Here is a 121,896-nt window from a genome sequence, read left to right as displayed (position 1 = left end):
GATGAAAAAATCTTCTAATTTAGCTTAAGAAGGCTAGAAAAGGTTTAACAGGTTTTTTTAAACACATTATTGCTTGAACCTTTGAGTGGCTGCTTCTAAAGGCCGGGAAAATGAAAAAAGGATATCAAAAACCAGCTCAGGACAGAGAAAAAAAGTATTTGAAAATCAGGAACGCTCAATTAGGAAAGAACGTTCACTGCTGGGCCCATAACCTTTGAGTAAAAGTTTTTTTTCTTTTTTCTGTTCCACTTTTAACCAAAAAAAAAAAACGTAACAGCTCTTTGTATATCCGTTTTTATTTCACGCTGGTCTTGTTCTCTTACACTTTTGTTTGGTGAATGAATATCGCGTACAGTTTGATTTCCGTTAGTGTGTGTATTATGTTGTGTATGGTTGTGTTTCTGTATTTTGAGAATGTAAGTGTGTATATTGGCTGGCATACATTGAACCTTACATTTTCGCTTAAAATGACCACTTTGCTGTGGGGACACGTTCTTCTCTATGGTTTTTATTTTCAGCCTGCGGATCGGTTTTTCGTTACTTTCATTTATTTCCCTGGTTGTGGGCAACTAGCTACGGATTGCTTAAATATCTAATAGGGGGTTTTCTATACAAAGTTATAATAATTTACTTTCTGGTTATCAACGTCAAAAATTAAAAAAAAAAAAACAACTTATGGCATGCTTGGATTAGCTTGCGCGCGCGCTGATTTGCTTTTGTTTCTCGGCGTTGGGGGGGGCGACTGTTTTAGTTTTGGTTCACCCAGTGAGTGCTTGGCATCGATCAACAAACGCTGAGTTTTTTTTTACTTTATTTCAAACTAAAAAAGATGAACGTGGAAAGGAGTTGCTTTTTAATGGACACTCAAAAGCAAATTAGGCTGATAATGATGATGATGATGATGATGATAACGACGACGACGGCGACGAAATACTGTCTTGCTTGCATGAAGTACACAAGTGTTAGAATTAACAAACAAACGAATGAAATTTTACTTTACTCTTTTTTTGTTGTTGTTCAGTTAATGGATCAAAACAAAAAATGAAAAGATATAATTACTATAGTTTGGCAAAGTCCACAAATCGTACTCGCTACTCTCTGTATTTGTAAAAGGTAATGTGTATTTGTGTGCGTGTGTGTTTGTCTAGTTTTCGACAGATTTTTTCCCCTTCTGAATTCAGCGCCAAAAAGGTTGGGTTTGTTGTTGCTCTTCAAATTCATTAGTTTTTTTCCTTTTATCCGCATATGTTATCATATTTGTGTATATTTCGATTTTTTTTGTCTCTCGTGTATTTTCTTTTTTTTTGTTTGCTTTCAAGATTTAATATATCAGTCTTCTTTGGTACGTGGTAACAGGAAAAAAAAAAGAACTTTTCAAGAGTTGTTGCTTTTTCTTGTCGACCTCTCTAAGTTTGTCTGTGTGCTAAGCATAGCAGAAAAAAAAGCAATCGCACTTACGTTACGGCGTAAGGTTTGTGTGTACAGGTTTTGTTTGAATTGGTTAAGTTTCTATTGTTTATTTCATCTTCAGTTTTCCTACTTCTCGCTTCTCTCATCGCTGCTCGGAGACAGAAATGCCATTGTGTTTAGCCTGGGCGTTTTTTCGATCGCTCGTTGGTTAGTTACTTTCTCTGTGTTTCTGTGTGTGTTTGTGTTTTGTTAGCTAGCGCTAGCGCACGTGACTAGATTGTCTCTCTGGAAACAATATTTCTCCCAAAACGCGCAGTTGATAATTCTTCCCTTCTTGATGACTGTGTTTCTTTTTCTTGTATTGGGCGCTCTCGTTTTTCAATATTTTTTTCTTCTTGGAGAGAGAAAAAGAGAGTTTCTGAAACTCGCTCCTATTTCTTCACTTACTCTGCAAAACTCGACTGAGGCACTGTGATGAAACTCGGCCTGTCCAAATTGAAAGTGGTTGGATTATAAAATGATGGCAAAAAACAAGAATGTTCTCTAAACTCTAGCTCAGAATATGCTCTGAAATCTGCCCTTTATTGCTCTATCAATCCTTTATATAATCTCAAATTTAGCATTTACGTGTGTTTGTGTGTTTTTAGATTAAAAAAAAAAGCATTTACAACTTTCCTATTGTTTATGTTTTAGTTCTGCCCTTAAAGTCGTAGTAGTTTTTAAATGCGAATGATCTATTTATTATCCATTACTGCTGCTTTGATCAGTAGTAAACTATCTTTAGAATAAATATGTTCACTTAGAAGCTACTATCCAGCATGTAGTAAACCTAGTAGACCTACTTGTAAAAAATATAAATATTGTTCTCTGATACAAAAATTGTTTCAACTGGAATTATTTCTTTAAAATAAGAAATTTCCAATTATTTCTATCCTCCCATGCTGCTGTCTAAATACCCTGCATTGAAATTTAATCAAGATTTATAAAAAAAAACAAATACACTGCCAAAATTGTTTGTTTCTATTTGCTTGTTTGCTAAGTAGTCGAAATCAATTTTTGATTGTTGAACCTAACCCTACAGTTTTAGATATGCGCTCGTGACTTAAACGTTAATGATTTTCGCTTTCCAAAACAGAAAAAAAACAATTTTTTCCTGCGCAAAACGCCTAAAATTATGCATGCTTGCTTTTTTGTTTCGCTTGCGCTGCTCGCCTACTGCTACAAACAATAGATAATTTTATAGGATTTTTGTTGTTGTTTCATATCATTAATAAATACAAACGCAATCATGCACTTTTTTTTCTCTCTCTCACACACACTAAAAACTTTATCACCGGATCTTTGAATGAATGAAATAATCGAAAATTGTTCTCACTCATTCGCTCACTCACTCGTTTTCGTCTCATCCCTCCAACAGTATCGGCATCTGCGGTAAGCTTGCAACGATGATTATACCAAATTATTAGAAAAAAAAAACCCACACGAAACCTAATCAATTCAACTTTTTACAGATATGGCCGTTTGTTGGTGCTGCTGCTGCTGCTGCTGTTGATGATGCTGCTGCCGCTGGTTCAGTCGCCTCCGGTGCTGGTGGCGACCTGGCTTCTGCTGGCACTGGCAGCACTCGTCTACGATGGCGTTCCGGCGGGCATGCTGCCGTTGGCACACCGACCGAGCGCACCGTTTCCGTTCGCATTTGATGCTGCCGTCCTGGAAAGGCAAGAGAAACATAAGGTTAGTGGTGATTTTTAGCAAGCTATAAAATGCTATAAAACAGGTTGAGAGTTGTAATCCAAGGATGCACTGGAAAGTGCCACTAGAAGGCTGTCAGTTAGCGATCGTTTTCATAAGATAATGCAACTTTTCAATTGTTATTCTTGTTGAAAAAAGGCAGCAAAAAGTTAATAAGGTAAGAATTTCTTGGCGCATAGTTCATACTTTCCAGTTTAACCGTCCGAAATGTGTACATTTGATCTTAATAAAATGTAGAAAGTGTCTTTATAACGTTATCGAAACAACAGTTTGATAGCAAATTGTAGTTGACAGAAAAGTTCAAAACGATTGTGAACCATATGAATGACTGTTAATAAAATCTAGTCCTTATTATCAAAGTCGTTGAAAAATGATATTAATTTGAAAAAACTCAAAGGCTAACGGAAAATACCCTTGGTTTTTTATTCAGAAACATTGAAAGTTAAATATTGAGAGCAGGTTATGTTTCCATTTAATTCTCCTACCAAACCAAAACTGGTAGTAGAATTAAATGGAAACATAACCTATTACATATAGACATTCAGTATGAAATTCATTCATTGAAAGTTGGTTTTAGTAATTTAGAATAATTTAAAAAATCTCATTTTTCTGATATTTTTCAACACTTTTTATTATGTTTGGCAATAACATTTTTGCATTTTTATAATTTGTCCGTTTTCGGCGTTTTTTGTCAGTTTTATCATTTTATCCGTATCAGCTATATTTTATCACTGGCGCCAGTATTTACAGTCACTTAAAAAGGTCACATCAGAAACGTCTTATCGTAAGCTGTGGCATTAATTAACAATTGCAAATCATCACACTTTTCAATTTTGACCCTTTTTGGGGTTTTGTTGTTTGAAAATGTCGGAATTCAAACCGAACAAGCGTGATTTGCGGGAATGTTTGATTTTCGCTATCAATTCGTCGAATGATTGTTGAAACTTATGGTGAAGGTTGCTGAAATGAAAGAGCTCGTCGTGAATGGTTTTGACGTTACGAAAATTGCGATTTTGACGGTATAAGACATGAAGCGTCATGGAGCTATGAAAAAGTTCTTAGACGCAGAATTGGAAGTGAATTTTGCTGTGCCTTTTTTCGGTCTTTTTTGTCCTATATCGATCGAAAAAACGTGGACGTTTGAAGCAATCACTTCTAGACGTTCTAAACTTTTCCACAGTTTCGCATTGCTTTTCAATAAAACAACAGGTTAATTCAGAACACTCTAAATTATTCTAATTCTAAAAGGTTATGGGCCCAGGACGTGATCTCTCCTAACTGGTCTCGAGTTTAACTCCGCCTGTGACGGTTCTCTTTAGTTTAGTGTAGCCTGTACGAATAGACTTAAATTATTGAGAACTGGCGTAGAGGGTCCAAAGCCCCTGGAAAGGAGGATGGTTGTAACAGCTCTTAACCATGGCTGTTACGTAAAATAATGGTTAAACCCCTAAGCTAAGGTGTGACGCGACCCGTGCCGAGAGATGAATGGTGGGGGGGGGGTTAATAAATTCCCAGCCGCTAACGGAGCCTGTGGAATACCTGGCGCCCTTCCACAGTAACCTAGCCTTCTGCGTTAGGCTATCGTGACACGCAGATGACCCCTTCTTTCGTGGCAAACTCATGGGACTAAAAACTGGAGTTTAACAAATTTTCAAAAAAGGGCCCCGGCAACCTCAACCTGTCGGAACAAATGGAGCCAACACACTCCATGGCGTGCAGCCCCACAAGGCTGCACGCTACAGGCAGAACCGAAGAGATGGAACTGGAGATGGATTTCAACCTCGACAGCGAATCGCTGGACGGAGGACCTTCAGTTTCATCACTAATCCTCGGTTCGCCAAGCGGGAAAGAAGAGAGCCCGACGGACAGTCTTCCCGTTCCGGAGACACAGCCGATTGACAAGGGGAAACCTAAGTCACCTCGTGCTGATGTCAAACGGCTCTCCCAATCGCAACGGCGGCGTCTTAAAAGACTGCTAAGCCTGGGTCACTCACGCGAGGAGGCCATAGGCATAGTTCGTCAACCAGTCGACCAAGCTGACCGCTCAGGTCAGGTCGCAACCAAGCGACAGCGGTCGACTGAGACAGCGTCGCCAAACACAAGCGCTAAGGGCCCGAGCAGCAAAAAGCCCCGGGACTTGGCTTGCGCGGAGCCCCCTGCACCGCGACAAACGTCAGGGGTAACATATAGGGAGATGCTGGAGGCCACGAGCCTGACTATCACAACGATAGACTATCCAGCCTCCCTACTTACCCCTGAACAGTTAAAAACTGTTCGAGATGCCATTCTGGACTGCATTGCGGACCAGGAGTCACCGGCCATCAGGCCCAAGTTTAGGAGCTGCCGCCTAAAAAACGGTACCCTACAACTTGACTGTGCCGACAACGACACAGTTAGATGGCTGGAGACCACGGCGTCTTCTCTCATACCGTGGGAGGGAGCACACCTTAGTGTCTTTCGCACGAAGGACCTGCCGAAGGCCCTACAATTTGTAGGGTACTTCCAGGAAAGTGTGGACACCACAAATGAGAGAATTCTCCGTCTTCTCCAAAATCAGAACGACGGTTTCTCCACACGTGCATGGCGAGTATGTCATCGCAACGTTACTGGAAAGACTGTCGAATTGATGGTGGAGCTAGACCAACAATCTGCTAACCTCATAGCGGCACAGAGCTTCCTGCTGAACTACAAGTACGGCAAAGCACGCCTGCGGCAGGTTGGCAGAAAGTCCTCAAACACAGGCGCGAAAGGTTCTGGTGCGAAGGCAGGAACGGTACGTTCGGAGACTCCCTCAGGGAGTGTACCGCTAACACCTGCTCGACGCACTCCCGCGATAGCGAAGAAGGTTCCGCCGAAAAATCAAAAGAGGAGTAAGCGTGAGCATCTGAACAGTCGCGATCCTCAGAGCCGAATTCCGCCGCCTAAACGTGAGAGTAGCACTTCTGTCGCCTACTGTCTGCTGCAACGGGAGCCTGTTGCTGAGGGTATGCAGACTACCCATCCCAGCGTCACCGCTGATGGCAACCGTCCGCCAATCGGATCTCAACCAGATCCGACGAAGGACGCGCTGCCAACAAAATGAGCAGCATACGCTGCGTTCAGGTGAACCTCCATCACGCAAAGGGCGCCTCTGGTTTTCTTTGCCAGAGGTTCACCAAGGATCAGCTATCTGTGGCGCTGATCCAGGAACCATGGGTCCACGACACCAGGATCCTTGGCTTAGCCAACACAAACAGTAAGTTGGTCTATTGTAATCAACACTCAAATCCCAGGACTGCAATTCTGCTGAACAGAAACATTAAATTTGTTCCCATTACAGAGTTCATCCAACGGGATTTGGTTGCCATTGCGGTGGAAGTCCCGACAACCAACGGCACTCAAGAAGTGGTTGTTGCCTCCGCTTACTTCCCGGGGGACGAGGACGATATACCGCCATCCGAAGTCGCAGCACTTGTGCGATACTGCCGAAGCATCAACAAGCCACTCATCGTCGGCTGCGATGCCAACGCGCATCACACAGTCTGAGGCAGCTCGGATGTCAACACTCGAGGTGAGTACCTACTTGAATACCTTACTTCTAACAATGTTAATGTATGCAATATGGGAAACGAGCCAACTTTCAGTAATGCTATTAGACAAGAGGTCCTAGATCTCACTCTATGTAGCGCCTCGATAACGGAGAAAGTCAAGAACTGGCATGTCTCTGATGAACCCAGTTTATCAGACCATAGACACATCAGATTTGACGTCGAGGCTACTCCTCTGAGAAGAGAACATTTCAGGAATCCTAAGAAAACCAACCGGAACTCTTTTGAGGAACATTTGGTCAATTCGAGAACATCCTGCCACCAAAATATTCGAACTCCAGGTGAACTGAACATCGCAGCAAGTGACCTACAGCACAGGATCACGGAAGCTTTTATGTCAAACTGTCCGTTAACAAATTGAACAGTCTGCCGTGATGTGCCCTGGTGGAATGAAACTCTCAGCAACCTTCGTCGGGAAGCTAGACGCTTGTTCAACAGGGCTAAAATCACGTCCAACTGGGAAGCCTATAGAGCATCCCTTACAAAATACAACGCTGAGCTACGCAAAGCCAAAAGGAGGTCTAGAATTCGGTTCTGTGAAGACATTCAGACTCTACCTGAGGCAACGCGACTGCAAAAAGCGATGTCCAAAGATCACACGAATGGTCTTGGGCAGTTGAAAAGGGAAGATGGTAGTCTGACTGTCACCACCAAGGAAACGCTGGATGTTCTTATGAACATTCACTTTCCTGGATCGACAGCAATCTCCGGTTCGAACGTCGAAGAGTTACAGAGCCTCGAATCCAGACGCATAACGTCACGTGACTCCGCAGCGCTCGCTCGTAGAATTTTCACGGAGACTTCTATCAACTGGGCACTATGCTCTTTTGAGCCTATGAAGTCACCAGGACCGGATGGCATTCTACCAATCTTTCTACAAAAATCGGACGGAGTCGTTATGTCCGAACTCATCAGCCTCTTTCGAGCCAGCTTTACTATGGGACATATCCCGGTCAACTGGCGGAGCGTTAAGGTGGTGTTTATACCAAAGCCGGGCAACAAAGACAAAACATTGCCCAAAGCTTTCAGACCTATAAGTCTGACGTCAACTCTTCTCAAGTTGATGGAGAAAATTACGGACAACTACATCCGCAGTGAGTTTCTGAAGGAGTTACCCTTACACAAGCATCAATATGCTTATCAACAGGGTAAATCTACTGAAACCGCTTTGCATTGCCTAGTGACGAAGATCGAGAAGTCCTTGAAATATAAAGAGACAGCGGTCTGCGCTTTTCTTGATATTGAGGGAGCTTTCGATAACACGTCCTTTGCATCAATTTACACGGCTCTACAAAATAAAAGAGTCGACGATACTAAAATGAGCTGGATCCAAGCAATGCTTTCGAGCAGGAAGATCACAGCTGCATTGGGGGATACGTCTGTCACAGTAGGGGCAGTGAAAGGGTGTCCTCAAGGAGGAGTTCTCTCTTCACTGCTATGGTCACTGGTGGTAGACGTTCTCCTAACCAAGCTATCACAGCTGGGCTTCGAAGTCATTGGATATGCTGATGATATAGTCCTTATTGTTCGGGGAAAATGTGATGCAACTCTATCTAGTCGTATGCAAACGGCACTTAACACCACCTCTCAGTGGTGCTCAGAAGAAGGGCTGAACATCAACCCCGCTAAAACGGTCATTATACCATTTACCAAGCGAAGAATGCACACAATCATTCCTCCGCTACTGAATGGGGTAAGACTATGTTTCAGCAATGAGACCAAATATCTTGGAATCATTCTGGATAAGAACCTGAACTGGACTGCTTACCTAAACTACGCTATCAAGAAGGCAACTTCAGCTATCTGGGCTTGCAGTACACTGTTTGGCAAGACCTGGGGGCTAAAACCACAATTAGCGCTCTGGTCTTACATCACAATTGCTCGGCCACGTATAACCTACGCAGCCCTCGCATGGTGGCCTAGAGTAAATGAAAAGACAGCTCAGGCGAAACTTACCAAAGTCCAACGATTGGCCTGTCTCAGTTACCAGTGCCCTGCGCACAACACCGACAGCAGCCTTGGAGGCCTTGCTTTGCTTACTTCCTCTACATCTCCATGTGAAGAAGGAAGCAGAGCTTGGCGCACTAAGGCTGCAAAGAAATACAACGATGCTCGAAGGTGACCTAACGGGTCACCTAAGCATCCTAAAGGAGTTTAAGCTGACACCTTTAGTAACAACAGTCTCGGACTGGATGGAAGCGAAGCCAAACATTGACGTTCCATATATAGTGATCGACACAGATCGCTCCATGTGGAACAATGGAGGGCCGAGTCTTCCATCGAGCACAATCCGCTTCTACACGGATGGCTCAAAAATCGGACCCCAGACTGGTTCAGGGATCTACGGACCAGGTATAAAGGCCACTATCTCAATGGGTAAGTGGCCAACCGTCTTTCAGGCGGAGGTATACGCAATATATATCTGTGCTATAACATGTCTACATCGCAAATATAGACATGCGAAAATCGGAATCTTTTCGGATAGTCAGGCGGCACTAAAGGCATTAAAGTCTGCTACATGTGTCTCCAGACTAGTCTGGGAGTGCATCGCAACACTCAGGGAACTCTCCCGCCTCAACAAAGTAATGCTACTTTGGGTACCCGGTCACTGCGGAATCGAGGAAAATGAACATGCCGACAGCCTCGCAAGACAAGGATCTGCCCAGCAATTCATTGGACCGGAGCCGTTTTTGGGTACTTCCACATCCGCCATTAAAGGCGAACTGAGTACATGGGAAAAGCTAAAGATAGCATCTCAATGGCAACATGCGCAGGGTTGCAGGCAAGCTAAACAGTTTATCTACCCTAACCCTACGGTTACCAAACGGCTACTTAGTTTAACTCGTAGTGAACTACGCATCATCACGGGACTTCTCACTGGACACTGTCCTGCTCTTTATCATTTAAAGAAAATCGACAAAGTCCTAACCGACTATTGTCGCTTTTGCAACGCTGAACCTGAGAGCTCAGCGCATTTGCTTTGCTTTTGCGGGGCTCTTGCTTCATCGAGGTTTAACTTCTTTGGAAGTTACCTCTCAACTCCATACCAGGTATGGAGCACCAATCTCAAAACGGTCACAGGTTTCATCAACCATGTAGTTCCGGATTGGGGCACAGGCTTACAACCAACTAGCTCAACTCCATCAATGAGTTCGAGCATCTTGTAATCTGTGTAAAGTAATCGGGACCAGCCACAAAAGACAAACATTCCTGTCGCAGTGGCGCTTTCTACCCAATGCCCTTCAGGCATACAAAAAAAAAAACTGGTCTCGAGGTACGATGCTGGCCTAGCAAGTCTGTCGTCGTATGTTCGAATTCTGGCTCTGGAGATGGATTTCAGCACAGGCAATTCCGAGTCAAATACGCGGAATACGCTCATTCTGAAAAGCTGAAGTTAAAAGACACGTACCGGAAGGAGAAATCCATTTCCTTGCCAAAGAGTGCGAGAGCAAAAACTATCAACGCAATAGAGTCCACCGAAACTCAAAACTTGGTGACGAAGCGGTTGAAGTGACTGAAGCTACGGGACGAAGATTTCATGAGGGCCCACTTGCTGCTGTTAATGGAACGAGCGAGGCAAACGAAAACTGCAGGGACAAAATTCGAAGAAGCTGATTTGATCATTTCGCTGTTATACCCTATTGGTTTGACTGAGTTTGGTGGTTCCATGGGCATTTCCCGGTGAGAAGAAACGCCATCTAAAGAAGTTTTAAGGTAAATGCCATAGCTGTGGCAAGCGAGGCTACTTCAAGATGAATTGTCGAGGTCAGGCAAATTCGAGCCTTCGACTGTTTGACATTCTCTATGCCCCAGGGCTTCATGACTACTTGATGATGATGAAAGTCGTAACCTCTAGAAGAAGAACGATGACGTGATTGCTACTGTGAATTTGAGAGGGGCAACCTGTACGAATCAAAGTGGACATTCCAAGATCTTTGGCAAATATGTGTTAAGCAGATGCGACCAATTTGTGGCGACCGAAGACTGGGACGTCTTAGTCAACGAGGTATGAAAGTGGTAGTAAGTTATAATTTTTGGGAAGCTGCTGACTTCAAAGCGAACAAAGAAAGAGGAAATTGGAGGTGTTTGATCGATTCCGTGAATATTAGGCCATGGTAACGGCGCATTTCAGCAAGAAAATCTGGAAGCTAACAATCGATCAAGGCCGTGAGTATCTTTCCAATGACTAAAAGCGCTTCTACTCGCAGAAAGGTATCCAAGTCGAGGCGACTGTCGCATATACACCCTAACAAAACGGTGTGGTGGTGAGGTTCAACCGAACATTTGTCGAAGGTTAATCAATTGTTGTGTCCCGAAAACGATATGGCCAGAAGCTGTCCTTACTGGCGTCTACCTGTCGAATAGAAGAACCTACGGCAGCCACTTCGAGAAGCATGACACCAACAACAACTCGAGTCCTAAGGACAAGCGACGTTGAGGCTTAGCTAGCGTAAGCGCAGACTCACAGGGAAGTTTTTGAATTTCTTCTCCAGGTACAGTGCCAATTCTGCTGACCCATTACAGATGTTCCTCGCAGCTACGAGGACATCGCAAGTTGCGGTCGACAACGAATCGTAATTCATGAAGGTAAACGATGTGACATCCTATCCAAGCGCAGTGGAACCCTTCAAATCCCAGTGGATATTTCGCGTGACGGACGACGAAGATGGTCAGGCCTTGAGACACAAGACCCGACTAGTAGCCAAGGGTTATCCGCAACGTTACGGCGTGAACTTCTAGGACACTTACGCTCCTGTCACGAAGCTATCAACCGTTAGGATGAATACATGAAGGTAGCGGCAAGGTTCCAATAAATATTACGTGCAAGTAGCTGAAACTGTTATATGAATTGAATCAATCTCCTCACTGCTAGAACGACCTCAACCTTGAGCCACCTCTACATGTCTACTACCTGTACGCACGCTACGAAGATGGTGGACTTTTTGCTTATCGCAGGGTGAAAATTTGGAATCCATCATCCGTATGAGGGAGAAGCTCTCAATCGTATTTGTCATGACTCTGGGAATGAAGATTCTGTACGATCGGGAAGCTGAAGCCCTTCAACACTCGTGTGCCACGCGGATAAAACGTCAATCGAGAAAGGTCTATCGGATAAGCTTTCTTTAAGGCAAAGCGTGGCTCAGTTCGTGAACTGAACTGAACACCTCGAAGGCTGAAGACGTACAACAAACAGAAGTAGCCAAAAAGAAGACCTGCGCAGGCAGCCAACTTGAAACCACGAGCCCGGAGGCTGTACGACACAATCTATGCCAAGAACAAGTAATGCATCACGATAGACGACGAAAAGTATTCGAAGTTGGACCATTAAGCAATGCCGGGACCGGATGATTGTGACAAGGCGCATACCCCAGTTCTCTTCTCACCGAAAATTTGAAAAAAAGGTAATGGTGTGGCAGGCAATTAAAACAAATAGTAGAGGGAATTGCAACGCTTTTTTTACAAAACTTCGAGGCACCAAAAGGTTCCAGTTGCCGATTATTCTTGTTTACTGGTTAGTCCGTCCAGAATTCCAGACATTTTAGTATTTTGCAGTAGCCATGTACTACTAACAGCCACCAGCATTACGGGTGAAACCGGCACGAGATGACCGGTACTATTTTGTTTTTCCTCCTTTCAGCTGGTAACACCTAGCGTCCGTATGTAAAGGGTACGGTTTAGTAATGAAACTGATGGGGTGAAATGTTCGAACGATACCTTTTATACCAAGGCTTCGTCAGTTAGTTAAAAAGAAGGAGGGGCTGAGCAGAAAATGGATTGACAAGGAACGCGAATAAACATCGGAAACAGAAAGAAGAGGGGGGGAAGAGAGGTAGTGATTGGCTGCGCGGTATGATTTAGACAATCGATATTAATTACCAAATTTTCAACAGCGTATCTCAAACAATAGTTTGTTTTTGTTACATTAATTTAACCGTAAAAGAATTTCTGATCGATTGATGCCAAAACCTCGAAAACCTGATTATAAATGACTGAAAAATAAGCGTTCAAAACCTGATCACTTTTCTCTGGTTTTCCCTGGTTGAATTACTAGATTTTCAAATTCATGTGCCTAACTTCGATATAGACGTTGGTCAACGTCAAAAAGACTGTAGTACTCGACAACAACGTTCAAACACCCCTCCCCTGTATTAAATAGAAATCTATGCTACCGCATGCGGAATGAGAAATGCCGGTAAAATGGCGATTCAGGCAAGACAACGACCTCAAACGCACCTTTAGTGAAGCAATGGTTTGCTGATCGCAATCCCAGTCACCAGATTAAAACCCTATCGAGAATCTGTGACAGATCGTAAAAAAGTCGGTTTATACGGAAAACTCCGAAAACGAACATGAACTAGGACAAACAATTCAAGCAGCCTGGTATGAACACCTCAGGTGAGGTGCTCGTTGCTACCGATAGCACACACTGGAGTATTCTCCATTCAAGCTATTTTTCGTTCTTTTTCGCTCTCTTTCTTGCTCGAATTCGCACCCGAACCCGATCGGATTTAAGGGTAATGGTCTGAAACAAAGGCGGGTCCGAGCACGACAGGACTATGCATTACGGTAACAATCGACAAGGATGAGTTTGGGGTAGTCGACGAGTTTGTGTACCTTTGGATAGTCGACGAGTTTGGGTAACTGAGAACGATGTGTTCCCGAAGAGTACACGGACATGGCCTGGAGGCAATGGGAATAGTGTCTAATACGGACTCCATAAAAAACTACGGTCGCAAAACCTGAGTCTCGTCTGCGGTCTACGGTCGTCCTCTACGAGCATGAGACGTGGACAATGGCCGAGGAGGATTGGCGAGCGCTCGGGTGCTAAGAACCAACCATCTTTGGCGGTGTGCAGTAGAACGGAGTCTGAAGGCGTAGGATGAACCACGAGCTTGCGCGTCTCTTCGGCGAACCTAATATTCAGAAAGTGGTTAAAGCTGGAAGGATACGCTGGGCATGTAGCTAGATGCCCGATGACAACCCTGCAAAATTGGTGTTCGTTTCAAATCCGGTAGGAACAAAAGAACGAGGGGCGCAGAGAGCGGGATGAATGGACCAGATGGAGCAGTGAATTGGTGGAACTACTTTATGTAGGCCATGTCTACAAACAGAAGAACGAAAAATACAAAAGGCAAAAGGACAAATTTAAGTGGATGCCGTTGAAACCAGAGATCAATTAGCTGGACTACCGCCGAATGCAAGAATTACGGATGCATCTTGGTTCATAACTGTTGAGAGAAGTGTTATCGAAGAAATCTCGTAGCTTGAAGCAATCGATGAAATCGCATCACAGTAGTCCTGTTCTAGGTTTTGTCATTTTACGTCACTTTTTGACATATTCATCGCTTGTCATTTTTGTTGCTTTGATCATTTGAATGATTTCTGGCATCTCTGTAATTTTTGTCTTTTTTGTAATTTTTCCCGGTTTGTAGTATTTTTTGTTTTTTTTTGCTATGTTGATCATTTATATCGTTTTCGTCTTTATAGGACTATTATGTTTTATGCTTTTTTATTGCATTACTATTATTGTTTCGTTATCTACACAGTGTTTGTCAATAACAAGTAATCAATGTCATTTTGGTTGATTTCTACAGTATGTGTATTGTGTGTTCGTTTTGGACATTTTGGTCAATTACCGTCACATTTTTTCTATTCAACCTTAGTTTTGCTATTTCTCCATTTTAATGTGAAAGATTTAAAAATTTTGTGAATTTTGTGAATTTTCTACATTTTTGTTTTTTTTTGTCTATTTCATGAACAGTTCATTTCTCATTTTGTCATTTGTCATGTTTTTATTTTTTCTACATGATTTTAGTTTTGTTGTAATGTTTATCATTTTTGTCGTTTTTCATCTTAATATTTTATATTATTTTTGTCCTTTTTGCGACTTTTGTTTTGATTCTATCAGATTTGTCATTATTGTTAAAATATTTGTCTAAATTGTGATACCACTCATTTTTTATATTTTCATCATCCTTGTTATTTTTACATTTTAATTATTTTTGTCATATGTATGATTTTTATCATATTTGTTATTCTTGTCACTTTTAACATTTCTGAAATTTTTGGCATTTTCGGATAATTTTTTTATTATGTATTGGTGTTTTTAGTACTTTCATCATCTTGCCTTATTTTTCATTTTTATTTTGTTATTTTTGCTCGCTATTGACATGTTTATCATTCTGTGACAACAATGACTCATGATACTTTCGTTCAATTTCGTCAGTTCTGTAACTTTTATTCTTTTTCCTAGTTGGAAGTTTGCCATTTTTGTCTTTTCTTTGTCATTTAGTTATATTTGTTTTTTTTTTGCATTTTTATAAGTTTTAGTTTGATTATTTCTGTGGTTTTTATCATTTTTGTGACCTTTAGTTTTTTTAAATATTTTTTTGTGTGTTATGTTAATTTTGTCATGGCTGCCATTTCACTATTTTTATTATATTTGTTACTTTGACTTTAAATTTTCAAATTTGTCATCTTGTCATTTTTATTTTTTCTGACATTTTGACGTAGAACTACGTCTCTCAGGGTCCAATTACAATTGCTATCAAGTCGATTATTTTTCAATGGATTGCTATTTATGCAACTTCAATACACCTAGGGTTCATAGTTTGTACAGGGTCCAAGCTTTCAAATGAAAATTGTTTGAGAATATTCCATTGGGAAAAAATTGTATAAAAGGATTTCGTAAATGTTTTTTACTATTTTTGACCCTATATGGAAGACGCTAGGTACATTGAAACATTGAGCTCATGAATGGATATCGTAAATGGTTAGCTTCAAAATATTGCATAACTCTGAAGCTCCATATTAGGGTAAAACTGCTTTGGATGGACCACGTTTTTTGATAAACCACCGGTCAAATTGACTTGATTTATTGGAGAACTGCTACCACAATAGATCAAACAATGGTCGCAGTGGTTCAGTCTTCTACAAGGGACGTTGGAAAACTCGAGGAAAACTTCCATCAGGGATCATCCTATCCAGCTAATCTGCATGTGAATCACGAGAAACATATGTAAATTACAATTTAAATCAAGAGAATAAAAAGCTTTTCGTTATTGTGGTCCACTGACGGAAGTGGTTCAAGAGAGTTTTATCCTAGGAAATTTAATGTGACTGAGTTTTGCTTTGCAGCAAATGAAGAACTTGGACGATGATCTGAACAGACGATTGAAACTATTCACCATGATTTTCCTTAAACATGGAAGCATCATTGAGTCCCCAAAACGCATGAAGAATATCAGCAAAATATTTTCGAGGTAGTCATTGCACCCACATAGTGTAAAATCGTCTTTGATGGACCTTGTCCTCTAGTGGACCACCGGTCAGATTAACTAAATTTATGCGAAAACTCAAGGAATTTCCAGACAATTTCTTTCGGGAACTATCTTGTCTAGACAATTTGCATCAGGATCACGAGAAACATTTGTGAATTTCAATTTAGGCCAAGGAAGTGGTCCATCCCATGTAGTTCTATCCTATGAAATCACAATTAAATATCCTTTATCATTAACATTTTATAGGTTATTGTTCTTTTCGATAAAAATAATATTTTATGATCATTTCATTTACTTTTTTAAAACACAAAACACTTTACAGTCTCTCTTTCTCTCATTTACTTTTGTTCTCTCACACACTTATGGTTTATATCGTTACAATACCATATGTTTCAATGTAACTGGCGTCTCCATAAATGAGCAAAAATAAAAAAAAACAAACTCATTCAAGTTTTCCCCGATAGAATATTTTCAAGCAACTTTCATTTGAAAGCTTAGACCCCAAAATTACTTTTGGCGAAGAGAAACCCGAGGTGCATTGACGTTGCATAATATGCCGCTTCAGAAACGGCGTGAGCCTGTCTCTGCTCAAACCGATCGTTTCACTTGTTGATGGCGACTAGGACGGTCGTAATAAAGTAGCAGTAGCGACGTCGGATAGCAGAGGGTGCTGCTGGTAGCTGCAGCGGGTATCAGAAGAAGCGACAGTGGCAGCAGCAATTCATCTTTTGAAAAGCTGCTTTTGTGTTCCATCGAACAGCTGCCGTATTTTGACAACACACAAACAAAATCTGTGGGCCGTCAAATTTTCAATGTGGAAACAGCTTTGCACTATGTTATAGTATTCTCACTGTCGAGAATACCATAGAGATGCGATCACCACCATATTCGATATTGAATTGAACAAAAAATTGTCCTTTTCAGGACAAAACAAATACTTGATTGATAGTGTCAGTAGTGTCATAAATTGTTGCGTAACGCAGTCATCTTCTGTTATCCGCTTCCATATGGCACTTAGACACATAATTGAAACAAAATTTAAATCCATATGGCACTTGGACACATAATTGAAATGCAGATTTCGAATGATCTGATTGGTCGTTTTCCCTAACACGGTCGAAAGAATTATACACCTAGTCAGTCGTGAATACTTTTTTTGGGCTGTATAAGAGCCTGTTTTTGTTTAAACCAATAATTTTACTGGTGGATTACCACAACGACGGTCCAAGCAGCGGATAGCAGCAGCGCCAGCAGTAGATGTAGCGGCCGGAATTTTCTTCAGTAAAAAGTCAATTTCCGTCGCATTCACGTTTTTGTTTTTACAATTTACTATTATCTGTCGAGTTTTGGAAATTTTCCTTCTACTGTTTTTTTTATTGCTTTGTTTTGTCATCTTCGTTGTGTTTTTATATTTTTTTTAAATGGGTCATTGTATCTCAAGTGTCCGAGGAAATGCATTGCCCATCTCCGATTTCAACCAAAATTTGTGAGTCGATATATTTTAAGCTAGAAAATAATAAATCCAAAGTTCCGTACCGGTTGATGGACCTCTCGGTCGATGGGACTGCTCCCCTTTTTAATTTAGAAAAACAACTTTTTTAGCATACAGATCTTTCAGGACCCTGAGGAGCCTCAAGTGACCTTGACTTTCTATTTTAAAAGGTGTCGAATGTAGAACCGAACTACGTGATCAATTTTTTACTGTAGTGTCGCCAACATTGCGTTTTCTCAAAATGCCCTACATCCCCCCCCCCTTTTTTTTTTTTTTTTTATTTTGACAATGCCAATCTGCTTAGATGATTTTACATATGAATAATCTGTAATTTTGCCCTTTTTCATCATCAAATCTAATAAACGTTGGCTTCTACTAGAGTTTTGAGGGGCTTCATGCATAATTTGGATTTTTTTTCTGATTTTTTCTGGTTCGCACTTTGAACTTTTTGTTGGTGCTTAAGTTTTTTAAACTGATTATCTGAATTTAATTTTTTTCCAATGACAAACCTCGAAACAGAAATTTGTCATAGCTTTCATAACTAAATAATCGAGCCTAGAGTAATTTTCGTAGAAACTCTGTTGATAAAAAAAACAATGTGTGTAACACTTACCTTGCAAGAGCACTTGACACACTTCTGCTCGCCGTGCGTCGCTAGGATCGGGTGGAACTCCTGACCGTTCTCGTAGATGTTCGCATTATAGCTGCACCCCCCGTTGGCCAAAATAGTTTGGGTAGACCTGAGCGACCCAGCGCTGCTGCCCTGGTCGCCCATTTCGTCCGCACTTCCAGGGCGGGCCGGTTTGCGTTCCTTGACCTGTTAACGAAAAACAACCAAATATAGGTTAGAATACAATGATGAAGCATTTTTTTTTGTGACAGAAAGGGTATTATACCTGAGGGCACACTTTGCAGCAGGCTTTCTTGTCCGGTCGGTAGGCTACCTTATCGCTGCAGTTCAGTGGGGGACACTGCGTCCGGGGGCAGTTGATTTCCAGCGAGGCGGCATCGCAAGTGCAGACAGTACAGTTGTCATATCCGTTCGGGGGCAGATACGGGTGCCACGTTGATCCGGCGTCGTAAAACTGGTCACCCAGTTTGCAGCCACGTGGAGCGGAAACCTGTACTCTGCTGTCTTCGGTGTTTCGGGATGCTGCAATAAAACATCATTAATAATCGACTGAGGAAGCGTGGGAAAGAGCACTCTTACCTGCACAGGACGGACAACAGTCACCCTTCTTCTGGATGATGTCCTCCTTGCGGCACTTGAGCGGGGGACAACGAATCGGCTCACATCTGACCCGTTTGTGGACACAGGAGCACATGGTGCAGGTCTCATGCGTACTGTGCCACTGGTCACCTTCGTCGTAGAAGCGATCAGAGTGATAGCATTTCGTTTCCCCCATCGGGATGTAGTTGTCGTTGTGGGGCGTCGAGATGACCGAATTGTTCTGCACGTCGTTATCGTGGTACTGATTGCCGGTGCAGTGGTTCGGTACTTTGGTTGATTTAAGTTTCGCCTTCAGGATCGGTTCGTCTTTCGATTTCGAGCGGATTTCCAGATAGACAACACTGTTCTCCAGTTTGGCCAGTTCGACGGAGGGCATCGCCAGGACGAATCCCTCCAGATAGTTCCCGTTGAAGTCCTCGAGCAGGGTTCGACTGATCGGAGCGTTCGGCACCTCGAGGGGGAGTTCCTCGAGGTACAGCTGAACGGGATGGTACGAACTGGGGACACCGGCCAGTGTTACTTCGTAGTGCAGATTGCATTCGTTATCGACGGCCACCCATGCCATACCGACGGAGTGCGGTGGTGCATTCGAGTTTCCGACGCGTGTCAGCAGGACGGGAGCGTTGGAATCTCTCGCGTCAGCCACCGGACGAGCGACGAATTTACCATGGATGAGGTTGAGATTCAAATCGTTGGCGACGTTGATCGCCAGGTCACTCGAGTAGAGCGGCTCGAGCACGCGTGGTCCCATCCGATCGACCGTCCCGGAGACGTGATCCGAGTTGAAGCTAAGGTTTTCGATTTCGGCCTTGCGCTTGGCACTGTCATCGATCAGTGTGATTACTGGGTTGTAGTTCATGTGCAGGTTATGGGTTTGGATGTTGTACACCAGGGAGCCTTCCTTGTTGAGGTACATCCAGGAGAGGCCGCTGCTGTCGGTGCGGGACTCCGGGTTGTGTGAGGCGAGAAGTGTTTGGAACACTTCGCAAGCTACTCGCGTTTGGATGGTTCCCTGGATGCGAAGGGCTTCCGGTTTGCGTTTCGATTCCACCACAACCGTAAGTTTTCCACGAGTTAGGAGTCGCAAATCGTTGACCGAAAGCGGCGAGGAAACTTCGATGATGTTGATGTCGTGCGCTGGTTTTCTAACGCGCTGCGTGTCCTCCAGAATGATTTGATCCTTGTTCTGCATCTCGAGGCGGATGTTCAGGGGCACATCGGCGATGTCGTCCGAGGAGAAAACTCCGTTCAAAACTAGTGTCAAATAGATTGAGGAGGTGACGCCACTCTTGGTGGAGACGATCGCGGTGCCTCCGGCACCATTCATCTGCTCCGGATTGGTTCCCGGAGCTGGTTCGAGCAGGGAGCTGAACAGCTCTTGCGGTAGTGCGGGGTACTTTCCGATCGGGCCGGCGATTGCCAGCTCGGCTTGATACTTGCCACCCCACAGCAAGACGACGTTCATCATGTCGTCGCGCAGTAAACGACGATAGTCACGAGGAACGCGACGCCAAACGCCGCAAATCTTTCCGGTAGCATTCTGGTACACACTGAAGGGACCCTCGGCTGGAATGACGAGCGGGTGTTCCTCCAGGATGTTGCCCTGATTGTCTACGAACTGTATCGAACGGGGACGCGGTGCCTTCTCCGAGATGTAGAAACTGTAGTAAAGGTTTTTCTTGTGGAACGCGAAGCGTCCAGTAGCGACGATGTTCAGCGGATTGATCGTCGAGTACATCGACTTCATGTCGTCACGCTTTAGTATGGACGAGGTGCGACCCGTTAGAAGAGCGGCGAAATCTGTGGATGATAGAACAAAAGAACATTTTGGAATCCAAGATTTTTTTTGGGGGAGAACAGAACTTACGTTTGCTACGCTCTTCCTCCTCGGGGGTTACTGCTTGTGGAAGATCATGTGCTATGTCAGGACCTGGAAAATAACAGAGAAAAAAAAAAGAATATTGTTATTTAATAATACGGTTCGGTTGACACGATCGGTTGTTATTGTAGTAAATATCACACGGCCGATTACGTTAGCAATCTGGCGTCATCGGAATTATCAAGTCGGCACAGCAGGGACAGACGAGTACACGACAGGCAAACATTGGTGGCGACTCGGTCTTGATGATGATGCTGCTGCTGGCGCTGCTTGGAACAAATGATGTTATTTTTCCTCCGTGCGGGGAGCAACCGCAGGCGCTAAAAATACACTCTTTACCAAATCCTAGCGCACTGATAACCGGCGGTGGCGGCGGCGGTGTTGTTGATTTCGTTTCGACTCGAACGAGACGCCAACGGAATAGCAAGGGCAGAGGGAGGAACGAGAGGTTCATCACATTTTTCACATTCTACGGTGCACATCCTGGCTGCCGCAACGCGGCAGTTCCGTTCAAGTGCAACCGGAAAAAGCTACAAGTCAATTCGGACTTGTGTCGTCCCTTGGCTGAGCGAGATTGAAAAGACGCGATTAGGCGCAAAAATCGTGATTCAAATTTTGGCAGCTAAATTGTGCCTGTGTTCTTCGCTCTGATCTGACAGCTGAGATAAGAACAAACGAGGCTGGGAAGGTGTGCGCGAGTTGGTTGTGTCTTGTTTTTTTTTTCGCCGCCATGGCGCATGTCCTGTGCCACCACCAACAATAGAGGTCGGTATTATTGCGTGCGCGGGAATGTTGGGAACATTTGTAATTTGCTTCCTTTTGAGCAATGTGAATTGAATTTGTGGTCCAAGCAGTCGGGTGGGTTTTGGAATCAGGAAACGAAACTAAAGTGAAAAGTAGTTCTACTATTGTTTGCTCAGACCGTTTTGTTCAAGGTTTGCGAAAAACATCGAGATATGCTTTTAGATATGATTCTGGAACACCGTCGATAAGTCGACAATTCAATCTCCATCAAATATCTAAACAGGCTGCAGTCGATGCTGGCTGGTATCATCTCTCAAAAATTGAATTGTCAGACAGAGTTTCTTAGCGGCTGCGTGCTGCGCGCAAAGACAGATCACAGCAAGCTTTTGTTTTCGACACTTAGCAAATCAAAACAACCCCAGCCAGGTAAAACGAGGGCTTAAGGTCAGCAAAAGCGCCATGGGATTGAATGTTCGTACGTACGAACGTTCGTAGGAACCCCTGATAAGCGGGGAGCGTTTGGTTGGCGTACGATTACGATTTCCAAGATTTGTCCGTCCGTTCAATCCGTTATCGCCGCTGCTGACCTGCTGCTACTCACTCGGTTGTTCGTTCGTTATCTGCTGCTGCTTCAGGTTACTGAGCTGATGATGGTGTTTATCAGCAGCTAGCTGCTGCTGACAGGACAACTGGATTCGGTAAACAACTCGCCAGCTAAAGCCAGCGGAAGCGCCGCTCGCTAAAATCCGCGCAAAACACACTCCGACAGGCGCCGCCGCCATCGGTGGGAGATCGGCTGATAACGCACAGGACCGCGCGCGGCACACGCATCTTCTGCGTGCGGCAAATGGGGCGGCAGCAAGCAAGTTTTTTTTTGATGACGGTTAATATGACGCGACGATCTTCTACCCCAACCACGAAGGTAAACAGGGCGGCAGCAGTTGGATCAAAATAAAATATTTATCTTCGAACGAAATCGGCTTTCGGTTTAGCTCACTTTTTGCTCTTTAATTGTTGACCAAATCGAGAGTGGCCGGCCGGTCCGTCGGTTGGTCTGTTGGTCCACACCAGCAGCAGCGGTGGCGGCAGCAACTGTTGCATAAATTATTTGCCAGATTCGGGCGGCTCGTCGCGCGGTTTCCTTCTATAGACACATTCGAGGCTCGCCGCCGCCGCTCGGCGGATATTACCTCTATATAGGTAGATATTTGGATAACTCTTACCCAACGTGCACCGAACGATTTGCCCGGTTTCTTCACCACTCACCCAGCGTGCGCGGCCCCACTCACACGGCAGTGTACCGTGTTGGACTTTGTCAGAAAAGAATTTAAATTGATGAAAATAAATTAAAGCGTCTGACAACAGGCAGCCTGACTGGCAAGCGGACAGATAGGCAGGAAGGCGGGTGGGCAAGCCGCACCGGGACCCGTTTCTTATAAGCGAGTATTATTTTCACTCGTCAACTTTTCGCTTCAATGCTTGCTGCGATGCGCGTTTGGCGTGTGAGTCCGCAGTCTGGGTCACGGTCGTGTGCGGGATTTTTGCTTGAGGGGTTATGATTTTAGATCGTTTTGGCAGGGGTTATGATTTTAAAGGCGTTTTGGCATTGTCTCAAAACTTCTGACTACACAGAGATGTCTAGCCATTTTAGAGAAAAAATTTAAGAGATGGTACCAAAATATACAGCCGTTTTAAAAAATAATTTGTTTTTTTTTTTCAAGTTCTAAAAATGCTACAAAAATTCCCCAACGTTGTTTCAAATGTGTACCAGAAATGTCCAAAAAATTTCAAAAATGAGATGTGTTTGAAATCTCTAAAAATGTTGATAAATGCTTCAAATATGCTCCAGAAATATCAGAAAATATCTGCAGTTTTCTCTAGAACATTACAAATGTCTTGTATAAAAGTACCTGAAAACATCAAAATGGTTTCCAAAATAGTTTTAAAATGTTTCGAAATGATTTTTTTGAATACGAAGACAAAAACAATCTGCCAAAAATGTACCAAATATGGGACGAAAATCTTCTTTAAGCTTCCTCAAATATGGCTTTAAAATCTAGATTATTAAAGAATGTTTTGAAGGTGTGTGTCTGTGTGTGTGTGTGTGTGTGTGTGTGTTGAACCTATCTCTCTCCCACTGTCTGGCAGTGATAATGTGAAACGAAGACAGCTGCAGTAGAATTTCATTTCTGCAATTTTCTTTGTTTCGGGATCAAGAAGGTGTTAGCTCTACCGATTTTCCGAAATCCTTTTCCCGTCGGCAAGCCGTGTGTTCAGACTTTCGATTTATTTGATGTTACTTCCGTATCAAAGAAATCGACCCGTATATAATAATATTATGAAATGATGTTTGTATGGCGGTATATGAAGAATTTATCTAGTTTTGTTCAATGTATGGAAAGTGTCCGTTATGTTGTGCTTAAATAAAATGGATGAATAAATATTAATCTAATTCACGACACATCATTGACCAATTCACGACATGTTATTGTGTTGATTTCTGCGGCTGGAAACATGAATTCAAATCAGTTATTACAACAACATTGCAGCGCAACCATTCATCGTTCAAGGTCATCGAAACAATATAGATGTGATAATGAACATATAATGTGAGATTAATATGAATGAATTATATAATACAATAAGAAGTATTAGGGCATGTAAAGAAGATCCCAGCTGAGTGCTTTCCATAGCTGAAACTTCAAACCTTTGAAGTAGAAAGCGCAAAAAATAACGTCTATAGCCTGATGGGAATCAAAGACCAAATCACTGCCCTGTCCGCAATGACATATCCAGAGCAGCTGGACAAATATTCAGTTGAAAATTTATTGCATATTTCAAACTCGGTTTTCAATATACATTATATTCGCAACAAGGAATCGAGAAAAGCTGAAACAAAAACAACCCTACACTTATTCCTATATTCTACATCCCTATAATTGTACTTTGAAACTAGAAAAATAGTAAAGATTCAAAAGACCACAGTGTCTGAAGAATATTGAATCTGAAAAAATTGCAAAAAAAAAAACAAAAAATGCAGGTCGCAATTCTTCACTGAATAGTTCTACCGTTTTGCTCCTCTATGCGAAGGTAGATGGCGCTTACAAGCTCTTCAATCCACCTAAGACACAATCTGGAACACGACCTTTTTCAATCTTTCTTCTCTGAAGTGCGACTTAAAAACAAACAAAACACAACGAACAAAAATCCATTTTTTTTCAAATGGTAATAAAATAATAAGTTAATAAAGTCCAAAAAGACTAAAAAAATGCTTCAAAATTGCACCAGGAAAAATATCTATTTTGTCCCTAAAATGTCATAAAAATCACAAAAATGTAATTAAAATCTATGATCTCCCAAAATTAAACAAAAATCCGAAATGCAATGAAAATTTCTAAAATCATCAAAAACCAAGTGTCTCAAACCTCAAAAACATTAAAGAAGTTTTCCAGAGTAGTCTACCAATGTACACATTTCTAGGTATGTCTAGCTTCACAAAGATGTCTCAAAATTGTCCCTGGAATGTTCTCATAGGTACTCTCAAAAATATTAAAATATTTTCGCAATATGTTTTATCACTTTTCTTCAAAAATGTTCACAAAAAGTCCTAAAGACGCCATATTTTCTTCCAGAAATGAACCAGCAATGTTCCATAAATTTTCAAAGATGGCACAAAATATATCAAATTCGTTTTTAGAATGCATAAAAATGCTCTTAAATTCTAAACAAAAAAAAATTCAGAAATCTCACAAAAAAGCTGTAAAAATGGCTTAAAATGTTCAGAAAAAGAGCCTGAAATATCCAAAAAAGTATAAAAATGTCAAAGTCGCATTTAGTGCATTTATTCATTTAACAATGCTCTTCCAGGGCATATAGTCACATCAACTAGCTTTTTACACACAGAGCTGTTAAAAGACGGCTCAAACGAGAATCAAGAAGAAGAAGATGAAGAACCATGCTCTTCGATTTGAATAAATTCCAGTTCACTAACATTGATTTCAAGCTTCCTGTATATACTCCTACACCTGGTTTTCAAGCTTTTCGAGAAAGTAAGGCATAATTCTCTCAAAATATCCCAAAGTGTCTAGAGTATGTCACAAAAAGGTTTCTTAAGAGTCGCAAAGTATTTCGGACAACAAATAAACTGATCAGATATTAAGCAGTATTTGAAAGTTGGTGGAAAATACACTAAGGTCACTTTCTACGCGTTTTATTTACGCGGGTTTTTTTACGCGGCTTTTTAACGCGGATTCCGGAATTTACGCGTTTTTTTGCGCGGATTTCGGTTTCTCTTCAAAATTAACGCAAAACGAATTCAAAATTAACGCGGGTTTTTTGAGCGAATTCCGGAATTTACGCGGTTTTTTTACGCGGTTTCAGACAGAAATACAGAAATTTCTCTAAAATATCCGAAAAATAGCAAAAAAAAACATTTCAAAAGGATAATGTCTACCTAATCTACATAAAAATACTCAAAAGAACAGAATTTTTTTTTAATTTAAAAAAAATAGTAACAATAAATAAAACATGTGTTGGACAATTTTCTGAAATGTTTCAGAAATATTTTAAAATAAAAATACCTTGAAAACACCTCAAAAATATTTTAAAACTTTTCCTGAATTGTCCAAACGTGTTAACAGCTAAAGTGCAGTTACTTGTTTAGGGTGTATAAATTATCAGCGCTAGTTGAAGATGGGCAATTTTTTGTGAATTTTTTTTTGGTGATACTTAAACACTTTTTCTTTTACTCATTAAACACTTTGACGTCACATTGTTGGACAACGTTATTCTAATCCACTAACGAAAATGCATTTTGGATATGAATTCAAATCAAGAGGTCCATCGAGAAACGTTTAGAACTTCTGTGTAATATTTTGCCATGCTACATTATTTCTCCCGAAAGGGGGAGGTGTAACATAATTATTTTATGCGACATTGTTAATGTCGCTAAACGTCGTAACATTGTTAGCACGTTTGCTCCGATATCAGGTTGTTGTCAGTATTCACGTCAATTAGATATATGCGAATTATAAGATGCAGTCAATTGACACCAATGGACTGTCACACTACGGCCAGGGGATCAACTGGAACCCAGAAAAATGTCTCAAAACCTCTGAAAAATTATATAAAAAACAACTGTTTTTGAAAACGTTTTACCTTTTATTGAAAAGCCAATTGGAAGTCCCAAAGATGCAATAGAAATAATTCGGAAATGTCCCTCAAATGTGATAAAAATTGACTCAAATTAGTTCTCACGTATTTTTCTTATCGTAAAAGTTTTCCCAAAATGTCAACATTAAACAGTGTCTAACTACTCAGGGATGTCTTAAAATTGTACCAAAAAAAGCTCTTTCAAAAACATTCAAATATTTAATAAAAAGTCCTAAAGATACCATAAAACTGTCTTAAACTGTGTTCCCAGTCACTAAAATGTCGAGGAAAATTAGGACAACGTCAGACTCACATTTGATGCATTTATTTTTTAACGAAGTTTTGATTTAATTTCTAAAATTCCAACTCGCGTGTTTCAAGCTTTTTCTAAGTTTTTTTCATTGTTAACTCAAGTCAAAAAAGGTAGGTTTAATTTTCCCAAAATGTCCCAAAGTGTCAAGAATACGTCAACAAAGGTTTCTTATCGTAACACTGATTAAATACAGTTCAAAAGAAAACTGATTGAAAAGTACTCCAGAAAATATAACACAAAAAATAATAATAATACAAATAAAAAATACAATTATGTATTGTGTTTATCCCCAGAATCTCAGAAATCTTTTAAAAATGTTATAACAATGCCTCAAATTACCTTTACTCCGGAAAATTGTACAGAATTCCCTAAAATAGTCAAAAAATGCAAAAGCGTTACAAAAATCAACAGTAGTTACAATCTATATGCATAAAACTCGAAATTATTACAAAAATGTCTCCGAAACTATCAAAAATGTAGCAGAAATACATTGAACACGTCTCGAAAATTGTTCTAAAATGTCTCAAAAATACCGGGATATTTCGGCTCAGCGGTCTTTTAATTTTGGAATAAATCATATTGTTTTGTCCAACGTTTCGACACCGGTTGGGTGGGCCTTCCTCAGGGACAAAACATTAATTTTTTTTCCTTGTACTGTGGCTTTTCAAAATTAAACGACCGCTGGGCCGACATATTCCGATATCAATAATACGGTCGACTCCCATTTTGCATGTCCCAAAAATGTTATTAAACAAAATTCTGGAAGATTCTTCTAGAAACAATCCAAATTCGCGTCTATTCTAATGTCCATATAAAGTCCTAAAGATGTCAAAAAAACGTTTTCTTCTTCCCCTTACAAAAGTGGTTTAAAAACCAGAAACGTCCCTAGAATGTCTCAGAAATCTCGAAAATGTCATTGAAAATCTAAAATCACTTAAAATGTCTCAAAAATAACCTAACAAGGTTTCAGGAATGTCCTTAAACTGTATAGAGTTACAGGAATTGTTGTAAAAACTTAACAAAAACGCCCTAAAATGCTTCTGAAGTGTTTCAAAAAGCTCTCAAGTACATACCAGTTTTTTTTTCAAACATTTTCCAAAGAATAATCTTAAAGATACTCGCTAAAATATTGAAAAATTTTCACAAAATGTTTTACTTTTACTTAAAATGTCTCAAAAATGCTCAGAAATGCTCGGACGACGTCTTAAGTGTTTAACATTTCTAGAAATTTCTAACCAAGGAAGGTCTCAAAAGATATTGTTCAAGAAAATATATATTTTTTTCCACTATATTTTTTATTTTGGTAAAAATATTTAGAAAAAATCCTAAAGGCTCCATAGAAATGCTCCAAAATTGTCAAACAAAAGTGACATCAATTTCATGAACGAGTAGACAAAATCCAAAACTTTCTTAAACGTTGCTCAGACTTGTATCGAAATTGTCATAAAAAGGTCAAGAATCATCAAAAACGTCGCAGGAATGACTCAAAAATGTCCTGAAAATGTTTCTAAAATGCGTTTTAAGTGCAGCTCTTACAATGATGTCCTTCCGCCCCACACGGCCTAGACAGACTCCAGTATGGAACGTACCAGTGAACAGTAGAGGGTTCTCAAGGTACCATGATCATCGAATTCCTTCCCAATTCTCATAACTAGCCTGAGTGGTCGGTTGGCTTCATTCGAGGCTTCATAATCGAGGTATAATGTTGTCAAAACGTACGTTAGGTGCCAAGTATAACACCAAGATCAGTGGCAACATCACTGCGCGTCAATTTCCTTCCAGCAATGATTATTACCATAAGCCAGCGGATGTTTTTTCGGTTAAAGCTGATTACGGAACCCTTTTTACCCATCGGTGAAAAAGGCCTGGTGCAATTGTCGTGAGTTTGAATGAACTTATAGATTTTAGTATCATAGACTCGTGCCAATAGACTGGTTGTATCGTTGATAACAAGGGTAAATATAAGAGGTTCTAAAATACTGCCTTGGGGTACTCCGAAGTTGCATCAGAACCAGCTAGATTGCCGCATACCCAGTTTGATGGTAGTTTTGCGACCATGAAGATACGAATGAATCCATGCAATCAGACCGCATTAATTTGAGAATTTTGATCCTTACCTCGTAGGTAAAACGATGTAAATTCCAGGAGGTTTAGATCTGCCAGGGTAGAAAGAAGTTCTAGAAAATACTCTTGAAAATATTCAAGTATTTTCGCAAATTGTTCTCTTTGTGAGTAATTTTTGAAAGGTCAAACGTGTGTCAAAAATCATGAAAATGTTCCGACAAACTGAAAACATATTATTAAGAATGAAGTATCAAAGGCTTGTCAAATAAACATTATCTGAAAAAAATACGATCCAAAAACAACTGCAGTTATTCGTCCCTTCATTTTCTCATCTTGAGATTATTTTCCGACTCTTAGAAGCGTGTTCTCGTTATTTTAAGCTCAATTCGGGTTCATTTTCTGGTCTTAAGAATTTCGGATTATTTTCTGTTTTGTCCCGGACGAACACATACGATTCGCATAGATTCTCTAGGATTCTTCACATTGGATTCGTGAACGTCCTTGAAAAGGATTCCCGAAAAAAGAATCCTCAGGAATGCCCTGTATATGGCTCTAGGATTCTTGAATAAGAATCCTGAGTGGGAATCCTCCGGATCGTGTTTGCGATTCCTTTCACAATTCCGTCACCGAGTTAAAGGTATCCTGTGGATTCTCACTCAGGTTTCTCTGAGTGTTAGTAAGGGGACCTTTTCCTGACTTTTACCAAACTGACTACAATTTGGGATTATTTTTGGACCATTTTTTCATTGTTTTGAACTATGAAGCGCTCCTTACGTTTCCTGGATTCGATCTTTTGGGATTATTTTGGGATCTTTTCAGGTATTTTATGGTCTTCAGAGCAACTTTTCTAATCATTTTTAGTTTAATTTGGGATCTTTTTCGGTTTCGGACTTTTTCTGATCTTTCACTATTCTGACTTCAATTTAGAGATTTTTTCAAAGGTATTAAAATCCTTTTTTCCGTTATTCTGAGTTTAATTCGGGATTATTTTCCGGCCTTCAGAACGACTTTTTTATTATTTCGAGTTCAATTTCAGGTCGATTTCTTTATTGTGCGTTTATGACCTTCAGAATTGGGTTTTTCGTTATTCTGATTTCATTTGCGAGTTATTTTCAAGCCCCTTTTAATGAGATTAATTTCAAGGCTGGCATTTTTGGCCTTCAGAAGCATTTATTCGTCAATGAAAGTTTAATTCGGGACGTTTTTAATATGATCTGTTTTTGTTTCGAGCTCAATTTGGATTTTTTTCTCAATTGTGATGTCAATTTAGGATTATTTTGAGAACATTAGAAGCAATTCAATTCGTCATTCCGAGCTTTTCTGGCGACCATTTTCTTTTCATGCATTTTTGGGTTCCATTTGAAATCCACTAAGGGCTTTTCCCGGCTTCAAAAAATTGTTTCTCTATCTCTTCTTGTGTTGTTTTAAAGTGCGTCTCAAAAATGTTTCAAACATGCATTGAAAGTTTGTCAAAAATGTCAACATTTCTAGAAATTTCTATTTACACGAAGATGATTATTATCGCAAAACACGTTGATATTGTTTTTAATGTCTGATTAAAATTGCTAAAATGTTATGAAAATGTCCCAAAGTTGTTTCAAATGTGTACCATAGATTTTCCAACAATGTTTCTAATCCTCTCCCCCATGCACACGACTATGGTTTCTGGATGGATGATGCGTTGTTTGGGAAGACGACAGCCGGACTCAACAGTCGCGCAGCAGTGGTTCCTGAAGAAAACAGAGCAACACGGGACTGCGGGGTAGCGGGAGCATTGCATAATAGCCTGAGGTGTGCTGACCACAAGCCGCAGGCTTCCCTTCTTCCGATAATGTTGTAATCACTGCTACTAGTGAAGTTCAAGTTTAATGCCGCTTCGAACTGGTTTTTCTGGCACTTTTCACACACACTGGTTGGGAGAGAAATCCGGAGTGATTCGCGATTAGGGCTCAACTAACAAAATGTAATCAAATGGTTTTATTGCACTATTGGTTTCGAAAAGACTTACGAAATTCATGGCAAGAATCCTTTCTTTTGTATAAATCGATAAAATTATTTAAATCAAGCTTTTAGTGAAGGGCGATAAAGCAGTTTACCCAAAACAAAAGATACTTTGGAACTAGGCCCTTTACATTGTTTTGAATCAACGGGCTTATTTGCGAAATATTTCGTAAACAGGCGAAAGTAAAGGGCGGATCAACTTTTGTTTTCAAAATAAAAGCGCATTTAAAGGCGCAACTGAAGAAAAAATAAAAACAAGGCGAAAGAAAGATGGGCGTATCTCGTTGTCAGAATGCTTTAAGGCGAAATAGAGGTGGGCGAATCTCGTTGTCAGAATGCTTTAGGGCTTATTAGAAAAAGGTTAGAAGAAAAGCGCAGATTTAAGCCATAAATGCACAAGTTTAATGTAGTATTGTTAGGAAACTATAAGCTAGGTTTATTTTACGTCGATTTTTGGTATTGATGTTAATGTTAGTCACTTCCTTTGAAATTACGATTTGAAAATGTACTCGCAAATTTTTAAACTGATATTCCTCAATGTTTATCTTTTGTTAGTTGCGCCCTTATCGCAAATCACTCCGGAAATAGTTTGAAAATTTTGAAACCTGCCACTAGGCAGGTTTCACTTTCTTTCGATATAGTTTCTCAAGCTCAATTGAGCCACAAGCTGCCACCGGCAGCATTCATCGTCGTCCCGGTAATTGATTCTATTAGAAGTAAATTAAGAGTGACGAGCTGAGTTTTTTTTTCTATTTATTTTGTTCCAACCGGGGACCGGCCAGCAGCAAACTGTAGTGAAAGAAATGTGCAGCCTGCCAGCCATAAATCAACCCTAAAAAACTGAATCATCGGTGCTTAGCTCATCATCAGGCAGGCAGGCAGGCAGGCAGCAGACGCAGACGCACCACCAAAGGCGCGCACTGTCGAGTTCAATTTGGCGAATCTCTGCGGTGACATCGCAGACGGCTGGTTGTCATCGATGTTGTTGTTATTGTTGTTACCTCGGATTCTCTACAGCAGATTGTTTTGGACAGTTAGCTTTGATGTTAATATCCTATACATTGTAAACTTGCGAGCGCAAAAATGCCTCTAGCAGCAGCATATGCCTACTGCTTCTGTTCTCCTCTATAGACGGGGGTTCTAAATTTATCTGCGCTAAACTGCCACCACCGTCATAAAGCGGTAATGTGCGTTTACAGCGCAAAAACGAAAAAAAACGACGACTGATGGGGGGAAACAAAAACCCATCAGAAATGTGCATACTCGATCATCGCATTATTGGGGGAGAGGTTTTAATAGATTGAATTCGGTCGAGGTCGCACAATTTGCACCCGACAACGAGTGGGGAAAAAAGTTCAGCCGTTCTGTTTATTTGTTTAAAATTACATAATGAGCAAAAAATTAAACGGGAAGCAAAACACACACATTAGAGAGTGACGCCCCCTTCCACCACGATCAAATTTCGACGAACGGCCTATAGGCCTAGGCAAGTGGTGGCAGACAACACACTGACTGGTCACTGGACTGGACTGGACTGGGTTATGAGAAATATTAACCGGAAAGGTAAATATTTTGATTAGAGAAAATACTAGGTTCGATCGAGTGCGCGAAAAAAAAAGAAACATTTCGCGATCAAAACGGAACGGAAATCGCCTGTTCTTGGTTTGGCCTGCTTGATTGAGTGTGTGTGGTGTTAAAGTCAGCGCAGTAGTGATGTCCGCAGTGCTTTTCGATTAATCGATATAATCGGTTGTTTGAGGCGATATTCTAAATCGCTTTCAAAGGCCACAGAAAATGATCCCAAATTAAAAGTCAGAAAAGATCAAACAAATTTCATAGAGATTCCTTTTTATTACTTTAAATAAAGAGTTTGAGTTTCTGGTTAATACCTTGCATAATCAATTTTAATTTTTGATGCAAAAATTAATGTGATTCGTTGATATGCAAAACGTTTTTTGTTACCGTACAACCGGGTGCTTCTGAAGTTTGATAATGTGACAATAAGCTAGAAAACTATAAAAAGCGTTTCGTTCTGGATATATTAAATTATCACAGAAACCTTCCTGCTTTAATTTTGTTACTTTGCCGATGTCGAGTTATGTTAATGTCGATGACGGAATCCTTCCTCTCATGCTGGTTTTGAGAGTAATGACGATTGACAAAATGTTTTTATTTCGATAGTGAAGCAAACAGTGAGGCTATTTCGTTACTTCAACAGTCTTTAATGACCACGATCTGCTCGTTGGAATTTCATCAAACCTTGAAAATTGTCGGTCTCTCCCAGCAGATTGGCTGGCTTGTTAGACCAGTATCTTACCTTGGGACCAACTGAAAGGCCTATGCACAAATTTCTACCGACTTCTGTTGACTACTTAGATGACTCCTAGTCAAGAAATTTTCATGAAGTTATCAGAATATTAACGAAAATTCGTCACAAAATCATCATAACTTTGGTGAAGAGTCAACAGAAGAAAAGCGCTAGATTAAAACTTACTTTAAAATGTTATTAAGTAGTCAAAAAGTCATAAAAACAATATTATAGTAGCGTAAAATTATTGAATATCAACAAAAGTATTTTAAAACTACAGTAAAAGTTGACCATAACAAGTTGTTAAATATTTAAACCTTTTTTTAGTTCAAAATTCATTGCAAAAATTGGAGAGTCTATAACAGTTGTAAAAGCAGTTATCAAAAAATCACCATGAAATTGTCAACCAGCCACAGCACAGCGTGAAATGCGTTGAAAAGTATTCAAAGAGTCATAAAAATTCGTTTTAAAATGTCCAACAGTTAGCATAAGACTTTTAGAATACTAACAAAATACCGTCAACAAGTAATCATCAAAAAGATTGTGAGAAAGAGGCTAAAAAATCATCGTAAAAGGCATCATCAAATTGTCAGAATACCTCATGAAAGATCCGACAACTACCAAAAAGTCGCTGAAAATATAATAGTACAAATCAACTAGAAACTCTCATTGAATTAATTGTTGGAAGAGTCTTTAACAAATTATCGAAAGAAATTTAAAAAGTTACCAAAAAGTCGTTTACAAATTCTTGAAATTTGAATTAAAGTGAGAAAAATGGTTCAAAAAGTTGTCAAAACCAAATCCATTAAGCATCACTCGGTTCCTAAAAAACGCTTGAAAATTGTCAAATGGTCCTCAAAAAAAAAAAATTGAACATCGCCAACAAGTTGGAATAAAGTCATAAAAATTAACAAAAATTTATTGAAAAGTCCTCACAATGCTATCAAAAATTCGTTGAAAAAAACAACAGAACAGGTAAAGTAGCTTCAAAAAAATCCCAGAATGACCGTAAAACCCTTCTCAAGGCCAGAACAGGCCAAAAAATGAAAAGATCCCAAATTGAGCCGAACTGTAAACCCCTTCTAAAGGCCAAAAAAAAAAAAAAGAAAATGATCCCAAAATAAGCTTGGAATGGCTGGAATACTCTTCTGAGGCCAGATGTTAAAAAATAAACAAAAAAAAATATCACCAAAAATATCTTCATTTGAAAGAGCGTATAAAATTTGTCAAAAGGTCCTTGTTGAAAAGTTGTCACAAAGTTATTAAAAAGTTGTACAGTTATAGAATTATTTAACATCTAAAAACGTTACTCCTCATGTTTTGTGCTCTTCATCTTGATTTGTTCGGATCGTGAGCTCGTAATTTTCGTAAATAAAAAAGGTTTGTAGAAAATCTGTAAAACGTCAAAAAGTTGGTAAAAGTCACCAAAAGGTTTTCTGAAAAAGCGCTTGAAAATTGTTTGTTGAAGTTGCAAAAGGATCATAGAAATATATTAAAATATATTTCGTTATTGAAAAGTCATCAGAAAGTTATCAACAAGTTGTTAAAAACGGCAGAAGAAGAAAACTAAATTTAAAAAATGTCGTTAAAAACATCGGAAACAAGCTAGAATGCTCTTTGCAAAACAATTTTTTTGCATATTCCTTAAAAAGTAGAAGGTAAATTGTATGAGAGTTGCCGAAAAGTCAATAAAAAATCGTGAAAAGCGTCAGAAAAAAATATCAATAAAAGTTCGTTAAAAAGTTGCTACCAAAAAGTAATGCAATGTTGCAAATCATTTGTTAAAAATTCAAAGTAGTAAAATTCACACCACAAAAAGGTAACAAAATATCGCCAGAAGCCGTAAAAAATCCAATAGTCGTCCAAAAGGGCAAAAATGGAGAAAATGTAGATTGAGTTCAACACATAGTTAAAAAATTTTCACAAGGTTTTAAGGCAAAGTTATCATAAATGACTTAAGGAATATTCTTACCATCCAAAAACGTTATTCTTCGTGCTTTGTACTCTTCATCTTTGATTTGTTTGGAACGTGAGCTCGTATTATGTTTAAATAAAAAAATTGTTTATAGAAAATCAGTGAAACGTCAAAAAGTCGTAAAAAGTCACCAAAAGGTTTCCTAAAAAAGCGCTTGAAAAGTGTCGAAAGTTCCTAAAAAGATGTTGAATATCGTCAACAAGATTCAATAAAATCATAGAAACAAACAAAAACAATTTTTAAGAGTCATCATTATTCAGGCGTCAAACATGCTTCGAAATATAGTTCAGAAAGTTGTCGAATGTCGTTCTGTAAAAATTAGGAAAAATTGCTCAAAATTTCTAAAAAAATTTGAGCGAGAAAGTGTAGATTGAGTTTAATACAGTTAAAAAATTGTTTAACAGATTTCAAGACAAAATTATTAATGATGATAAAAATATTCTTTTCATCAAAAAACTTTATCCTTCATGCTTTGTACCCTTCATCTTTGATTCGTTCAGAACGTGAGTCCATATTAAAAAATAAGATTTGTAGAAAATCCATAAAACCTCAAAAAGTCGTTAAAAGTCACCACTAGGTTTTCTAAAAAATGTGCTTGAAAATGGTCAAAAGGTCCTAAACAGATGTCGAACATCGTCAACAAGTTGCAATAAAATTATAGAAATAAACAAAAAAATAATAAAGACAAAGCAGAAGCAAAGTCCATAAATCCATAAAATATAGTTGAAAAAGTTATAGTTAATAAATATATATTTGGAAAAATTCCTTAAATAATCATTGAAAAGTGGAATAGATATCACTAAAAAATTGTGAAAAGGTTGTAACTTTGTGAAAAGTGTTAGAAAAAATATGACCAAAAAATCGTAAAAAGTCATTACCAAAATGTAGTTCGATGTTGCTAATCATTTGTTAGACACTTACATTAGTCAAATTTACACCACAAGAAGGTTACAAAGTATCGATAAAACTCGTAAAAAATGGCATAGTCATTAAAAATAATCAAAAAACAAAACTGAAAAATCGTAAAAAAAACCAATTCTGTTCTCAAAGAGTTCCAAGAAAGTTAACCGAAAAAATCATTATTTCGTTCAGAAAGTTGTCGAAAGCCGTTCAGTAAAAATTTAGGAAAAAGCTTTAAAATTCCAGGAAACTCAGCAAGAAAGTGTAGATTGAGTTAGTTACAGTTAAAAAAAATATTCAACAGCTTTTAAGGCAAAATTATAAGGAATATTCTTTTCATCTAAAAACGTTATTCTTTATGCTTTGTACTCTTCATCATTGATTCGTACGGAATGTGAGCTCGTAATATTCGTGAATAAAAAAATTGTTTCAATACCGTTGAACGTCAAAAAGTCGTTAAAAGTCATCAAATTGGTTTTTAAGCAGAGCTTGAAATTTGTCAAAAAGTCCTAAAAAGATGTTGGACGTCGTTAAAAAGTTGCGATAAAATCATGGAAATAAACGAAAATTTAAGAGTCATCACAAAGTTATCAAAAAGTTAGTGAAAAAAAAAAACGGAAGAAGAAAAACAAATTTGAAAATCCATAAAATATCGTCAAAAATACCGAAAGCATGCTGAAATACTTTCTACAAACAAATATTTTTAAAAGAATCTTTGAAAAGTTGACTGACTGTTCGACATTTCGTGAAAATTGTCTGGCTGTTCGATATTTCGTGAAAAAATTATAAAAAAAGATGAGAAAAAACTATTAACAAGAGTCGTAAACAAAAAGGTGACAAATTATTGCCAAAAGTTGTAAAACAGTTGTCAAAAATGACTGAAAAACAACCTATAGAGTCGTAAAAATATCTAAATCTGTTGTTAAAGAGTTAGTCAAAAGTAATTATTTAGGCGTCGAACATGCTTTGAAATGGAGCTCAGAATATTATCGAAAGTCGGTCAGTAAAAATCTAGAAAAAAGCTCCAAATTTCAGACAAAAATTAGCAAGAAAGTGTAGAAAGAGTTAATTACGGTTAAAAAATTATTTAACATCTAAAAACGTCATTCTTCATGCTCTGTACTCTTCATCTTTGATTTGTTTGGAACGTGAACTCATGATATTCGTAAATAAACAAATGATTGTTTAAAATCCGTGTAACGTCAAAAAGTTGTTAAATGTCACCAAATGGTTTTCTAAAGGAGGGCATGGAAATTGTCAAAAGTTCCTAAAAAGATGTTGAACATCGTCAATAAGATGCAATAAAATCATAGAATTGAAAAAAAAAAACATTTTTAAATTGTTAATTATATAATCATTGAAAACTTTAAGGGAATTTGATAAAAATAAAAGTTATCAAAAAATCACTTAAAATTGCTAAAAACGGTTCAAGAAGAACTGGAGACTCTCACCAACTTATCAAAACCTCTAAATGTAAACAAGCGCTTTAAATTTAGTAAAAACATCGTCAACAAATTAAAGTAAAGTTAAAAAAAATAAACAAAATATTGTGGAAAAGTCATCACAATGTTTCCAAAAAACTACAGGGGAAGAAACAAAGATCTAATAGATCCATAAAATATTGTCAAAAATATGTTAAAAATATCTTAAGCACGCTTGAATACTTTCAGCAAATATACTATTGAAAAATAGTCACAAAGTTGTTTTTAAAAAGCAGAAGAATAGCTGATTTCAAATGTCGTTGAAACAATATCAAAAAACATACTAAAGTAGGCTCTGCAAATTTTTTTTTGAAAATTCATTGAATAATATTTGTCAAATGGAAGAAAAATTGTATAAAAATTGTCCAAAAATCGGGAAAAGCGTTAGAAAAAAATAACAAAATTCATAATGGTCAAATTCACACCACAAACAGGTGATAAACTATCGCCAAGAATCGTAAAAAATTTAAACTATCCTTAAAACGGCTTAAAAAAAACCTTGGAAAGTCGTAAAAACCACATCTGTTGTCAAAGAGTTGCTAGAATATTAGCCAAAAAGTCATTATCCAGGTTTCTCTAGAAAGTTGCCGAAAGTCATTCAGAAAAAAAATAGGAAAGAGCTTCAAATTGCCAGTAAATTTTAAGGAAAACTGTAGGTTGAATTGAATGCAGTGAAAAAAAAAATTAAACAGATTGTAGAGCAAAATTATGAATGACGAAAGGAATATTCCTACCATCAAAACAACGTTGTTCTTCATGCTTTAAACTCTTCATCTTTGATTCGATCGGAACGTGAGCGGTGGATTCGAAATACTCATCATATTTGGCTCGAGCATTCTTATTCGCTTTTCTCAACATGTCGTTATCTGCGTTTAAATAGTTGTAGAAAAGTTTTAAAAAGTTGTCAAGTGTCATAGAATAGAAAAAAAAACATTGATAAAAAATTGTTCAGAAGTCTTCACAAAGCTTCCAAAACATTGTTCCAAAGCCGTAGAAAAGTCATCGAAATTTTCAATATTCAAGAGAATAAATAAAAAAAAACTCCAATTTCATTAGAAATCGTCCAGAAAGGACTAAAAATTGTCATAAAGTTTTCAAACTGTCGTTCAGAAGGTATCGAAAATGAACAAATAGTTGCTATAAACTCGTTTGCAAATTATCACAAGTCGTACCAAAATTAAATTTTTTATAAATTTCTTCTTCCAGTAAATAGTAAAAAAGTCTGCAAAAACCTAGTCAGAGCTCTACAGACTCTTCCTGGTCTTGATTTTAATTACTACTTAGCACAATTTAAAACCAACATCTTCTAGAACTTATACATTTTAGTATAAATTAAATATCGATTACTAGCGCCGAATAACAGCAATCGACTAGTTTGAAAAAATCGACATCACCACAATCCGCCCCGCCCGACCCGGCATGGCATGGCCAGCTTCGATGGCCGGCACGAGTGTGTACAGTTTGAGTGAGAGTTTCCTTCCGCCCTCTCGCAGTCAGTCAGTCAGTTCTGCGTCGTAGATGACGGATTGCGCAGCCTTCACCACCATCACCTCCGCCGTGGTGGTTGTTGTTCCGCGGTTGGGGAATGGGAAAATTTTAAAGTTCGTTCGAAAAACAGTGATTTATTGTCGACAGCAAATTGGCGCAGCAAACTGGCGGCGGCTGCCGCAGGCAGCGCCGCCTTCAGCAAGGTCATTCAGCGGCTGTGCCGCTGCGCGGAGGAAAGATATTTATGTGTGGACACATATTTGTTTCTCGCCTTATTGCCATTGTACAAATACTTGATTCTCTTCGGTAAACAAGTAGCAAGCAACCAACAACAGCCTGCAAAAGGCAAATAAATATAAATATAGACGCGAGAGAGACACTTTTATCGTGTGTCCTTCTTTTACTAGCCGCCACTCCACCACCCATCGCGCACCCAGTCCGCGTCGCCTTTGCCATTCATCCGTCCGTCATTTTGCATCGTCTGCCGCGCATGTGTATGTGCGCGGAGCTTACTATCTCGCGCGCTACCGCTGTAATTAGCAAAGTCTCAACTCAAGAGTAGATAAGATCTGTGCCCGATAGGAGGTTTCTTTTCGTTCGCTCTTCTACGCACACTTCGATCGGAGCCCGCCGCCGCAGCAGCGCCGCTGCGCTGCCAGGGCAAGGCGAAAACGGCATTCGCTTGGCGCCACCCTCATAAAGCCATAACACGCTATATAATCAAAGTACGTCGTTTTCTTCCCGTCGAACCGGACTGTGTCGGGTGTTTGTATGTGTGCTTGCACGTACATGTTGACGCACTCGTCCCGACCCAGGCCGTCGCAGTCTGTCAAACAACAATTAACAAATAAAAACAACTACTTACTGTATGCATCTCCTGGACAGCTCTTGCAGCATCTTCCGGGCAGCAGGATCGGCTCGTCACACGTCGGCTTCGGGCATTCGTTCTTGATGTTACGACACTGGACACGTGCTACTATTCGTCGTTTTTTCTGCACCTGTGGAGGAGGAAAACAAAAGATAGAGTGAGAAGCGAAAGCAAGTGCGAAGGTTGCTGTCCCCCCTGCATACCGGCAAGAAGCCGCGGCGGGGAGGGTGGAGTTGTTATTTTTTCGCCAGTTTTGTCGCGATAAGCGAACAGCACCAGCAGCAACAGCGATAACCGCTTGCCAGGCTTGTTGTCATAATTGTCAGTTTGAAACTTGATGAGAGGATGATAAATGGAGACCTACATATAGCATTAGCAGCGGTGCTGGCCGATTCGGAGGCGCCTGCCTATGGCTTGGCCTTTATGATCCTCCGCCCGTTTTTGGAGTGTGCGTCTGTGACCTATTTAAGTGGTGACAGCGATAATTACTACCTCTGAACATGCCCTTATATTGATGTTTCGTAAATCAACAAAGCAATAAGCGCACGCAATCTGAGCCTACTTTGATCCCGCTCTGTGACGCTGTGTGCGAAATCGTCGTCGGGTACGTGGAAAGCCAAAATCTTATCACACTGGGCAAGAGCGACAACAAACAGGATTGTGAATCTTTCCGGGAAATTACCCTCGGGCTATTATTAGACACTTGTTTCCACATAAACAGTCTGCTTTGTGATATTGAAAAAAATATCATTGTAGTGTTTTCATTAGAAAATAAATGTGTGATTTCCGATTGTTTTTTTTTATTTTCTCAACATTTTGAACATTTTCAAGGAAATTGACGTTAGAATAGAAAACTTTCAACTCGTTGCTTAGTTTGGCTATATCATTAGAGTGACCGAATTATGTGTCACGAGTGAATCGAATAGTTGCTTTGGAAAGCGGGCTCTATACTGTCCAAACTTTGAGCTGTTTCGTATTCCAACATATTTGATGGATACTAGCGAACGAAATCTGTGGACGACTTTAGAACCCTGTTCATTATCACATCATGTATCACCTCTGTGAAACCCTACACAAGCTGTATGTATGTGGGTCATTCCATGTCAAGTGATCAGGCAAATGCAACGACCCTCTTCGATTCGCTTTAAAATGAATAAAATTACTTGTTTTAGATCGAAACTGAAAAATCCAGAGTTTTGGGTCAATCGGACAACTCGCCTCCAATTGCGGGGCCCTCCATTTTTGTATTTTTTGACAAAAAATCATTTTCCATGTTTTGGAAAAACATCATATCTCAGAGGCCGTAAAAGCTACAGACAATATTAGACCCTCATTTCAAAGGTAATTAAATTAACAATCGAATGGCATCATCAGATTTTGCAAACAGTGTTGCGAATATTGATATTTTCACGTTTAAAAACTAAAACTTCGTTTATCTCGAAACACCCCCAATTTTTTCCTAAACCTGATGTCATCAATGTGTTCAGCAGAAAATTTTACATAAGAATCACCTATCCACAAAATGCAATATGCGCCGTTGCGGAGATACTCAACTTTTAAGATAACGAGTTCGTTAAATTCACACAACAAATGTGACCAAATGTCGAAACGCACTCGAAACATAAGCACTATTTCATATCTCAAGTGTGGGTTTCCCATGGCCTTTTTGATGGTTTATTCCTGTGTTTTCATAACGCGGTTTCTGTCAAAACATACGCAGGTTGATTTAAGTTTTCACGACAGTGAAAAAAATGGTGTGTTCAATAGGTTGGAGTTTAAAAAGTAAGTGTACAGCTGAAAATCACAATCGATCGCACTTAACATCACGAGAATTCATTTACCTCTTCGGCAATTTCTTGCAGGATAAATATTCCAATACTCTCGATTATATCGTTCTGAATCGCAGACGATGTACCCGTAAAGACATGATGCTACAAATGAACACAGGTCTTAATAGTAGCCTCTGTCATTAGAATCTTTTGATTCATCGTGCCCACGGAAACTCAGCCCGTGGAAGGCAAAATAACAAACGATTTCGATGAGCGTTGTCATTCATTTTCTATTCATTGTGATTCGTTCTAACAACTTTACGCGTGTGGTCCAGAGATTCATCGATTCTGATCCGACTTTCATAGCAGCTAGTAGATGATTCAAGTCGGTAAATCCTCGCTGGAATAGCAAACACGGCCAACAGTATAGGCCGACCTGTTGAAATTGCTCGTCATCGATTTTCTCGATTTCGTGTAAAATAATTGGTGATTTTTAATGTCAGGCTGAGGAGTTTCTCATTCTCACTACGAGCAACTTTGCCTCCATGGAAAGCACAGAAAAATGTCGGGAAAGAATGTTTTCCACAGCACAGACCGTCGTCTCGTCGTACAGATGCTACAATTTAAGGTAGTGTTACACTACATTCATTCAAAATTTAATTAGAGTTGTGTATAAAGTGTAACAATACCATTGAGCATTCAATAAAAATATGAATTTGTAATTTTGTGTTTGCCTGGTGTCCCCATGTGCAATGCACATGTTGCAGCTATAGACGAGTCACCTTTGCACGCAACAGCATATCACTCTGTTGTGTGGTGCATATTGTACCTGTGCGGCTGGAATATGGCAAAATTCTGTTCTCAGCTCAAAATGTTGTAAAATCTAATTTGAACCTTTTCAATATGTTGTATGAAATATACTAATCCTTCCAAAACGAAGCCATCACTTCTACAGTGAGTGACTATCGCAGCCATCGCCATTTCTACCCAGAGGAACAATAAAAACCACCACATATATAACACCAAAATTCACAGAAATGATTAAAAAGTTATACTCTATCAGTTTGAGCTAACCCGGTTTGATCACTGCACAATGCACTGTGGTCCAGAAAGGTAAAAAGTGAAACTTAATTCTTGAAATGCTTTTGCATTCATCCTAGCTTAAGGGTGTCTTCAGAATAATTGTTTGTATGAATGATCTCCATAATCTCAAAGTGTTGAAAGGTGCTTCCTATGATAAAAACAAAAAGAAATTACCTTTTAAGAAAAAAGAAATTCAAAAATAAGAAACTCTGCTGAATAAATCAAATTCCCATCTATGTTGGGTACAGAGTTATAGAATATTTTGTATGAGAGTTACACAAAATTTAGTTTCTCGTACGGACTGCTATAGGTTCCATACATTTGATCAAATTGAAGGTAATTATTTTTAGTTCTAAGAAAAATGACCGAGTATGCCCCAAAAAGAACGACAATCAAATGAAAAGGGCATATTTTTTTGAGGAAAAGCATTAACAACTCTAAATAAGATTGACATATATACGAAATGCATAATGTTTGTCTGAGACAATTTTAATGTGAAAACTGAAATGAAAAAGCTAGAACATGGAAATAAGCGCTTCATCATATGTAACAACTTTGAAGAAGAAAGTTATCCACTACAAAATTGCCATCGGGCTCCAGATCCGAATTTCCTCCTACATTGCGTCGTTGGTTGAGATTTACTCTAGAGTAGGGTGTTCCAAAAAAATCGATGTTGAAAAAGTCAAGGTGCTCAGCCCTAAATTTGAAGAAAATGTTATTTATAGTATTTTGACGTGGGACACGTCTTTGTTTACTATACTGGGATGCATTCTGTAAAATTGGAAATGAAACGGGCAAATGTTGCGTCCGATTTCAAACGTTAATAACAGCATAACCACATGATGGATAATAATAACCAATATGTTGTTGGATAGATAAAATGTATAACAATTTTGTAATGTGTTAATTAGCACTCTAATTTCATTGCTAAGCGGTAAAATTGGTAATAATTTCAATAAAAAATTTACGCGAATAATGAACCAATTACATGCGAGCATTCCTAGCACAGACGACGTGAATGGACACCATCCGTTCCCTGTAATATTCCCTGTATCCATTTCGAAATAAAAATTGACAGAGTCTCCCCGTCCCAATAGGTCAATTTATTTTTGCTTCCATGAGCTTAGACTAATATGATGTCTCGAAGGTAAAAGTTTTCCTAAAAGTTTTAAACAATACCCATCCTTGAACAATTTCTAAACCTGCGTGTTAGGTTCTGAAGAACCTAATAAAAACTGATGTCTTGAAAGAAAACATGCCGGTAAAAGCAACAGTACCAGTGGAGTAAAGAACCGCAGGTCTCTCGTCGTCTATGATTGCAGTGGTACTCTTCTATTCGTACATTTCAGCGGTACACTTTTATTCGTACTGCAGCGGTACTATTCGTATTGCAGTGGTACACTTTTGTTTGTACATTTCTATTTGTATGCAATTGAGGAAAAACTGCAATGCTGCTGTTGATGGTGATTGAAAGTTTATCTCATAAATATGATTGCCATAAATTACTCAACAAGAATTGTAAATTTTTGCAACGGATATTTATTTAATTTTATCTTCGATATTCACTAAATAATCTTGACCGGATATTATCGAAAGAGTAGATTCCTAAATATATACATTTATAGAAGAGTAAGAGCCTGCGAATGCTTGTGATTTTTTTTTTGTTTATTCAGTGAGATTCGTACAGAATCTCTTTTACATTTCAAAATTGTTAGATGATATATGATTATTCTAAGCTTTACCATGATAAACGTATATTTCCTGTCTCCGTAATACAGCGAATGTAGTTGTAGGCAAATAAAAATAATTGTCAAGCAAAAAAAAAAAATGTAATTGTGGATTGCTACGATTTTTTGCTGGAACTTGTTAATAATTTTGTTTAAAATATTTTCTTCTGTTTGCTAATTGATGAACCTTTGTAAGGGCTTCCATATTATTCTGAAAGTAAGATCCATACTATAGATTTGATTTAATTACAGTTAAATAAGACAAAACCATTCATTATGATAACGTAAGTATTATTGGATTTGGTTTTTGAGGATATAGAGTTAATTCTGACTTTGACGCATTACGAGAAATTCTTTGTGCTTCTTCAACAAGCACGATATGCTTGTGCCTTGTCAAATACATATTTTTTGCACAAAAAAAAATACTACAGGCATAATATCGCCAAATATAAATGATATTCTTTTGAGTGTTGTTGAATATATTCCAAAAATTGATTTCAAGGGAGGCTGAAAATAAAAATACGTACAGTCGCTGAGCAAACACATTGATTCCGTCTGCAGACTCTGTATATTTTGTAACAAAAAATCCCCTATTTACAGTGTTTAGTCCCACGTCACCATTTCATACAACCCTAGGGCTGTATACCTTGTAGTATTTGTAAAACATTTCGACTTTCTAAAAAATTGTTTTCAGGTTGCCCAAACGTGATTGATGAAAAACATAACAAAAAATTAAACCTTCAAAACACAAATAAAAATAAATTGATCAAGAACTGAAATTTTCATTGCAAAGCGAGATTTATGACGAAAATTAACATGTAAAAAGATACTTGATATCTTGTCGGGGAGCTGAGATATTGGCTTTCTAAGCGATGGAAAACTATGCATTTTAACAAATATGTTAAATAACTGTTTTATTTTGGGAGTTAAAAAATAACAATACTAAGAAAACAAATGCATTTTTGGATGGCTGATAACTTAGTAGAAGGTTTGAAAATTTGGAAAAATCTGCGAAAAAAGTTAGAACGAAAATTAAGATTTTTAGAGCCTTCTAATAGAAAACTCAATGTTGCTCGTAATATGTAAGAAATAGAAACATGATGTCTTAGGTAAAGTTTCTTGTTTTAAGATAACCTAAAACTTTGTCGAAGACATCTTGCGTCTATCTGTTTCTGATTAAAAAGCAAATTTTTTATCTTACTCATTGGTGGATTGATCACCCATCTTTCTACATTAAAAGATGCATTTTTGAATATCCTAAAACTTCTCCGAAAATACCTTATAGCTATAATCAAGATTTGAATCACTATTTAGGTAATTGTACGCCAAAACGGCAAAATAAAACCCTGTACAATGGAGATATTGAGCTTTAGTGGCATTTTTGACAAAATGCATAGTTTTCCATCACATGTAGAAACGCCAATATCTCAGCCCCCCGATAAGATATCATGGATCTTTTTTCATGTTAATTTTTGTCTAGAATCCCGCCTGCAGTAAAAATTTCAGTTCTGGATCAAAAAAATTTTTTTTATGTGGTTTCATATGAAAATTATGAGATAAATTCACTATTTTGTGATGTTCAATGGGCTCTGTGAGCCAAAAAATTGAATGCGATGCTGAACCAAACCATGCCCCACGAAAATAAAAAAAAATTATTAAAAAGTTTAGGAATCGAACAGATTTGAAAAAAGTGCAGAAGAGTGGTTTTGTAGCTTGAAAAATTTATTTGTTCATAAATCACGTTTGGGCAACCTGAAAACGATTTTTTAGAAAGTCGAAATGTTCACAAAAATGCTATAAATAACATTATCTTTCAATTTAGGGCAGAGCACCTTTACTTTTTCAACATTGTTTTTTTTGGGACAGCCTACTCTACAGCTTCTCCAGTTTAAGAAAGATGAAAGATTGTGAAAACGACGTATTGTTGAAAAAAGTGGGCAATATTTCTGCAAGCGAGGAGTCAAATGAACGCAGACTTCCTATCTAGGGTTAAAACTCTCTGGTCGAAAATAGTCAATGAGCTGGAAAACATATGAGGAGTTTACTTCAGTGTGTGTTTAATTAGTTGCTCTATTGTACCGGCTTCCCAGTGTTTTGGTTGTTTCCGTCTATTTTTCCGCCGTGCGACGTGATTCGTTTGGTACCGAAAGGAAAGGATGTCTCGAACATGCCGTTCCTTGCATTCAAAATTGGATTGCAGCCGTCATTGCAAGAATGAGCTCTACTTGTGCCGACCGACCTGGCTAGAAGGACCTGTCGAAAACTCTTGCCTCCACTGACCGTGTCTGGATCTACTACCAAAATGTCAGAGGTGTATGGACTGAAATTGACGACCTGCCTTTGGCTGCCACAGACTGCAATTATGACGTCATCAAACTGACTGCGACCGGATTGAATGACTGCCGTTCGTTTTGTTCGTCGTCATGTTTTCCGTTGTGATCGCAGTCGCATTCTGGCGTTCTGGTAGCAGTTCATCATCGTCGCCCTTTCACGTAAGTAGGCCATGGAGAGCGAAATGCTAGAGTTGATGTTTGTTGAAGCTGTGGTTGATTGTAATCAACCTCGTCTGCAGTGGTTCCAATCGGCTGACGGTATCGTACTTCTGGCAATATCTTCGACCAGTGCTACTTTGATAGACGGAAAGGAATATTTGCATTTGATCTCAAATGGTTGCCAAAATGTCAATGATATGGCCGCCAGTTTCTGTTCGATTGTTCAACAATGGTTGCAGAGGAACGTTTCATCTAAGAGATGGCCTTTTTTACCTGTCTGAGTGACTCCACTGCTACGTGAACCTGCCAACGAAAGCATCGCGTGCTACGATCTTTACACAAAATTAGTTCTCATCGCGCCAGCAACGCGTGTCGAGAGCCGAGCTCGGTTTAACACAAGGCTCATGCTATGAGAGTGCAGAATAATCTTCGACGTAACCCGAAAAGATTCTGGAAATTCGATTTAGGATGATGTTAAAGTTGCTTCTGAACTCGAAGCTGGGTCTGCTGCATTAGACTCTGTTGCGAGAAAGCTCAAATGGTCACATGAAGTCGTACTGGATCCAACACTATCTTTCAGAAACAACTACACATTTATTTATTCATTTATTTGTTATTTTCATCTGGCTAAATATGCCTTAACGGATTTTTCGTGATGCGGAAAAGCCCTTTTGAGTCACAGTTTGTTACTCAAAAAGGCATAAAAACCTCATATCTTTTCTTACCCTACAAAAACATTTACAAAGCATAATCAAGAACTAATACAAAAAAAAAAACGAACAAGTTACATGTTGATTGGTCAGTCAGTATAAATCTGTCACTAATATTATAGTTATTTTGTAAAATTTTCGTCATTGAAGTTCTCGCCCTCTATTCAGAAGTTTTCGTGGAAATGCCGCATTAGAGAAGTTGAAATCGTAGAGGTAGTAGACCTCATTGAAGCTGGTAGCCATAAAACGGATTGGCTCATGGCGACCGTATTCCGTACGCCGGGTATCGAGAGAGAGAGAGAGAGAGAAAATCCCGCTGCCGTAGAGTCTTTCAGGTGCGTAAAAATCAAGTTGTGTCAGAATTTGCTAAGAATCAGCGTCTACTTTTAGTATTTTTCCGACAAAAACAGCCTGAGCAACGAATCTCCTGTGTTGTGTGTTTAGACCCAACAGGTTACACCAGTGTTAATATGGTGGCAAGTTCACTGTATCTCGCCATGGCAAACGTCGAAGAGCGTATTTTACGATTTTTTTTCTGTACTGATTCGAATCTGTTTTTCGAAGTGTGCTGATATGGGCACCACACAACTGCATTGGACTCTAAAATCGAGCGCACTAAAGTACAGTACAGCGACCGCATACAGTGAGGATCGCAAAATTCGTTACATATTTTAAACAAAATCGACAGCTCATTGATAAAAATTGAGAACACAAGTGGACCGTGGTTACTTCCTTGTGGTACGCCAGACATATTGGAGAAGCTTTTAGATGATACGGATCCGATCTTGACACAAAGCCGTCTGTCCGTGAGATAGGACCTGAACCAACTAATAAGATCATCGGAGATACCAAGTTTACTTAACTTTAGAAGCAACTTTCTCTTTTTTTATGCACAGGGAACATGATCGACAATTTCTAGCTGGTAGGGAATTTGCCTTCACGGAGAGATTTGTTGAAAAGTAACGTCAATGGCTTGATCAATGAGCTCGTGCATCGTTTCAGGACACAGGAAGGTATTCCATCTGAGCTGGGTGACGTAGAAAGTTTCATCTTGGAGATAGCGGATTCTACCTGTTGGTGGTTTACAATAAAATTCCTCAGTTCACATGCGCTGGTAGGGGTTTCTCTACATGCATCTGAAGCTTGCTGGGCGTAAGCAGTGAAGCTGTTGAATGCGCTTTGAAAATGGGTTGGGGAAAGTTCGCATTTTTCAGAAGGGGAGCATGCTACGTCGTTATCTAGAAACATCTCCACGGGAAGCCCATTATCCTTCCGTTTGGAGTTGACGAAAGTCCAAAATTGGTAGTTATTGCTGGCACGCAAAAATTGTTGCTTATGGAACAGGCAACGGGTTCTACTATAATTACCCTAGATCTTATACGCTTCAGACGCCTTAAATGAGTATTTTCCCAGGGTGGTTTAGAAAGATGTCTATAAGCAGGAACATGTTCAACCAACGCATTGTTAACAAACTGCGAGTGAAAGTCAACGACCTCGTCAATGTTGTCTGCAGTATCCATGAAGGTCCAGTCCATTCGAAGAAAAAATTCGTTCAACGCATCGTAGTTAGCTCTGTGATAATCCAGTACAGTGTCGTTGGAGTAAGGTTCAAAAACGGTCGGAGCAGGTAGTTCAGCTTCAACTAAAACGACAGGGTGGCCAGGGTTTACTTACCGTTACCGTTACCGTTAAATGCGTTACCCTTAAATGCTCAAGAGAGTTATCTACGGGAGTTCGATCCATGCAACTGTTTAGTGACACTGACACAGCAATAAGAACTCAACCACCGCGAGTTTTTGTGCTATTAAATCGGTTACGATCCATTCGGTATACGACATGAGAGTTTCCGAATAATTGAGAAGAATATATCTTATCGTCGAGCAATGTTTCAGCCAAGACTATGACATCGTAACCTGATTCAGATACTACTAGAAGGAAATCAGAAAATCATCTATTTTTGTGCGCAGACCACGGACGTTCTGGTAGTAGACTTCTAATTTTCTGAAAGATTGATCGTTCGGTTTATGAACAGTGATCGCGTCTGGTGGCAGGGTCCGATTGACCAGAACAGCTTCAGTAGAGTGAACGGTGAAGTTTAACTTCGGGTTGATCTGAAATGGTTGAATACGACTAAGGCGGGACACAGTATATTCAGATGCTTCGGCAGGACATATAGTCAGTGTAGCATTACCTGAGCCAACCAATTCGTTTAGCTGGTGATAATGTTATGGTGACGATGTTATTGCGGAAGAGTCGGTGTCCGATTTTGACCAAGCTTGCTCAGATAATTGGTGAGTACAGTCTGTACAGATGACATCAACCGAGCTGAATACGAGTGAGGGAGGGCGCAGTATCCACAAAAGCTTCGGTAGAACATATATTTGAAAAAGTATTACCTGGACAAAACAGATCTTTCCACTGGTTAGAAGCGGGTGCTGAGAAATCATCAGATGTTTCGGCATTTAATTGCTAAATTGCGAAATCGATACGCTGTCGAGCTTTCTTCAATCACTGCTCCACGATCAATGAGTACCATCAAGCAGCTCGTCAGGGGGCGGCTGTCGTTTTGTATTAAATTGATGGCAATTAACACATTTTTTTGCATTGGTCGATTTTGTGATCGCCAGAACACTTGGGGCAGCAAGGAGGTTCGGCACAAGCTGCTGCTTTATGTCCGAATTCCGAGCAGTTGAAGCAGCGACCAACTTCGGTCGCCTCCGTGACTCTACACCGATCCCATGCCAGGATAACTCGCTCGAGATTCATTAAGACGTCAAATCCCCGTGCGTCGGTTTCGAGTATGGCAGAAATTTGATTTGATTTTCGTTTATCATTACAGGTGGATCCGAATGACTTGTATATCCAGCAAACTGGCCGCTTGGTTTTGCTTCTTCTGGCAGTCTACTAGCTTTTCTTTTTGTCGATGATTGCCAAGGCCAATCGACAATTTAATTTCATTTCGAAAGTTGCCGTGAAGCATCTTTTCGACTTCAGTGTAACATCTGGTCGTTTTAGAAATAAGATTACACGCTCGAAAATTTTGTAAGTTTTTATTAATTCATTAAGACACTATTTATGTCAGATGAAATACAGACAAATACAAATCGAAAAGTCTACTTGTTGAAAAATAAACAAAAAATAATACCGAAACATAAAAAAAGTCATCAGCCAATCTTAAAAAGCCCCTATCGGATCGCAGAAGTCCGAGGGGCAAGACAGCTTTGCTCTCTATCTTGTCCAAATAATTGCTGCTGAGCTCATCTTAAATGTGGAGTTGAAGTCAAGATTTTTTCCCGGTGAGAGATTACTAGTTTTCTTTGCCTCTTGTAAAAGTTCTCAAAAACTTCTGTGTCATCTAAATCGTTATTTGTAGTACCTATATTGAGTAGTCTCACCATCTCATTAAAATGTGCAAAACTGCAAATTGCAAGCGACAACGAATAAACAGATTGATGTCAGCCTTGATGGTGACGTTAGTTACGATAGCAACAATAAAAAAGAGTTAATGAATACTCGGAATACGATGTCAACAATCAAATCGATCAAAAATAGCCTACTTGGATGATAAGCATCGCTTGTGCGACGTTTCATTCTTTATTTGATTGCGATAATCACTGGTTGAAGTGGACTATGTACTTACCGGTACGCATTCACACTTGATGCAGTACATAACCCCGAACGGGGGTCCCAAATCGGCGAACCAGGTGGAACCGAGCTCGCGGAGCGTCTTGCCAAAGAGACATTCTGGAAAAAAAGAAAAAAAAAACGAGATTAGCATAGTTTTGTGAATGGCACCGAATCGCAGCGACGCTGCTTAAATAATTAAGTCGATTATTGATACACGCAGCGCCGGACGGCGGTTCGGTTCGGAAACTGGCTCGGCTGCCGCCATTAATATCGAACTTCAACTGTTGAAACTCCATTAATATCAATTTAGAGCCATTTCGAAAATGTATAAAACGAAAGCAGCTCTGCAGCCAGCCTCGCCACCTGTCACAGCCACAGGGCTGACGGCGGACGAGGGGTGCAAAATTTATGAATGAAAAACTAGCCGCCGTCGTCGTTGGTAACAAAGTTGCTATCGTTGTGGGCACTGATAAACGGTGTTGACGCCAGGCTTAATTCGGATAAAAAGTTGCGGTTGATCTTCATGGAAAATTTATGAGGCACAGGGTTCGGTCGAGCGGTAAATCGCACACGCAGAACCGGCGGCACACACACGGAGCGCAGTCGGCAAAACAACAATCATCAATCGATTCGTTAATTTATGCATGTTTATGGTCGGAACGGTCGCGGCTGCTGGCGCCTGCTGTCCCCCCCACAGTAACCTCAGCAAATGGACCCCGCACGACGGAACGACTCAAAAGCGGTGATATATTTTATATCGGCGTTTGAATCATCCTGTTTTTTTTACGATATTTATTTACTCGTACGCTAATTTATTGCGCCATCCGCTGTCGCCGCGGCCGCAGCCGCCGCTGTTGACAATCATCGCATCGCATCGTGTGCGCTGCGGAGAGCAGCGCAGGCAATTTACGATTTTTGCCGTTCCGCTAAACTATTGTAATTTATGGGCACGAGCTATTTGTTCGAGATGTCATTCGGTTCGATTTTTTCGAGCTGGAAGTGCGACGACGAGGAAAGGAAGAAGTATTGTTCCGCTGTCACCAGCAGATGCATAGCAGACCTTGCGCGGGTTGCTGCGATTGAGACCTGAGAAGTACCTTTTGCCGAGGGATGTCCGGCGGGAGGAAAAATAGCCGTCAAAATGTAAATAATTACAGTTTGACGAACAACGCGACCGGCCATCAGCGCCGCTTTCGGACGGCAGACGCGCCGAGAGACAGGCCAGGGTCGACGGATCGGTGATCTATAAATGGATAATTGGTGGCGCCAGCAGAGGAGTTCGCGTCCTTTACGTTACGCGGCTGTTGCCGCCGTCGCCGCCGCCGCTGTTGCTGTTGTCGCGAGGTGTCACAAATATCGCGCCGTCATCGGCGACGCCGAATTTTAGCCTTTCGGTCCGTCGTCCAAGCAAGGAACAGCGAGAGAGAGAGAGAGAGAGAGAGAGAGAGAGAGAGAGAGAGAGAGAGAGAAGGCAGAGGTAGCGAAACAGTGCGAACTCGCGGAGATCCAGTTTCGAGAGTCGTGCCGTTTTTGGCTTCCCAACCCGCTTCTCCTTCTTTTCTGCCGGTGCGCTTGCTGGTTGCCGGCTGGCTGATGCAGATGAACGCGCAGACGATCTAATTTACATACAATTTAAAGCGAGAAAAACATTCCGATTGCTTGCTTGATCGATCGACAAGTTTTCGCGGTTTCGCTTGTTAAACGGTTCGCGGGAGGGACAGAAATGAAGAAAAAAGGAAGATACACGAAGAATAAAAGCAAGAGAACAAGAAACCAGAACGTGTAAACGGGAGGAAACGATTAATCGGAACCAAGTGTTATGCCCGCGATGTAGGTACAAATGTGGTTCTTCTTCTGCTCGCTGCTGCTGCTGCACTTCTGCGGAGCCGCCTCGCGAGAGGGCGGCTAACCGCCGAAACATTGTCTGACATTGATTTATCAGTTTTGCAGGCAGGCAAGCAGCAGCAAGCCATGATTCAAGGTTAACGACTAGAATTTGGAAACTAGTTTCAAGAGCAGATACCGTTCATTGCGAGGGGTTTTAAAAACTCAACCGAAGATCGAACAATCGGTATTGATTGTAAACTTAATTCCTTGATTGATTCGAGATCGAATTTTATCATTCAGCCAATTTGGATTTCCAAAAGCTATGATATAATTCCTCCTCCTCCTCCTCCTCCACGTCGAAATCCAGCGCACAAACCAAGCGTTCAATAGTACGTATTAGGTATTCACGAAACGGCGCATTAGCGTCCATCCCGGGAGATTGAATGCCGTCACCAACCGACCGACCGACCAACCGACCGTTCGATCCGATCCGATCGGACTGTCAGTGCCAGCAGCACACAATTGATCGGTTTTGGTGGAGGCGGCTGTGGCGGCTCGTGGTGGTACGCGAAGTAGGCTGTGAGTTGGCGGTGACACAGTGGCAGCCATTGCGGCTAGTCGTGGTCTCCCGGGGCAATGGAAAAATCTTTCATTCTATGAATTAAAGATTTATTAGTCGACGATAAAGTCGAATTACACGTGGAACTCTTGGTGGACGACGGCGGCGGCGGGTTTTGCCATGTTCTGTGGGTGTGTTTGTGTTCATAAATCTAAGAAATTTGTAATGATTCATTAGATCGGTTCCCGACTGGTTGGTACGCGGTCAATCTCCATTCGAGATGGATGTGAATTGAATTATGAATTAGTGAAGGCAAGTTTGGATTCTAGGGGCCCGGTGGAGGCGGCTATTGCGTATTTGCATTCTTTTCGCTACTCTAGTAGCCGCGGTGCCTGTGTCATGCGTCCATTGCGTCCACCAGCGTCAGCTGGACTGGAACTATTCGCCGTCGACAATCGATGATGCGATCATCGGGCAAAAATAGAGATGACTTCAAAATGGCAGACCCAGCGGAAGCGAACACAAAAGCAGCAGCAGCCGCAGCAGTAGCACACAACGAGAAACGGTTCCACTTTCGCACAATCGGTTGAATTTTGCATCAATTAGAATCAATAATATGCATTATCAGTCAATTAAAGACTAATCAAAATGGAATCTGCTCGCCTTTTGCCCCCTCTCCGAACGCCAACACGAGCGAATGCGGAACTGACACAGCACAGCAGGCTATTGTGTATTGACCAGTTGCTCGGTTTTTACTGTCATTGCGTGTGCGTCAAAGGCGGCGTTGGAAAGCGGCCACAATTGGCGTTTTAGCATAAATTTGAATTTGGCAGCAGAAAATTTTTTACGACCGAACCTATAACTTGCGGCCGCTCCGAGGAGCTGGCTTTCCTTCGGATGCTCCCTCGACTGCGAATGAGGCGGCTTCTCATTATCGGAATACAAATTAGAATTAACCTTCCTTCCCCCCTAGCTAGCGGGGTAGAAGGGGGGGGGGGGAGGTATTGAACCGCCACGCCGTTCGGAAGGACAACGTTGTGCCACTTCAGCCAGAGGAGACTCTCAAAGTCAAAGCGAAGATAATTGTTGGTTTCTTTTTCACCGGCCCTCCGCCCCATCTGCGCTAATCGGAAGAGTTTAATCGTCAGCCTTTTTTTTCGCACCGCCACCGCGGTGCTTCTGATTATGAGGGAGAAATCAAATTATCGCTTAATAATACAGCCATTTGTATGACAGGTAAAGTCAAAATTTTAAAACGACCATACGCTAATAATCGAAATGTCACCCCGATGTCAGGCAAGATGACTAAAGTTCCGGGAAGAAGGTTTTCAAATCTTTTAAAAATGTTGTCATTAAACATCTATAAAAAAAATATTTAAGAACTATTTAAAGGTCATCTTGAAAAGGTTAAATACCATAAAATCACCATAGGATCGTCGAATAGACATCACAAAAGCAAGAACCGTCACAAAAACTGTTTTCAAAGTAGGTTAAAAAAGTGACATCAGAATTAGAATCGTGTCAAAAATGCCAAGCAGTCAAGAAATTCTTTCAACTCAAAGTCTTTGAAGATTTTTGGATTTCCTTCACGGGGATAGTCGCCAACGTCGAAATCAACGTCTTAAAAGCGACGGAACCTCTTAGAACTGCATTTCTGTAAACCTATTTTTAACTCTTGATGCGCTTCAGCCGCCATTTTAATCGAACGAAATGAGAATGAGTAATAGGTACTTGCCGCAACGTTTTAGATGTGTCAAAATGGACGCCATCTATTGACGAAAAGCGAGAACTTAGATGCGGTCCCCGTAAAATTGAGCGAAAAGGCGAAAATGACGAAAATGTCGAAAATGAAAACCCAAAACTGTCAATCATATGATTGATGTTAAAGGAGGTCATTAGGTCATGAAGTGAAAAGTGAGCAAGGTCATATATCTAGAATAGCGAATAGTTGAAAAGTGTTTGTTGTGTCGAAAGTGCCAAAAGACTAAAATAACCAACAATTTCAGTATGTGCAAAAAAAGCCGAGAATGTCAAAAAAGTAAAAAAACCGTTTCAAAAAATCACAAAATGAATAAAAATTGTCATAAATATGAAAGGAAATGTCGAAAAACTGTCAAACAAAAAATTAAAAACATTCAAAATGTTGACACTGACACTGTGAAGAAAAGTAAAAAAAGTACAAATTGTCAATTTTTGTTTTAAAAAAACGACAAAAACTTCTTGAATCGATAATAAATGAACCTTGAAAATAACAAAAACATCAGAAACTGAGAACATTGTTAAAATAAGAAATGACAAAATAGTAAAAATTGCAACATGAAAAAATATATCAAAGTATATCAAGAGTGACATGAAAAGGGCCATGAATAGAAAATATGGTAAAAATTTCAAAATCGTTTAAACTAAGAAAGGACAAAAATGCCAATAGTTTTACCATCTCCAAAAATGTCAAGAATAATGAAAACCTCAAAAAAAGTACAAACGGTTGAAAGACGTCAAAACTGACAAAAAAGTTGATAATATTAAAAATGTTAGAAAAATGACAAAACATGTCGAAAAAAATGTCGGCAGACGTGTTAAAAACTGTCAGAATATGTCACAATAGGCCAAACACGTCTGAAACGCCCAAAAATGTCAAAATATACCAAAAACGACCTAAGTAAAAAGTAAATATCAATTTTTTGTTGTCAAAACGGCGAGAGAATTTTAAAAACACCGAAAAATAGAGCAATAGAATGTCGAAAATAATTAAAATGTGGAAGCATTAAAAATGCTAATAATGTCATGCACGTTTAGAACTGAAAAAATGTCCAAAAACTATGCAAAATTAATTATTTAATTACCGAATTTCTACATACACCAGGGGTACCATTATCCACAGGAATGGTTGAAAAGCTATAATCTTTTTAAGGCAACTATTTTGAGTTTTAGGGAAACGTTTTTTCCGTTTTTGTCGACCTGTATTATCAATCGTAGTGTTGAGGTTATTTAATTGGTCCTCACCTTAAATACCGGTACCTCACAGGAGGCTCTCGATAGTTTGTACGTTATTCAATACCAAAGCAATATTTAACAACAAATTAGTAATGCAATTTTCGGAAGGAATATGGCTTACAGGCAATGGGTGTTGAGCAAGGTTGAGGCAGACCATTTTTAGCATGATGAGCAAAGTTAAGTGGAATAGTCTCAGCTTGGTATTAGGTATTGTAAACTCGAGCAAAGGAATATCAATAACGCTGAGGCAACTCAAAATTTTTAAATCGAAAATTCACCTGATGATCATCAACATATCGAGGTCTTATTTAAAATACAGTCCCGAGGCAGACGCCAAGCAAAAAGATTCTTCACTCATTTGAAATAGAAAGAGATTGCAAGATTTGCCCATTGTTCCGATTGGGCCCATAACCTGATTGTACCGTTGAAATTCTCGGAAGTTCTATCAAAAGTCTCTGGAGCACAGAATACCTAATTAAAGGGTGTTTTTTTTTGCTATTTGGTTTTTCGTGTTATCAGATTTGACAGCTCACGCGGGAATTCTGACAGCTGTCAAAGTCTAATGTACTCAGTCTGGTTTGCCATTTAACCATGAACAGACTTACGCCTAAACAACGCTTACAAATAATCGAATTTTATTACCAAAATTCGTCCTCTGTGAAAAATGTTTTTCGCGCATTACGACCATTTTATGGTCGTCATAATCGACCTACTGAGCAAGCTTTTCAAGCTATTGTGACGAAATTTCAAACCAGTTTTACTCTGTTGGACATAAACCCACCAACACGTATACATAGAGTGCGTACAGAAGAAAACATTGCTGCCGTATCAGCCAGTGTAGTGGAAGACCGTGAAATGTCAATTCGAAGCCGTTCGCAGCAATTCGGCTGGTGTTATTCGACTACATGGAAGATATCACGAAAGAATCTTGGTGTAAAGCCTTACAAAATACAGCTCGTACAAGAATTGAAACCGAACGACTAGCCGCAGCGTCGAGTTTTTGACGTGGGACACGTCTTTGTTTACTATACTGGGATGCATTCTGTAAAATTGGAAATGAAACGGGCAAATGTTGCGTCAGATTTCAAACGCTAATAACAGCATAACCATGATGGATAACAATAACCAATATGTTGTTGGATAGATAAAATGTATAACAATTTTGTAATGTGTTAATTATCACTCTAATTTCATTGCTAAGCGGTAAAATTGGTAATAATTTCAATAACAAATTTACGCGAATAATGAACCAATTACATGCGAGCATTCCTAGCACAGACGACGTGAATGGACACCATCCGTTCCCTGTAATATTCCCTGTATCCATTTCTAAATAAAAATTGACAGAGTCTCCCCGTCCCAATAGGTCAATTTATTTTTGCTTCCATGAGCTTAGACTAATATGATGTCTCAGGGTAAAAGTTTTCCTAAAAGTTTGAAACAATACCCATCCTTGAACAATCTCTAAACCTGCGTGTTAGGTACTGTAGAACCTAATAAAAACTGATGTCTTGAAAGAAAACATGCCAGTAAAAGCAACAGTACCAGTGGAGTATAGAACCGCAGGTCTCTCGTCGTCTATGATTGCATTGGTACTCTTCTATTCGTACTGCAGCAGTACTATTCGTATTGCAGTGGTACACTTTTGTTCGTACATTTCTATTCGTATGCAATTGAGGAAAAACTACAATGCTGCTGTTGATGGTGATTGAAAGTTTATTCCATAAATATGATTGCCATGAATTACTCAACAAGAATTGTGAATTTTTGCAACGGATATTTTTTAAATTTTATCTTCGATATTCACTAAATAATCGTGAGCGGATAGTATCAAAAGAGTAAATTCCTAAATATATACATTTATAGAAGAGTAAGAACCTGCGAATGCTTGTGATTTTTTAGTTTATTTAGTAAGATTCGTACAGAATCTCTTTTTATATTTCAAAATTGTTAGATGATATATTATTATTCTAAGCTTTACCATAATAAACGTATATTTCCTGTCTTCGTAATACAGCGAATGTAGTTGCAGGCAAATGAAAAAATTGTCAAGCAAAAAATTAAAATGTAATTGTGGATTTCTACGATTTTTTGCTGGAACTTGTTAGGAATTTTGTTCAAAATATTTTCTTATGTTTTCCAATTGATGAACCTTTGTAAGGGCTTACATATTATTTTGAAAGTAATATCCATACTATAGATTTGATTTAGTTAGAGTTAAATAAGACAAAACCATTCATTATGATAACGTAAGCATTATTGGATTTGGTTTTTGAGGATATAGAGATAATTCTGACTTTGACGCATTATGAGAAATTCACGATATGCTTGTGCCTTGTTAAATACATATTTTTTTCAAAAAAAAAAAAATTCTGAAGGCATAATATCGCCAAATATAAATTATATTTCTTCGAGTGTTGTTGAATATATTCCAAAAATTGATTTCCAGGGGAGGCTGGAAATAAACACATTGATTCTGTCTGCAGACTCTGTATATTTTGTAACAAAAAATCCCCTTATTACAGTGTTCAGTCCCACGTCACCATTTCATACAACCCTAGGGCTGTATACCTTGTAGTATTTGGTGAATGGGCCTTAGAACAACTTGCCGAGAATCCACTTTTTTACCGAAAAATTGTGTTCAGTGACGAAGCTCATTTCTGGTTAAATGGGTATGTCAATAAGCAAAACTGCCGCATTTGGATCAAAGAGCAACCAGAGGCAATACAAGAATCGCCGATGCACCCAGAAAAATGCACGGTTTGGTGCAGTTTACACGCTGGAGGTCCGTACTTCTTCAAAGATGATCAAAATCGCAACGTTACGGTCAATGGCGCTCGCTATCGCGTGATGATTTCTGATTTTTTTTTGCCGGAAATGGAAGAGCTGGGTCTTGTTGGCATGTGGTTTCAGCAAGACGGAACAACGTACCACACATCGCGCGAATCAATGGACATATTGCGGAATGATCACGTTAAGTCTCTCGTCTGTGCCGATCGACGTTAAGTCTCTCGTCTGTGCGGATAAGCCACTAACAATTCCAGCCTTGGAAGACAACATTGCACGCGTTATTCGCGAGATATCAACTCGAAAAAGTGACCCAAAATTGGACTTTTCGTATGAACTATTTAAAACGTAGCCGTGGCCAACATTTGAATGAAATTATCTTTAAAAAGTGAATGGCATGAACCAGTTTATCGGCTCCAATGAAGATTTCATACAGTTTTGTAATTTTTATGCCTATTTTTGAAAAAAAAAAAAAAACAAGTAATAACCTTAAAGCTTTCAGCGGTTTAAATAACGTATTCCCGTGAGAGAACGTAGAAGTAATTACGAGGTTGCTACAGGCATCAAAATTCCCAAAAATTGATTGAAAACCATGATCTTTCATATTTTTTCAGTTTGATCTTTAGGGTAAAGCCTGTATTGACCAGTGTTTCCAAAGGGTTCTACGGAAGATTCCAAATTTGGTCTTCAATTGGGTTATTTAGCTATTCACAGATTTCTAGATTTTTATATGTCAGCTGAAAGAGCGTAATTTCCTGAGCAAAACATCATTGTCCTTCGATTTTTGAACGAAGAATAAAAATCGCCCAAAATCGCTTGAATGACAGTTGGTACATGGGCGAACTGTCATTGCAGTAATTTCGAGCAGATTTCGGGCAGTTCTATTTCTTAATTTAATTTTCGAAGGACAACGATAGAAAATTTTTGAAAATCACAATTTGCTTAGCAAATGCATCTTTTTCAGATGATATAAAAAACTGTTATGCCTAAACTACCCAATTATTTCAAAATGATTTTGAAATGATCTTCAATGTTCTCAAAATTATTATATTTGTGAAAAAATTCTAAAAGGTTATTACAATGATTCCAAAATTATTCTTGAGAGATTCATGAATTGTTTCAAAATTGTTCAAAAATGACTCCAAAATAATTTTACAGCTATCGAAAAGTGATCCTGAAGAGATGTGAAAATGATTCTAGATTTTTTTTCTAAAGAATTTCAAAATGATCTTGGAATGTTTTTAAAAAGTTTCTGAAATAATTCCTAAATAAATGTGAAATGATTCTAAAATCTATGAAGATCCTCAAATGTTTACAAAATGATTTCAGAATGTTTCTCAAGTGGTTCTGAAAGAATTGCTAAATGATTCTAAAAGGACGGTAAATGGATTCCTTAATGATTCCTGAGCGATTCAAAAATTATTTGAAAGTGAGTCCAAAGACACTCCAAAACTATGTTTAAATGATTCCAAAATGATTTTTAAATAATCTGAAAAGATTCTAAAATGTTTTCAAAGTAGTTCTAAAATAGTTCTCAAATGATTCTAAAAGGATTTTATAATAATTCCTAAAGGACTCTGAAATTGTTGTAAGATGATTCCAAATTGATTCTACAATGATTCGAAAGTGATACTCAACTGATTCTAAAAGTATTTTAAAATGATTCCTAAAGGACAAAATCATTCGAAAATGATTACAAAACTATTCCAAAATAATTCTACAAATATTCTGGAATGATTTTAAAATGATCTTTCAATGTTTTAAAAGTGGTTTTTAAGAATCATTAAGTGATTCTAGGAGGGTTTGAAAGTAATTCCCAAATTGTTTAGGATGATTCCAAAATGATTCCGGAAGAATCCAGGAATTTTTTTAAAATAATTCAAAAATGATTCCAATATGGTTCTAGAATTTTGGAATAATTCTTACCTGATTCTCAAAGGATTTGAGAATGATTCCTACAGTAGAGCCCTGTAGGAATCATCCTCATATCCTTTGAGAATCAGGTATGAATTATTATTATTAAATTATTTTAAAATGATTCCAAATTAATTCTAAATATATTCACAAAATGAATAAAAAATGTTTCGAAAATGATTCGATTCAAAGTTCACGAGTTCGAGATTACGTCTTGCCGCAATTTTCCACTTCGCATATGGGGAAATCTTATTACACGTGCAAAAATTTGTTCACCTTAATGAATACTTTTTTTTTCTTCTCTAAGTCCTTGTTTTTGATGGAGGATTTCGTCCAGTAAGGTAAGCGTAGGTGACTACAAGTGTTCAGCTTGGCGTCTTCTGGAGGTCAGATAATTTTCAATCGCAGTAACAGAGCAAAAAATATATCAATGCCGTAACGTAGCTTTTTTGGGACTTGATGTTTTTCAAACCGATTATATTCTTGGCTTGTAATCGACCTTCTGGAACTTAGCAGTTTCTGGGCAATCGAGGGTCGATTTTCAGCTATTTTTTTTCGCGATAACATTATAATACACCGTTTTATGCATTCTAAAGTCATTTGGAATCAAAAAAAAGTTTCGATTTTCCTAATTTGTTGTGCTCCCTTCTTGGTAGATTTTCGAGGGTCGAAAAATCACAACTTTAAGCGCTTTGAGGCAACCCTAAATCATGCGATTGAGCTGAAGTTTCGCACAGATTATTTTTCAAGGCCAATAAACAAAACGGTCGGTCGGTTTTCGAAATTCGACATGACCCTTTCCACTGCCACTCTAGTAGCCATAAATAATATATAAGGATCGAATACGACCCTCTAACGTAAAATTGATCGAATTTTGCCAACGTTGGTCTACGGTTAAGCAAAACAACCTGCCGTCATTGGTTCCGTTGTTTCTGGGACGGTATTTTCGATGCTGACGACTGTCCGCGTGAAGGAAGGCCGAAAACCTTCGAAGACGCTGAATTGGCGAAATGGCTCGATCCTTGCTAAACGCAGGAACAGCTTACCTGCCAAGCCATTTTCAAGCGATTGTATGCTTTAGGAATGATTGAATGCATTGCTTATGATGGAAAAACCAAGTGTTGTTTTATTTTCGCCTGAGAACAATTGCTCAGCGTCACAAAAGGAAGCTTTTTCTTCAGTGCATTGTGACGAGTAATGGAAAATGGAATTCTGCTGATAAGAAGACAAACAACTTTTATAACGCTTTTGTAACAACATTCAAAATGTAGCTAGCGATGGGTAATACATTATTTTAATAGAATACATTGAGTCAATGCTAAGAATTGTTCAAAAGCTGCGTTCGAAAGAGGCACTACCTTTTTCATTTGTATATTGATGGGCATAATAAAATCCCAATTTTCCGCATTTTTGTGACCACTTCGCTAATTTTGAATACAGGAAACCCGTTGCAAACTATATGAGTGATTAGCATTATCAATTGGACAATTTTCGTGACGCTCTCGTAGTATGTGGTCAATAACACCACTAACTTTCCATCCCGCATGTAATTTAAAGACTCTGATCACAGTAGTCATAATTGTAACCAGTTTGCGCGAGTTTTTCAAAATATTTATAAAACATCAGACGATACTCCAGACTTATGTAACTATTTTTTTACCTACACAAACTTGAAAATCACGTTGATGTCAATGAAGAACCGGGTCTCGAACAGAGAAATGCAACTTTATTCGTTGAAACTTTTTTTAGGCTTGTCAACCTGTCTCATGAATCATCTTTTTTTCTGTCTAGCCTGGAAAAAATCTTCTCTGGTCCCCAAAATTAAACCTGGTAAGTGGTCAGATATCAAGAACTATCGGGGAGTTGCAATCACTTTCAATAATCAACATTGGTTTGTCAAAGGTAGATCTACCATTACAAACCTATTACAGTTTGTGTACTGATAGAACATGCGTGTAATTGAACTCGTAAGAGTGCAATAATGTAATAATGTAGAAAATCTTTCAAGTTCTGAACCAGAAAAAAAAACCAACACCAAGAATTTAACCTAATTTCCCACTAAAAAACACCGAATTTTGTCCTCCTTTCGTCCACCGATCCGCCACTGTGTGTGCGTGCGCCGCCATCCCAGCAGGCGGCGGGTGGATACTCATTTGTCATTTCGCCCTTCCCCAACAAGCGCGCGCGATCGCCCGTCCCTTTTCTTCCACAATCGGTAGAGGAGGTGTAAATCCAATTTATTCTCCCGTAATTAATCATATCGGGAACTTCAAAACTGGCCGCTCTGGTTCTCGTCGACGTCGTGGGCGAGTTGAAGTTGGAGAAGTGTCATCAACCGAAAATTCATCTAAAGACCTCAGCGAACAAGAAGTGTGAAGAAAAAGCAAAAACAAGCGAAGTGAGTGTGAGAGGAAGACGGCGGCTAGTGGTCTGGCTCGGCTTATTTCTAAGCTCCAGCTTCCACCGCCGCCGCTCGTCTCTTGTTTCCGACGGTCAAACGTGTCGCAGCAGCAGCAGAAGAATTGGAAGACCGCACAATAATAAGCCCGGGGGAAAATCTCTTCTCTTATTAGATCTCTGTTAATAAGTCGTGTTGTTGTCTCTTGTCTTGTATCGAGAGCTTACTCAGCCTGAATGTTTAATCTGGACGGTCGAACGACGCCGGCGGTGCTCAGCTCGACGCAAAGTCTACCAAAGCCTACTATTACAACTGCACTATCACCGGGCGTCCATCCGGACTCTGGCGGGAACCGGTGTTGTGTGATGTTGTTGTTGTGTTTTTTTTCTATACACACATTTTCTTTCTTTCGCAGCGTTTACTCCGTCCCTCCTATGAATGGAATGGTCGACAACCTTCCAAGAAGTATGAATGAAATTCGTTTTACCGGCCCCGGATGATGAGGTGAAAACAAAAGAAGACGGGCTAAGGTCGGGCGGCCAGAAACAGGCGAGACGGCTGCTGCTGGCTGCTTCTCTAAACAAGCGTCTCACGTTTACATCCCGCTGTGATTGCTGCTGCACTAACGCGTTAGATGTTTCCTGGTCCAATCTAAACATTGTTTTTTTTTTGCTGCGCAAAACAAAGCGGCTCCTATTTCACCTCCCGTAAACAAGCAAAACTCCGAAGGGGAAAGGAAGCCCGAAAGAAGGAGGAGGAAATTTGTGAATGAATTTTATCGTCTCGACCGACCGTATTGACCGAACGCATTCCGTCTGTCCGCTACGCCGCTCGGGGTTCGGTTATTTGTTCCCGATCGATCGGGTTTGATTAGGAGAGCGAGAGAAAAAAAAACTCGCTGATAAGAGGATCAACAATAAAACACCTCTTGTTTGCCCAACTGTCAACGACCCTCTAACCGATGGAGATTGATAGCCCGGCCCCGGTCCGTTATGCACTCTGGAATGTGGGCAACCCACTATCTGACCGCAAGCATCATGATTTACTGTCGGCGGCGAAGTCCTGGCCCTAAAAAAAAAAAACCTATAGAAGTGTTATGTATTTACAGACCGGTCATAAATCATCCTCAGATCGTAGCCGACACCTTCCCGGTGATCTTGTCACCGGTTGGTCCCGCCGCCGTACCAATCTAAAAGATCTGCTCCTAATCGAATTAAGAATCCCTGCTGTGGTTCCCCGGCCCCCGAAGATGAATAGATGGCGAGGTTTAGCACGTGAGTCTGAGTCCGACAAAATTTGCTGCGCAAAAGAACAGAAAATAGAGGAAGCACAAATTATGATTCCGGCAAAACGAGCCGAGCCGCAAATGTCGAGCATAAAAATAAAATTAATTATCAAAACGTCGCGCACCGCACCGCTTGGCAACCACTTGTTTCTGCAGCGTAAAACACTTTTCTTTACGGTTTCACTCCGTCCGGGAGGAAGAAGCAGTGTACGGTGGCAACGGCGGGGATCTTTCCTGGAACTCTATGTGGCCGGACACGCTCGGCTGGTGGTTCTAACTTAAAGGCAAAAAAAAACGACGTTGACTGTTGCACACCCGCAACAAGGTGGGATAGCGAAAGTTTACTCGCTTTGAACCCAGTTTTTTTGCTTATATTTTGACCTATTTATGTCGATTTTTTCTAATATTCCTGGGTTTAAACTAACTTTTTGTAGTTTCATATTTGGACCAACTTCTTGGCACATTTTGCTTATTTTCGCCGCCTTATCTTACTTTTTCTTGCATTTGTGAAACTGCCAAATCGAATGAGGGTATTGTAATAGAGAAAACTTCAACCGGATCGAGTCCTGAAGGTATTCCTTCTTAATTCCTTTCTTGGTTTCACTCCTACCTAACTGAAAGAAGTATGGCGTTCAAACTCGGTGATTACATCTCGTTACATCATTACTTTTTCGTTACATCGGGTGTTCCTCAAGGCAGTCAGCTTGGACCATTCCCCTTCCTACTGTTCACAAACGACGTAAATTCATTTTTTAAATGCATGAACTGACGCCCGATTTTAGCATCTTGATTTGGACATATCTACGTACTAAAACTCAGTTCAGAAGTCTGCGAGCTGAACGTGAGGCACAGGTGAAATTATTAGATAAAGTCGTTCAACACGCCCAACGTGTGAGTCAAGTGTTGGACATCGCTTCACAGCAACACACAGTACATCAGGATAACGAGGATGCAATAAACTGTGCTTCGTGGAATAAAAACAAAAAAGGTTTCGATGAAGAAACTAAAGTTGTAATACAACTCGATTAAATCCAGAGACAATTATACGAAAGATCTCCCAAGAGGTGGCCTGCTTAAACCATTATGTAACAATTTATCGAATCGCATATGAATGCATTTTTTGACTGGATTCACAATGGTGGGAAAAATGGAGAGATACCCGTGTTGAAGGAAGTTGAAAATTTTGAAATTTTGTTTTAGTGTTACTACACGTATTAACATCAGATTGAAACACATGACAGAAAAATATTCTAATTTTTTAAATCGTTGTACTATCACAGGAAAAAAGCAAGAAAGGTTTTTTGAAGAATGATAGTTGATTTTGATTCTTGATTCATTAAATTTACTTTTATGATGATTTTTTTAGGAGGCCTTATCCGGTTCAAATCCATGTTAAATTTCATATAGATTTTACTTCTTGGGGCTGTCCAAACCTTATCTGGCAAGAATCTACGGGAAAACTTCCGCAACCATTGGAAACTGGATCCGAAAATATTAGAACAGCGCATTAATAACGAGTAAAAAACGAAAAAACGTGTTTACATGCAGTTCGGTGTCGAATAGAGAAAATTGGATCATAATGGAATCAATCTTGTTTTTAGACGAGACAAAACATCGGCTCGAAATTACCTTCCAGAGTTCAATCAGCACTTCCAGTATTTCTTGGATTCTCCATGCCGAGGGTTACACTTGGAAAGCTATTAAACGCGAGATAATTCAGGTTAAGGAGGCTCAAATATGGCACTTCGTTAAAGAGTTAAACTCGATCAACTGGAGTCCCCATAACCTTTTTTTTGACGGGATTTCCGTTGACGACAGAAGTGTACTAAGCAGCCGTAACTATGCCAAAATGGGAGAAAAATTAATTTTCAGGATAAATTTAACCGCAAGCCGCGAGTGTCGTTTATTTGCAAAAAGTTTGGTTGTCTACCGTCATTTAAGTAGCTATTCGGTGTGGATTCTTGACGGTGCGCAAATTCACTGCGATCAACATATCGTTGAATATTTAAGATCGCTCGGCACTTACATTGTATTCTTCCCTCCTTACACTCCGTTTTTTAATCCTACAGAATACGTTTTCGGTTATTGTAAAATGGAACTTCAGAGAAATTACGTAGAGCACAGTTAACAAATCATCATTCCAATATCGAAAATCTTGAATTATTTCTGTAATTTCAATTGTACGAAAGTTTTCGGATAATGTGGCAATTCACCTGGGCCTGAGGGCAAATTTATCTTTGGGCTTTGATTTTCCAAAAAAAAAGTTGAATAGGATGCTCCAATTCTCAGAATAAAATATAGTTAATAGTAATGAAACCACACCACGTGAGACGTGAGAATTGACAAAGGTTTCTCAAACATGATCTACGTCCGGGCAATCTGGTACTTGATTGGAAAGTGCACTATAGGATTTCAGGCGGACAAAAATCGGAAAAGTGACTGTCGCCGATCTTTCTCTCTATATTTTTTATAGAAAGTAGACACTCTAACTAAGAAAATTTTGAAATTTTAAGACTGTAGCAGGTACTATACCTAAAATATCGAGATATGAAGATGAAAACGGTGAAAAAATTCACTTTTTATTCGAAAAAAGTAAAATATAAAAAAAAAATTCGCGCATTATAACAGAACAACTATTGAGTGTACTATATTTTTGTAAACGTTATTGATTGGGCTTTCAGAAAAAGGTGTGGTTGTGTGGTTTTATGGGTGAAAAAAAGAAGATAAAGCACAATAAAAAGAAGAAAATGAAAAAAAATCATCATTTTCAACTTTGTTGGACAGCATCTTTTTACTCCCAAGAGCCCCCGTGCTTTTTTTTCAACCTTCGGGTGTCTACTAACGAATTCAAAAGAGTCTAGCTGCGACCACCAAGCGTTTAAAACCGACTTGAAAATTTTTGGTTTTCATAGAAAATATTCAAAATCCGAAAAACCAAATTTTTTTGATCCTGTTAACATAATTGTTATTGAGTGTATCATATTCTCATAAACGTAAGCGATTTGGCTTTCAGAAGAATGAGTGGAAAAAGAGGTAAGCAATAACAAAAAGAATAAAATAATAAAAAAATTATTATTCTCAACTTTGTTGGTCGGCATTTATTTACTCCCACGATTTCCAAGGCTAGGTCCCTGTTTCTATTCAAGTTTCAGGTGTCTACTAACAATCTCAGAAAAATTTAGCTGCGATTACCTGCGACCAAACGATCGAAACCGTTTGACAATAAGAAGAAAATAAGAAAAATCCATATTTTCAACTTTGTTGGTCGGTATCTTTCAACTCCCAGGATTTCCAAAGCTAAGTCCCTGTTTTTACTCAAGTTTCAGGTGTCTACTAACAATTTCAAAAGAGTTTAGTTGCGATTACCTGCGACCAGACGATATAATTTTTTTGGCAAGTGATCAATCTCTGCTTTTTGGAGCAAAATTGTAGCACATTAGAAAAAACGTTTTTTTTTGCTTATATTTAACTCTAGGACGCCTTGATCGATATTCACCAAACTTGACACACATTTTCCTTACACATTAGAGGTTGTTAAAAGCCTATTGGGAATGGTGGGGCAGCCACTGAAAGGGAGAAGTGCTGGATTCCGAACGAATCCATGTTTTATTTTCTCTTTTTATACGAAAAAATACTCCCCTCTATCAAAATTTGACCGTAATATAGTCACAAATGATCCTAAGTAACTTGTCTTGCTCATAACAAGTAGAAAAAATACCCGAAGTGTAGAAAAACGGGTGAGAATATTTTTGTCCGCCTGCTTGTAAGAAAACGTCCCATAGTGCAGTGCCACTCCGAATTCATCCTTGTTTGCTTCCATTGTTCCAGACACGTCAAGTAGAACGGAATCGCTTGAGGCTTGCATCGTAAGTAATGCGGTTAGGCGAATATTCATTGCATTTATAAGAACAGACACGCTTTTACAGACCAACATTTACATTTTGAGCGGTTCTTATGTTGTTTCGTGTACTCGTCAGAACTTTTTGGCCTGTAGAATTAACGGTTTCGAAGAGATGGATTCAATGATGCGGAGGGCCTTGATGCTTCAAGTCAGCCCGTTCCAATGCATTCTTGGTGAACAGATACGAAGCCCAAACTGCCCAGTTTACATCTTGAGAAACATATGAGTCCTTGTACTGGATTCTGGATTTAAAAGTTGGATCCGCATGGTGTCGTACATGCTTGCTGAAGTTACCGAATAACCATAAATATCTGATTTTTCTTTGAATTGTGTCGGTTTGTAAGTTCTTTTTGAAAGTTTTTCCTGGAATGCGAGGTACTTATCTATATCCTCGATGACTGGAATTGTATTTTCGGTTCATCGTGAGGTAAACTGATCTGCTCCTCCCGCTACCTTTGCGTTAAAGACAACTTCTTTCTTTATAAACCAGGAGTTCCACACCCGCTCCAGTCCAGAGTTGTTTTATGTTCTTCAAAGTTTCATGTCAAAATTTGTGCGGTAAACCGGAACAATTTTTCCTCTTCTTCCTCGGAAGTATCAAGGTATTCTTCTACTCCTTCGGTGGTGTCCTGGTCTTCGTTCTGGTTTTCAAAATTTTCCATGTTGTTATTTGTATCCTGCTCCAGAAACTTCCGTGATCCTGAAGTTACCAGTTGATGTTCTTTGTAACAATAATGGAAATATGTAAATGTATTTCAAGCCACACAACAGAAATTTACTCTACCTGCGAACCGAATTGTTATTTAAGAAAAAATATTTTAATTTACATTGGGAAGAACCTTTCTCTAGCACTTTAAATTAGAAAAACAACTCTAGTGATAATATTTGCTCCGGAAGAATTTTCTCACAACCGGAAACACGCAATTTTTATTCGGATTGAAGTTCATAAAATTCAGGTAATTTCTATGATTTAGGGCGTTATGGTGATATGCTCCCAAAATGGTCCTTTTGGAACAGAGTCCACCGGGTCTTTTAGTGGCTATAGAAACAAATAAATAATAGAACGTCTCTTACCATCCAATATAGGTATTTTCAGAACCGGGATCATATTTAGAGATTCTAATACGACCACAGAGGCCATTTTTAATATACCATCGAATATGGGTATTTCCGGAATCAGGATGATGCCCAGAGACCGGAGATCAACTCCAGATGCCATATTGAAATTCAAGGGATGATATCCAGCCATTTTTTAATCTTTTCCCGAAACCGGAAGTCGCCATTTTGATATTTAAAATTGCCGCTAGGGTCGTTTTCGAGTCTCTATACATCATCCCGATTCCAAAAGTACTCATTTGAGATGGTATTTGGTCAATTTTAGATGTTTCCTTGAAAGCGCAAGTCACCATCTTGGATATTAAAATAATGTCTGGAGTTGATTTCCGGTCTCTGGGTATCATCCCGATTCCGGATATATCCATATTTTGGTGCACTTCCAGAAACCGGAAGTCGTTATTTTGATATTAAAAATGGTTGTTTTCAGGTCTTAAGATCTGATTTCGGATGTACTCATATGAGATATCAATTGCAATTTAGCACATAACATTGTCAAATATTCATCAAATTCCTCAGTTTCGAATCGCATCCTCGAAAAACCGGGTTTCCGGCCATGAAAAAATTCTTCCGGAGCACCATCGACACTGATTTCAAAGTACAGGAGTTACTGTACCTTTTGGTGCTGAAATTATTGAAATCGGATAAAAATTGTCAAAGTTACAAGAAATTCAATTTGTGGTTACCGGAATATCCCGTCGGGCACGTAAGGAAGTTTTTTGTCGAGCACATAACGGTTAAAAATTTTGTATTTTTAATTTTGTATTGTATTTGTACCAGATTGGGAATTGGGTTGGCATCTCAGACTGGAGCCAGCTCTTATCTAACAAATCGAAAACTATGCTTTCAACTCTCAAACCCCATTTCAGTCACTTCTGGGATGCCCCAGGGTTCACATTTGGGTCGAATTCTTTTCATTTTGTATGAAAACGACATTTTTTATGCCTAAAAAATTTAAAATAATAAACCACGGGAAATTTCGTCATTCTAGCGACGCAAAAGCATTCCGAGAAGGAGTTAATTTATTCTATACTTGGTGCAAAAAAAGTCTACTCCAACTTAATGTCGAAAACAGTAATGTGATTACTGTTAGCCGATAATTTGAAACAACACATATTGTAACGTCTTCAGGAAACCAAATTTAACCAAAATGCAAAATTTTTATGGACTAAGGTGTGTTCTAGGCACCAAACACCAAGGTAGAACTTAACAACTCTATCATCAGCAGAGCAAATAATGTGCTGGGCGTTATTGAGTGTTTCAGCCATAATTTTTAAGGCTTGTACACTATCAAACTATTGTTTATGCAAGACCTAATGTGGAACATTGTAATCTCATATAGAATCCTTATGCTGTTATAACCGATGAACGCGAAGAATCTGTAATTAGCAAATACTCTAGTAACGTCAATGACATTGTTTCAAACTCTGCATTTTAGAACAGGAAAACTTTTTTTTCAGAAAAACCGTACTAAACTCATAATTCGCGTGGTGCGTCAGTATAATCAACATTGCAAAACCACTGACATAACAATGTCGAAAGAACCAATCAAATACTCACTGAAAGACACTAGACATAATTATTTGGAGGTATTTTGATATATCTCTAAAAGGGGAAGTCTTTCAGAAAAGTGTTGAAAATCACAAAAAAAATCAGCAGTCAGAGACTTCGAAAATGACAAATAGCAAATATTTAAAACAAGAACATCGACTTTTGCCCCACTTCGGACCACTATGCGTCCGGTGAAGAAAGAAGAGTATAGTGAGTCATTCGCGGGGGACTCGCCTACTATGATGGGCAAGAAATTGGACCGCGGTCACCTTTGTGTATCCGTCTCTCTTTCTCTCGATCTCGCTCCTCTCTCCGCAAATCGGTTCGATTTCGTTTCCCAGTAAGGGAAGTGCATTCGGTTCCAGTTTTTTCTTCTTCTTCCCTCAAGTCGGGGTGAACTATCCCTTCAACAAGTAGATCCCCAGAAGACGATGTCTTCCCAGGAATTCGCGTGAGAAAAAAAAACGACTTACCAGATTTTTCTCACCGGAATCGAACAGGTTTCCTTCCCACCCAGTCCAGTGCAGTGCTGCGGGGACGTGCAAAAATGCGTACCGATCGCGGTCCGCTCGGCTAATGACAATTTCATGTTTCTGCTGTCGGTGGCTTGGGTGGACGGAGGGATCTCTCTCCGGGATCAGTTTTGCAACAAGAAAGATCGATTAAGGCGATCAAATCGCGTGATATGGTGAGGTGGGCACAGAACGAACGCAGCTTCCCTTGTGGCACACATGAATGCACATTTCCGATTAGTTACGCTTCGGCGCCGCTGCCGCCGCCGTCATCAAGTAGGCGGCGGTTTATTGCTTTCCAATGTTTTTCGGAAATATTTTCCTACCTAGTCTGCCCCGTAACGAATTTCGTGTGACCGTGAGCTTCACGCCAGGGTGGAATTCGGCATTGCTAACATTGCTGGAATACCCACCCGAGCATCGATTTGAATTTTCGCGCAAGCCTGCTACGAACGCGCATAACAAACAGGAATGCGAATCTCGTTGAACTTTAAATTGCGCAAAGTCAAACGCAATGCCGCTCTTCGTCTCGTGTGAGGCAGCGAGAGAGGGGAAAAACGCAGCGAAATAGAGTGGCATTTTAATTCCAGTATATACGTGTGTTTGTGTGTGATTGTGTAGTGCGACAGCGACAGCTGTAATAAAATTCTAGAAAATATGTGCGAAATTGTCCAAGCTGTTGCCGCCGCCGTTTTTACGAGCAAATGGCGCCTCCCGTCACGTCAGTACTCGGGCGGGGGTACTAAACATCAGGTTTTGCGGTTCCTGCTGGGAAATATGATTTCCAATCAGCGCAGGACGGGACAGAGATAACGGAATCGGCACCTGGCGGTGCCAGCGACTTCTGAACAACGCCTTTATGGTCAATCCAAAACAAATTAACTGTAGATTTTTATGTCGAGTTTTTAAATATAGAAACTGCTGACCGAAGACTGGCGAGTGTCTACGAGCTTTGCTCGAAAAAAAATTATAATAATAAAATTACGTTCGCGATAAAGAGACAAAAAAAAAACGATGAGCTCGGTCCGGTGTTAATTGTCAACCGCAAGTCCGCTGCCAATGACAAATGATGACGCCGTTACAGTAGGCGCTGGTTCTTTTTTTTTTGCTTCTTCTTCGCCTGAAACGGGGTTTGCTTTTTGGTTCGAAACTGGACACCACCGTGCAGCAGCAGCATTTGCAGCCTCGCTCGATCGTGTCCGTGTGTGGGATGTCGATCGGTCGCTTTTCGCCTAGTACTTAACCTAGAAAGTCTTGCTTCTTGCGCTTATGGGCCCCCCGAGAGTGCGGGGAAAGCGCCATCGTTTGTTCGTCCGATCGTCGTAGGCGAAGCGCACTAGTCGTATATTGCGAAAGATGAAACAAATCAAGGTAGGCGCGCTGCTGACGGTTGTCATAACCCACATGAATGGAAGAAATCAACAAACAAACCAATCGATTCCGGCGTCCACCAACGGCGGCGGTTGAGGGAAGCGCGCGAAAGGGTATAATTAATAGGAAACATCTTGAGGTCGTTGGCGCACACGGTGCACATTCCCGAACGGAACGGAACGGAACGAGGTCGCGCAGCCGTACCCGAAGAAAGTTATATTTGATTAGCAAAACAGCCACATTAGTCAACACCTCCACACTCTTCGCCCTAAGTAGACAAGCTCGCAACGCCTACTAGGGAACGGGTTCAGGAGACATTCGACATCTAATTGAGTCAGGCTGCGGCTGCGGGTTCGACGACCTCAAAGTCGCCTTGACGTCGCCGGTGCGAAGCCATCGATTTACTTTTATCAACAATATTTGGCAAGCACCGCCACCACCGCTGAAAGCGCGTGATAAATAAACAATCAAATAAGCGCAAAAACTAGGCAAAGCTCCAGCACATTTATCATGGCGGCGCACGTGGTCGAAAGATGGACGGCGGCCAACTGCTGCGCGGCTGGTTGCCTCGGGCCGTTGTAGGGCTGTGCCAACCACAACAGGTTATTTCTCTTCCGCGAGCAAGATGGGGGAGGGTGTGCGGCATCGGCGCCACCACCGCACAAGATAATGACGGCAATTATGTGGCGCTTATTCATGTCCAGGCCGCCGCTACCGCTGCCACCTCCATCGCTCCGGTGCGAACGTGCGATTTTTTGATGCCGAATCTTTCGTTTTCATGCTTCGAGAGCCGGCTATAGCCGGCGGGAAAGCATTTGTTGTACCCCTTAACCGAAGGTGGCTAGCGGAGGCAGGAAGCTCGTTGTCACGATGATTAGCGGCGTGGCTAATGGTGATGATGAGCGATAATTGTTTATTGTCACTTGTTAGGACCGATGGATGAGCGCTCTCTAGGTGACGGTGTTTCTTGACGCAAATGGTGCTTCGAGTAAAGTGTCAGGTTATGGGCCCAACGCCGTGGGTTATCGCGCAGCGATTGGGCTGATAAGTGTGCTGAAAAACATCGATAAAAAAAGTTTTTTTTTGTTTGTTTGTTTTGCGCGTTCAGCATATTATCAATCAACCGACTGAAATGTAAAACGCCGAGATTTCCTGCGTGATTTACAGGTAACGCAAACACTTTTCGACTGATCGATGTCCCGCAGAACAGATTTCCAACCATAACACCATCGAACAGACGAAGGTAAAAAAAACACAAATAAGTTATGAATCGGGAAAAGAAGCACTTCTCTTACAAAGTACACGCGGCTGAACGACCGAGCAGAAGATTTTTCCATCCATAAAAACTGCTCCGTGCCTCCATAAACAAATTGAGCGCAATAATTTTTCGTGTCCGTCAAAAATGGAAAAGATGAGCGAAAGAAACGGAAAAATAATCTGACAGCAGAATTTAATTTGCACACACCGCTCTCGTACGTTCACAGACCACTCACAGACACACACAGACGCAGAGAGACGCAACCGACCGTCAGAGGGGGTCACGAGGAACGTTTTAGCGTTTTGATTTATTTTAACTTTCGGAAGTCTGTGCGACGGCGGCAGGCCGAAATAGCGCGCTCGAGAGTGCGAAAATCGCGAAAATCGGGGCGAAAATTATTCCAGTCAATTACGGACCCATAATGAATAGCTTCCACGCCGCGTGTTCTCGGTTTTTATTTCCCCAACAGAAAAAAAAAACAAACGCCCGAGCACACAGCAAGTGGAAGGAAGAAGCGGATTTTTTTTGAATAATGACAGACAACTGTCTGTCACATGTAATACCGCTCTCCTTCCCCGTGATGATCTCACAGTGAGGGACCCCTGGTCGACATACTAACCAGCCTACTGTGTGTGTGCGTACGTGTTTGTGGTTGACGCCGAGTAGTGGATTGCAATTTTTAGCTACGAATTTTAGCGCCTCGACGACGTCGACGGCTATGTCGACCCTCTAAGCGTAGTGCAGTGGAATGCAGTGCACACTACGTTCTAATAAAAGAAAACCAGAAACGCATCTCCATTGCAGTCGGCTGGTTTGCGGTGTGCAAATTTGAAAAATAGATTAGCAGAAACATTACTCTAGACAAACACAGACACACACAGATGATGCGCAAAAGGGGGAAACCATTTTCAGCCCAGCAAGAGGCTGCTTCAATGAAATTCTGTGTTTTTTTGTTTGTTGTAAAATTCGAACTGCAAACTACAATGTTTTTATGGTTTTAATGTTTACAGAACGCACATTTTCCGGGCGGTTTCGCATGACTTCCCCGGGCTGCTGCTGCTGCTGCTGGAGGGGTCGTAAAGTCCGGATGATCTTCGTTTGTTCGGTTCGGTTCGTAAATCGAGCAATAAAAACGTGTGCAATGAATGCCTCGGAATGCGGGTCGTTAGTTTTGACAAAAGTACACCTTTTGTTGTATCGATTCAGCACCGAACAAAAAAAAAAAAAAAAAAAGAGAAGGAAAGGCAGTCAACTTCGTACCAGGGCCGATGATGACGACGATGATGATGATGATAATTCCTGAAGGCAGCCATTAGACTTAGGGAAGAGGCTATCCCCTAATTATACGCATCACCTACCCAGGGATTGGTCGAGAAAGATAAACAGAAATCCGACAGAAAAAAAGGAACCCTGCTTATTCGGATCCTAAAAGATCTATTAGAGAGGACACAAAAACACAGATTCCGCATCTGTTAACGCTCGTTTCCTCCTTTTTTTCGTTCGTTCGTCCTTCGGTTGCTGCGCAGCATGGAACTCGGTCACGGAGTTAGAGAAAATATTTTCCTTTCCAATTTTGGCTTCGCAAACCAGGTGCATTAGAATATTCTCCCTCAGTACAGCAGCGCCATCCAGCGCCGAGTAGACGACTGTAAACAATAGACTCATTACGCAGCGAACGCAACGTTTCCTGGTGCATCCAAGCATGCCCCGGCGAATGAAGCGTCATGTTGCGCACAGGCAGGTTCTTAAACCGACGGGAGAATCGAAGAACAAGTTTCCGCATTTATGTGCGGCGGCAGCGGCTCGGCGTAGACATTCGATATGTTGTTGTTGTTCTGATCGAGCGGTGGTTTCCATATTATCAATTTCTGCGCCCCAGCTGTTCCCCCGGCGAAATTGTGGTTTTCCAACCCGTCTTCCGCGAGCAGTTCGAGACCGACTGCCGCTACCAGGTTAATTGTGGTGTTCTTCTGTGTGATTTGCTGCTGCGGTTGGAGTGGAGCCTCCGGATCGCGTTATTCGTTTTGTCAGCAAGTGACGGCTGTTGAAAAGTTCTTTCATAAAGCTGCGAACAAGTTTTCGTAGTGTAATCGTAATCGTAGTAAGCGATGGTTTTTTTTAGAGAAAATCATTCAGTTTGACGTTTGGAGTCGATTACGAGTGCAGTTAGTCATAATAAAAGTTGTGATTTAAGAGCTGAATCATAGTGAAAAAAGTGCAATGCAGTTTGACGCATTACATCACAGCGGAAATTCCTTTCTTATGGTAAGAAGTTAACTCCCACTGAAGGCAAATCACTTATCAATGGGCAGTCATTTTATGACGTTACTGTTCTAATCATTTCTCCAATTTCTAACTGGTGAAAAGTTTCTTGTTTTTTTTTGTTATAGTTTTTCTCCTGTTCTTATCCAAAATTTGGTTAAATAGTTTTGATCACTTCTTGAAATGTTGGATTCATTTTCCTATTTCAGTTCAAAACTTATTCGAAAAATGTTTAATATATCTGTAAGTTCTCTAACAAAATTTGCACTGTTTAATTTTTCGTTATCAATGAATTTGAATGATTTTTGTGGTCTTTAACATGTTTATCAAAACTGTACAGTTCGCTGTAATTTTCTGCTAATTTTTTGAACCTGTATCTTGTGATGGTGGCTCTTTACAGACATGAAGCATGGACGCTGAAGGAAGCTGATCGACGAGTGCCCGGAGTTTTTGAGCGTAAAGTTCTGCGATCGATACTTGGCGGTAAACTGGAAGGTGGAGTGTGGCGCAGACGCAAGAATCACGAGTTGTTCCAGGTATACAAACATGCTGATATAGTGAAGGTAATACAGCGGGGCAGGCTTCAGTGGGCTGGACATGTAGCCAGGATGCCTGACGAGAGAGCCGCCAAAACTATCTTCAGTAGAGAACCAGGAAGAGGCCGTCGACTCCGTGGTAGGCCTCGCACGCGGTGGCACGATCTGCTGGTGTACGAGAAGACTGAAGAACGGCTGCCCAAGACAGAAGAAGCTGGACATCTCTAATTCGTTTGGCCTTGGACCGGTGAACGGTCCGTTAGCCAACAAAGTAAAATAAAGTAAAGTAAAGTGAAGTAAAGTAAGTATCTTGTGATATTTATCATATTATGTGTTTTATTCTTGCATATGTATTATTTTATGATAGTTCTCTATCTCGCTGCTGAAGCAAAGTCCGGTTGTCAAAAGACGCGTTCCAAAGTTGTACAACAAGGTTTTGACCAAGTACAGAGGATGCACGTTAATAGATGGCAAAACGTACGTGAAGATGAACTTTGCATAGCTCCCAGTCAGGGAAGATTTCCCTAGTAAATTTAGGCTCGGTTTTCATTCATAAATATGCTAGGGATTTGTAGCGGCGGACAGGAAAATAGCTTTTCGTCACAAATATGACTACTGTCTCGAAAATGTATCAAGAAGAGTTCCTACAGAAACGTATTCACCCGTTTATTAAGACTGACAAAGGTCCAGGGAAATGTTGACCAAGGTTGCGGAATAAAATTACCGTAGAGTCTAAACGTGACTATGTGACGCTAATGTGCACGCAATTTTTCGTAAATTCGTAAAATTTTACTTGACAAAAAAAATGTTAAAAAATATGATCGGTCTGGGATAAGAGGTATTGCCAACGATTTAATGAAAAGCTACCTGTCTGATCGGGAGCAATTTGTTATTAATGGTGTTAGAGGCGGGATACCAAGGCTTTTTGCAGATGGCACGGCGTTGTTCATCCTTGTTCCAGTATTTAATCCGTTGTAAAAGATATCGAGACAGATCTGGGAAAAGTCATAGAGTAGTTAAGCGTTAATAATCTCTCTATGATAAAAACAAAATGCATGGTTCACAACATCCAAATCCTCTTCTAAACAACATCCAGATCCACTTGTCAATAACTCACGCATTGAGAAAGTGGAAGATTTTCAATGCTTAGGTATACATTTTGATTCCTGTCTCTCAAGGGATGATCATATAAAGACAGTTGTGAGTTACTTAGAAAAAAACTTAGAAAAAAAGGCACCAAGAGTTTTTAGTTCAAGCATATTTTAGTGCTTATTTTTCGAATATAGAATTAAAATTTCTATAACACTTACTCTTTTAGTTTTGACTTCCCAAATTTGCATCGATTATATGGACATTTTCCATTCAATAGGGAGCTTCGTAGCCACAAGATTACACAGTGCCTGACGAATCAAATTGAATAGCAACTCAATAATATTTATGTGACAAATTGAATGCACCACAAAATAGTGCGGTGGTTCAGTTTCTTACAGGAAAAAATGTTACAGAGTCCGCTTCGACAAGCGGGTGATCGTAGGTTCGAATCTCAATAGAATCCAGGCCATTCAATATCAATAAACTTTAGCATAGATTTATTCTCAGACTCCCCACTAACCCTTCCTTCAGGTTAAATTTTAGCACGGATAATAATATAAGTATGTCATTTACTTTTAAAAGTGATATTGCTAATAAGAGAAGGGCGAAACACGACAGACACCCCGGGTGATATCACAAAATTTTAATGTTGCTGGTCGCAACGAATGATCCATAAAAAGGTCATTTTCTGCTTACTTTATTCAACTTCTGTAGTACCCTCGAGATCGGCGAGGAAGATACTTCTGGACATCCAGAGGTTATCAGCAGAAGGAGTTGCTGCAAGCTATACTAAGAAAGTTGATAGACGGATCTGTGAACCAACTGGAGTGGAGCTGAGCGAGCACATGCGGTCAGGGAAACAGCGCAAGAAGTGATAGGCATGACAACGAGAATCTCGTGAAGTGGGCGGTTCAATGGTGAGTGTTTAGAGGTGACGGAAGAGTAGAACAGGGCCTACGGCAACACGTTAGTAGCGGCTCATCGTGTGACGCGTCTGATGTGGGAGAAATACCGGGAGGCAAGCGCTACCGAAGAGAGGCTGCACCGCCGTGAGAGACGTGAGCACTATGATCCACGTCTTCGTGGAGGCGGAGAATTGATTAACGACTAACGGGCTTCGAAAAGAAGGGACATAGACTCGACTGTAGTAATTATTGAGGCATAACCTTCCTCATTTCCGCTCATGAATTTCTCTCCCACATCCTGTTTCAGCGACTGAGGCCCTTGCAGGAAGCCTCTGTTGGAGAATTTCAATGCGGATTCCCAGCATGTCGATCCACAATGGATCAGATGTTCACCTTGAGACAGATCCTCGGCAAGTTTCGAAAAAACAACTTGCAGACACATCTTCTTTTCATAAACTTTAAGACGACGTACGATACAGTGAAATGCAATGAGCTACGGCAAACAATGCTAGAAGATGGTCGTCCAACAAAATTAATTAAACTGTTACGTGCGACGCTTGACGGTTTCACATCATGCGTCAGGACAGCGAGCGAATTTTCGGGCGCGTTTGTGGCGTTAGGTGGTCTAAGGTACATGGTGTCCGGCAGAGAGCGTGCTAATTCTACGGATGTTGATGCTGCGGTGGAGACGAATGGGGATACTTTCGAAGAAGTCGACGAATTCGTTTATCTTGGTACTCTCGTGACATGTGATAACGAGGTGAGCCGCGAGGTGAAAAGACGGATTGCAGCAGCGAATGGTGCTTATTACGGATTGCGTAGCCTACAGATTCGTACGTAATTTGCGCTCTATGGGACCCTGGTTTTCCCGGTGGCGTTCTACGGAAATGAATCGTGGATGTGGAAGGAGGCTGATCGTAGAATCCTACGATCAATACTCGGTGGCAAACTATAAATGGGGCAGGCGCATGAATCACGAGCTGTTAGAAGTATACAAACACGCTGAGATTGTCAAGCTCTTCAAGTCACGTAGCACGGACGAGCGACCGGAAAAGACAATATTTAGCAGAGAACCGGATAGAGGCCGACGTCTTCGAGGCAGATTATGCGCGCGCTAGATGTGTGCTATCGCGGAGGATGCCAGAGCAGCGGATGTGAGGGGATGGAGAGAAGCAGCCCAAAACTGAATTTTGTGGAGGTGTATTCTAGATTCGGCAGAGGATCATCGATCTGTCGCCATAAAAGTAAAAAGTATAGTAAGAGTGAATCTGTATCCTACAGTTATAGCATTGGAACTCTAGGATTCCTCTTTTAGTGAATTAGTGCGAGTTTGAGATACAGCTACGAATGAGGATTTGGTTTGCGTTCATCACGCCCAAGTTGGAAAAGTTACCAGCTGTAATATAATATTTTCTCTAAAAGTGAATGGACTTAAGCGTGTTTTTCAAAAGCGACAAAAGCATAAGAGAAGCTGCAATTCACAAGCTTTTGTGAAATTATTGTAAAACTATCGAAGAACAAGTAAATTTCATCACAACACGGGAGTATCGGGAAGAATTTTGTCATAGAAAAGGGCAGTATGATTAACTGCTCTAGAGTTCGTTCTTTGGTATTCAAACCACCTGAAATTCTACAATAAAATAGGAATCTCTCAAACAGTACAACTTTTGAACGTTTTTGCTTCCAAAATGATTCTTTTTTTTACAAATAGGACATTCAAAAGATGTATTCGGTAGAAAATTTACTCAGCCTCCATAAAAACCAGTAGAATTGCTCTAAGTGGTATACACCCAAAGTTAAGGCCACTTTATGAAAGAGTATCCAAGACACTTAAACGTTGAATAAATGCGAGTAGATCAACGTAAGAGCATACGCGTAGAAAAGTATGTTTTATCGAATGTGGCCTTCTATCAGCCAATAAGGAATCGATAGTTCTGTATATAGCATTAAAAATGCACTATAGTTATAGAACTAATCTTAAACTACAGGGTAATTGCCAACTCACATTTTTCTTAGCCATTGATTGAAATGATCTCAACAGTTATGCTCTACTCTGAGATTGCTTTGAAGATCATGCCATTTTTTACTGATTTTATTTTCAATTTTACATATTGAATAATGAAATACTAATTATTTTGGTTTTCGTTCGTCAACTTTACATTTCTATCGACTTGATTCAGTTTCTTGTGTCCCAATTTGGAAAAGTTATGTTACATGTCAAACGTTTTCTATTAGGTCATCTGCAGAAACCATCGAATGAGCTGTAAAACTACCGTAAAATGTGAGTGAATTTCCCCTTGACACTTAAGTGTGTGCATATACAATTCGTATTTTCAATTTGCGGTCAAAAGCAGAAGTGTACCCGCATGAACACATAAATTTCGGATGAATTCTCTAGAGTTCTTCACATTGGAATCGTGAGCGTCCACGATAGAGAATCGTTAGGTATTCTGGTATGTAATTCTTATTCAAACTGCTCTGTATGTAATTTTTGAGGTATTTTGGAGAATAGTAATCATTCTCGAATGCCCTCGTATTACGAGCCAAAATTGGAAGAGTTTTCGGCTGTAATATAATTGCTTTCATAAAAGTAAATGGTTTGAAGCGAGTATCATTGACGGAACCCATTAAAGAGGCTAGAATACTGCCATACAACATTGAAGAATTTTCTCAAAATGCTCAATTTTTTTTCCCGTGCTAGTTTCGATTTTATCAACTACTCGCCAGATTCGGTTTCCTCACGCTTTTTTATTCTTCTTCTTCAAAAGAATTCTGAATCAAGAATAACGTACTTTCAATTGAAGAAATTGCATTGAGAGCAAAATTCTCATTTGTTCTATGATAGTTTTATTATGAACTCAATCAATTTGCTCATTTTTCTGGATATGACAAAAAGAGTCTTCAAAACTGAAAATCGTTCGTATCAATCGAAACATTCCATTCATTCGAAATTCATCACAGAGAATTGTTCATATCGTTCCTTAGTCGCTTTGCTCGGTGAAACCGGAGACAAATTTATTTTCGTTAAAGCTTCTTATTACGTTTTCAACTTGTATTTTACCAGGAGATAAAACAAATCCCATAAATGTTATGATTTGATAAACATTTAGAATATTACCTGTGTTTTGGGTTTTATTTTAAACTTGAATAATGATTTGAGGAGCTGTGTCCGCATTTATCTTTAGTTCTGACTTTGGAGCAGCACGGTGTCAAAATTTAGATTATCGAATTTTCATGTACACTGGATTCTCGCGCAAAAAAAGAATCGCGTAATTTCGAACAAATCGCGTAATTTGGAGCAAATCGCGTAAAAAAAAGATCGCGTCGTTACAAAACCTTTCGCTATGAAGTAAGTGTGTGTATGTGTGTATGTATGTCAATGTATGTGTATGTGTGTGTATGTTTGTGTGTGTTACATATTAGCTCATAAACAATATTTCCCATGTCACACATCGCGTAATTCCAAGAAAATCGCGTAGAAAAAAATCGCGTAATTTCGAGAAAATCGCGTAAAAAAAATCGCGTAAAATAAAATCACGTAAAAAAAGTCGCGTAAAAATAGAATTCAGTGTACCTCTGATTTTTTTTCGCAGAAATGTTGCCAACTGGATATCAAGGATCGGGAAGTTAGAAAATATTTCAACGGCGATTTTTTGAAAACTTGGATTTTAATTTTTTTTGCGCAAATCTACAAAAAAATCCCACTAACTACACTAATGTCGGTCATATTAACATAGGCAGCAACCAGTGCATTTGAGGGTAGTGCAGTGTCATTTAATTTCAAAAATTTAACAATTAAGTCAGTCATTTTACCACAGACAAACAGACGTACAGTCCCCCCACGATTATGGATCACTTAAGAAGATGTATGAATTCAAAAAATCATTTCTGATCAATTTTATTGTTTGTAAGTAATCTCTAAATGTTTTCAGTTCCAGAAATATGTAATCTTTCACTTCATTGAGTATTTGTTTCCATATTTTGTGAATATTTCTCAGAAAGTATATTTATTTCATAACTCACCAAAAACACAATTATAGATCACTTTTGAGAGCGGTTCTAATTATGAGACAATTCGCATCATATTATGGATCAGCATAATAAAAACAGTTTTTGGCAACGAATTCATTCAAAAAACCTTATTCAAATTATGTAATTTGAAGATATAACATATTTCAAATCGTATTAAAGATCCCGCATGGCCTGGCCACATTTTATGTGGCTTTTGAGGTTGCAGTTAGATCGAGAGTCCAGGTCTGTCGCTCCCGAAGGTAGCAATTAACCATTGTATACGGTACATCATAACAGTTTCCCGCTTTACGCAGCTTTCCTGTCCCTCGTGCCTTGAAAATAATATTTTTCAAAGGCTCAGCACTGTTTAGCTTCCGTTTAGAGCTCAATAGAAGTTGAGAGGGTGTTGTATTTGGTAAAAATCACATTTGAATCGGAGTGATCCATATTTATGGAGAACTATCTTGTCTCGGTCCTTATTATGGAACACTTAGATAATAACTAGTTTTTACAGAAAATCAACCATCAACATTTCGATGAATCGTGAAGAACTTACCTTGATCTTTGTGTATGAGTTATTTTTTGCACGAGAATTAGCGATTATATCACATATGAACCTTATGAATGATGAGCGTGCTCCTTACGCTGATTGAGAAAAACGACAAATATTTCGATAGATTCTGGAAAACAATATTTCACGCTTATGAAAAACACATCAATCTAGGAATAAAATCAATGTTTTCTGTGTTCAAAGCTAGCAAATATGGCATATTTTACTGCAAAAATGTTACATGCTTTCGAACCATTAGTTCAATAACTTGAGACACAAAAGTGATCCGTAATTGTGGGAGCTCCATAATTGTGGGGGGAGTGTACTACTCGACACAAAATTCTAGAAAAATGTGGTTCCGATTAATTTGTGCGACACTTACTGGACATATTCCACAAATGATAAACTTTCAGCCTGTCTGCTGTTTCTGGCAGCACGGCACGCGACTGTCTACTGAGTTTAATGGTAAAAGGGCTGATGTGCACCTCCGCTGAAGCGGGAATATTCCGCGTAATTGAAACTCATTTGAATTGACCGTTATTTTGATCCATGAAAATAAATTTCAAGGTACCTCTGCTTGTCTGTGATTTAATCATAGGAAATCACAGCAACCAATGCATTTGAGGATAGTGCAATGTCACTTCATTTCAAAATTTTTACGAATAAACCATGAAGCTTGACCACGAGAAGTGTAAAATTTGGTTTGCGCCTTGTGCTTCGTAAAAAACCAAATCTACGAAGCGAATAGGCGAGCAGTGGAAGAAAATGCTCTTTTCTCATTTTCTGCCTATGAATAACGAAAATGATAAAAAATATCCTAGAGTTTTGTGTGGAAGTTGTTATCTGGGGGTGTACTGAAAGTTTAAAGTTAAGTGGCATGTGATCTAATTATTGTCAAATTACTTATTGCTGACGCATTATTTCGAACAAGGGCTGAAGCATCGAGATGTGCACGTCCACGACTGCAATGAAGATCCTTAAATATAAATAACTTTGAATTTTTCAAAGGAAAAATGTTTGTTAATGAATTTATTTACCTTATCCGACCAAGATTGAATATTAAGGAAATTTTCTCTACGAAAACATAAAGACAAACTTGTTCTCTGGATTCCCGTACGTTTTTCCTGCATTCCCACAAAAAATTCTCAATCCCACAAAAAATGTTACATCTTATTTTTTTTGCGCTAAACGTCTTTTAAATAAATTAATTCAATTTTTCAAAAAAATCGCCAATGGCATATTTTTTAACTTTCCGATCCTTGATTCTTATCCAGTTGGCAGCATTTCTGCGAAAAAAAATTAGAGGTACATGAAAATTCGACAATAATCGAAATTTGGACACCGTGAGCAGAAATTAGGTATTGATCGAGCAGTTGAGAAAAGAGAGCCCAAATCTTTCTAAAATGTACTCGCAATAACATTTCTTAATCCTTATGATCGGAGTTATAAGTTTCATTTTCTACGAAGGATGATTCTATTGTTACTAGCTTTCGGTAAGCATTCATGTCCAAGTGAAGTTTAATCTTGAACGCCTGAAGATTCCGTTTCGATACCGAGTACCATGAGTTTGGTTCTAGAGGTATTCACATCAAGCGGAAAGGAAATTGCTGTCTGCTTAGAGTTTTTTTCTCTGGAATGGTAGAGCAAGATTCAAGATTTATATTCATTTCGCTGATGAGTTTCACTGGAATAATTATTCTCGTTCAGTTGAAATCAAGATACCGTTTTGGGGTACTTACAGCCAAGCTTGTCAGATCTACGAATTTGTTTCACTTCTACGGATCTGCAGAAATCTACGAATTTTTGGAAATGTCTATATAATATAATAATCTATGGATTTTTCAGTTTGATATCCCAAGGTGAATACATTCAATAAATTTAAAAGGAATTTTCACGCGTTTTAATTCCCTTTTAAAGATATGTTCGAATTTTGTACTTCCGTCTTTTTTGTTTATTATTTGTAGGGTTTTGTTTTGTATGTTTATTTTTGGCCTTTTTTCTAGAATAAAATTAAACTACTTTATGTTTTTACATGTTTTCCCGGCTTTCACTTTTAATTATAGTAAATGTACAGAGTGAGAACATTAAAAATCATCACAATGAAGTGAAAAACTTGTGGTGAGGGAAAAAAAGTCTGCGGAAACGTTCAGAATAGTATAGGAGTATTAGAACTTCAGAGAAGACAGAGAAAGCGTAGTAGACTTGGAACAAACTGAACCATTGTCAACGCCAGCTGATGAGTAATAAATTGAAGAAATAAAGAAATTGGTCCTCGAAAACCACTTGAGCTTCCGATCGCTGCACTGAGGCATGATCTGCAAAATGGAGGCCACGTTCTTTAAAAACAGATTTTAGTTTAAATAACGTTCCGTTCATGGGCATGAAGGGCCTCTATCAGCTCAGTCTAAGAAAAAGGTTAGGTTAATCACTTTCTTAACAATAGTTTTATCGCAACGGATGAGCGAAAATCGAAGCACACTTTGATACGAACCGTAAAAAAACTTCTCAACAACGCCATTTGTACTCTGCGATTTTTTTTTGCTGTTGTCACTAGAGATTTTTTCTCGGCCAGGGTCCTCTCCGGTGGCGCCTGAAACAACGTAAACAAGCTGCCCCCTGTGTGTCCTTCTACGGAGTGTGCAGAATGAAAAAAAAAAAATTGGTCGCGCCAAGCGCCGCGTCACATTTCGCAAAGGCAGCGATGCGTTTACAGACTAATTTACACCCAGCAGCTCCGCGCATCATAATCCATGACCGTCGGTGTGAGGCGAAGAGTCAAAAAAAATGAGGTGTTATTTATTCAAATTTGCGAACACTTTTTTTCTCCGCTCGAATTCTGAGGAAACAAGTTTCCTCTGGCTCCGGGGATGGCTTTGAAAAAAAAAAAAAAAAACCTTACCGACGAAGGTTAGGTAATTTGAACACGTGCGTTTACACCCGCGTCCCTAGGAGGTTTCACTGTCACGTGCGCAGCCGGTGACGGTCGCAGTCGGACGACAGTTCGTCACGGCCAATCGCGTGATTTCCGATGCAGTCTACAGGGCGGGACACCTTGTTACCGATATGCACCCCACACACACACACACACCAGGTGAAAACACCTTGGCACGCTATGAGCCGGGCCCTCGGACGATTATCGAGGAAATTGTCGTCGTCGACGACGTCGTGGTATTTCGAGTTCAGACGACGACGGGGGTTGCTCCGCCGAAAATAGCTTCCCCCATCGGGTAGTAAGAAGGGGGTGTGTTTCATGTACTTTCTAATTAAGGAGCGGATTTGAATGAGGTGACTTACCGGCTGGCCGGTTCCGGCGGGCTCCCTCGTCTTCCACCAGCAGCGGCGAAAGACGACGGGCGTTGACTAGGGTTGACTGGTGTCCTAGGAGCAGCAGCAGCAACAGGACGGATGCCGATAGCATCCCCACTGCCGTCGTTAAGGACATTTTTCCGAACATTGTGTTGTTGCTTCACCAATCTCACTGAGCTCTCTAGAGCTAGATAAAATATTCACCAGTTTAAAAAAACGGATACACACTTAAAAAAAAGTTTCTGATGCAATTCTACTAATCACTTTCATCACCAAACAAACAAGCTAAGCTCTTCTATGCTAAAGCTTTTATTTTTTTTTTCGGGTTTTTCGCTTCGGCTTATCGACATGAATTTAGGAGGCACTTGGCAGACACTTTGGTTCTTCCATCGCTTTGCTTCCTTACCCCTCTCGATCGCACCAACTTTATTTATAACACATCACTTTCTCAACTTGCAATCAAGTTGTCGTGGGAAAAACTTAAATTTATTTCGTGAACCGCTGGCTACTACGATTTATAATGGTGTGATGCACGCCCGCGAACGAGAAAACTGAAACGACGACGGTCGTCGGTATTTACACTGAGTAAAAAAAACGACAGCGGGGGCGGCCCCGACTCTTCGCGGTCTACTATGATGTGTTTAATAAATATAAATGAGTAATCATGACCTGCTCTAATGCAACGGGCACACACTCGTATTTTTTCGTCGCTGTCTTACGTTCCTCTAATATATCGATCGATCGATCGCTGCTGATATGATCACTCCCGAAAAAGCACGCGCGGACACGGACAGGGTTCTGCTCCGTCGCTCGGTCGAAACTGAAATGCACCGCACGGCTAGGATACCGCTTCCTTTTGGTCTACCACACTTTCGGTGTGTGTTCTCCCACTTTCTCGGTAGTGTTACTGACTGACTGACTGCAGTGTGCCGAATCTTTTTTTTTACCTTCTTTATTTTTGCTCCTCTCCTGTCTTTCTTCTTTCTTTGCTTTCGGTGTGTGTGCAGCAGGTACTGTTAGTTTTCACACCTATTGCTTGTCTTGCTTTGGACTAAGCTTCGTCACCACCCTCCTAACTTGAGGAAAAAAAAAGTTGTATGTTTTTATGCGCTGCAGGACACACACGGGAGGTTTCGTCCTTCCGATCCTCGCCTCTCGCACTGGGGACTTTTGAGCCGCACGTGGCACCGCCACAGATTGATGCGTGTCTATCAACCGCGGAAGATCACCGACCGGCTGACAATTCGTCCGTTCGTTCGTTGCGCGCTGTTCACTTGCGCTTCTCTATTCGTCTATTCCCGTATTTGCTCCCACTCGAGAAGTCTGCAGTCTTTTTCGCGATAGCATGTTACATAAAGCTGCCCCACGAAAGTCGCAAAGTCTTCACGGTGGCAGTGCGACAACGGTGAAGACGGCGGCGGCGATTGTGTCGCGTTTTATCTTCGCCTGCTGCGCTCCTCCCGACGGCGAGTGTCTCGCGTACGGTACGTTCAGGCAGGCAGGCAGGCAGACAAGGCACAGCAGCCTAGGTGTTTGTGACAACGGCAAGAGTGACACTTTTTTTTCTCTACCACCTCACTTTAACTGGGTTCGATATTTTCTCACAGACAGACAGTTCTGCCTCATCCAATTGTGATGACGATGACGATGATAATTTTCTTCCACTAAGTAGTTCTCGGTTCTTCGGAAACTACCAGAACTTGGGCGCTCGGAAGATGACTGCTGCTCGACTGTCTACAGCAAACTAAACCGATTGATTTGCTAGAACGCACTTTTTCAAATTCGCGCGGGTGCTGGGACTGGCTGCACTTTCCCAAAGTAGTGTTTTTTTGCTTCTCTTCGTTTCCCGTCTGTCTAAGCGCGAACTTCGCGCCTTCACTTCCTCCTTCTTCTACTACTTCCCCGTGGGTTGCTGGCTGATTCTACGCTGAGAATACTCACTGGGGTTTCACTTCACTTCACTGAACTGAAACTGAAAACGTCTCGATAGTATAGTGGCCTGAGATGCGAGAGAACGCATGCGCGACTCGCTAAATGTCTGGTGTTAGACTGAACGGAAAGAACCGATCGTACCGTAACTAGACCGGACTCTGTGCTCTGTGGTCGGTTCCCCGGAGTCCGCTTCTCTTTCTCTCTTTTCCAACGCCAATTCTGGACTGGGCTGGGTGTTTATCCTACTACGTGACGCGTGTGTGATGTTTGGCGATTTTTCTTTTTCTCGCGCTATTCTCGACTTGGCGTTTTTCCGCGGATTGCCGCGCTGTGTGTCGCTCGCTCGCGGTTAGCTAAAGGTGACTGCCGTGCTGAAGTCACCCCGACGGCGACGACGACGACGACGACGACAATCTCGATCGCCAGTTGTGGGTGGATCGCGGTGTGGTGTGCGAGTGTGAGGGAGAGCACCGACTGGTGGTCGGGCGCTCAATATTTTTTTGCTTGCGCGGCACTCTCACTCTTTTCGACGCTCTCTCGCTCTCCCATCAATGGGATATCTCAATTGTATGCGCGGCCGCATGCTAGTGGTATCCATCCATCCGTCCGTCCGTCCATCCATCAATGGGGGATTCAATGGGGTACACAATGATACCCAAAAGCACCCACTGGTAGCTGGGCTGCGGATTGCGGTTCAATTCATGCTGTTGCATCGCGAGTGCGCGTAAGCGAGAGAGAGAATTACATTTTTTATTGCTGTGAGGAAAAGCTATGCAATTCTCAAAATACTAGTTTTTGCATTGTTTTGAAACTTTTAAATAAGTACCTTTTTTCCAGACAGCAATTTTAGTCATTCAATTGGTTAAGAAAAAATATATCACATACCTTCCTAAGACGCTTTACTTTTAGGACATCAAACTAGCCCAAGCACATAAGTTTGGTGTCTACCCTTGACATCTGTGCATGGCGAGCACGGTCATTTTACGCGGAAATTCGGTTTCACAATTCGGTATACCTTCATTTGAAATTTTAAATAAAAACCCACAAAATCAGATATTGAGTTATTTGCGATTGCAATAAAAATATTACCTATCAAATACTTACAAGGAGCAAGAATCGGGGTGAATTTACCCGATTGATTTGATTAAAATCTATAAAATTTCCTAAAAAATTACTTGCAAAAAATGCCAACTATTATTACCAAAGAACATAAAAAGTACCTCAATTACATTAAAAAAAACGAGTTTATTAAAATATTATTTCCAATTTAATAAAATGTTCAAAATTGTAGAAAGGCTGACAAAATGCCACTGAAAAATAGTTGCGGAACTGAATGAAAATTCATTGAAAAAAAGAATGTTCCTAAATAGAAATATTTACTATTACTAATAAAAATATGCAGTGACATCCAAAATTCATTAAGGGTTTAGAGAATTTAGAAAACCTAATTAATTAACTGCTCACAAAAAAGCCTCTGATTAAAATTCATTAGATCTTCACTGCAAATTTCACATTCAAAATCATCGGAAACAGTAATAAATTCCCGGGTTTCAATTTCAACTTCTCTGTCATGATTTGTTTGATAATATTTTTTGTTCAAATTAGTCAAACAGACGCGACCATTTATTTGAATATTTGAAAGGTATGTACTAAAATTCCATTCAAAATTTCTGCAAAGTAATCGAACTATTATCAAACAATTATTTAAAATAAACATTTTACCTCTCTCAAGTGCAAGAGAAAATCATCGATATTTTTTATTCGGAGTAAAATACAATTGTCATCCTCAATTTCTGACGTTGGACTAACGTCGATATCGAAGTTAGGCACCTGAATTTGAAAATCTAGTAATTCAACCGGGGAAAACCAGGGAAAAGTGGTCAGGTTTTGAGCGCTTATATATCAGTCATTTCTTTTCAGAATTTCGAGGTTTTGGCATCAACCGATCAGAAATTCTTTTACGGTTGAATTTATGTAACAAAAATAACCTATTGTTCGAGATACACTATTGAAAAATTGATAAATCACATCGATTGTCTAAATCATACCGAGCAACCAATCACCACCTCTCTTCACAAGCTCAGTCGACACTAACGGATACAACCGATCTGACTTTGTAAACAGTCTCACAGCTTTCAACCAATAACGAGCTCGCTTTCGGTAGCTGCAACAGGTGTTTCAACACCGTTTTAAAATGCTTCTTTTATCATTACCACTGAACAGATTCTAAACACCAATGGCTTGATTGATAGGGGAAATATTGCGCAAGATTGTCATATAATAATTTAAATATGTTTTCGATACTAAACTAGTTAAAAGTTGTGTTAAAAGTCGTGCACATTCAACCAATCACAAGCTCGCTTCTTGTTTGCTCGCGGATGGATTTTTGCTTTGGGCTATATAATAACCTGTGTCGTCTCATAGCAGTCATCAGTTAACAAGTGAAAGGCCACCAGGCCGGTCTTGTATAATCAGCAGCGGTGGCTGATTCCAGCGGCCAAACTGAGCTGCAGCAGAACCAGAGCGGTGGTATCAGGCAGCAGCGGCGGAGGTAGTGGGAAGCTGCATTTCTTCATTCAGTTCGGTGCTCCTTCGATCTGAGTTGGACCCCACCAGCGGTAATCCAATTCAGATATCGTTGGGTGAAAACGTTGGATGTGTGTGCAGTGTGCACATATAGCGTATGTGCATCTGTATTGCTATGACATTTGCGATGATAGGGATGGTGCTGTTGCGTGTGTATGGCTAGCTATAGCGTGTGTAAGACACTAGCATGTGTAGCATATTATGGCTATTGCGTGTATATCTTCAGCGTGTGTACGGATAGTTATAGCTTGTGTGTGGATAGCTGCTGCGTGTGTAATGATTAGTTATAGCGTATGTATGGATAGTAATAGCACATGGTTGAATAGCTTATGCGTGTGTATAGATAGTTGTATCGGATGTATGGAAAGGAATAGCGTGTGTATGGATAGCTATAGCTACAGCGTGTGTATGAATAGTTTTAACGCGTGTTTAGATAGTTATAGCATGTGTGTGAATAACTATAGCGGGTGTTTATCGGAGATTATTATTGTCATTGAAAATATTAAAACGTCTTAACGAACACAGTTGTGAATTTGATTTTATAGCAGCGATTTTAACTTCTTCAGCCAGTCTTTATTCATCGAGGAAAAATTACTACCTATGAATGATCAACACTTATTTACTAGAAATTTGATTTAGATCAAAACGGGTTCTTTTGAGTATCATAAGTTATTGGTAAAAAGAGTTGCAAGTTTTCTCAATGAGCATTCATTAAATTTTCGTTTTTGTTTCTCGGTGTGCGGTTTTGATTTTGTTTCTCGCACACAGAGAAAGAAACAAACTTGTCGCTATCGTGAAAAATAACAAAACAATTAGAAATGCTCTAAATCACAACTGAAGAAGTTAAGATATTTTCCTGTCACTCGCCCAAACCTTGATAACAACTACCGAAAAACGTGTGATTGAGCTCTTGCTATATTGAGTTATTGAACCAAACGTTTTTTTTTTTCAAATACATGAAGTTATATGCTGGGCTGGAACTAACCTAGCATGAGTTTTATCGATTAAATGTCAAACAATTTTCAAATTTAAAATTTTCGGTTGAATCGTTCTGGGCTCCAATTTCAGATTGTTTCGTAAAGTTTGCTTTTTGCTTAGATAGGAAAATTTTACCAATTCGCTCAATTAAATGATTGTCTTGGTAGTGCAGCAAATAAAAGGTTGATTCGAATATGTATGAAATGACAGCGATTAAATAAAAAATATCCATTCTTTAAGTATATATTATTATTTATAACGTTTGAACGTCTCAGCATCCAGAAATGCACTGTTAGATAAAATTGCAGCAAATACTAGAGTTGCAATTCTCTCTATTATTTGTTTTAATGGAATATAAGAATACCGTAGTCCAACGTCATGCGGTCGTGTCTTGAATACCCCCCTCCTACTTTTTTTTTTTGGAATAAAACTCAATGAATGTTTTTTTGAACTCTATTAAATCAAAATCGTAACAGGGTTCATCGAAACTACACCTGAATCAAATTGAATGTAATTATTGAAGCCATTTAAATTTTCTTTCATATAGTTAAACATCACATAAAAACGCGACGCGCTAACGGACACAACACTTATTGTTCTTACAAACGTTTTTATGTGATTAATACAGTTCTTACGTTAGCACTAAATCGAAAAATGAGTGATATTAAGGCTACATCCTCAAAGTGCTTCAGCCTTTATGGCCGACTGATGATTAAGAAAAGGAAATTGTTTCTAGACATACAGTTTTTGTCACGTTGTAGAAGGGAGGGACTCATACCAAAATTTATCCACATCAAATCATCAACTATTAGTGCAGCAAGTGCAAAAGCAGTGAAAAGTGAAATATACGTTTGTAAGAACAATAAGTGTTGTGTCCGTTAGCGCGTCGCGTTTTTATGTGATTAATATAGTTCTTACTTAGTGCTAACGTAAAAATGAGTAGTTGAACATATAGTTTTATAGTTGTACAAAGTAATTTTGCCTTTTTTCTAAGCAAAAAAATTAAACAGTTATTTCAAAAAGATTATTTGTTACAAGTTCTATTTTTTTCTTTAAAACTTCAAACGATCAACTAAACTTTGAAGGTTGTTTGATGATGGATAAATGTTTTTTTATTTATTTATTTATTCAAGGTCATGATGTTTTTTCTAGGCTGGGGAAAAGCCCACTTGAGATATCCAAGAGCCAGTCTCAAACGGGCGTAAAAACCCCACCAGAATTTCGTACAATAACATTTAACAATAAATATTTAACATTTAGCACTCAACATACAACGTTAAACATTCAACAATTAACATTAGCGTAGAATACAAAAAAATTAAATTTGTCAAAGAGCTTGTCTTAGCCTGTTTTTTTAAACTATCACTAGAAATACAAAAGTCAAAATACACGCACAAACTAACGTTTGCGGTAAACAAAATGGACCAAAATTGCCAATTTTTCATGGGTTTACGTTTAATCGCACTGACGAAATTACTCATGCATCATCAATCAGAGTAACCCATGAGTTAGCAAAAATAAAAAAAATTGACAGCTCTATCAGTCAAACTCTCACTGTGATGGCGAAAAAAGTGAAGCTACTCCGTTCAGAAGTGTGCGCGTTCAAAGAACAGTACCCCACCGCGTCAAAAACGGACAACGTGCGGCACTTTGTGGACGCCGGGTATGCCCGTTCCGACATCTACAACATCTTGACACTATTGGACAACGATCAGAGCATCGAAAGAAAGCCCGGTTCCGGACGGCCAACGACCCTGAGCGACAAGAAGCTTTAAAGGATGCAGCAAAGATGCTAAATCGCTGCGTGCACTTGGCCGGGAGGTTGGTGCATGCGGTAAAACAGTGAAAAAGTATCTGGAAAACATGGACATACATGTCAGGAAGCGGCAGTCCTGTCCACTGGTCTCGGAGCTGCAGGCAATGACGCAGCGACAGTGGTTGAATAAGATGGTCATAAAAAGTCGATTTTCGCGGCGAATCGCGACATGGCAGTGGCGATGGACGACGAGACCTATCTCACCCTGGATGGCAACGACTGGCAGGGTACTTCGTATTTCACTTCTCCCACGAAGGAAGTGAGCTCCGAGGTTAAATTTATTTCACACACCAAGCTCCCCAAGAAGATGCGGCTGTGTCAACGAGAAGGGGATGTCAAAGCCGCTCTTCTTTCGCTCCGCGCTGGCCGCGAACGGGGAAATTTTTAGTACGAAGTGCCTGCCAGAAGTTGCGTCTTTCATCAAGAAATACCATGAGCGCGAAGACACGGTGTTTTGGCCAGATTTGGCGTCGGCCCACTACTCGAAGCGATCGTTGGAGAAAATTGAGCGGCTGAATATCGATGTGTATCGAAGTCGGCGAATCCGCCCAACGTAACGCAATCCAAGCTGCATGCGCGTAATACAGAGTAAGATAAACTATAGCAAGTTTGTTGTTGCCGATCGTCTGGGATAGAAGCCAAGCTGATCCATGGTTTAGCGCGCGATAGAGGATTTCCGAATAAAATTTCAAGTAACTTGGAACTTGCACATACCGAAGTTATACCACGATAATTTAAAATGTTTTGCTTTTCGCCGTGCTTCAAAACAGGAAACAGAAATGTGTTTTTCCACAAATATGGATACTTTGACTGTGCCAACGATTTGTTGAAAATAATCCTAAGAGGTACTGGTCCAGAGGATAAGGAGGATTTCATTTTCTCTTGAGCTGTCAAAAAATGTTATGTTGTCAGAAAACTAAACATTGGATAGACTAAGCAAGTTAGTTGGAACGTCTTGGATGGCTCTTTGAACTTGCCCTGCAGTGGCTGAATTTGGCTTGAAAACGTCCGAGAAATGTTAGGCAAATAATTCACAGATTCTATCGGGTGACCTGGCAGATTCGTTTTCAAGAAACCCGGTTTTCTTCCGTTTGAATGAAAGCAGATAGCGAAGGTGCAGTACCCTCAGTCACGCAACAGTTCATTACGCTGTTGCGTGTTGCATATAGCATTTGTGCGACTGGGAGACAACATAATTCTGATGTTGAGTAGTGGTACGTCAAATTGTCGCATAGTAATTACTTGCCGGGTTCGTCGCTTCAACGTTATGTTTATGAGAAAACTCATTTGAGTCTTCGAAAATGTTATACGTTCGTGTTTTGGGCACCAAAATTCACAAATTTCATTGGTTACATTAGTAATGTTGGCAGAAAACAAGGTTTTCTGCATTAAAATCGACATACTCAACTTTCAACAGCTATAGCTCTTCTTAGGGACATCCTAGCTCTTCAGTGTCTTCTGCAAAATTGTTAGGCATCTAAAATACTATACTTTGAAATAATGTAGTGCATTATGAGAGTATTATTAAGCTTTCTAGAAAGGTTAATGCAAAAAAGTAGGTTTTCCCATATGAATTTTCATACTAATTTAAAATGCAATGCACCAAGCGGAGACAAAACCAATCGACTTCCGCTAAGTTTAGGGTTGTTTGGGGCTCCAGAAAACACCAAAAAACCATGGTTCTGAAAAATCGATCACTTTGCCCCAGCTTAATGAATAGTTTTGTATGTCAGTTTATATGTTTATTCGAGTATTACACTGGTTGACAAAAGCTTAAAAATAGCTGCTTTTTTTGGTTCCTCTAACCAGTTTAAAAATGCGTCAATTTACGTCAAAGTATCGCCAGGTTTGTCGCTTCAACGTTATGTAAAGTTTTTGGCAGAAAACGATCAGAATTAGTTAGAATGTACAATATTTTGTCGATCGAATAACAAGTTTTGTTATAATTATGCTTTAAAACAACACACTTATGAACATTCAAGTAGCTGATAACAGAATTTGATATAATTCTGTACTTTTTATCAGCATATCAAGAATATTACACGCTTCGTTATTTTTATCAAGTTCAAATATATTTGTGTTACCCGTTTGTTATATTCGTTTGATCGGGTAGCAAATTATAAAATTATAAGTGGCCCCGCCTTTTTTTCCTGTTACGTCATTTTTCCAGTTTTGCAAGACGCAAAGTGAGATCATTCCGTGTGCAATCCGAATGTACGAAAAATGAATCTCATTTCGTGGGGGCAAACAGTGAAGCTGAATGGAGCTCTCAGGCACGCAACAGTATATCATATCATTTGCATCATCACAGCAAACATAAAATAGCTTTTTCACAGATGACGCACCAACTATTGCCGAATAATATTACCGAAGATTGAGACCAAAAACAGTCCATTGGATTCATTCGGCTATCGTTCGTCCGAAGATCACATACGGTTCACTTATATAGTGGCCTAAAGTTAATGTAGTTAATGAGGTAACCGCTCCAACGAAGCTTGGTAAACTGCAGAGGCTTGCCTGTATATCAATAACTGGGGCAATTAGAAGTACACCATCAGTTTCATTGGAAGCCCTCCTTTATAAATATAAATATGTAAAGCAGCAGGCTGCAAGAAGTGCTTTGCTATTTAAACGATATAATAAGATCGTAGATGGTGACCTGGTGGGACACCTAAGGATCCTTAAGGAATTCAGACTGATTTCAGACTGACAATAGAAGATTGGATGATAACGAAAACAAACAATGACATTCCCTTCAAAGTAGTTAAATCAAGCTGCTATGAATGGAAGTCAGGAGGGCCGAGTTAGCGTGCAGGTTCTGTTGTGTTTTACACTGATGGATCGAAAATGGGTGAAAATACTGGAGCTGGAGTGTTTGGCCGTGGAATCAGTAGAGCTATACCAATGGGCCACAGCCCAACGGTATTTCAAGCAGAAATTCATGCTATTATTGAATGTGTGGATATCTGTTTAACAAGAAATTACAGATTTGCGAAAATCTGCATATTTTCTGACAGCCAAGCAGCTTTAAATGCACTTAAAGCTTTCACATGTAAATCGAGGCTAGTGTGGGAATGCCTTCTCTATACTGGGGCCTGGACAGCCTAGCAAGAGAAGGCTCAGCATCAAATTTTATTGGTCCGGAACCATTCTGCGGAGTCCCAGAATGCGCTCTGAGAACTGAGTTTAGAACTTGGGAAATGTCCACGGTAGAATCAAGCTGGAACGCCACGGATACATCCAGACAAGCTAGAAGATTTATCACCCGAGTGCTTTGGAAGCTCGGATCTTACTAAATCTGAATAAAAAAGATCTTCGGGTACTAACAGGTCTGTTGACTGGTCACTTCCCGAGTAGGTGTAACCTGAATAAAGTTGGAAAAAAAAGTTGGAAAAATCTACAGAATGTCGCTTTTGCCAATTTGAAACCGAAACTGCTGAACATATACTCTGCAACTGTGGAGCCTTGTTCTATCAAAGGATGTCGACATTTGGAAAATGGCTACTAGAGCCCCATGAAATTTGGCATTGTGATCCTGGTAAGGTAATAGACTTTAAAAAACGAGTCCATCCATCCATACCTTAATTGTGATAGGATAATCGACTAATACCAAATCAAATATGGGTCATACTCATGCAACAATAGTCCTGATTAATGGACGCAGTTGTGTTCCGGCCCTACAAGGAAAAAAACTATTACCGGAAATTCGTACTGATAGCTCGAAGTCAGCCATTTGTGGCTTAATCATCGTTTTCCCTTGAGTGTTACCTGATTATCATAGAAAATGCAAATACTCGCATGTTTATCTATTCTATACAGACACGTATTCGCGCACATTTTGATAGTAAATATTTTCGGCTGAAATGCTCTTGGCTAGTGCATCTGAACTGTCTGTGTAAATGCTGAATGAGTCTTTTAAAATTTTGGAACAGGCCAATCTTTGTAGTTTATCAAGCTTAGTTTTGGTGGATGACTCTCTGGCTTAGGGCTACCAGACTTGCAGGGCGTAGTTGTTTTTCGATTACCCAACCTGGCATGAATCCATCTTATTGTTTACCTATCAAACAAAAATTTTTTTTGTTCTATATAGGACCCCAAAAAATCCTTAATTTATCGGAAGTCGAGTGGTTTTGTCTCCGCGTGGCGAATTGCATTTTAAATTTGTATAGGATTTTTTTGGGGAAACCTACTTTTTTCATTTGCTCAAGATTTACTCAAACACGTTTTATGACTTCTAAAGGTTTTTTTTTCTTATGCTCAACAAATTGGGCGAAGATACTTGAGAAGTTGTTAAGCATCTAAAATACTAGACAAAACCATTCAACCTCCGGTAAATTTTGGATTGTTTGAAGTCCCAAATGAACCAAAAAATCATTCTGGAAAATGGATCACTTAGCGATTTTCTGCACTAACAACTGGAAATTCCTAGTTTTTTTAGTTAAGACTTTGCAATATGTGGATTTCTGTATTCGGGCCAGCGATCGAAAATCAATCTTAGACGCAATTTTGGATTCTAAAATGGAGACTTCCGATATTTTCGCCTTCCAGAAAATATTGCGATATGTTCAAATACCATTAAATATGGGTATTTCTGGAACCAAAATGATCTACAGAAGCCAGAACTCATCTCCAAACGCTATTTTGTAATGATGGCCTCAAGCGGTTCTGGAAATACCCAGGACGGAACCGAGCAGAATCCGAATTTCTGTAATTTTTTACAATACAGACATTTTTGATGATTTTGACATTCATGAAATTAGTGATACGAATTGTCAGTACTAGTTGTTTCTGATTGTATAAAATCATAAGAAAGAGTCGTAAACACTAAAAACGGTAGAGTCTTCTCTGTCTTCTGTCAGCTTGTGGAGTCCTCTCAGTCGAAGGTGGTTGTGCTTTTTTTATCTTTTGCATTTTTTAAGGTCAGTTTGTTTCTGCTCTCAGTATTAAAACTTAGATTTGCTAAGAAGTATGCTGATAAGCCCTTAGAGTTCTGGAATGCTGTTCTCTTGACACACGAATGTAAATTATAGCTGTTTAAGGTGAAACGGGACTGAATCCAAGCAACATTACATCATTGTTGACAATACATGGTTACCAGATTTTAACATTTTTCCTGATACCTTATAATTAAATATAAACATTTTCCACATTCTTTATATCACCTGCCTAATGCTTTAATAGTACCACTAGAAGCACATAATATCAGAAATGAAAATCACAGCAATCTTACAATGAGAAGTGGCCATACGTAATCAATTTTAAGGTATTCGCTCTAAATGCTCACGCAGTCTACTGTTGACAAAACTAACAACACAGGCGCGCAGTTTGATACAAGCAATGTAGTTGGAAATGAAAAAAAGCAAACAATTTTCGTGAAAATTTGTTACGATTGCGATGTTCGTTAGTGTAAAGAGAAAAGAATACATAGTTTAAGTGGTTAAGCGACTCGTGAAAATGTAAACAATCCTGGGAGAGAAAAATAAGTGGCGTGAAAAAAAAATGCAAAATAGAAGCGTTTTAATGGTTTCACGGTAGAATCAAATGCAAATTGTAGAAATTGATTAAATTAGGTGGCATGATGCTGATTTAGCAGTTGGATAACGAATAGTAACAGGTTAGTCGAATAATTTACAACACTTAGTGAGACATTCCCGAAATGCGATAGTATGCAGGAGAAAGCCATCGCTCCTCCCATACTTGGATTTCGACCCGTTTCACGCGGTTGCCAAAAGCGGTGGGTTTGTGTCTGGCGCAAATCGAGTTAAGAGCTCCATGGAGGAAGAAATGTTGGGATATGTATGGAGGTACCGATCCAGATGGGCTTTGCCAAGTAGTTCGTAAGGAAAGCCGCTAGAATGGGCTCCACAAAGTCCGAACCTCAACTCCATCGATTCTCTATGCTCACTGTTTTGAAGCTTCAAAGCGTGTCCGGGAAGAAATCTGCTGTAGGTCCTGAAGGGTTTACGGAAGTATATTATGTCGTCTTTCGGTTTGTTTTGTTTCAAAAATAACTCTAGTTCGTTTCCCACTAGAGCTAAATTAGTATGCAACTCCACCCGTTCCCGGAGACTTGAGTCATTGTTGGAAGGAATCTTTTGCTTCAGTTCAAGTAGTCGCAGTTTAAGTGTAGTCAAACTCAAGTTTGATCCTGAGCCCTATTAGTGTCAATCAAATATAATCCTGGGAAGTGTAATCAAACGATTCACGAACATTTGATCACAAAATCGCTCCGTTATGGATAAGACTATAAAAAAAAACATAGAAGGGAGTTCCCTAAAACAGTTGAATTTCAACTTTCTTTTATTGATATTATAGATAAACTTTGCTGATGCATGCGAGTAGCAAATCTTGCTAGACGGATTAAAATATTAAAGCTTTTTAATCGTTTCTGTGAATTTCGGTGCTTCTAGCAAGCTCTGAAGTGCTACAAAAAGCCGCAGAGTAATTGTTTGTGGGTTATCGCTTCCGAATTGGCTAGAAGCCATAAAATTTACAGGAATCAACGAATTTCATCTAAAATAATAATAAAGAAACTTAAAATTCGACTGTTTTTTTTTTGTTTTCCTCCTCTGCTATAACCTTTCTTTTTTCCAGTTTGAGCTCGACCAGTTGTGTTTGCCCCCAGAGCTTTTTAGCCATTCCTGTGAATTTTGGTGTTTGTAGCCAAGCCAGAAGTGGGTAAAATCTTCCGAGACTTAAATTATGCTTTCCCGTAAGCAAACATACAAGCGACGAACCCAGCGAGCAATTACTCTGCAGCATTTTGACTTACTTTCGAAGTGGCTAGGTGCACCGAAATGCGCAGGAATTTCGTTTACCAGTTCAAGCTCTAGGCCAAGACCTATGTTGATCAGTGTAATACCCATCCGAACGTTTCGACCCGTCTCGGTGACTTGTTTCTGCAGAACAGAAACTCTATTCTGGAGCTTCTTATGAATAATTCCGTGGATTGTTTTCGAAGCAATCAAGGGTCCTGACCAAAGCCACTTCAGCCCTACTAGGTGAATCGACCACCTTGTGCACCAGTGGGTACAATTCTCGCTCTCCCCCATCCCAGTGTGTTGTGTGCAACACTCTTCAGTGTAGCTCCATCTCAATACCAGTGTGGAGGAAGTGTGTTTGTGGCGCGAATGTTTCTCTGTGTTGTTCGCGCAACTTGAAAAAATGCAACAATAAGTGAGATCATTCCGCGCTGCGCTGGGGCGGAACGAGAGTGCAGTTCCTGTGGGTCGGTCGCTCTTTGGGGATCTCGCTCGCGCTCGGCAGTGCGGGTGTGTAGGTTTTTCTTTATTGTTGCTCCACGTCTCCAACCAACGCTAGTTGTGCGTGTATGTCTGTAGATCAAATTTTTCGGTGGCTTCATGTAGCTGCTAATTTTTGCGCATTAGCAGGCAACACGCATGTGTGTGGCTGGCTGCCCTGCGGGAATGCATCCTTTCTTGCTCGCGAGCTCATAAGGGGGGCCCTTCGTTCGTTCGTTCGTTCCGCTGTAGGCATCTGGTTTTTTTTTCCACCCGATGACGGATTTGTTTGCGATGCGCGAATCTTCAAACGTCACGGGTTCGCTGGTGTTAGTGTAATTCATCTTTACTCTTTTTTTCCTTTCTTTTCTTGTTTTGCACTGATGAAGAAGATGCACTTACTGCTAGGCAGGCAGGCAGGCAATGCTGTGAGCAGCGAGAATGATAATCACTTGGCAGCTCGACCGAGACGAGCGAACCATCGAAGGTGACAAGAGAGGGTGGCTCTACGGTGTACAACCATCAGCAGAAAAAAAAGAAAAACAAATTAATTACATGTGGTGATTGAAATATTTGGGATTTTTTCCCTCGTTACACTCGGAGCATGGCTTACTTTCTTCAACTGCTGACTGTTTGCTCTAGAGCTCTAGAGCAGTTCGGCGTGACTTGCTGTGCAAGGCTACCCAGTTGGAGGTGTGTCAACGATTGGCCTGCTGCAGCGTGTGCAGAATTTCAGAAAGGCTTAGGTTAGGGCTTAGGTTGTTTTTTTTCTTTCTGGTTTCTAGAGCAAATTTGTCGATCGCGTTATAGAGGAGTGCTAATCTTTTTTTTTTTGCTGAACACGAACCCAGTTGTTTGTCGCATAGTCTTCTGCTGCTGTGTTCAGTTTCACACCTTGACGTCAGTGTGACACTATGCTACTAAGGTGTGCTCTACATGTGCGATCAAAACGACTATGTGTGTGTGCGTGCGTGTATGTGCATTCAGACGTACGCTAATTAGCCTTTTGCTCGCGGTTTTGCATCACCCTCCTTCGACTGAGACATTCGGCGGTGGAATTCTTGGGCGATGATTAATTGTTAATTACCCGAGTCGCCGTTCGTCAATTGTTTTTAATTATTTGTATGATTGGTGCGCATATTGAGGAAGATTGCAACCGAGTAGGCGCTGCCCGGTCTGGCTGAGTTGCGCTGTACGACGCACAGCAGCAGCAGTTTGTGACTGATGGAACTTGACATTCAACCCCCTCGGTTTTTTTTTTCGTTCGTTGCGCGCAGTGAACACGATCGTCTATCTTTTGGTGTTGCTGTTGCTGCTGCTGCTACTGCATTGACATGATACTGTACCGATGACGACTTGTTCACGATTTGTCACTCTGACAGCTCGTCACGCTTTCTTTGCCTAGTGTGACTTGTGTGTGGTAATTGTGGATTTTTTGTTATGTTATGCAGCAGATTCACGGGAGCCTAGTGTTGAATGAAACTAAACTGAAGAAAAACCTAAACTGAACTGAAATTTTACTGAAGATGAGCTAAAATAGAACAAAAATCGGACTGAATCTGAACTGAAACTAACCAAGAACTGATTTGAATTAAAGGGAAAGAGAGCCCGATCTGAACTCAAACTGAACTGGAACTGAACGAAAACTGAACTGGAATCTTACTAAAATTGAACTAGAACTGAATTGACACCTGAATAAAACTGAGCATAACCTGAACACAAACTAAACTGAAGTGTTATTGGCACCGAACTGAAATTGAATCGAAACTTAACTAAACTAAATTGAAACTTGAGTAAAACTGAACCAGAGAATAAACTAAAAGAGAACTCAACTTGACTGAAGTTGAACTGAAGTTGAGCTGAAATCACTAACAAACAGACGTACCACAAAATTTATGTTCGTGGCTCATAATAACGGTTAATTCAAATGAGTTTCAGTTATGCAGGTAATTCCCGTCGCAGCAGTGGTGCTGCTGATGTGGTTTTTCCCTCTGAGCTGAAACTGAATTAAAACTTAACTAAAACTAAACCGAAGCTTCTTTGAAACTGAACTGAAACTTGAATGAAACTAAACTGAAATATAATTTGAACTGGATTGAAACTAAACTGCAACTGAACTAAAACAAAGTTGAAATTTTACTGAAACTGAACTAGAGCTAAACTGAAACTTGAATGAAACTTAGATGAAACTGGGCTTAATCTGAACTGCAGCTGAGCTGTAACTGAAATAAAACTGGAACGAAACTGAACTGAAACTTTACTAAAACTGAACTAGAACTGAACTGAAACTAAATTGAAGTTGACTTGAAACTAAACTGAAATTTCACTGACGCTAACTAGGACTGAATTGAAACTTGATTGAAGTTGAACTGAAACTGAACAAAAAAAGAATTCAAACTGAACCAAACCTGATTGAAACTGAACTGAACAAAAAAACGAAATTTACTGAAGCTAACTAGACTAGAACTAAATTGAGACTTGGATGAAACTAAACTGGAAGAGAACTGAAACTGAGCTGAAACTGAACTGAGATTCTTTGAAGCTGTACTAGAATAAAATTGAAACTTGAATGAAACTAAATTGAAAAATAACGTGAACTGAACAAAGCTGAACTAAAACAACTGAAATTTGACTGAAGCTGAACTAGAACTGAATTAAAACTTGAATGAAAATAAACTGAAATAGAACGTGAACTGGGCTGGGACTAAACTGAAGCTAACTTGAAATTGAACTAAACTGAAATCTTAGTGAACTGAAACAGAATTGGAACTGAGCAGAAGCTACATTAAAACTGAGCTGAAACTGAATTGAAACTAAACTGAATCTAACCTGAAACTTTTCTGAAACTGAACAAGAACCGAATTAAAATTAGACTGAAAGAGAACTTACACTGAGCTGAAATAGAGCTTAAACAGAACAAAAACTGAACTGAAACTGAACTGAAATTTGGCAAAAGCTGAACTAGAATTCAATTAAAACTTGAGTGAAACTTAACTGAAAGAGAGTTAAAACTGAACTGAAGCTAAACTGAAATTTCGCTGAAAATAAATTGAATCTGAAGGGATTCAGAAGCTGAACTTGACCTTGAACTGAACAGATATTGATTTGAAATTGAAATGAAAGATTTAAGTAGAAAAACATCAACAAATAAAAAGCCATCTGCCAAAGAGGAAAAAAATAAGCAAAAAGTTAAAAGTTAAAAGTAATAAGTAATAAGTAATAAGTAATAAGTAAAAAGTTAAAAGTAATAAGTAATAAGTAATAAGTAATAAGTAATAAGTAATAAGTAATAAGTAATAAGTAATAAGTAATAAGTAATAAGTAATAAGTAAAAAGTTAAAAGTAATAAGTAATAAGTAATAAGTAATAAGTAATAAGTAATAAGTAATAAGTAATAAGTAATAAGTAATAAGTAATAAGTAATAAGTAATAAGTAATAAGTAATAAGTAAAAAGTAAAAAGTAAAAAGTTAAAAGTTAAAAGTTAAAAATTAAAAGTTAAAAGTAAAAAGTAAAAAGTAAAAAGTGAAGAGTAAAAAGTAAAAAGTAAAAAGTAAAAAGTAGAAAGTTAAAAGTAAAAAGTAAAAAGTAAAAAGTAAAAAGTAAAAAGTAAAAAGTAAAAAGTAAAAAGTAAAAAGTAAAAAGTAAAAAGTAAAAAGTATAAAGAAAAAAGTAAAAGTAACAAGGAAAAAGTATTAAATAAAAAAACTTACACTGTTTGGGGAAAACGTGGTAATGAGGTAAAACAAGTAGCGGACGTAAAAAAAGCATAACAAACATGTAAAAAAGCGACAAAACATGACGAAATTTGTACAGAAAAAAATGTGTAAAAAGGCTAAGCCAAAAATCACAAAAGGCATGAAATTTAAAACGAGAAAAAAAGAAGAATAAAAAATAGGAAAATGTGAAACATATTGTTATAAAAAAAAATAAAATAAAAAAAGGACAAAAGTAAATAAGCTATAAAAATACATATTAGGAACCAAAATAACTAAATAAAGAAACGTTGTGTTTTGAGTTAAATGAATACGATAAGTGGTTTCAAGAGCTACCACAAACAAAATTTTTCAAAAGACAAGAGACAAGAAGCAGACAAAAATTTTATATATAAATTGATGATTAGAAAAATGTACAAACACTTTTTTATATTTTCATTTTCAAAATATGATGGAAATGAAAAACAAAAACTGTAGATGATAAGAACCAGATTTACTGGAAAACTTACTATATGCATGAGAAGAAATAGGCTAAAAAGCCGAATAAATGGTCAAAAAACCGAGGAAAACAAAAATAATGCAAAATATATTTTAAAAAATTGCATGAAAAGGGTAAAAAATTGAAGAAATTAAATGACAAAAATCTTTGAATAGACTAAATATTATAAAAATCAGACGAGACAAAAAGCCAAACAAATGAAAAAAGTAGAAAAGACCGTAAAGATCGAAAAGAAAAGAGTGCTAAAAATGTAAAATCTAAAAAGGCGGCGAATCATGACAGAAAAATATGTGATAAAAGCGGAGTATAGAAAAGGAAGAAAATAAGAAAAAAATTGAAACAAGCCGAAGAAATAAGAGTGCCAGTCAGAAAGAAAGGCGTGCTATAAATATAAACTACGACAAAAATTCCACAGAAAAACATTTATAAAAGAAGGCGGAAATCACAGAGGGCATAGAAGCCATTCTTGTTTGAAAAGCAGAATATAGAAAGAAGGAAGGGAGAACAACTAATTTTAAACTTTAGAGTCAATTTTTCCCTTTTTCAACGAGTTTTACAAGTTTCGAATTTTATTTAAGTAAAACAAGCAAAAAGTTAGACGACAAAATAGATAGAAAAGACAACTAGCCTAAAAACTAGGCAGTAAAAAAAAATCAAACGGGGCAAAAAAGTTTTGAAGACAAACAACCGTGACAAGGCAGTGAAGGTCAAAACCATTCTAAGAATGTAGAAAGCGACAAAATGTGAAAAAAAATTGCTCAGCAAAAAATTTAATAAAAAACAAAGGATAAATCGCAAAAGGCGTAAATGGAAAATCAAATAAAAGGCAAGGTCACTCAACATTGCCTATTTTAGGTAAAGAAGTGAACTTTACAGAATGGCTTTCGACGTTTTCAATGCGTTTTAGAAGTACAGTAATATTTTATTCAAGTAAAAATAAACAGTAAAAAAACCCTAAGAGTTACAAGCTTAAAGAGACAAAATACCTCGTCAGCCTATTTTATTATTTAGCTTATTTAAAAAGTAAATTAAGCAAACGAGGCGAATAAGCTGCAAAGGTAAAAAAGAGATAGTTGAAAACGTGAAAAGCTGCTAAATATGATATGAATGAATGGCCAAAACGGAAGGAGAGAAAGAGGTTAAAAATCAAGAAGAGCAAAATAAGATATACAGAGGAGTTTAAAAAGCAAAAAAAGATAGGGGATTGCTAGTTATATGCTCTTTAAACGGAAAGTAAACTAGATTTTCATGATTTCAAAGCTAAATCAGTAGTATTTTCAGGAAACTTTTTTCTGTAAAAATATCGACAAGAGCAATGTTTTATACGTTAAAACTTAAAAGAATAATATAAAACTTTGGAAATGTCAAAAGAGGTGAAAAAATCCAAAGAGGGTAATATTGGCAAACATTATAAAACGAACAAAATGACAAAAATTGCAAGTACTAAGAAACGCGTAAAAAGTAAAAAAGACAAGCATTTTTAATGTGTCCAAAAAAGGACAAAATGTAAATAATGATCAAAAAAGCCAAAATGAACAAAAAAAAAAAAATATCGTAATGCTGGTTCAAACAACAAAACAACAAAAACGTCGAAAGAGATCATTTCTATCAGAAGAGATTGAAATGGAAATGATGAAACGGCTGAAAAATGTCAATAAAAAGCCCACAAAACTGTTACAAAAAGCTATTCGCAAAAAAATTATAAACATCAGAAGAGGTCAAAAAAGACAACATATAATCAAAATATTAAAGAAGCCGAAAACCTCGAAACTGTCGAAAACTACCAAAGACTGACAAGGCTTGAAAATATCGAAAGAGGTGCGAAACGTCAAATTCATGTCGCACAACACCCAAAAATCACCTGGACAGGTAGAATTCTGTTGCCCCGCTATTCCACGCGGTCGGGAATTTCCCAAAATCTTCGAAACAGCTCTCGGTCGGCATGGCCTGCTTGCCTGCTCAAAGTATTCAACGCTCGACATAGGTATGAGTATTTGTTTTTTAGGCCAACAACTCCGAGAGCGGGAATTTCCATCCTTTGTTACCCTTAGAAATTCAAAAAAACAAATAGCACCTTCAGCGGCGAAAAACTGGAAGCCTCCGACCTGACCTGACCCGGTATCTGTTTATGCATGTAATTAGTTCATGACAGCAGTTGAAATGAGAAAAGAAATCAGAGAAGAGGGTGGAAAGTGAGAAATTTGCATAAGTTTGACTGCCTACTTTCGGTACCTACCGAACAAAGTTAAGTAAACATTTGCTCTGCGAGGATTGTCGGGTAGACAAAAAAGCTAACGCTTTGGCTGTTGTTTGAAGTGCAACGCCATGAGCGACTTATTTCCGGATTTCCCCATCGGGATCGCTTTTCGTTTCGTTTTCGCCTTCGCCCCTGGAATTTGCACCTGTGTGGTCGGCGGGGAAATCCCGGCTTAGTACGACCTGCTGAAAAGCTCAGCCTCCGGCAACCGCCTATCTCTTTCTGAAGCCAACCGTTATGAACTGTCAAAACGTTAGTAATTAGGAAAAGTTTTGTTTCGCATTTGGATTAGTTTCGGAATGTGGTCGATTTGACAAATTCAATTGTCAGTTAGCAACCGTTTGTAAGCCATTAATTGCAACCACACAACCAATTATCGGTCATAGTGGGTCGAATTGAACCGCTTGCCATAAAACTTCGACCAGAAGCCGGCGCATCACGGGTAATCGATGGTCAGTGGTGACTATGATTGATATCGGCGCCGGTTGGTCAATAACCACTCACCTCACCGTCCGTCCTGTCAGCAGTTAGCAGTTACAGCAACTCACCGCTCGCGCAAAAAAAACGAGGTCGCGAGCTGCTCCGCGAAAAAAAAATATGGAGGACAGTTGAGGAGGAAAACAAGCACAGAAAAAAAAATAGTACGAGGGTGGTATCCAAGACACGACCGCATGTTTGACGTAGGACTACGATAGTTTTATATTTCATTTTGAGAATTCAGACTTTGTTCGATTTGACCACGTTTCACTTTCGACACGGTTTGACTTTGGCACACATAAGCCAAAAACGAGCGGTTATGTTTAATCATAATTTATAGTTTTCTTGTTTTGCTTTTAAACAATTCAAACTCAACAACCACCAAGAGAAAGGTATTTTGTCCATTATGTTGCCGAAACCGAAACCAAAATAGACATGATCAAAGCAGTACCCAATACCGTGCTATACCTCTAATTACTCGGAAGGGTCATATCAAGTGTCTAGGTCGTTGAAGGCTTCATGCGGACGTTGCGTTCCGGATACTTTATATTATTGAGCCTAAATCCATCAAACGACACCTCTAACAACTTACAATCCTAAAACTAGTTCATTGGTGGCCACCTATTGTTTAGCCACCAGAAAGTCATAAAAAGAAAAGCGTTTAATTTTAAAAATAATTTAGATTATTTATTTGCAGACATCTATTTAAGAAGAAAAAAATACTGTTTTTAACATTGATGAATACCTTTCATCCTAATGCAGTCAAATTTCTTCAACACGCGAAAAGGCAATTTTTTATATAGGTCTTAATTAAGAACGATTTAGTAGAAAGCAAACTTCCTTTCATCTTCAATTGCGCCTGTGAAAGATAGCTCACTGACCGATTTCAAAGCAGTATCATTGTCAGTTTCATACAACTGCTTAGCAAAGAAGTCACATAAAAAAATCCTGTATTTACAAGTTCGTTGGAAAAGTGACGATAAAGAGTTGCAGTTTTTAGTAGAAAATCTATATTCACAAAAATTTTGAAATTGACAATGGAATTTATGAGGATGTAACAAGTAACAGTCATTTTTTTTCATTTTAGGCCAATTGAAACATTTATTCATTAAGCAGAACCAGAAAAAAATTAATCAGTTTTAAGATACCAATGAAAAAACAAACAACAAAATGCCATATTTAAAAGTCATCCGTCTGTTTCCTTCAAAAATAAACCTAGCTCGGTTTGATAAACAACATTAACCTCTCCAACTGATGTTTGCATAATGTTGTTCAATTACAAGTCTGGCAATGACAGGTTGTGTTCATATGTTTAGTATCTTTACACGGTTGTGTTTATATGTTGTGTAGTGCGACAGGTTGTGTTTATATGTTTAGTAATATTTTCTTGCAGATGCTGATGTAATATTTTTGTAATTGAAAAATACGAATGTGAATGTTCAAAACCTAACGTCAAGATGCATATAATTTGGATTTTCTCTATACCACAACCGCGTAATGCAACTAGGATTGTCATATTGAATTAAATTGATTTAACTGGAAAAAACATAACCATCAGTACAGCTCAAACGAGCTATCTGAACTATCTGTTTAAAAATCTTTACGAAGCATATTGGTTTTCTATTGTCTTTTAAATAGCCTATAATTGGTCATTTAAATAAATCTGAGAAAAACAGAGTGTAGATTTCAAAAAGACAGCAACCCAATGCAACTTCTAATTTTAGGAATTTGAAAGAAGTTTTTATCATTAAACATGGATAAGAAAATCACTACGGTTGCAGTTCAAATGCCATCTACTCGTCACGACAACCAAAAGGAAGCGAGCAACGGGGTAGCAAGCTTCTGATTATTAGAATGTTAACACAACTTTTGTTGAAGAGATATTTTAATTATTATATAACAATCTTTCGCAATATTCTACCTGTCGATTAAGACATCGGTGTTTGAAATCTGTTCAGGGGTAGTAACACAATAAGCACTTTAAAACGATGACAAAACATCTGTTGCAGCTATATAGAGCGAGCTCGTGATTGGTTGAAAGCTGCGAAACTGAACTAGAAGAAGTGGATTTCAACTGAACTTTTTACTAATTTATGTTCATCGTACAATGAACAATGATATGCCAATTATTGTATCACATGCTTTGGCAACCGTCGTCGTTCGATCAAAGCATTGGTGGTCAAAATCCGTTCAGTTGTATTCACATATTGGATGCAACATCTAACATCGTGATATACTGGTGCGAACACGCACCACTGTACGTCGACAGTAGCTACATTGTTTTCACTTGGCTTGACTGCACACAAATGGCAATCGAGTGCTACTGCACTGACGACGAGCGACCGTCTTCTCATACATGGCTCGGTGCAATACTGTTGCCTTTGTCAGCATGTTTTCCTTCAAGACATCAGTTTTAATAACATTCTCACAACAGATCGTTTAATTGTCTGATAAAGGAGGTTGTTACGAACTTTCCGAAAAAGCTTTACTTTCAAGACATCGAAATAGTCTAGGTTCATAGAAACATTGGGCGATACGACGGAGAGTATCGATACTTCAGTATCGATACCCGAAGAACCGAAAGTATCGAGATACTCAAAATATCGGTCAAAAAGTATCGATACCAGAAGTATCGATACTATAGCTGAGATCATTTTTTGAATTTTTGATAAATACATTTACTCAGGGTGGCCACTTTACCAGAAAAACGAGTAAAGCGGGAAAAAGCCGGGAATTTTAAATCACCGGGAAAAAAATACGGGAAAACCGGGAAATTAGGCTTCACGCCGGGAAAATCATCCTCCTTCATGTCTGCCGCTTTATTTGTACAACAGTTTCTGAGGAAATGTCAACATGAGACCCAGTTTTTTATGTTTACCTAACTGGCATGATTCTGCCGGATAGGGGAAAGCTGGTTGTTGGTTTCAGTTAAAGTCGACAGCGGCTTCGCAGCAAGATCTGCGTCAAATAAAATCAGGCTTGATCAGGTGGATAAATTTACTGTTCCGTAACATATATTGTCAGATTTTAAAGAAGTCAAAAAGTTATCAGCGTCGCGGGAGGCGTATTGAAACTTCTTGTGGATAGTGTTCGACATCGCATCGGGGAGAATCCGGTCAAAAGTCAAATAGGACCGGAAACTTCGAGTCTCGATTTTATTTCGAACCGGTCCGGAACGGAGCTACCCGGTTTGTACTTACCGATTTTTGGTATGATTTTAACCATAAGCAGCAAAAAGCAGCAAAACAATTTTTTCCATTCTGTGTTGGACCTTTTGACTACTTGATTTTGCTGGGGAAAGACGCCACCTTGAAGAGCTATTTGTTAAAGATTTCTCAGAATTTTTCTATATCAAAAACAAAAAGTAGCTAAAATATTTTTTTTTTTCAAATTGTTTATTCAGAGTGTCAGTTGAATTTATTTTACGTTCCATGAGAAAATTTCTTATACATTACATTGACCCCAGCTCGAAAACTTTAAAGTCCCAGGATCGAAGTTTTTCGAAAAAAAAAAAAAATTGTTTTGAAATAACAGATCTCAACGTTTCATGCATTTTGCAAAATGCATCTAGACAGTTTCATGTGCATTTTTTTCATTGGTCACTCTGAGGCTCTTCTTCCCAAAGTCCGCTTGAAGTTTTGCCTGAGGACATTTTTCTAGAAGACAAAAACTCTATGCCCCAACTCTTGAATTTATCCCACGCATTTCATTGGCATCCTGATACAGAAGCCCTGCAAGCTCGAGAGAAGGTTGACAGAGAAAGATGCAGAAGGAAGCAAAAAAGCGCGAGAAGGCAAAGATTGTCAACGATTTGGAGATAAAGAGGGCGAAAATTGTGCAGCAGATCACCATGAAGGTACTAAAGTCGACAAACAGCTAAACACGATGAAGGAGGAATGTTTTTCATAGTTTTGTAACACTATTTTTGCAAGGCACAAATAAGCATGTGAAAATTGATTTTTTTCTCATATTTTTTAAAAATAAAACACCGGGAAATTTCACTAAATATCTTCGGGAAAACCGGGAAAAACCGGGAAATTGAAAATTGATATTGAGTGGTTCGCGAATTCAGTGATTCGCGAAAATACAGCAAAACTATTTGCTGAACAGAAAACAGTAAATGAATGGTTGCTGGAATCCAGCAAAAGAATTGATATGTCAAAAAATTTACGTCAAGCTGTCATTAGTAAAACGTGCCAAATCGCTGTGCAGCTGGTACGGGATCATCGCTAAGCTCCTGATAGCGAATATGGGACCATAGCTAAGTCCTTGTTGGGCTAGATGAACTTAAAAGTTGAAATGATAATCATACATCTCTAGTTCAACAGTAATTTGCCTATGATCCGATGGGCGGATAGAATCTGGTGCTTGACGGAAACATGGTTCCCTTGAATTAACTGGTTAACCAGCAAATTGATTTATGCTTTGCTGAATGAACAGCAAATTGTCATAGCTGACAACCAGCAAGTTGTATTTTGTTTTACCGAACATGCAGCAAACGACCTGTCACTTTTATGCAATTGAGCATTACTGAATAATTAGCAAATTTCATTTTGCTGAACAGATTGCTGGAAGCACAGCACACCAAAAATCAGCAAAATTTTGGTGGTTTCCAGCAATGAAAATTTGATGTGCCGACTTTTTGTTTTTAAGTTTAGTAAAGCGGGCAATGTATGTAGTTTCGCGGGAATGCGAAGATGAACGGGAATAGAAGGTGTGACCAGAATTAGAAAAAAATTTCCCTCGTCCAGACGGGACATAAGTCATAATACATAGTGTGCGTAAAGAGACAACTCTCTCAGTTGACAGAAATAAACTTCCACAGGGCAGTGTGTGCAGTTTCATCGCGGCGTGCTGAGATGCGGGAGCACAATAGTAGAGGGTGATTCGACATTGTATTGGTCTTAGGAAGAGTTACCCTTGCCCAGTAGTTTAATTGGCCAAAACACCTTGCCGGAGACAACGGAGATTGCGGGTTCGTGTCCCGTCTGGACGAGGGAAATTTTTTTCTAATTCTAGTCACACCTTCTATTCCCGTTCATCTTCGTATTCCCGCGAAACTACATACATTGCCCGCTTTACTAAACTACAATGTAAGTCAATATCACAAAAAATGAAATCAGTTCGTAAAGCGACTTTTTGTTGTTTTTCTGGTATCTTTCCGCATTCTCTAGAGCAGCATGAATCAAATGACTTCACAAACAAATACATACAGGTAATGCAGAAATTCTGAGCCTCGGCAAACAAATGAATTAAACAACTTATATCTTCAAGATTTGTATTCACTGGCCCAATGGGCTGTGAAGCTCCCGTCTTATTTGTATAAATTATTGACACACTTCCATATTAATTGATGAGGAAGTTGATGACATAAAAAAGTTAGATATGTCTACCGCTGAATTTTTCTAACTAATAAATATTGCAATTTTTTTTCTCTTGTACTCTAACTTGTGTCGACGGAAAGCATGAGTTAGTTTCCGCTTGCAAATATTCGATCTGAACAGTGTAACCAGAAAACTTATATTTGTTTTTAAAATACAGTCAAATTTCGCTCGTTGGACTATGTTTAGTTGGGCTACGTTTTAGTTGGGCTCCCGCTCGTTGGGTTATAGCCCAACTTAATCGAAGCCAAACATCATTTTTGATAACGTTGAATTTCGTTTGAGAGGTTTGTGGATGCATTTTAACGCAGAAAGTAGAATTAATTGAAATTAAAACAAATGAAGCTGAGTATAAATGTAAACAAACAATATTTTAATCAATTGTCAGAGAAACAACATAAGTTTTGTGCCTTAATAATGCAACGTAGAGCTATGCCTATTTTTGAAAGTATTTGAGAACACGTTATTATTGAGCACTCCTTTTTGGCTTTATATGTGTGACAAATTTCGAATTTGGCCCTATGCTGCGTTTGGCTCAGATTTTGACAGTTCGTTTGGCTAACAACATTCTCTCTATCTATTTCTCCATCTAAAGCCTGTAGTACACTCTTTGTCTAATGGTCAAATTTTTGACGTTCTGACATAATGGTCAAATTTATTTGACCTCATGGTTGTTGTTTGCCTCATGTTAAAATTGGAGAGTGACAAATAATTATCTTCGACCAAATTTTTATCTGTCAAAAAGTGCCAAATATTTGACGCTTGGTCAAAGAGTGTAATACAGGCTTAAGTTTTGCTAGTGCAAATAGACTTGTGCGATACTTATACTGACAGTGGCAGCTTTTCAGTGGTTCCAGCTCGCATCAACTAGCTGGCATCTCCATCCGATTTGCTTTGCTTTATCGCAGCCAACATCGCAGCGGTTCTACGATGTGTGGGCTCCACTGACGCTGACAGACAGCATAACATAGCGTATCAAAAGTGGCGGTGATCTCGTGTACACATTGAGATGTTAGCCCTTGTAACATGTCAGCTAGCTGGTCCGTATGCATAAAAGAATATCGATACAAATATCGCGGTTTTCAGTTCGAGTATCGGACGCTTGTGTATCGATCCAAAAAATCGAAATATCGTCACAAAAGTATCGATATTTCCGATACTGATACAATATCGCCCATTGCTAAAACAAATATCAGTTGACCTATTGGGACGGGGAGATTCTGTCAAATTTTTTTTTGCCACTGAATAGAGGTTGTCATAGCAGGCAGGTGGTGTCCACTCATGAAGTCTGTGCCAGGAGTGCTCGCATGTGATTGGTACATTGTTCATAAAAATACGACCTTGAAACTTTTCATCAATTTTCACTGTTTAACAATTAAGTAACAATGATATATGAAGAATCACAAAATTGTCCAGCATTTTATCAATCCAACGACATATTGATTATTGTGATCCATCATGTGGTTACATCAGTATAACCGTTTGAAATCTTTCATTCCGACGTTACATCTTGGTTTTTAGTTTCCTCAGAATGTATCTCGATATAGTGCGGTTAGACGTAGTCCTACGTCAAAATAAACCATTCGCATATCTCTTATTCCAGCGGTGTGGTGGCCGATAAGCTCACCCGATTCCGAGCTGTACTTGCAAAATACTTAATGAACGGTGGTACAACTATTTAGATTTGATAATGCCTGTCCACGTTCGCCACAGCCTGCCTCAAGCTGATACGGCTTATCTTGTCCCTGGTCAAGGCGCGAACCGGTAGCGAACGGTGACGACGACGACGACGACGACGACGAGTGCCTAAACGGCTTTGGCCGATAGCCCCGGAAAGCTGGCGCGACGATAAGTTCTACGCTTGGCGGGGAAATTCCCAATCCCACACTGATGGATTGCGCTAATTTTGGCCAGGGTAAAATTTGTTGAACACTGTCGACCGAGAAGCTATTGTTGCCATTGTTTCTAGCGATGATTTGCTTGACAAGTAAATCATATATTACACAAAAGAAATGAAGATAATCCAATCCAATGATCAATCGGTGAAAAAACAGCAGGCTGTGTTATCGGGGGTTTTTAAATTGGTTGCCTGTCAATTTCTTGCTTTGCAAATAAAAAACTTCCTGCAGACAATCTAACGATTATCGTGCAAAAATCTATTCACCGAAACATTGAAAAACAACTTAAAGACGTATTGATACTATTGTCTGTTAAATCTTTGCGTTGGGGTGGAAAAGCCAAACGTCGAGTTAAAACGAGAAAACAGCTTCGAAAGATATTTCATTCACGCTCAGTTATCACTTATTTAAGATGAATTATTTTGACATTATTCATGTTAAAATATAGTTTGCATACTAGCCTGCACTAATTACGTTGTAAAAACCATTGATATAATTGATTTTATGATAAAAACCTTAAGTGTGACTGACTTGCCGTTACATTCTACACCGAAGAGAAAAGTAACCGCAAGTCAGTCACATTGCAATATTGAAACTATAGTGCGTGTTGACGTGTTGTTATTCGTTGCCCTGGAAAACTGTCAATCCTTCGCTGTTAGGAAGTGTATGTCCATGAGAATCTTTTAAGAAATGTCGACGTTGGAAAATCTCATGATGTACGGATAAAGAAACTGAAGCCGGGACTGCAGTTGGTTCATCCTACAACAAATGTCAAGATGTTCCAAGTCCATTTGAGGTTCGAGCATCACCTTTGGAGATTTCTTGGAATGATTTCCTGGATTCTGATGGAAGTTTTTCGATACTCAAGATTTAGATTTTGCGGATAGATCTACGAAAAAGCGAACCAAGAAAAAAAATTGACTTGCATTCGTATTAGCAGAAAATTGCTCCACATAAATTCATCACCAATTCAAACTACAAAATAATCCCAATAATTGACAATTATTACTAGATAACTTATTTTCATCTAAACGGTCGTATCGAACTCTTTTTTACTCCCCATTCATTTTACTGTTGTATTATGCATGTTTTTTCTGTAAATCGGGACTGACTTTCGGTTATTTTTCTTCTGGGACTGACTTGCGGTTACTTTGCCTAAAGTGACTATTCGACTTGGTATTGATTTCCACTTTTGTTGAACAAACCACTATTTTTTATCGGTACATCTGAAAATATACTCAAAGCTAGGCCAAAATACGATGCTAACTCAAAATTGACAAAATTACAGATGGGACTGACTTGCGGTTACCGGCAGTATAGGGAATTGATAGTTTATAATACCAACTAGTTGAACATTCCCGGCGATGCTCGGGATCAAAGGTTTCAAAGATAGATTTTTTTTTATATTTCATTGCTGCATTAGCTCAACTCACTTCATAAATATAATTTTCATCTTATACTTCCATCATCACTTTAAGTAGGGTGTCGAACGTCTTCGTCAGTGGTTTTCTTCGGACCTTTTTTGCATAAGATTGCGCCAGTAAAACTACCGAAGAAAACCACTGACGAAGACGTTCGATACCCTACTTCAATACTCTGAGAACGCGCAGAACGGAAATACCCATATTGGATTGTTTTTTGTGATTTTGGGCTGATTTACAGAAACTGGAAGTCACCATTTTGGATTTCAAAATGACGTATGGAGTTCCACTTTCGAAAGTATTGAAATTGTTGGCCAAATATCACTTTAGAAGTCATAAATTTGCATGTTTCATGTAGTTTTGTGAATAATATATCAAATTTAGTAATCAGATACTTGTTATTTTTCTTCAAATGTCTTTTCTGAACGTTAACAAACATTTTAATGAAAAAAAAAATGTGTCATCGCTGTAAAATGACGTATGGAGGTCCACTTTCGGAAGTATTGAAATTGTTGGCCATATATCACTTTAGGTTATTTTCCTGAAACCGGAAGTCGCCATTTTTTAATCCACAAAACTTTGTAGAAAATAAGAAAATAAAAGATTTTTAATGCTTAAGCTGCCTCTTAATCGATATTCAAACAAATGAATCGTAACCTTTCCTGCAGCTAGATGTGAGTTTTAGTTTGGATTAACGCAAAAAAGTAAAACAGTAAGATTAAGAGCTGAATGACCTTCTGGTTAAAAGCTCTCTAATAAAAATCAAATTCAAATTCAAAAGTACAAAAGTAAATCGAATGCCGTAAAATGTAACTATTCACAAAACTACGAAAACATCAGAAATGTAAAATGTTCATGCTCGGGATATGGGTTATTCTGCAAAAAAAATTGTAGATGAAAGAACAACGAACATTTTATTGCAAAAAAAAAAAAACAAATCATTGAATTTTGATTCAGAGGCGAATTGCGCATAAAAAGTCAAAGTTTCGCATGTAATCGTATAAAAACGTTTAAATTAAAAAAAATATTTTTCGGTGATTTTCTGTATTCTGTATGCTGTATATGGTCCTCGTGGCTCTGTGGTTAGCGATGTCGATTGGCTCCCACACGGTTGTGATATCGGGTTCGATCCCCGACCAGGTCGAGAATCTTTTCGAACTGCAATTTTTCTCGACTCAGCTCTGGGGCACGGTGTATCGTTGTTCTTATCCTACAACATGCAAAATGTGCTAAAACAATATCGATAACGAATTTTCTCAACTAATCTGGTTGATTGAGAGCGCTATTAGAAGGCTGCAATATTGTTGTGCTGTATACAGAAAATCATCTTCAAACATACATTTTATATTTTAACATAAACAAACATTTCAATGAAAAAAGAATCACATGTCATCGCTTTAAATTTTGATTTAGAGGCAAATCCAGCATAAAAAGTCATAATTTTGCATGTTTCACGCAGTTTTGTGAATAATATCTCAAGTTTTAGTAATCATATACATTTTATTTTTCCTCAAATTTCTTTCCTGAACGTTAACAAACATTATAGTGAAAAAAAATCATATGTCAACGCTTTGAATTTAGATTTAGAGGCGAATTTAGCACAGAAAGCCATAATTTTGCGTGTTTTCGGTAGTTTCGTGAATAATATCTCAAGTTTTAGTAATCAGATACTAATTATTTTTCCTTACATATCTTTCCTGAACGTTAACAAACATTTTAATGAAAAAAAATCACATGTCATCGCTTTGAAATTAGATTTAGAGGCGAATTCAGCATAAAAAGTTATAATTTTGCTTGTTTTACGCAGTTTTGTGAATAAAATCTCAGGTTTTAGTAAACAGATACTTGTTACTTTCCTTCAAATGTCTTTCCTGAACGTTTACATACATTTTAATGTAAAAAAATCACATGTCATCGCTTTAAATTTTGATTTAGAGGCAAATTCAGCATAAAAATTCATAAAGTTGCATGTTTCACGTAGTTTTGTGAATAATATCTCAAGTTTTAGTAATCATATACTATTTATTTTTCCTCAAACAAACATTCCTAAACATTAACAAACGTTTTAATGAAAAAAGAATCACATGTCATGGCTTTAAATTTTGTTTTAGAGGCAAATTCAGCATAAAAAGTCATAATTTTGCAAGTTTTACGTAGTTTTGTGAATAAAATCTCAAGTTTTAGTAAACAGATACTTGTTACTTTCCTTCAAATGTCTTTTCTCAACGTTTACAAACATTTTAATGTAAAAAAAATCACATGTCATCGCTTGAAATTTTGATTTAGAGGCAAATTCAGCATATTTTTGCTTGTTTTACGTAGTTTTGTGAATAAAATCTCAAGTTTTAGTAATCAGATACTAATTATTTTTACTCACATGTCTTCCCTGAACATTAACAAACATTTTAGTGTAAAAAATCACATGTCAACGCTTTGAATTTTGATTTAGAGGCAAATTTAGCACAGAAAGTCATAATTTTGCGTGTTTTACGTAGTTTCGTGAATAATATCTCAAGTTTTAGTAATTAGATACCTATTATTTTTTCTCAAATATCTTTCTTAAACATCAACGAACATTTTAATGAAAAAAGAATCACCTGTCATCGCTTTGAATTTTGATTTGGAGACGAATTAAGTATAAAAAGTCATAATTTTGCATGTTTTACGTAGTTTTGTGATATATCTCAAGTAATATCTCAAGTTTTAGTAATCAGATACTAATTATTTTTCCTCGAATGTCTTCCCTGAACATTAACAAACATTTTAGTGAAAAAAGAATCATATGTCATCGCTTTGAATTTTTATTTAGAGGCAAATTTAGCACAGAAAGTCATAATTTTGCATGTTTTACGTAGTTTTGTGAATAATATCTCAAGTTTTAGTAATTAGATAACTATTTTTTTATAACTAATGTCTTTCCTGAACATCAGCGAACATTTTCATGTTAAAAAACCTACATTTCACCGCTTATTATTTTTGATTTAGAACGATTCAAAATGATGATGATTACTGTACACCACAGAGACTGAGGGAATAATATCAATAAGATCAAGCGTTACGGAATTCCATTTTTATATAGTAGATTATTCGCCGAAATTCTTCAACTGCGATTCTGTTTTCTTTTGAAAGATTCGTCCTATGACACAACCGTTACTTTTTCGGCTAGACCGTTTTCTACTGCATGCCCATATCGGGTTGATTTTCTACCAACAGCCAAAAAGGAAATTCGGGTCTGTTGGCGTATATACAAAGTTGCCACAGCAGCAGCCGAGGGCCAACAGCGAGCGCCCACACGTAACCACCGTCGTCGTCGTCGTCGTCCTCATGTCGCAGCAGTCGGTCAGCACGGTTCACTTTGATGGCGGGGCGGCTGGATGCCACACCGTCGTCACATCGCCGCGTATATGCATCATGAACGGTTCGATCTTGCTTTTTTTTGGTATAGCCTGCCTCCCGTTTATCAACCATAGCAATCGGTGCGCGGCTGTTTAAAAAGAAAAAAAAAACCGGTAAAGCCGCAGCTCCTGCTGATACACGCACACATGCTCACGCATGCAACCGTCCGGTCCGCAGAATCGCAAGTATGCGTCTAGAATAGATGCTACCCGCCGGCTGGCGACTTTTAACGGTGCAAACCTTCGACCGGAGTCGTCTTTAGGTTGCGAATTTTCAGCACCCAAGCGTCAGCTCGGTCGGCGTCATCTTCATTCGGCCGTAATTTTAATGTTTTAACGCATATGTTTTGCATAATTTTACCACCTCGGGAACCACACCGACAGCGGCACCGGCTGTTGAACAGCGAAAAAATAGGAGGAAGACAGTGTGAAGAAACGAAAATCGCAACGCACAAGATCAGCAGAAAAGGCAGGAATAAAACAGAATACACTAAAATCGCCATCGTCGCCGCCGCTTATCTTACGCGTTTTTTGTGTCATCTTCGCTGCAGCGGATCGCTTTTTGTGGGTCGCTCGCAGTAGGCGTCAGAACGCGAAGTTAATGCGATTAGCAAAGCACCGCATTTATCCGAGGCTCAGCTCTCGGTGGAGCGCTATCAGAACTGGATAGTTAAATTCTGCCAGTGGAAGCATGATTTTGCCTTGTTACGAAAAACTAAAATATCGAAAGCGCTCAAACATTTGCTTGAGTTGTTGAAAATTTGGTGCTTCGACGTAAAACAAACGTCAGAGTATCGTATTACATGCATTGGGTTAGAGAGTCAAATCCATGCCA

At 39.1% G+C, this 121,896-nt stretch overlaps 1 protein-coding gene across 1 annotated transcript; it reads right to left on the bottom strand.

Annotated features, from left to right (window-relative positions):
* Positions 1–278: 278 nt before the first annotated feature.
* Positions 279–90,114, bottom strand: LOC129719004 (dorsal-ventral patterning protein Sog). Its single transcript, XM_055670306.1, has 8 exons — positions 87,454–90,114; positions 51,347–51,450; positions 39,923–40,055; positions 20,621–20,683; positions 18,733–20,553; positions 18,419–18,675; positions 18,136–18,339; positions 279–3,120 (listed from the first exon to the last, which is right to left on the bottom strand). The coding sequence occupies exons 1-8, from the start codon at positions 87,611–87,613 to the stop codon at positions 2,908–2,910; spliced, it is 2,955 nt and encodes a 984-aa protein (XP_055526281.1). The 5' UTR covers positions 87,614–90,114; the 3' UTR covers positions 279–2,907.
* Between the last annotated feature and the right edge of the window lie 31,782 nt (positions 90,115–121,896).

Source organism: Wyeomyia smithii, chromosome 1, assembly GCF_029784165.1.
Source record: "Wyeomyia smithii strain HCP4-BCI-WySm-NY-G18 chromosome 1, ASM2978416v1, whole genome shotgun sequence".
Taxonomy (NCBI): domain Eukaryota; kingdom Metazoa; phylum Arthropoda; class Insecta; order Diptera; family Culicidae; genus Wyeomyia; species Wyeomyia smithii.
Note: the sequence above shows the minus strand (reverse complement) of the source record. Positions and strands in the feature narration are given on the sequence as shown.

Coding starts and splice junctions, on each gene's coding strand:
- LOC129719004 (XM_055670306.1), bottom strand. CDS start 87,613: ATGTTCGGAAAAATGTCCTTAACGACGGCAGTGGGGATGCTATCGGCA. Junction 18,340..18,418: donor GCTGCAAAGTGTGCCCTCAG/GTATAATACCCT, acceptor TTTCGTTAACAG/GTCAAGGAACGCAAACCGGC. Junction 3,121..18,135: donor GTGTCAAGTGCTCTTGCAAG/GTAAGTGTTACA, acceptor TTGCCTTTCCAG/GACGGCAGCATCAAATGCGA.